This window comes from Orbicella franksi, unplaced genomic scaffold (assembly GCF_964199315.1).
Source record: "Orbicella franksi unplaced genomic scaffold, jaOrbFran1.1 SCAFFOLD_30, whole genome shotgun sequence".
Taxonomy (NCBI): domain Eukaryota; kingdom Metazoa; phylum Cnidaria; class Anthozoa; order Scleractinia; family Merulinidae; genus Orbicella; species Orbicella franksi.
In genome coordinates, this window is record NW_027670758.1 from 1 (window position 1) to 143,238 (window position 143,238).

General features: G+C 39.2%; 8 protein-coding genes across 12 annotated transcripts; 7 read left to right on the plus strand and 1 right to left on the minus strand.

The window, feature by feature from the left end:
- Positions 1 to 6: 6 nt before the first annotated feature.
- On the plus strand, positions 7 to 12,521 carry LOC145474675 (protein Aster-B-like). Its single transcript, XM_081455177.1, has 11 exons — positions 7 to 218; positions 1,038 to 1,129; positions 2,327 to 2,376; positions 4,523 to 4,576; positions 5,499 to 5,633; positions 6,139 to 6,205; positions 6,958 to 7,014; positions 9,501 to 9,599; positions 9,950 to 10,027; positions 10,645 to 10,687; positions 11,188 to 12,521. The coding sequence occupies exons 2-11, from the start codon at positions 1,095 to 1,097 to the stop codon at positions 11,260 to 11,262; spliced, it is 693 nt and encodes a 230-aa protein (XP_081311303.1). The 5' UTR covers positions 7 to 218; positions 1,038 to 1,094; the 3' UTR covers positions 11,263 to 12,521.
- Positions 12,522 to 13,012: 491 nt separating this feature from the next.
- Positions 13,013 to 26,564, plus strand: LOC145474674 (serine/threonine-protein kinase 26-like). 2 transcript variants are annotated; one of them, XM_081455174.1, is made up of 12 exons: positions 13,014 to 13,288; positions 13,518 to 13,597; positions 16,078 to 16,228; positions 17,763 to 17,819; positions 18,495 to 18,603; positions 19,020 to 19,177; positions 19,443 to 19,628; positions 21,734 to 21,882; positions 22,480 to 22,615; positions 23,187 to 23,264; positions 23,835 to 23,971; positions 24,713 to 26,564. In XM_081455174.1, the coding sequence occupies exons 1-12, from the start codon at positions 13,268 to 13,270 to the stop codon at positions 24,714 to 24,716; spliced, it is 1,266 nt and encodes a 421-aa protein (XP_081311300.1). In that variant the 5' UTR covers positions 13,014 to 13,267; the 3' UTR covers positions 24,717 to 26,564. The 2 variants fall into 2 exon arrangements, with proteins under 2 accessions (XP_081311302.1, XP_081311300.1); XM_081455176.1 differs by lacking the exon at positions 24,713 to 26,564 and having other exon boundaries at positions 13,013 to 13,288; positions 23,835 to 23,975.
- Positions 26,565 to 29,359: 2,795 nt separating this feature from the next.
- On the plus strand, positions 29,360 to 33,793 carry LOC145474667 (uncharacterized). Its single transcript, XM_081455165.1, has 3 exons — positions 29,360 to 29,705; positions 31,567 to 31,615; positions 33,025 to 33,793. The coding sequence occupies exons 1-3, from the start codon at positions 29,412 to 29,414 to the stop codon at positions 33,276 to 33,278; spliced, it is 597 nt and encodes a 198-aa protein (XP_081311291.1). The 5' UTR covers positions 29,360 to 29,411; the 3' UTR covers positions 33,279 to 33,793.
- Positions 33,794 to 34,838: 1,045 nt separating this feature from the next.
- LOC145474668 (uncharacterized) lies at positions 34,839 to 37,610 on the plus strand. Its single transcript, XM_081455166.1, has 3 exons — positions 34,839 to 35,260; positions 36,154 to 36,199; positions 37,065 to 37,610. Exons 1-3 carry the CDS (start codon positions 34,949 to 34,951, stop codon positions 37,328 to 37,330), a joined length of 624 nt encoding a protein of 207 aa, XP_081311292.1. The 5' UTR covers positions 34,839 to 34,948; the 3' UTR covers positions 37,331 to 37,610.
- A 2,329-nt stretch (positions 37,611 to 39,939) lies between these two features.
- Positions 39,940 to 53,524, plus strand: LOC145474670 (UDP-glucuronic acid decarboxylase 1-like). The gene is made up of 20 exons (XM_081455171.1): positions 39,940 to 40,523; positions 40,649 to 40,700; positions 42,365 to 42,422; positions 43,280 to 43,335; positions 44,073 to 44,130; positions 44,727 to 44,792; positions 45,012 to 45,064; positions 46,140 to 46,201; positions 46,742 to 46,806; positions 47,185 to 47,224; positions 47,711 to 47,770; positions 48,333 to 48,340; positions 48,426 to 48,539; positions 48,869 to 48,935; positions 49,088 to 49,140; positions 49,803 to 49,846; positions 50,624 to 50,684; positions 51,369 to 51,426; positions 52,314 to 52,417; positions 52,863 to 53,524. The coding sequence occupies exons 1-20, from the start codon at positions 40,439 to 40,441 to the stop codon at positions 52,950 to 52,952; spliced, it is 1,254 nt and encodes a 417-aa protein (XP_081311297.1). The 5' UTR covers positions 39,940 to 40,438; the 3' UTR covers positions 52,953 to 53,524.
- A 79-nt stretch (positions 53,525 to 53,603) lies between these two features.
- On the minus strand, positions 53,604 to 77,952 carry LOC145474669 (serine/threonine-protein kinase PAK 3-like). 4 transcript variants are annotated; one of them, XM_081455168.1, is made up of 19 exons: positions 77,880 to 77,952; positions 77,387 to 77,732; positions 67,963 to 68,037; positions 67,703 to 67,790; positions 62,601 to 63,071; positions 60,628 to 60,707; positions 60,458 to 60,541; positions 59,759 to 59,810; positions 59,414 to 59,497; positions 58,352 to 58,415; positions 58,064 to 58,112; positions 57,738 to 57,779; positions 57,510 to 57,605; positions 57,113 to 57,205; positions 56,782 to 56,881; positions 56,191 to 56,306; positions 55,821 to 55,901; positions 55,263 to 55,400; positions 53,604 to 54,872 (listed from the first exon to the last, which is right to left on the minus strand). In XM_081455168.1, the coding sequence occupies exons 2-19, from the start codon at positions 77,636 to 77,638 to the stop codon at positions 54,786 to 54,788; spliced, it is 2,052 nt and encodes a 683-aa protein (XP_081311294.1). In that variant the 5' UTR covers positions 77,639 to 77,732; positions 77,880 to 77,952; the 3' UTR covers positions 53,604 to 54,785. The 4 variants fall into 4 exon arrangements, with proteins under 4 accessions (XP_081311294.1, XP_081311293.1, XP_081311295.1 ...); XM_081455167.1 differs by lacking the exons at positions 77,387 to 77,732; positions 77,880 to 77,952 and adding exons at positions 71,152 to 71,240; positions 71,352 to 72,395; XM_081455169.1 differs by lacking the exons at positions 62,601 to 63,071; positions 77,387 to 77,732; positions 77,880 to 77,952 and adding exons at positions 71,152 to 71,240; positions 71,352 to 71,903.
- Positions 77,953 to 80,968: 3,016 nt separating this feature from the next.
- On the plus strand, positions 80,969 to 81,382 carry LOC145474673 (uncharacterized). The gene has a single exon (XM_081455173.1). It carries the CDS (start codon positions 80,969 to 80,971, stop codon positions 81,380 to 81,382), a length of 414 nt encoding a protein of 137 aa, XP_081311299.1.
- Positions 81,383 to 128,645: 47,263 nt separating this feature from the next.
- Positions 128,646 to 130,655, plus strand: LOC145474671 (uncharacterized). Its single transcript, XM_081455172.1, has one exon. It carries the CDS (start codon positions 128,739 to 128,741, stop codon positions 130,233 to 130,235), a length of 1,497 nt encoding a protein of 498 aa, XP_081311298.1. The 5' UTR covers positions 128,646 to 128,738; the 3' UTR covers positions 130,236 to 130,655.
- The last annotated feature ends 12,583 nt before the right edge of the window (positions 130,656 to 143,238 follow it).

Here is a 143,238-nt window from a genome sequence, read left to right on the forward strand (position 1 = left end):
TAAGGCGGTACGGGAACCTCAAGCAAGTTAGTCAAAGTTCGGTTCGCTATGAAGATTATTACTATGAAGATTGCTGAGGAGTAACTCTTACCAAGCTACATTACCTCATTCCAAGCCTTACAGTTTGTTTTTTGTTTTTTGTTGGTGTTTTTTGTTTTTATTGACAGCATTGCTTTCAGGGTAGTGTACCAGGAAAGTTGTACATCATACAAGCTGAGGTTTGTGGTTTCCTCATTTTTTATAACATCAAATCTTGAGCCTATGGTTACTCAAGGACCTTCGCGCGAAAATTTTCCAGTCGATAGATTTTTTTAAAACTTTTACTGCAGTCAGATATATAGCAGACAACGCTAAACCACATTCGATTTGTTAAACTTAGCGAGCGCTCTCATGCATGACGTGGCGTGTGAATTTGCGTCTGTGCAGTAAAGATGCGCAGAAACAGTTAGCGCGAACGTCCTTAATATATCATCGTGCATGTAACAAAGAAAGTGTTCTCGCATTTTCGGTTTTGATCATCAAAGTACCCGACTACTACAGTGGACAAGGAATGTCTCAGTCTCTCTTCAGGGAGAGCGAACGCAACAGACGTTGCCTGGAGAACTCCTGGATGACAGAAACGCGTGATGCGCGCGCGACATCCAGCAGCGGCCTGCAGTCTATAAAATGCCTACTCAATACCAAAACGTTGTAACTGCCGTACCATAACTTTCAGCCTGCATTTAGTGTTTGAGAATTAAACGACAGAGCATGTTAGTGATTTGGTGAATGTCATAAACAAATTTTTCTCTAAAATGTTTCAGAGCTTCTCGAAAACAAAGCCTGGGTTTGTCCACACACTGGGTATTGGTACCCATTCTTACTTCGTGGATTCAATTAATCACCGTTTCTGTTGGGTTGCTCATGCATGATCTATGTATGTGTGTAAACTTCATTAGGCGAGGATAAAGGACTAGTGACTTTCCTGAACATTTATTTGATTGTGGTAGGATTGTGTTTTATGAAAACCCGCTTCATTCATTTTCTCTGTGTCGCAGGTTAATAACGAAGGTATTCCATATGGAGACAGCTTTTATATCACCAACAGATACTGTATGACCAGGACTTCAAACACGACCAGTAGATTAAGGTATTTTTTTCCCTGCGGATTCTTTACAGTTTCAACATAACGTTAAGTTGTAAATAAGGTACCACTGAACGCGTGCTCAGTCAATAAGGCTAGTGCCAGTAAATCTATAAAAATATTTTCCGCTGTTAGCTTTCTTTTCCTTTCCTTTTAGTCTTGTTTTTTTCTTTTTTTCTTTTTATTTGCGTATTTGTTTGCACCTCTCTTTAGACTGAAATAGCCCCTGCATAGAGGGCCTTCATTCACATGTTGAATCTAAAAACAAATGTTAAATGTTCTAACAGAAATGTTTTTTTTTTAAATGTTAAAGTGTTAAAAGATGTTAACATTTTTAAACACCATTTAATATTTTTTTAACATGTTTGGTTTTATTTAACATACGACTAGTTTATTGGTGACGAGTAGGTGCGAAGGGCTTTTTGGGTTTTGAAATCAACGACTTGGGGATTTTTTAAAGAAGGCATTCCTTGGTCGATTCTTTTACGTTGACTGTAAAGGTTCGGAAAAAGGATACTGTAGGGATGTGGAAGGTAAACGAAAAGGTTGCTCTTTATGTCAAATATGGCATATAAAATGTAAGGGTTCGGACCTCAGGACGGAGTTTCTTCGTTTAATACTCTGTTGAGTAACCTTTCTCGCTCCCCCCCCCCCGACCCCCAACACTCGACGATCTTAAGTTCACAGACTGTGAGTATTTCAGACGTTGTCGCGCCCCTTTGAAAGAAGTCAAGTAAATGAAATTAAATTTCTGCTGGTTTCGTTTATTGGAACTTCCGACTGTTTACATAAAGACGCGACAAGCCAGTGATTTCATGCGTGACCAGTGGCGTGATCGCTTGCGTGATCCTGGAAGACCAATAGATTTGTGGCGTATTTGTCTTATTTCATCGTCAACAGAAAACCTTCGTGTGCACAAATGCATTGACGAATTCAGTGAGTAGATAAAACAGCGCGAGACTAAATCTAGCTTTATTATTTTTATACCTGTAGGTTTCCCAGCAGAATGAACTATAACACACGCACATTCTCGGCCAGAGCCGAAAAATAAACTCTTCGATATGCATGTCTTTGTGGAATGATTGTGATGCTATAAGATGTTATGTATGAATAAATTTTGCTTGAGCGGACGTCGCTTTGGTTATTAAGATGCTCACCGTTCATAAAGTGATATTACTATTATGTTTTTCTCCTTTATTGTAGAGTATCGTCAGAGGTAACCTATCAGAAGTCAGTATGGGGTTTTGTAAGAAGTGAGTATGCCTTTTCTTTTGAAGTAATAATGCTTGAACCGACGATATATGCGATAAACGAACAAATAGCCGGACTCTGTTGAACAAGAATAACCATCTGTTGAACAAGAATTCAATTGCAGCTGTTTCGTCGCCTCATGTTTCTCACGACACATAAGACAGATCAAGACTGGCAAACCAAGATTTCGTTAACTTTGATTTCCTTTTTTCTCCCTATCTCTTTACGAGACAAATATGGTGATTTAGTAAAGAGAAATTGGATACGATATTTCTCAGGGAACGAGTTATAAAGGGTTAACAGCCTTGTCCAATGATCTACAAGTTATGAACAATGGCTGTTGTTATACGACTTGTTGGTCGCAGTAAGTAGCCGAACTATCGTTCATAATATTGCTTTGATGGTCGACCGAATCCGTATTTGCAAGCCAGCGTCTTATGACAACACTGTAGGTACCTTTTCTTATTAATATCTCAAAGAAAACATTTTTCGACATGACCCAAGGATCGGTTCGTTTTGCTCGAATCTGGACTAAATGCATTTAAAGAGCTAAACCTGGCGTTGGATATTGAAGTCTCCGAGGACTGCTGAACTGCTCTTAGAATATTGCAGACACAACTTGTGGATGTCTTGGTGTGCAAATCAGATCGCACAAAAACGGTCGAGAAGAAAACATTGATGAAACTCAACAAAAAATTGTCTGGGAGGCCTCAGTTCAAGATGGTGGTGCTGTGGTCTTGCATTTTAGAACTTATCCCGTTTGCCTGAGGTTCCAGTATTCTATCTACTCCATTCTCCATCCGGCCGATTCTAGCTGTGACTGAATACGTAAACTTCTCAAGAATAAAGAGAATGTATTATTTATAACGCCACGACAAAACAATCACAGCAGAGCAGAAGTACTTTGAATACTTGAGGTCACTGTCGTTGATTGTTGCCATAAAATATTGATGTTATGTTTGGGAAATAAAGTAGCTGATTGGTGGAGAGCAATGCCATTTTTGCAATCATATCAGCGTTACATAGCTCTGTGTTTTGGTTATAAATTGGTGCTCGTGTTTTGAAGAGGTACTCGTGAAGACAACTTATTCCTGTTACAGCTGTGCACAACGAAACTGATCGAGCTGGATGAATGGTTTGGAAAACGTGTTATCGTTATTAATTTTTGACAAGTTATCTTTAGGGGTTTTTTGGTCGATTGTGGACCACGTATATTGCGTAATGCAAGGCAGATATTTGTCAGTCTGGTGCTGTTTCAGTTCTTTCTCCTCTTCTGAATTGCTTCTCCTCTTCTGACCTGCTAGTCTATGACTGACACAAACTTCTGGTCAGGTTCCGCGAATGTTTCGCTCGCTAAGACAATTCCTGCTCTAGTTGATAACAAAATTTACCCACGCTGTCATCTGTTTTTGCTAGCAAATGCTGGAGAAATTTACTGTTGAGTTGCCCTGCTAAACGATAGGTTAAATGTGTAGAGTGGTTTTTAAAGAGAGGAAAAGATGGGCTAAGAGTAACTTATGAAATGATAAGAACTTTTATAAAAGTCATGTGAATACTTTAAACCTCGTATTTTTGTGTGCGTAACTTATTGGTATAACAAAGAAATGCTTGGAAATTGCATTCAAGATCCACGCTTTTTGTGCACGTCTTGTTTCTGCGAATGCTTTGTGCGCTTTTCGTTGACAAACTCCTCAAGATCTTTATTTGAAAACAGTTTAATATTAAAGGCAACAAAAGTTTTCATTATCTCAAAATGCAAATCGTCATTACTGGTTTCCATAGTTTTGTGATGTAAGTTTCGAGAATTAAGCCTTACATCACAAAAAAATATTCTTCTTAGTTTGACGAAGTTCTGAGTTGTCATCACCTGTGCGCTTGACGAAGAGCTGACATTGTAGAGAGAATTTAGATCTTGACCACGTTTGGTTATTCAGGTTGTCACGCCACGCTTCTGAGAGGAGAGTTGTAAGAAATGGATAACGAGGATGTCAGCAGATTGAGAAGAGATTTTAAGTGTTGCCCACTAGTCTTGTAGTCTGAATTTGATATAAAGGCCGTACTAAGCGGATTACATTTTACGGTAGACTTGTACTGAATACGACTGGATTATTTTGAAACAATCAGTGTTTATTTTTTATTGCCTCGCAGATATGATAGAGAAGAATGCTTTGGAAGGTCTTGAAGGCTATTTCCAGTTTTTAGGTAGGTGAAGCAGTTAATAACGTTTTGCACGCATGATCAGTTTAAAATCAAAGAAGCTTCAAATATCAGGAATCAAGGGTTAGCTCTTGGTGGAAATGTTTTACTGTGTCGGTTAGGCAGTTTTTAATTTTGACTAGAGTGCCTTTAAACCAGAATCGAACTGATCTCTTTGGCCGATCATAGCAGAAACAACGTAGGAAACTGGCGCCAAGCGCGGGAACACGTTCGTGACCTGGGACCTAGTCGCGATTGCTTTTGGTCCTGCACCTGATTGGTGAAGGAGATGGCGCGAGTCTGTTGACCAATCACAGAGCAGAACCATTGTAATTTCGAGTTAGTTTCGGAACTCGATTGAAACTGTTCAATCAGTCAGTCTGAAGCTGATAAGGTATATAGTTGCCACCTTTTGGTCGTCCCCGTTCGGGTTTTCTTTTGTTCTTACCCATATGAAGCGGCCACCCAGAATTTAACACACGTAGTTTGGTTTTGTTTTATAAAAGGTGACAGATAAGAGTCCAAAGTAGAAAGTAACATCTTGAGAAAAACATTCAAACACACGTTTGTTATTGTCTTCACATGATTCCATGTTGCCTTAAAGTATGTTTGTATTTGACTAACTTTACGTTTGTACTAAGCCTCATGCTAATTCTTTACGTTTGTAATAAGCCTCATGCTAATTCTTTACGTTTGTAGTAAGCCTCATGCTAATTCTTTACGTTTGTAGTAAGCCTCATGCTAATTCTTCACGAATACCTATCAAGCGGCCAAACCCCATTAAGTGGCCACCTCCAATTTCCCTGAGGGTGTCCCCTTAATAGGAGTTGTACTGTAACACTACGTTGATCGTAAATGAAGTATTGTAAGATATATAGTTCATCAAGGTAGTAAGTAGAGACTGGCGTGTTGTTATTTGATTCTCCAGTGGAGAGTCTGAGAAGAGAAACTACAGAAGGACAGTGGTCCAAGAAAAGAAAGACATCGCCGACAAGAAGACACAAAAGGACCCGCAGTCTTAAGAACAAGGAAGTCACGGAACCAGATATGGAGGTATCTAACGGTGAGTGTCACGGATGTAACGCTATGAAGATGCTCCATACTTGATGAATCACACATGTGAAAAACGGGTCAGAAAATTAGAAGGAAGAGATTTTTTCAGGTTTACAGCAATCTACTGGTAAAGTCACATTGTTCCTTTAGACGCTCTCTTTGACGAACATGGGTCATAACTGTTTCGGCTTCAATGTGTTTGCTATAAAGTTTGGTAAAACTTGAACTTGATTTAACCGGGGAAAATATTTTTAATGATATTAGATATTGAGTGGACCACAATTTTCAATAAAATCGCATCCAGTGTAAACCTTTGCTGTTATTTTGCTTTTACTTTGTCACAATAGGACTGTGTAGAACGTACATTTTGGAATTACTTAACTTCAAGTACTTTATTCATCGTGGAGGCAACTGGACTTTGTTAGGTTTCTAGCTTTAACAGCTTATGTTATCGCTGTTTTCGCTACTGAATCATTGAACGAGTTATTTTGCTATTTTACTTTCGCGATCTTTAGAGGATAAAACAGGCCTGTTACAGAGATTGTCGGCGAGAGGAACAATATCTCGCCTTGTGGGAGTACGGTGAGTGTTATAAGAACATGTTTGCAAGCCCGTGACTACAAGTACCCTCCCCTCCCTGAATAAAAAGCCCGAGCGATTTTTTCCCTTTCATCCTCATGGGCATGGAGATGTATCGGTTAGAGTTAAGGACACATAGTAGTAACCGTTAATTTAAGAGTTATGATATGTAAAGTCCAGTTGTATTTGTATCGTGATCTAAAACACTACAACAAGGTTGTGATTAGCCGTAAAAGAGACAAGAATCGAACGGACTCCAAACACTGAGTTGGATTAGAAAATTGTAAATTGACCAGAAAGTGCTGATAATTGTTATTTTACGCAAGCATTTCACACAAACCGGTTTATATTTGTCGAGGATTTGTCGGTCGGTACAGCAGCGGACCACTGAGGGAACAGCTACTCGCCCGAACAATGGAACAATAGGAGGATCGAAATGCACCAATCACAGCCGACCTTTGTGATATAAATGATACCGTGCAATCAGTCGACCTTATCGCCTGAAGAAGACTAGCAGTAAGCAGTCGAAACGTCGCGATCTACATCTCAGTGACTACATCGTGAGACAAACGATAATACACTTTATTATCGGTTTATATTTATTGGTCAAATATCCCATAATTCCTATTGGCGGAGAGTTATTTGCAGGTGTAGCGAAACATGGCGTTCTCTGACTTTCCTATTGTTATTTTAGTTCTCAAACTCTCGTAATTAATACGTGATAGAGTAGGATAACAATATTTATTGTTTTTTAGGTCCTATTTGCCTCAAGTAATAGTGACGAACCCCCTTGCAGTGCTTGTGACGATTCTGTAAGTGAAAGTTTTATGTTGACAGCTTGCAAAGTACTTGTAAACAATGCAAACGAAACAATACTGGCACGAATTGCCTATTGGTCAAAAATGTTTCCTACAGGAGAGAAAGAGGTTTCACTGTGTCACATATGCATAATACACTGCGCGATAGATAACAAAAAAGAAAAACGGTAGTTTTCTTAACAATCTGTCACACAATATTCAGCAAACTGTAGGAACGAGAGTGAAGTGTAAAGAAGTTAATTCCACATATATAAGACTTATTCCCTTAACAGGAGGGTGTAGATAAGCCGATGCTGCGACACGAAGTTTACTCAAGAGGCAGCACAAACGACTCTACACTCGTGTTCATCTTCTAAGGAAACATCCATGCCACGTGCGCGGTAACTTTATCCCCGGGAGAACTGGGTCTAAAGATTACCTTGGGAATAATGTCTCTCTCACCCAGCGTCCTCTCTTGTATTCGCCAATCTCATGAAACATAAAAATTTAACGATCCATGGTCCTCGTTAACTCTGGTTTCTCCCGCTTAATCACTTGTATGCAAATTCGTTCTGCTGTCACGCTCCCGGGAATGTAAATAATGTTATTTCACAGAGTCGTGTTTTGTGCGGAAACAATGCATTTCGTGCTAAATAGAAACAATTTATAGTTCAAACTCCGTGTCTCGTGTTTGTCAGCCATGTGTTTAAGTGATGAAGTATGCTGAAGTGTTGTTTTGAAGGCATGAGAGCGAATGATCAAGTGTGGTGTTTTCGCAACAAAGTTCTGTGAGTATACAATTGACAAGTTTCTCGTGTTTTGCGTGTTGTTTTGAATTAAAATACCGATTAACGTTATTTCTGATCTTACTCCATTTTACGCTTAACTGATTTGCCGCCCAAACGTTGGTTTGCAACAGGCTTAGAATTAGTATTTTGTTACAGAATGCCTTCGTTTGTGGAAACGAGATATCCTACTGGGAAATGTCTTTAAGTAAGCTGGGCTGCTCGGATTTCACCTGTTTTCGGAATTCCGCTTTGTCCGTTTACAAGCGCGTGTTGTAGTTACAAACTTGTTAGTGGGATTTTTTAATTTCTCATTGTGCAGGACCATTCTTGATATTCTAGACTTTCCTTTGCCAATTTTGGACCAATATCTTTTCAACTCGATTTTCCGAATTTCGTCATAACAAACAGGTTGAAGGGTTCTGCTTTCGCTTCCTAAAAAATTTCACTAAGCATGAATAAATTAGCCAAAACAGCTGTGAGAAACCAATTTACCACGTTTCATCTTCGAGCCTGGCCGATAAATGGTGTCACATTGGTTTCAACTAAACGGTTTAAGCAATTTACGAGCCAATCTCATTTTATTTTGAAAGGACGCGTAATGTTGCACGAATGTGATAGTTAAAGACGGCATGGTTGAATTACCTTGAACCGAGCCATGCGTGTGTTTTGTCTCTTAGCTCATTCTTTTGAATCAATTTTCGCCTCTAGTTGGCTATAAGTCGTTTTCTTTTCTCTTTTTTTTTCTTCTCGTTGTTTTTTTCAGTTCTGTAGATCTCGAAACTGTCAAACACACTTGGTTTAATATTGTTTCGACTTGACAAGGAAGATTAACCCAGGTTTATTACTACATTATAATAGTAGCTGCTTCTGTTACTTGTACTGTATTCTATTATTGTCTTTGGTTAATCGCATTGAAATAAGAAGCGAAAAACAGGATTAAATACTCGGCTGAGTTAATCTTGGATTAGTATTAATTAGCTTTCGGCTAACTGTAGCCAGGTGATACATACATACATACATACATACATACATACATACATACATACAACCTTTATTTATACACGATAAAAGACGTCAAAGCTAACAAGCTTGTGGGGTCGTGTACTAATAAGATACATAAAATAACTACAATTAATAGATAAATAATTAATACAGTTAATAAAAAATTAATACAAGAATTAAGTAATTCTTATAAAAAATATAATTTTGATAACAACGAATGATATTAAGTTTCACTCGACAAACTGCGATGACAAGCTCGCATTTCTCTGTTGTGGATTTCCCACGGGACAGAAACTGTGACACTTTAATAGGGAGATTAGTAGCTGGGCAGCTGGCCTGAATACCCAGCTTTCCTTGCGCGTCTGTCTCCTTTCTCGCGCGTCTCACTCCTTCCCCGCGCGTCTGTCCCCTTCCTCGCACATCTATCTTCTCGTACCCTACATTATTCTTGCGCCTCCTGTGTTAAGGGGTAAGTTTGAAAACAAACGTTTGTGCTGTAGCGGCGGGAACGTTTGACTTGCCACCGACTGACAGAAAACTAGGTGCGTGAATATTCTACAGACATCCACCAAGTCAGTTTCGGTTTCCACTGTGGAAACTGTCATGTCAGATGATGATTTTTGTTATTCTCATCACCTGTTTGCTTGTTAATGTATTGATAATGTGAGAAGAAACTGTATGATGATCACTGTTGATATGCTTTCTCTTTAGGCTTGGTGCGTTGCTTTTGCTTAATGTGGTTCTCGTGTACAGACTCGTGTTACTAGAGCACGCAACTCAGACAGGAATACACTGGGATGGAGCTATCAAGTAAGTATTCATGGTGGATGGGTTACCATAAAACTCCGGTTGTAAACCCCCCAACCCCACCCCCCCCCCCTCCCCCCTCTCTCTCGTTTATAAGACCCCGGTTATATTCCCATCTAAATGTGACTATTCTGGTTATAAGGCCCCCGGATATAAGCCGTCCTTTACTTTTTCTTGTTTCGTTGATGAAACTCCTCACAGAACCAGTAGAGCGTTGAACAATATTTTTTCTTACTATGTCGTCAAATATCTCTAAAAATCTGTCCCTCCTAGCAAAGGACCTTCACAAGCTATTTGTTTGCATCCTTACACGCATGTTAATTTGTTATTACGTTTCTGTTAATTTACTACAGGGACCTTCCGGTTGATGCTCAACAGTGGGCCCAACTACTTCAACAACAAAAACATGTTCAGGAGGTAGAGATGAGAAGGTGAGTGTAAATACTTGGCGTTCAAACGCACTGAGTGCATACAGATGCCTTCCGACGTGCACTGAGTGCATACAAATGCGTTCAAACGCGCGCTGAGGGATTGCAAATGCGTTCAAACATGCGCTTAGTGAATGTAAATACGTTCTAACGCACTTTGAGTGCATGCAACTGCGTCACGCACTCTAAGTGGATTCAAGTGCGTTCAAATGCGCGCTAACTGTGTGTAATGCCGTCAATAGCGTTCAAGCACATGGAAGCCGAGCAAAGGTTCCTTATAGCGTTCTTGCTACGAATCGTTTATTTTTTCAACTTTTAACCATAATTTGGAGTGACAAGTTCCCAATTCAGTCAAATTGCTGGGACAAGTCGCAGGCCCAAATTTTGGCCTCTGTTACTAGATCTTCTGACAACAATGGGTAGTTCAGACAGACCTACTTGCAGGGTTTAGTTGCAGGTACCTCGTGTGTCGTGTCATTACGACATTATACAGAGCAATTTAATTTGACGAAACTCTTATCTCTTTCCTACAATTCTTCAGTGATGTTTTGTTGCAAGATGTCCTTTAACGTTTTTTTTTTTCTTTTTTTCTTTTTCTTATGTGTCGTTTTATCATTCAGATGGCGAGATGTCCTTGCGTCATCTATCCAGTTAATGAATCAGGTATTTATTTTAAAATGCATAGATCCACTGGTTTGGTGCGATGCTCTAATATAACGGTGAGCGTGCTGGACTCAACCCCTGTCCAAGGCGACTGTGTTATGACTCTTTACTCTCACAGTACCTCTCTCCACCCAGGTGTACAAATTGGTGTTGGCCAACTCTTAGGCCAGCCTTCTAGTCTTTTCATGCCGCAGAAACCGAAAATCTCCCGCAGAGCTTCAAAGTTGTCTTATTCAATTAGAGAACAATAGGAGTACCTCACGGGGGAAGCTTAAGCGCACGACAAATAGGTCCAGCATTTTGTGCTGGAGGACACAATTGCGCGGATAAGCTAGAAACTTGTTTAATTCGATTTGAAGAATGTTCGTCTCAAGGTTGATTACAAAATGAGTAATAGAGAAATTTGCTATTGAAATCAAGCAGCTTTTATAAACGCTAGATCCAGCAAATAAATAAATATGCGGCTAAGGCCTAAGTGTTATTGTGGTGTTTTCTCGTAGGTGCAACAATCGCTGGATTTATTGCAGGAAGAGCTTGGCAAAGAACAGACTACTGCTGCAGCAGAAGCCACGTGAACAACACGAGGACAGCACGTGAAGAGCGCATCATAAATGGATTGAGACGTGTTTTGCTGCATATACTGAGAGAAGAATGTGTCCTAGTCACCGCGTTGGTTCCGTAAAAAACGCATCAAAATAGAATTAAAAATTCTAGTGTGACGGATACAAGGTGCAGGGACACAATCTTCAACCCTTACGCTTGTTTACAATTTGACAGCCTGGATGATAAGAGATTGCCTTAATCAACGGAATGGTTATTACAATAGTTTATTTTGTGAAAGAACTTTTATTTTTTGAACTCACTCGTTTACAGTTTTAGTTAATCTGAACTTGTACTTGTCCTTGTTCAATCAAACACAGATCTCGCCAGCGGTCAATCGCACTGCGCACGTGCATTTCCCCCAGTAAATGCTCCCTTTTTCTCTGAACCAAAAGTTAAGACATTCGCTGAAACGTTGATATTAGTAAGCCAGATCTGCATAGATAAGCTTGGCACTGTCATCTACCTAGTTTATCTGATAAACTAGGTAGATAACATCACCTTGTAATTTCGTTGACCTCTGCACATTTTCCCTTCAAAACTTTTACAAACTTTTAGGTAACGTTAACCCAGAAGTCTTGTTAGTGTTTTTTTCCTTGCGTTTGACCACTGTGAATTACATTTTCTACCACTGCAAATTCAGAAGAAACCTTCACCGTGATTTTTCGAACTGTTCAACATTTATCATCGTTGTTTGGAATGTTTTATCTTTTCAGTTCTTCTGTTGATCAGAATGAACCGACAAAGACTTACTTAAGCATGCTCAGATGTAATTTAACTTTTAGTTGGTTATCACGACTTATCTCGAGAGAGCATTGCATAACTCTTTTATCGCATGTCTATTCCATACTGTATGAGTGCGGCGTGGCGGGTTAACGCCGCAACATTCTATCCACGAGATATCGATTCCAGTCCTCCAACATTCCTACTAAGATAACATTCATATTTGGTAACAGATACGTGTACAGAAAGATGTCTCAGCCATTGTAGATCAAAGTCTTGCCCAAAGTCTATGTTGTATTACTTTCAAAGCAGAATCATTCGTTGAAATTCACACTACAAAATATTCGAAAACTAAAGTAATTCAGTAAGAATAACAAGAAATCCCTCTATATCATCGTCACACAGAAATACTACTATAACTTATCAACAATTTTAAATTGTAAATCAGGAATGGGATTCTGGCATAGAAAAGTGAATGAATAAACATGCGTATTGAACACCGTTGTGAAGTTTATAATCCTTTGCGTGCAACCCAATGGAGAAACAAGCTTGATCTGAAACAGAGGGAGGAATGGTGCCAAGTTTACGATTGTAAATCGAGGAAGGAATCGCGAGTCAGACCTTGAAAGTTTTCACCCAATCTCCGTGACATGAGTTGCTTAGCACTATTTGCCACACTGGGAAAATATTAGGTGGTGCCAAAGCGAAAATCGATAATTATGAATACGAGAAGCATAAATATCTACTTTCATCGAAAATTGTGCTCTAAGAGCGAGAGCTGTTCTTATCCTTGAGGAAGATAACTTTGATTCTGTGTGAAATTTTGACCAATATAAACAATTTCAACGCCTCTAACACGCTCCAGTGTAATAGCGGCGTGCCCTGTGCCAAAAATGTTCCTTTCAGAATAGGGACCATTAGAGGTCGGGCTGTTTTGTGATTTACTTCCGTCACGTGACATACCCATATTTGTATACTGGTTCTCAGCCGAGCGCGACATAATGGCAGAATGGCGGCCTTCGAACTGCAGGGAAGTGGGATTTTACACAGAGTTTTCTTCGTAAAACGCCTTGGGAAAACCTACATTTTCATTTAGAAACACAGTGTGCAGCACTCTTTGATAGCATTATGATAGTTTCGTTGTTGGTGCACATTTAAATTTAGCCGTGAAGGAGGGTACAACAATCCAACGAAGTCAACCGACGTTCCGTAGGACGTTTTACATGAATTGTTCCGGTAACTGCAATCTTCTTCTTCATGGCAGCACAAAATAACGTGGTGAGGATTTTATTTCATTGTTAATGAAGAGATTGTTTTCAAAGCTCGAGGTAGTATGCTTTCCACCAGTAATTAAACTTCAAAGTTGCAAAGCTCGAATTAACTATTAGCCTTTGGAAGAATTCCCGATACAAATTTTAATTTGTCAATTAGAATATAGCTATACACACCTTTCGCACACCTTCAATAGTGTTATTATCTTATTAGTGACTTGATATATTGCATTTAGGGTATGAAGGCTGACCCAGAACTTCTATTTTCGAAACTGGAACGAATCGGCAAAGGATCCTTTGGTGAAGTATACAAAGGGTAAGTGACGAATGTTTGCTTCCTTGTAGACAAAATAGAAATGACCTTACTTTGAATGAGATCGTTTATCACAAGGAAAATTCTAATAGCGACTCAAAGAGGTTTTTGTGTTTTTTGCACAATAAATTTTGTTTGTTTGCACAGAGGTTAGTCAATTTGGTTCAAGATTATTAAGTCGAATGTGTTAACCAAAATGTAAATGACGTCTTTACTTGACCACATTCACATTTTCTGTTTTCGCTTTTTAATGGCTCACCATCCCTGAAATAAGACAACTGGACCTGTTTTGAAAATTTCTATAAAAGGGCATCATCTTCGTTTTATTACAATCTACATGTGAACGTCTTGGGTTCTATTATATAAGGTTATGTGTAGTCCCTGCCCGTGTCTAATATCTGGCAAACTTCAAATAAGGTTTACAAAAGGGTGAAACATCATCGTGACTATGTGACAAGTTATTTTTCATGATATGGTAGAGTTATATATGGTATGATTCATTGTTTACATCAGGGTCAAAGCCAAATCTCATGTGTTTCCCAAGGTTCCCAACCGTAAACAAAAGAAAACATTGATCTGATTGCCATCAATTGTCACAGTGGTAATACACGGTGATACTGTGTGAAATGTCACTGCACAAAAAGAAGCATGTGCTCTACAGCTTGCCAAAGATGTTGTAAGCTTGTGGTATCCAAGTTATACCTTTTACAAATTTCTATTACTGTCATAACCCTTGGTCAAAATACATTTAGTTTCTTCTTGACAATTAGAACCAGGGCACATCACATCAGAATGGAAGCTAGGGTTGAAAAATCACGCTGGTAATAATTATTGGTGTTAAAATGATACTCACAAGCCAAATAAAAAAGGTAGTCGTAAGATGTGCACTTGAAAGGCAAGTCCAGGATTGTAAAACGGCAAAAGCTGCCATCTGCGTCCCAGTCATAGCTGGCTTTTGTACTGGGATATTTGTCTGATTCTGAAAAAAAAAAGAGAGAGAAAGTTGGCAAAATCAGACTCCCTATCCAACAATGAAGCCACCTACACAACCCTGAGTGGTATAAAGACCTCTTACTAACGGAGTTTGAGGGCGGTACTGTAAGTTACAGACCAAGTTTTTCCCCATCAATTTATGGCCCAAGGGTGAAGTGTACAGGCCTTAAATTGAAGGGGGAAAATGAGGATCCATATCCTACAGTACAGTGCTCAAACTCAGTAAGATATTTATTTTATCTCCACTGTGTGTCTGACAGGCTCGGGAACGATTTCTATTCAGGCAGAACAGTTTCAAATTTCTGACACACTTCAAAGCAAAATGAGTCGATATGAAATTGTTGTTAAGTGACTCTTAATTCGTTAGCCAGTTTTAATACACAATTTCAGAACTAAAAGAAAGTTTTCAACTTTTACTTGCTAAAAAGTTAAGAACGCTTGGCAATAAATCACGAAACATTTTGGCGACAAAAACAGCTTTAATTTTTAGTGGTCCGTATAGTGGAATATGGCCCACTAAATTGACCAATCACAGCACATTTACTAACAGAGATATGATGATATACCTTACCCCAAGTAGAATGATGATGTTTGCTATGCCAGTAGTTTTGTTGGGGATTTTGCTTTGTCCATGTTCCTGAGTGTAGTTACCCTTGTTCATCAGAGAATAGTGTGCAGGGTTTTTTTCTTTAATGTACATTGTAATTAATTACAGAGCGACTTGGCAAAGCAGGATCAGTGCAAACACAAAACAAGCCCTCTTTGAGTTACCTCCTGCCAATGTTTCAAAACCAACTCTTCGCGGGGAACTTTTCACTTGAAATTGAGCAGTTTTGCGTGGCTCATTTTGACTCACAAGACAAAAAGCAACTTGGAAATAGCCTATAGATTGCCATGAAAGTCAATAATTGAAATCTGCTTGATCAGTTCTCTTCAGTCATTAACATTTATAATGGAATAACTTTCTTATTCTATAGTTCAATAATAATTATTGAACTATAGAATAAGAAAGTTATTCCATTATAAATGTTAATGACTGAAGAGAATTATTGTGATAGGATCAAGTTTGTGTTGTGAGTTATGCTAACTGTGCAGTCATTTTTTTCCCAGTCTTGACCATCTGCGCCCAGATCTGTTTATTATGTTAATAGTGGTATTGTTGCTGCTGTAGTTTGGTGGCATTTTTTTTTTTTACCTTACTGTAATGTAGTTAAGAATTTCTTTGATCTGAATTCTGAGCAAGTTAAAACACAAGCTGTTTATGATCCAGTGGACTTTGTGTTTGTTGTGACATGAATATGTTTTTATTGGCAATTTTTCAAACCAGGTGGTTTTCATTTTCCTGTCTCATGGTCATTACATGATGTAAAAAAAGCAGATAACCAAAAAAATTAAAACCACAACATACATGTATGTATATATTTCTGCTCTGATCAAATGTCTATTTACATGTCTTTTGTTTTCTTGTTCTTTTTTCTTCTTTTCAACAGCATAGACAATAGGACAAATACAGTTGTTGCCATTAAAATAATTGATTTAGAGGAAGCTGAGGATGAAATTGAAGACATTCAGCAGGAAATCACAGTCCTATCCCAGTGTGACAGTGCTTATGTTACAAAATATCATGGCTCATATCTCAAGGTATTTACAGCACTGCTAGAATTTGTTTCTTCTAGTCTCGTTCTTCAGATGTGAGATTATATGTGGGTGAATTGGAATGTATTACAACTGTAATCTATCAATGCGATGCTTTGACTTTCACTTTCAGAATACTGTTCCAAGGTTACCCTCCTTATACTTCATAATGTGTCATTAAATGAATATACAGTTAAACCTCCCATAAGCGACCACCCAAAATGTGAAACCTAAGTGGTTGTGGGAGGTGGTTGCAAACTTTTGTCTCATTAGCATATGGTGACTGCGGGGACTTAACCCATGTTTTAAATGTTTTATTCATGTGAAACATCAATTTCAAGGAAAATCTAATAGTGCCCATTGAGAAATTAACATCCCTTGTACTACCCAGGAATGTGATAATGTCACGTCACATTATCTAATTTCCGCTCTATTATCTGACAATTGGTCACTTACGAGAGGTTAAAAACAAAAGAAAATTTCAAACTTTTAGTTCTACATTCTGTAAGAGTGGTCGTGGTCGCTTACAAGCGGTGGTCATGTACAAGAGGTTCCAAATATAGTGATTTGACACAGAAACTTTTGGTTTTTTGGAAAAATGGTTGCTGAGAATAGGTGGCCGCTCATGAGAAGTGGTCGCAACCTGAGGTTCAACTGTACTTGTGCTAGATGCCTGAAATTTTAGTTCTATGCCAAAAAGCATCTAATAAGCACCCTTAGTTCTAATTACTGCCCCTTTTAAATAGTGATATTTTGTCTATAAGCACCCCAGTTCCAACTGGCAGTCCCTACTGTATGTACATGTACACGTACATGTATTTCTTGCACAGTTCACATTTATATACCTGCATTACAAAACAACTGTCTTGACTGTTTTTTCCATTCAAGGACACAATATCTTTTGAAAAAAGATTGCCTTTTTTTCACCCAATTCCTGAATTTTTATATTGATATTAAGCACCACTATTTCCTGGAACAACCTGTTGTAGTTCTGTTGAAAGAGAGTGACACAAGAATTTACATGCATGTACATTCTACTCTGACATCAGGATTCAATAAAAATGATATGAAATATACTGTTTACCCTCTCGTAAATGCACAGGGCTGCAATCACTTGCAGTGTCACAGAATGTTCTCATCACATCCTTGACTTTACCTTGACTTGCAAGATGTCCGAGGTTTCTGATTGACAACCAAACTTCCATATTGACATAGCACCTACATCCATAGATATCCTACACTATCTCTGTGTCACTGTTACTCAGTTTTGAAATTTTTGGGCACACAAAAAAAATCAATCCAACAGTCTACGGTGATCTTTCAATGGCTTCAGTATGCCGTCAGTTTTATTAGAAACATGCATGTCTGAGATTTGATTCCAAAAATTTGACTGTGCTGTCAGAACAAATGAAATTACCATAAGCCATATGCTGTAGACTGTAAAGTGTAATCATGTTTATTGCACCCTGAAGACCTGTAACATGGATTCATGGGTCCAGGTTGTTAGTTATATTGATTTTGTGTATGTGTGTGTCACCAGGGAACAAAGTTATGGATTATTATGGAATACCTTGGTGGAGGATCAGCCTTGGACTTGGTATGCATGATTATCTTAGATTGTTATGTAGTGTTTCGTGACGGTTGGGAAATTACAAAATTTAAAAATTTAAATGGCATTATACAATGTTCAGAAAAAGATAAAAACAGCGAAATTGGTTTGGCAAATTTCAAACCAGAAGCGTACTTAATTAACAATATAGTAAAAGAACCTGGAATTGGTTAGCAAACATTTTAGTGCTTTTCGTACATGTATTATATTGCAAGGAGGGATATGCTCCTCTGAGTTTAATCAGGTTCACAACCATGCCAGCTACATTAGGATTTATGTTTTGATGGCTGGTCACATTTTTTCCATTGGAAAGTACATGCATCTATTCAGTGACTTGCTTGGTTTCAGTTTCAATGGACATCAAAAAACCTTGTTTGACAGTATTTAAACTAATGAATTCAGAGTACGTTTTGTATATCTAATCATGTTATATACATGTAGCTGTGAATTATTATTTTTACACACATAGATAGTCTGAAATAGCTGCATGTAATGTCATACCTATGCTTGAAAATTGATCTAATTTGTGTACAATAAACACATTAAATTAAGCTTGTTATTAGGTAAAATTAATTGTTGCACATTGTTGCACTATTGCGTTTTGCAATTTTGATATACAGTTGTTAACAACATTAACATATTTACTGGTTTGTTTCACATAAGATGAAGGCTGGTGCATTTGAAGAATTCTACATTGCAACTATCATTCGAGAAATCTTAAAGGGCCTTGACTATCTGCATTGTGAAAAGAAGTTACACAGGGATATCAAAGGTGAATATGAGAACATGGTTTGCATGTCATACACATTCTCTGTCTTATGCATGCTGTGTACAAGCAGATACATGTACATAAATTATGTACACTTTTCATAGCATGTGAATATTTCAACCAGCCACCCAATACACTTCATGAAGACTTGGCTTTTTACAAGTGGAGATAAGCAGGAAGACTATTCATGTACATGTAGTAAACAAACCATGTTCAAAATGTTTTGATTAACCAATCGTAATTTGTGTGCAGATAAATAGTCTGCTATGGCTGCCTTTTCCACCTGTTTGACTAACAATAAAAGTATTATTTTTAATGCTGAATCAGAGAGCAAGGAAAGCAAGCATGGTCAGGCAACTGTGGTATTGCTGGCCACATTTCCATAACCTATTATACTTTTGTTTGGCCTGTTTATTTAGCTGCAAATGTGTTGATGTCAGAAAGTGGTGATGTCAAGCTAGCTGACTTTGGTGTTGCTGGACAGCTGACAGACACATTAAACAAAAGAAATACATTTGTTGGAACACCATTCTGGATGGCTCCAGAAGTGATAAAACAATCTGCTTATGACTCAAAGGTGTGTTTCCTTCCTTAAAGTGGACTTAAATTTAGTTTTATATCAGTCATGAACACAAGCCATATAATAAACATAATTAATTTTACTTTTACAAAAAAAGAAAAAAAAGAAACAGAGTACAGTTCTGTCATTAGAGGTATTTAGCACCAAGGTTTTCGTGTTAACGGACCAAGAATGCATGCATTTTGTAGAACTACATGTACAGTAAGTGATTGCTTTCAATGTTAACAGTTTTTGCTGACTTAATTTTGTTCTTTTTTTACAGGCTGATATCTGGTCTCTGGGAATTACAGCTATAGAACTGGCCAAAGGAGAACCACCTAATTCAGATCTCCATCCCATGAGAGTTTTATTTTTAATACCCAAGAATAACCCCCCTGAATTAACTGGAAATTTCAGTAAAGCTTTCAAGGAGTTTGTGGCCATGTGTCTAAATAAAGATCCTAATGATGTGAGTAGCAGGGCTTGACACTAACAGTAGCCAACTAGCCACAGACTAGTAGAAATTTAGTTTTGGCTAGGAGGTTTTTTATTCCCACTAGCCACTTTGACTAGTCAGCAAAATGAAATTGGCTGAACTAGTTTCTGTCTCCTTCAAGGAAGACAAACACAAAATTTACACTTTCCTCGGAAACAAGGTCAGAATTTCATTGTGGACATATCATGGTACCAGGTATGTGCTGTTCAGCATGTACATGTATGCAAATTTAAGCTTGTCTACTTTTCGCTGGGTGGTAAGTAATCGGGGAACTGAACATGTTACTTTTGTTGAAAGAAACATTTGTCAAACAAGACAGCATTTTCTGAAAGCACACATCAATGCTCTTTTGTGTTATGAAATTTTTTCCATGCACAAAATAGTGCAGAACTGTAAAGGGATAGTATTTCATTTAGCGTAACAATACATTGGGTGATTTGTCGTTGTATGCATACTTGCAAACTTACCACTACAGAAATAATTAGATGAGAAAGATTTATTTCCTTCGACATTTAAACCAGCCATTTTTAGGGCAGTTTACAGTATTGTTCAGGTAGTTGTTTTGCTTTTGAAACATTTCTATGGCACCTGTCTGTGAAGAAGTCTTGACAGTTTTACAGTGGCGTCTTGGGGATTTCGATATTTTTCTAAGGAAGTCTCAGAGAAAAACAGAGTCCTGAAAGTCTTTTCAGTAACTGGAACTTTTTTAAACTAGTTTAAGTACAGTATAATTACTATTATTATGTATTAAAGAGAGTCGCTTGTGTTGTGCTTTCAAGTCTTGCTAGTAATTTTGTTGTTATTGGACCTACCTGAAATTTTCGCGACACATTAATTTTACAGATTTCGCAATTTAAAAAAAAATTGCAAAATTAAAGTGACGCGAATAAGTAAGTGTCAGGAACATAACACATTATGCTACTGTTAACATATAATACCACCATTGTGTTTTTGTTACTTTTGACGTTATTGTACCTTTGATAGAGTCAGTTTACTAAATTCAAAGATGTAACATTGCCAAGGGAATAAATTTTGTGTTACTCGAAAACGCGAAGGTAAATTGATTCAAAATACAAATTTTTTTGCAAAATCACCAAATTTAAGTGTCGCAAAATATGCACACCCCCAAATCGTGAAATAAACATCTCGCAAAAATCTCATGTAATAAGGTAGCCAACCACAATGCTTGGCTAGTAACATCTATGTTATCACTAGCCACTAGGCTAGTAAGTTGAAAAGTTAGTGTCGCCCTGGAGTAGATCATAATAGCAGGTGCCAGTTGCAACATCTCTGGACTAGAACAATTTAGTAAGGGAATTTTTTGTAGCAGACTTTCAAGGGGCATGATGATGAGATGTGATAACCAGTAGAAAAATTGTTTTGGAATGATCTGATGAAGAATATTATCAAGATAGCAAATTTAAATTTGAAAACTTCAAGAAAATTGTAGTTGAAGAATGTGATGTGTGTCCTTTGGACTTCTAGTGTTACAGTCATATCTACTTGTTACAGAAAATTATTACAACAATTGGTGAAAGTAGTAAACGACATTTCAACATCGTCAGGATGTCATTGTCAAGAAAATAAGTATTTGCCACCGTACGTTTATAATTGCAAGTACATGTAGATCTCTTTATAATGCAAAAACTAAGCTACACATTTACTTGTCAATGACATTCCAATGATGTCAAAACTTTGTTTATTACATTCACTAATTTTTGTGTTGAAATCATTTGAGAAGTTACAGATTTGTTTGTTTTGTGAAGACTTGATGAGAGATTGCAAGAAGATTCAGATTACACTTTTTGTTCTTATATGCAGTGTTAGCTGTATCTAGTAATTCAATTAAGACGCAGTTCTACAGGTACATGTCTCTCTTTTGCATGTTAGTAGTGATAAATTAGCAATAACATAGAACATGAGTGTGTATTCTATTTATATAGCACTGATATTCATAAATTATACTTGCTGGACAGTGGTGCTCTGGAGGAAAAAAAAATTAAATTAAAAAGTCCAGAAGATTTATAAATGGTAAATATTTAATTGCCAATACAAATAATGGTGCTCTCTTTTTACAGAGACCAACAGCTAAAGAGCTTCTGAAGCACAGATTTATTAAAACTGCAAAGAAAAATACCTTTCTTGTAGAATTAATAGAAAGGTATAAAAACTGGAAACTAAAGTGCCGGGATGACGATGACAGCAGTTCAGGGGAAGAAAATGAAGAGTAAGTTAACTACATGTTCTTTTAAATACTTACATGTAAATTTTGTTTTGTTTTGTTTTGTTTTTTGTTTTGTTTTGTTTTGTTTTGTTTTGTTTTGTTTTGTTTTGTTTTGTTTTGTTTTGTTTTGTTTTGTTTTGTTTTGTTTTGTTTTGTTTTGTTTTGTTTTGTCCTGTGACAACATTGGTTTCTAAATAGTGGTTTAACAGGAAACAAAGTATATTATTTTATGCATGTACGTGTGAACCACTGACTGATTATCAGTGTAATGTCTTGGCCATACATGTAATTCAAACAGTCTTGTGGCTGTTTCCTTTAGTGGGTGTAAGGGACACCATATAATTTGCTTTAGTTTGCAAAATTGGTGATAGTTATGAATCAAGCACTGAATGAACAAGTTTATTTACTTGACATCTCATCATAGCTGTGTTTCCTCTCCATGGACAGTTTTCATGGAAAGCAAATTACTTCAGCACTTCATATAGCAATCAAAACTCTCTTGTTCCAGTCCGAATCGTAGTATAGCTCTGTCAAATGTACAGTATTTGAAATCTCTGCTGAAGGGTCTTCAGTGTTTCTATCCATTTCTCCTCATTTCAGGGATGGAGTAGGCTCAGTAGGTACTTCAAAGTGGATTTTTCCTCCAGAACGAATAAATCCTTTTGCTGCAGAAGGTGAAACATCCAAAGCAGAAAATAATGCCACTGCAGAGTTAAATAACACAGATGCTCCTGACGTAAGTCCTCATTAGTAGTAGCGTTCAAAAATGTCTTGCTCTGTTGTCATGTCTAGCTTTACTCTGCTTGTGCACTTCGAAGTACGGCCTAACCTAAATTGTCCAGACTCTCTGAGATTTGCTAAAATCGTAAGACTGGATAATCAGATATGCTGACGTAAAGGGACCTCAATTCAGTACCTGAAAGAAATTAATTCTGAGTAGTCGAAAATCTCATGCGGGGTGTGTATGTCTGAGTACACTATATATTGACGTCCTTCAATTTGTAAACAAAAATTTGTCCTTCTAAGGGAGCTTTTAGCATTAAAAAAAGATTTCCTATTTATTGCCGCAGCAACAAAATAAATTTTTGAAAGTACGTCGCTAAATAAATATGATTTCTCTCGCAGATAATCTTTACCATCTACATGACTAACATTGAGTTAAGTGCATAATCGTACCGTTTTGGTCAGTGATGTGTTGATTTAGAAACTTAAAAGACATCAAGTGATTGTTGAATTTTTGGTCCTAAAATGGATATATACCGTGGTTGTTTCTGATGTTAACTTTTTATTTCTGGATTAACATTTAGGTGTCAAAGGTGAAAAATAAAGAAGAGAAACCTCCATCAAAATATTTATCAACTGTTTTATTACCAGCATTGACCAAGGTAAGTACATTTAACATTTTATAATTAGTCAGTCAAGAGCAGTGTCTGGACTTTCTTAATTCTTTTCCTGTCTGAGCACTTTCTTCCTCGTGTACCGCACTGGGAAGAAGTCACTTTGTGTCAAGTCTGAAGTTGTCTGCTCTAACTAAAGACATCAGAGACATGATGGCTCTGTAGCATACAGTGACTAAGACTTCTGTAGTAGGGACTCTGGAAAATTAAATTAACTAGCCTTAACCACAAAACCACAACCTGTGAGCTTGGAGCAACACTCAAAACCCGAGTACAAAGAAATGGAAGAAGAGAAATCTAGTTATCATCTTGTTTTTGTCAGGTTTCCAACAGGCTCTGAGGCAGGAAAGAAAGGAAGCTTGTATTGTCGGTCCAAGGCCCGTATCCGAATGTCGTACTAGCGTCATGTCTAACTCAATCAGTGTGACTCTGGGTCGGCGTTATACTCGTGTCGCTCCCAGCCATATTGAACACAACATTTATCCAGGACGCTGTGTCCTTTTGATTCTTGATCTAAGTTTGGCACGATAGTCATCTTAGAATGTTTTCTTGTTTCAGCTCAGTACAAGTCACAGTAGCCAGGGGCGTTCAGTTGAGCACCTCACTGAGGCGTTCAAATCAATAGAGACGTCCTGTCCAGGCTTCAGTGACGGCTTTGTAGAAAAGATTATAGACAATGTCAAGCGTTCTAAAAGGTGAGTAGGCAAAAAACACGATTCTCAAACCACGTATGCACAATTTTTCAATCTTCAATTGTTGTTGTTGTTGTTGTTGTTGTTGTTGTTGTTGTTGTTGTTGTTGTTGTTCCTCTGTTTGTATCTTTATGGCTAGACTGGCCCGTGGATAGCTACATGAAGTGCTAGTCTAGCCAGTTTATCGAGATCTAATTACAAACGTTAAATTCTCAAGTATTCAGTCGTTTTAATTTTTGCTTTTTACCTAATACGTGTGTTATGTCCGTAAATGGGGTTTTAGGTTGTAAGTAATTTATTTATTTATAATGGGCTGATTCTTTTGTAGGTTACGCAAAGGTAGTCTGTTATCTTCTCCTGTTAAGTTTATTCGTACAACTGTTTAGCGTTTCTGTGATTCTCTTGGGTTGTTCAGTTTTCAGTCGTTATTGTAATACAGTTTCAGGTCATTCTATGCTAAGTTGGTCCGAACTAAAATTGCATAAATTTGCGTGACGTATTTTCCGTTAAACTCTAGCCTCACCCTGAACTGAGTGTAGAAATTGGGAATCTCTGCAAAGTAACAAACTGGGAAGAATTTCGAGATCTAAACTCCACTTTAAATGGAAAGGAATACTTGATTTCTTGTACTTGATTTCTGATATGTTTCGACAAGTATTACTTGTTGAACCAAGCATTTTAACGTTGTAAACTTTGTTAAACTTGTAGGCGCTGGATCTGACTTGGAGTTTGTTGATTTTACAGGTGATAACAAAACAAGATCCATGGCGTAACACGACGTAGAACACAAGTCATCGCTCCGTACAAGCTGCTTCTGATCAGCTCCTGTTCACTAGCATTAACTTATTTCATGTTAAAAGAAAACATAACTTTTTATCACAGAACGTTTTAAAAAAAATGTACAGTCTAGCGTATCGTTTTCCAGTTTTTCGTAATGGCTCGTAAAAGTAATCTAGGAATCAAAGGTGAATAGAATGGAACATGTTTTGTAAAAAGTTAATTATTAATCAGAAACGCAAGACAGTTGGAAGTCACGCTATATTTAGGCTGGATTACCAGATAGACAGGACTCGAGTGAGCCGTGGAAATAAAACCTGCGCTGTATTGGGCTATTTTTGCCTGCATCTCAGCTACAGAAGAAACGTAAGGGATTCCCGAGCGTTTTAATTTCCTTTCTGGTACAAATTACGTTCAACGTACTCTCCGTCAAAAGAAATCTATATATGCAACCGTTTAAATTTTGAGCAAGTGGTATACAATTGTAGTTTCTTTCTCACTATTTTGAAGTATTACCTTGAGGATAAATTCAACGCAGTTATATGGGGCGTAACGCAAGCGTTGCATGAAAAATGTAACGTTGTCCGAAGGAGACTGGTTTCTATGTGCATAATGGACTCTTTACATGCCTTGGCGGGCGTTCTGTTCGTTGTTCTGTCGCGTGTCTTGGGCGTTGCGTGATATCTGACGTAAGGGTTATGAAGAAGATTAGGAATAGAAATTGTGAAAAAAAGAAATCGTGCATTTTTCACTATTCCGGTTGCTCTTTGTCATTCTGTTCTATCGTTTAACAGATTTTGGGATTTTCTTTGTGTTTGCGACATTAGGGAGCTTAAGTAACGACAACGCCGGCGCGTTCGCAATTTCTAGATCTGTTCAGTACGCCAATGGCTCTAAAAACGTGCTTAGGCTAAATATGCAATGACAGCGTTCAATATCAAATGGAAATACCAAAATTTAACCGTGGTCGTTCGCGTTCCTAAGACTACGCAGAACTTGGTCATTTCACGTTCTTGTTTAGCAGGGGACGGTAAAGAAATGGACAGAGATTTATAACGCACCTGCACAGCTTTTGTTTTCCTCAAACCTTTTGTTTGGTGACGTTCTCGTTGCCGTCGTCGTCGTGGTTTGCTTAAGCCCCCTACTGTTATGCGGTCGACTCCCTTCCAACGGACACCTTTGGGTTCCTAATGTCTCACGTCAGCTTAAATACTTTGTGTCCGTAATAATAAGGTGTCCGCAAAAGTAGTGTACTTTGCGTTATTTTGCCAATGCTAGCGTGTAGATTAAGTTTTCTTGAAGACTATCTTTCAATATGACACTTAAAACTACTATGCCATCTTGACTTTGATATATTTATTCGTAAGGCAGATTTTCTTCAGTGCCATCATCTTAGAATCCAGCAAAGGCCATCGTTTCTGCTGCTGAACGAGAACTAGAATATTCCAAACAAAAAATCCCGTAAGTGGGAATTTATCTGAATGACTATTGGCTGTCACTCGTGGTAACTTACAGTAACTCTCGGCACTGTGCCTCGTACGGAAAGCTTTAACAAACGCGCAACACGATGAATGTATACAGTTCGATCACATACGGTGATTTGAATCAACAACAGACGGATAGACAATTGTGCGGTGAATGTAACCGGTCAATTACGACTCCTCTGTTCCCTGTGAAGCATCCTTTTTTCATCACCTTCAAGAATGCTCTTTTCTTGATGTGTTAAAAGTGTTAGAAGGCTTGTCTCTCATGACATGAAACCACCTAGTCTGTCCACAGACCCGTTCGAGTTCGTAGCAAGAGTATTAACCGCAGGGAATTTGAAAAAGCTTGAACGCAAAGGGGGGAGAGGGGGGGGGGGGCTATTGAACGAAAAAAAAAATTGGTCCTCGCTTGCGCTTTTTGAAGAATCAGAAAAATAACTGGTACCCAAAAAAATAAACGTCTGTGGACAGACCAGAAACCTCCTTTCCCCGTTCGATATCTATCCAGGATACAGGTGATACAGATACCCAGGCTGAGGTGTAAGTACATCAAAATTGCAAGTTGGAGGGGTGTTGCATCAGTTTGATTGAAGACAAAACTCAGTCAATCACTGTTTATTCCGACAAATAAACATTTTTTTGTCTATATATGGTGCTTGTGGTGAAAGCGGCTTATCTTGTTGCTGAAGACGAAAACGGTTATCGGTGGAGGATAGAGTAGATGAAAACACCGCTTCCCCTTCTTTGTTACCGCTTTGCAGTCTGTTCGCCTGTTGTTCTCCTTTTGATTGAACATCAACCGATTTACCTTGTAATTGTTCCTGTTAAGATGTTGAAGGGTAAAGGGTTACTCCGCTATGTGGACATTATTCCTAAGTTAATCTTTTTCAAGCTGGTTTTTGATCACTCCCGTATTCTGAAATCCAGGCCTAGAGGGTGTAGAAACTGCCGATCCAGTGATGTGCATTTTTGTCACGTAGATAGCCCACGCGTTTTTTCAGGAATACATCCATGTGAAGTTCCCGGTAGCTGGTTACCATATCCTAATTTGTGTCCAATATGTCTGTTGATAATATTCCCACTGACAGATGATTGTCCTTAGCCAATTTCTTATCTTCCACAAGGCCGGTTAAAATCGTTTCACAGCAGCTTTGCTTTTGATAAGCTGTGAAGCCATTACGGAGGCGATCATCCTATTTTGATGTTACTTGGTTACCCAATAATATCAAACACTTTATTCACCCATAACAGTACAGTTACTGGCCTGAAATGCTCCTTGGCATTGCTCCTCATCCTTTTTAACTCGTGATAATATTTCCACTGTAGTGGGCAATCACATTATGCAAATAACATGCAAATGATCCATTTAGCATTTATTCTTTTCCTGTAAGAAATCCTCTGCATTCTTTAAACATGTCTTATGCTGGCTTACAGACTACGTATTTATATTGAAACATTGAAGAAGCCGGACATAATTTTTAGGAAGCTGGTATAAAAGACAATTTTACTTTCATAAACCATATCTTGTTATTTGGCAAATATTACATTTACTCTAAAAAGTGTCAAAATTTCCTACCTACGGTTTAGGGTTTTATTGCTCAGATTAAAATGATTTACAGAATTTAATTCCAATTTGCCAGATAAAAAAGTGGTGGTGGAATAATGACAACAACAAAAAATGCAAATAAGTAAATAAACAATATATCTTTATATGTTTTTTTAGCAGCTTCTCGTATGTTCTGACTAATCGACCGTATTGTTAAATCCCTAAATGGTACTTTCAATCTGATGTAGTGAGGTGAAAGAATAATATTGTAATTAGTTTCTTGTAATACTTAGCTTATTCTTAGCATTGTACTGTAAGTAGCATGGTGCAGGTAATGTACAGTGACCCCGAGTAATGCATGTATACAGTAATTAGATTACTGTATGTAATGTTAGTAGTTTATTGTACGTGTGTATTATAACTTTGCAAGTAATGTATTGTAGTATTTCATCGTATGTAATATATTGTAAATTAGTTGTAGTAAGTTAGTAATTGTATCATATTGTCAGCGAAATGTCTTAGAAAATAAAAGTAATTACAAAAAAGGTTTCTGGTTTGTATTTCTATTTTTTCCATGACCTTGTCTTTGGCACTCCGGCAGAGTCACAAACTTTCTAGACGAAATTATAAGCCATGAAGGTTTTTTGAAGGACCCTGCGGATCAATTTCATACTGAGCAATCAAAACCAGAAGAAGTATGCATGGTTGCTCCGCAGTCAGGTAAGATGTATAAAGGAAAATGAAGGTGTTTGTGTGTTCACAAAGGTGTATGAAGGTGTTAATTATGGTAAATGAATATACACGAAGGGAATATTTTAAAACACGCTGACACTAAAGTAAACTTCAGCAGGTACTGGGAGTTCCTACAACGCTGGGACTCTGAAAATAATCTCATTTAAGTCAATCAGTTAATTGATTAGTAGTCATCACAAAGCGAATCGATTTTCCAAAATTTTATAAGATTTCGTAAATGTTATTTTTCTATCTCATTTCTGAGGACGTACCTCAATGGGGTGGTAGCTTTTACGGCTAACGGTTAATATTTTAGCTTTTTTACGGTTGACAGAAATCCTACAAATTAACTACCATTGTTATAAAAATTAAGATTCCATTAATTAAAAGTTAAAAAGTTATTTTGAAAACTGTAAAACATATTTTAAGGTCTTTTGACCATTCCGGGATGGAAAAGGTATTATCATAAGAATTATAGACTAATATTACACACAAAAAAAGTCTTGACAAGAGATTTGAGGCCTCGCTTTCAAGGCTAAATTCTTTTTGCGGTTAATATTTTTTTACAGCTAACGATTAAAATTTTCCAATTTTTACGCCTCACGTCTAAATGTTTTGCTCGTTTAACGTTGAAGACCCTCATTTTATATTTCTTCTACTTTTTTGCACGTACATGAAGTGCGCCATTTTGTCTCAAACTCTGTTGTTTGAGTTGTGCTAATGTATCGCCGCTAAGTAATAACAAACACCTGTCTTGTCCGTCAACACTATCTCTAATCATCTTTTTTGTGTTCAGCCAATTCCATTTTTTGGAGAAATTGAGATAATTCTCTGTGTAGGACGCTGTCGTTACATTTTTACACATTTCCAGGAGCCAAACAGTTATCTTGCGGACTGGCTGGCAATGAATGACATCGTACTTTTATTTTTGTTTATGCTACTGTTTGGGAACATTCGATCTGAGAGCATGAGTTCCTACTTTTCCGTTTATGAAAATCGAGCCCTGAACACAGGAAGTACCTTTAAGAGGAGCACAAATGTGAAAGATGTCATGTCGTGTGCACGGGCGTGTGGCGTTGAATCGAACTGTAACACGGCAAACTATAACTCTAGAGAAAACAAATGTGAGCTTTTTAAAGAGCAAATCTCGCCTGAAGCAGCCATGACGACCGCAAGAGGATACCATTTGATTACAAAGGTAGGGATTTTTCACGCTTCTTTAAATTGAAATCTATGTCATTGACTGAGCTTGCTGATTATAAACTATATCTCAGAACTCTTAAGTTACACACTAAATAAAAAAAGAGTTATAAAGCTTCACGGAGATATGTACCTGTGTGTACAATGTACGAATACGCTGAAGCGAATTTAAAACTACAAAGGCTGGATATCCGCTTGAAATTTTGAACACGCTAAGAAACTAAATATAATGTCATGCATTCATTTTTTTTAGTAATTATTACTTATCGGAGTTCGTTTTGAAAGGGGCTTGGTATGATTTATTAAGTTTCAAATAGATTATTCAAATAAGGTTGAAACACAGTTGAATTGCTGTTTCAAAAACATCCTTAAGTTTCTGAAAGGGCAAGAGGGTTATCTATTCTTGTTGATAATTCTGTCGGCTGATAGATCTTCAGTGTAGGTCTTTCAAGAACTTATTAGGTTACCGAACATTTACTTAAGCCGTCAGGAGGCGATTTATATCTATCTAGCGGAGTCATTTTAGTACCACACCGAGCTGATATCAATAGAACGTCTTTCTGACAAACTGCTTTACTCTAGATAATTACCAATATACTGGCTTTATTTGCGTGTTCCATATTAGGAAAATGAACGAAAAAGTGTTTAATATTTTTGAACAAACTCATCTTTAGCTCATTTACTTTATTATTTCCAAGGTGTATTTCTTATTTCGGCATCTTAGTAATAGTGCTTAAATATCAGGTGTTCTCCTACAAATGATGATTGTTATTTACAATATCAGTCTTCCAGCACATGCAGGTCATCGTTTTCGGTTTATATTTTTTAATCAAACCATGACATTTCTAATCACCTGTGGTGGGTTGTGTGGTACTTTTTTTGGTTTTCATTTGAAAGATGACTTAACTGTAAATTTTTCAAAGTCGTCTGTGCCTTTACGTAAGATAATTGTAACCTCTGAAGTGCAGTCCTCATAAAAAAATTATCCGTGAAGTGATCCGATTGTGTTTATCAAATCAAATAGCAATTCTATCGGCAACCATACTGATACCTTTGGTTTAAGGTTGACTGAGACGTTATTCAAATCTGCGATAAATGGTTTTAATAATGGACTGTTTCCCAGGATATGATCAAATGTGTAGACGGTGATTTACGATTTTTTTTTTCTGCACGCATGGCAGCCAATAAATTGACAGGAAGTCAGTTCATGTTTGATCACCTGCAAATGAATTGTCGCGAATTGTTAACTTTGTCCATTTTCAAGCTTTAATTCTAACGCGGTTATTAGTTATGTTTGCTTTAAGCAGGAATCTTTGTTTGCAATATTTGTCTCATTAGCATAAGCGCTTCAGGTTCTGATGAAGGTAAAAACATATAAGCACTGGATGTTCAAAGGGCGTGAATGGACTAACTTGTTCCAAGAAATTTGAGCCCAGTCTATCAAATACTTTTTAGGCGACGCGGGTTTGAAAACTTAGCATTTCTATGATAACTTATAGTTCGAGGCTATTTTTTTTTTCCAATTTTTTTTCTTTTGAGTTAAATTTCTGCTTTTCTAAAAATTATGGATTCCATAAAGGTCTTAGTCCAAAATCTTTACACATCTTGTATCTTTATAACTGAATGTTCATCTAGCGCTTTACTTAATTAACATGAAAGCGACAAAACAAGCCAAGTTCGTTTTAGGTATTTCAATCTGTGAAGAGTATTATCCATTCCTGAAAATCACACGCGTCGCTTTGCAGACTGGAAGGTTTTCAGTCCAGCACCTGACTATTTTCGCATATTTGTTTTCCTTGTCGCTTCTGTTTTTTCCGAGAGAGAAACGATTAGTTCTTTTTCATCACTTCACATCTCAGGTTGCCGGCGAAATGATTAGATTTCCACAAGAGGAAAAGGACCCAACACGTAAGTATCGTACAATTAAGACAAAACAAAATGGTACATAAACATGCATACAAATTGGTACATAAACATACATACAAAATAGTACATAAACATACATACAAAATGGTACATAAACATACATACAAAATGGTACATAAACATACATACAAAATGGTACATAAACATACATACAAAATGGTACATAAACATACATACAAAATGGTACATAAACATACATACAAAATGGTACATAAACATACATACAAAATGGTACATAAACATACATACAAAATGGTACATAAACATACATACAAAATAGTACATAAACATACATACAAAATAGTACATAAACATACATACAAAATAGTACATAAACATACATACAAAATAGTACATAAACATACATACAAAATGGTACATAAACATACATACAAAATGGTACATAAACATACATACAAAATGGTACATAAACATACATACAAAATGGTACATAAACATACATACAAAATAGTACATAAACATACATACAAAATAGTACATAAACATACATACAAAATAGTACATAAACATACATACAAAATAGTACATAAACATACATACAAAATGGTACATAAACATACATACAAAATAGTACATAAACATACATACAAAATAGTACATAAACATACATACAAAATAGTACATAAACATACATACAAAATGGTACATAAACTAAATGTTTGAAATGGTTGAAACGAGATATTCTGAGTGAAAGATCCATAAATGATAGTAACAATGATTGTAATAATAATGCAATAATAGTAAAATCAAAGATTAATGACTAATGATTAAGCTTTGTGAAGCAAAGTTCTGCGGCTTAGTATCAGTTCGTACGTTATTGTATTTGGTACGTTAGAATGATAATAGAGATTTGTAATATATTACTTTTAAATGTCGATTGTCAAAACTCTCTCTCTGGGTTGACAAAAGAGGGAGGTAGGTCAACCAGCAGCAATAGTTGTGTCAACTCAAAATTGTCTAGTTTGGGTACAAAAATGGAGCAATATTTGACATAGTTAACATTAAAGGAGCTCAGTAACGGTTTGCGCATATTGAAAAGTTTAGCCTCGATTTTCCAAATTCGTCGTTTGTAATCCATGTTAATCTTCTCCATCCTTGTTCCTTTATGGTTTATCATTATCTCTGGGATTTTTCTATCTTATTAAACTGTTATTTTCAGGTTTCCTACCATTTAAAGGTAATTTTGTATGTGGCCAAAATAACTCAAAATACCGTGACTGAGCCCTTTTAAACTATAACGAGAGTCCCAGTAACAATTTCGATAGTTTGTTCTGTAACTGCTCCACAGGGATGACTTGCAGTAATCAAATACAGAGCATTGAATCTATACATGTTGACATTCTGTCATAATTATGTTTGTATCATTTTAGCTCCAAACCGTTTGGTCAAATGGCTTCATTACACGCCTCAATGGTGTACAGGTGCAGGACGAGTCAAGATTGGCAAAGGGAAAACAGCAGATGAATGTAAAGAGATGTGTAAAGAGGGATGTCTTGGAGTCGAATGGTGGGAAAAGTATAATAGTTTCTGTTATAAGTGTACAGATCCATCAAAAAAGACAATGTATCTCAACACTAATGATCTGGCTTATCCACCTCATGTGTTTCTCAAGAGTAATAGCTAACTGAATCACTAGTCGGAAGCGAAGCTTCATCGAAATCGACTTTATCGCTGCACATTTTGCGTCTTTTAAGGTTTACGTATAATTTAGTATAGAGTAAAAACCCGCCTATAAGAACCTGGATCTTTAGAACCTATCAGACTGAGATTCTCCATTTACACCAGTGGCTGATCTGGGGGAGGGGCCCGGGGTAAAGAAAGAAAAAATCACAGAGGGAAGAAAAGCCTTTATAGACCTATATATATGAAGCAAACATCATTGATCTGTCAGTATTCAATAAAGAATCCAGAATTTCCGTATGGAGAAACTATGCGAACTATCGCATCGACCTGGTTCAGATGGCTAGCATTAGAGCGTTTTAGAACCCTGTCGAGGAATCCTGACTTTAGGTAAATATTTCAATTTCCATCTGCAATTGAAAATAGCATTTATAATAAAACAAACATTTAATTAAGTTCCGGGTAGTATGAAAAAATGAAATAAACACCAATTTGCAAATATGCATTTTATGTAACAGTTTTTTTGGTGGAGCAGACCCAGTTTTTATTGCAGATTTTTAAAATTCCTCGCCCAACATTTCGGAAAAGTTAAATGCCCCGATAGTTGTTATATAAATACACGCGGAGTATTTTTTACTTTCACACGGAAGCTAAGAGATGAAGGGAACCTGTATCCTCTCATTTTTCAAAGACAGTTTTCATAGGCAGTGACTGCCAATTGCCACTGATATGTCACATTACTCTCACAAAATATGCATAGTTAAAAGCTTAAGCAGTGGTTAATTCTTAAGGGTAAAACATTTATTAAAGTCCTTTAAAAATACTTACAAAGTGCAGAATATTTTCATTACAGAACCTGATGACGATACGTCTATTACAGAACATTTGAAATCAGTGTTTCATCTTCAATTGCCGCCCAGTTATCAAGTTTTGTAAAGCTGTTAAAATCAGCTGCCTCGGATGTGCCTTGATCAGATATAAGGAAGAATTACTTCTAGCCGTAGAAAAAAAAGGGAGGGGACAGAATTTAGATTCACTGGTATGCTTTCACAGTTCGTAGAAATTTTGAGATAGGTACGATTGACTTAAGGGTTAATTGTAAACTTGAACAGACTGTTAAGATTAACTTTCATAGTGAACTGAACCTGATAATTTTATTAACAGAGTCCATCAGTCATTTTAAGGGGATTGAATTTCGAAGATTTTAGAGTATTATCTTTCAATTTCTTTTCCATAAATTAATTTCAACAACACTGTAATACATGATTTTAACCCAGGAGTAACAGTATGATGTTTAGTGTGATCGTTCAGGCGGATATAGTTCTGAAAAGAACTGTTGTTCAGAGGTCACTGACGTTTCAAAAACCTGGTAATCATGGGCAAATGTTATCCTCAGATTCAAGAGCCTAGACAAGCACACTGCGCAAACTAATATATCATTTCTGTATCTTTCTTTCGTATTTCACAAAGACAATTGGTATACAAAAAACAAGGCTGTTTGAGTATTGCTAATTGGTCGCTAAATAATAACTAACACCTGCTTTATTGGCCAACATCATCGCCTATCTCTTTGTTTCCAAGATTCAAACATGTATATCCAGTTTCTGACAACGATGAGACGATTTTCTCGAGGAGTTTCAGTCTGATTTGCTTTCTTCCCCTAAATTATTGGCAATGAAAGGCATCATCTGGTTGTTTATAATTATGTTGTTCTTGCAGTTATTCGGGGGCGTTCGTCCTGAAGATGTAAGTTTCTATTTTTCCGTTTATGAAAATCGTGCACTGTACACAAGAAGCACCGTTGTTCAGAATACATTTGCAAAAGACCTAATGTTATGCGCTCGAGCTTGTGGCGCTGAATCAAACTGTAACGCGGTAAACTACAATTCTGAAAATAACGAGTGTGAGCTTTTCAAAGAACATTTGGAAGATGTTTTGCATGGAGCGGCCGTGATAACCGCAAGAGGATATTATTTGCTTACAAAGGTAACAATTCATTTACGTTTTTTAAGTTTGACTATTATATATAATTATCTTCGGATGTCCATTCTAGACCCCGCCGACCCAAGCTTCCACTGTAATGTATTAGTTTTAGAACCTTCTCACTAGCCCCCCAAAACTTCATCTCCTAAGGTACTCAGTCTATGATTTGAATTTCCTCCAAATATTTCCCAAGAATCCACTAGCCGACTGCAAAATCAACTAGCCCCGACCTATTAAAAGACATGAATTTCTCTGACGCTGAAGCTTTTAAAAGACACCAGTGCTTTTAAAGGGGCTCAGTCACGGTATTTTGAGTTATTTTGGCCACATACAAAATTACCTTTAAATGGTTGGAAACCTGAAAATAACAGTTTAATAAGATAGAAGAACACCAAAGACATAATGATAAACCATAAAGGATCAAGGATGGCTAAGTTCTGTTAGAAGAAGAGAAAAAGAATACTGACACACTTTAATGGTGTCGTTTGCTTGGTTATGTCAAAACAGAGCCGGTTCTATCAAACTAACTATTGAAATGAAGGCAAAAATAAAAACCTAAGCCATTTCACATTTGATCAGCTGCAATTTAATTGCCGTGAACTACTGAATTGACATTTTCCCAGAGTTAATTCTGACAGCTTTCTCAGTTATGTTTGCTTTAACGCAAAAAAGATAATTAACACAAAATGGAAGTTAGTCATATTCCTGATTCTGCCCAAATGAATATAGAAACTATTCATTTCCACTCCGATAGTTTTTTTCCCTAAATTTTGTAAGTTAATCTTATTGCTATAATTAATGGATTTTGGGCTCGAGTCCCGCAGAACAAATACTGGCCGGACTGAAGAACAGTTTCTCATAAGTAGTTTTTAAAGAAAGGTAAATAACATTTTCAGGTAGAAATGGCCCGCCACGTATTGCAAGAGATAAACTCTCCTACAGGTCAGTATCATAGTATCATTACAGAAAAAAAAAACTCAAGTTTGAAGTTAACAGTTTGATTTGAATTTACGTACTGTGTAAGACGAGATATCAGTTAATTTTCATTACATTTGAAACTTTTTGGGGCGTTGACGTGAAAATCTTCAGGTAAACACTTGAAAATGCTAAACTGTGAAGCCTTCCCAAAAATATTGACTTGTTATCCATTGGTCTCTTATCTCTAACTAAAACAACCAGTTTCAAACTTTCTGATGGCCTTTTTTTTTTTGGTTTTCTCAAAAGGATATTAAAGACATGTAAAACATTTTCTCCGTCTTTTTATCGTAATTCAGTATTAATCTACTAGCGTGCTACCCTACCTACTATCTATTCTGTTGCAGATAGTGAGTAGCGTAGCTAAGAGCGTTTGTTAACAAAATGACGGCTGCTTCTTTGCGTTTTCGAAGTGTCTGTAAAGAGGATTCAGATAAAGTTTTGAACGACCAGTTGATTTATACTAGAACAATTAGATTATTCGTTCTCGATTTCTATGCGCGACAGTCGACTTGGGCTGCTCCCTCGTCAACTATTGCGCAACAGAAATCTCGAGCTCATAATCTAATTGTTAAAAAGGAACACTCGATCGTGATTCGTGAAAGCTTGGGAGAAACTCTTCAAAGCTCTGGAACCATTCACTTGTAGTTCGTGGTCCGCCTCGATTCTCGTTTTCCCAAGGTTCCTCTCGTGTATATAATTACATAAAACTTCATAAAAACACGCAAAATGTTTTCTAGATCTTAAATGTTAGTATCCGCTTATAATCTTGTTGCTTAAACGGGGAGCAGAACAGGATTGTCATATACATCTTTATTACGTTTGTTTAAAGTTCCTTTCTTAGCTCCAACTCCTGGAGTGGAATGGCTTCACTACACACCTCAGTGGTGTACAGTTGCAGGACGAGTCAAGCTTGGTAACGGAATAACTGCTGAGCAATGTAAAGAGATGTGTAAAGAGGGATGCCCTGGAGTCGAATGGTGGCAGGCGTTCCCTATGTCATGTTACAAATGTACAGATCCAGCCAGGAAGGAGCCATATGCAGACTCGAATGATCCTTTTTATCCACCTCATGTGTTTCTTAAAAGTAGCAGTTAAATGAATACCTCAGTTTAAGCGTGGCTTTCATTAGCAAGACCCAAACTACACACGTACAGGGTTGATATGTCAAAAAGAAAAACTCTGACAGACTCTGAATTATGTCGTTGTGTGTTGGCAATTCTAATTTCTTAATCTTATAAATGTCCTACAAATCACATTTCAGGGAGTAATCCCCTAATTCAGAGCTATTCTAACTCTCCAGCCATAGTTTAAATGATCCCTACCAGGTAACTCCAAAAGCGAGTTATATTACATTAACTCCCTGTAGAAAGTTGAAATAACCCCTTCTTGAAATTTAACTTCCAGTAAGAGTTATTTTAACTCTTATTTAGAGTTAAAATAACTCCACAAAAAATAAGCAGAGTTAGATTGACTCCACGACTAGTAAATAACTCCAATGTTGAGTTAAACTAACTCTCTTTTGGAGTTATTCTAGCTCCTCCAAATAACTCTACCTTAGGGAAAAAATACTCTTCTATTTAAAATGGTCAAATGCGTTTAGCTAAATAGCCACTTTAAAGACATACCACGAAATAGCAACAAAAATCTATATAAAGTATATTTACAATTAAAACTAAAAATGGTCACGTAATAACATAAGTAAAAAGTGAGATTTAAAAAATCCAACTTTGAGATCAAGTTCTTAAATGTTGCGATTTTATCGGAGCTTTTTTTTTACCGCAATGATGCCACGACTCTGAACAATAATTAAAATGTGGCGCAATGAAGGCACGGTATATAGCTATTCTCATTTCAAAAGGCAACATTTTCTTCAAACGACTGAGAACAGCCACCTGTTGACTAACTTTGCTACAGATTTTACGAATCTGGCTCTCAAACATAAACTTACTGTCGAGAGTGACACCAAGGAGTTCTAATTCGTCTTGAACAGGGATAACAATGCCTGCACAAGTCAACCAGGATTTCTCTCTGTCCTTCCAAATGTAATTGCTTGATATTTTAACTGATTTCTTTTCCGCATTTGATTGATATAGGGAGTAACTTTAACTCTACTTTAGGAGTTAATTCCACTCCTTGAAAATTAGTGTGTATGTCGGAGCATTTTGTGTGTGAGCGAAGGTGATTATATTTCAAAATAATTCTGGTAATGTTAGGACTAAAAATGAAGCAAACTTGCCGTGATAGTCAATTTCTTTCAGATTTCATCGCTTGAACGTTTGTGTTATATCGAAGTCCTTGACGTATATTTTTGTTTTGCCGCAACAAAAAACTCGTGGAAATCAATAACTTAGCTTAGAAGGCCGAATTATCGCTTTACCAGTTAATTCATTAAGTTACAAGCCTACAACTGAGTTCATAACGTTCTATTCTCCTGTAGTTTCCCATTTAGGTTTTCTCTTAGCAGGAGTGACATACTCTTGGTTTGGATCAGGTCCCAGACCTCTCAACGTAATACTGCTATTGCGTTTACAACTGACGGAAAGCCATTACACGAGAATTACACGAGATCGTATCTCAATTACTTTCATCTCCACTTGTGAAACTAAATATAAGAAAAAGGATTTTGACCAAAAGCAACGTGATAAAAAGTGCACAACAAAAACAGGAAGATCCTCTTGTTCATGCGATTGAAACAAGGTTGAAAAAGTCAGGAACGTAAACTATTAAATTGTAGTTTGGGCAAAATTGCAAGCAGACCTAAGGAAGGGGGAGGGGGGGGGGGCGGGGGGAAAGAGGGTGACTTCAGTAACCTTTCTGTTCTTTTCATTTCTTTTTTGGCAGTTTCTTTGACTTCGGCTTTGTCTGTTTTTGTTGTCTTAAGCTGGGCGTGAAAGTTCGCATTCTCCAACGATACAACCGATTTGACCGCTTTGACCAGATCTAAAATTTCCAGAAAAAGGGTCAAAAGGGAAAAGAAAAGAAAAGAAATGTGGGACCAACAAGATGGACGCTGATGGTAGATTTGGACTCAAGATCCTCTGACTGACTCAAATCCTGGCTGGAGATCTACTACGAAGAATTAAAGAACATGTGTACCCTGTATTTAATAATATGGGATATATTTATACTTAGTCTCAGTCTCATTAAAACAAGATTATAACAGTCATCTTATCTAAAACATAATACCTATATTAAATAAACTAAAAATGTTATAGTATTCATATTTATAACAAGAAAAATAAAGGTGTTGTTAAGCTCGGGGCCTATTCATTTTTTTTTTTTTTTATTGTGTTGTTTACGTAATTAGTAAGTCGAGAGGTCAAATCATCAACGTGTACTTCTGGTGATGTTGCTGCGGTCTGTTATAAAGTTCCGCGGGGTGTGCACTTACACAGGTTAGTCTTTCTCACTACTTTTACGTGCAGCTTATTCCATGGAGTACTCCCTTGTATGTGCTATATAGGTATGTGCGGCCCCAAAGGGTAAGGTTTTTCAACCATTTTGGTCATAAATAGGGTATCGATTTTGGCCATTTTGGTCTTAAATAGGATATGGTTTAGCACTCTAGTCTTGAATTGGGTGTGTTTCTTAGAAGAAGTTACTTTTTCATCATTATCAGTACGACCGTCAACAAAAGCCCTTCCTGAACTTATGTTTAGGGCAACTGCCAGCTACAAAGGTCATGAATAGGCTATCAAATTTTTTGCCAGGTCGTAAATAGCGTAGCAAAAATCGCAGATTTTGGTCATAAATATGGTAAGGACGGTAAGGAAAAGATCTGGAAATTTCGGTTGAAAGTCAAATGGAACAGTAATTTTCCAGAACATCAGTTCGGAGATTTAAGACTACCTACAGAGGTAGTCCTCTTTTTCCTTTCAGAAGGGAAATTTCCTTACTATTTGCGGTTGGTTTGCTGACCCTTACCATTACCCAACCAGGTCATTCTGACAAACGGCAAGCACCCCGAGCCTACATGAAAATTTTGTTCGTTTGGTATGCAGGTTTTTTCCTTCTCAAATAAGTCACGTGAAAAGTCATGTGATTATCAAGCCTGCGCCCAGTCTCCTTTCCGCGATTGGAATCTAGAACGCCTGGGGAACAAATAACTTTCGTAAGCTCATTGAACTCTTATCGCACGGTCGAGTCCTCACTGTCGTCGCTCAAAAAACATGCAAGAAAGTGTGCGGGAAACTTGAGTTCAGTATGGCATATGGCATTGACGCGTTTTCCCTTCTCAACCGGAAATTCAAAATCTTCATATTATTCATTTTTGGAACTATTTTGGTTGGTAAGTGAAGCGATTCAACGGATCGTGTCAAATACGGTAAACGTTTGTACTCGATATTGAAAGTCACACGTGTAATTTTGCAAGTAAGGTTAATGATCACCCGTTTTTTTTTTATGGATTTCTAGTAAGCTGGGCAACAGTCAATCGTAACAGAACAGTCGTGCAGAATGCAGGGAGGTATGCATACTAACAAAGCTCAACAGTGACCATCCTGCATGCGATTAAAATACATTGAACATGTTCCATTTGCTTGCTTAAAAATAAGCTTATAAATGTGTCTAACCGTAATTGTTTGTGTTTACTTATTTTGTCTTTATGGGTAATCGTTTTGGACAAAGCTCTATAAGCTTTGATTACTCTATTTTAAAAAACATTTTCTAGAATGTAATTCAATTATAATTGCATTTTGGCTATTTGGTTACCTTATTTTTCGCCAAGAACGTTAATTTTGATCTAATTGTTGCCTCAGCTCGAATCATGTGAGATTGTGATCTCGGGGTGAATCATCGGATATAGAAGAGAGGAGATAAGACTGGGACAAATTATTGAGGAACACATAACAAATCTCCAACTCTCTATTGTCGACAAAGTTTGTTCCTTGCTTTGTAAAAGCCGGTTAGAATATACCCTGCAAGATTGAGATTCCCATCTCTTTCCTCTTGGTGAGAGGCAAGAGGGAACCTCTGCTCACAATGTTAAATTTTAAAAAAATAAAAACCTCTGCTCATAATTGCTTGATTGTCTGATTAGCCGCTGTTCACAACCAGGGACAGATAAATTTAAAATACTGGCTTTTGACAAGGTTTAACTGGTTTACAGGGATCATATTTGCAGTCGTCTGGTTGTCCATGAGGACTAAAAAATCCTAGGGATGCTTAATGGCTCTTAATCATTCATTGGGCTTATGTAGAGAGTGCTCATAATTTGGGGGTTAAATGCGCTGTTGCTTTACTGGCGGCTGTGAGACATAAGTCTAATGTATCCATACAATTCATACAGTAGAATGATGATTACCAAGTTATTTAAGTAAGTTATTTAAATGCAGGCTCCAGATAGATGTTATTGGCTACAGGCATAGGATTAACACACTTATTAGTTGTGCTTGGTGGAAAGTTTGGAGGACGTGAAAGAAGTGTTGCTTGAGTTAGGCAAGACCAACTCAGTAGCTTCTTGAATGTTTTCCAAATTTCCTGACTGCAAACACGGTTAAAAGCCAATCAACAATTTGATTGATTGATTTCCAGAACATTGCCAGATTATGTAAGTAAATTTCTCTCAAGGGAAGCTAGAAGTAGGTGGTGGAGGGGGAGAGGAGGGGTGATTAATCATCAATTCAGGTCCCTTTCTGTTTTTTTCTTCCTTTCTTGTCCATTGGCACAGGCACACTACACCTACTTTACATAAATATTCACCAGGGAGTTATACTGTCATATGGCTTTGATAGTATGAAATTGATTTAAATTCAGATTGAAATTCTTCTAAAGTTGAGTCTGAATCAAAGCACCTTGTTTCCCCAACTCTTGCCTGTGGTCCACAAACCAAACTTCTCCTTGAGTTTTCACATGTACATGTGTAACTTATCAGAAACACAGAAAATGTTTCTATTTGTTTAAGAAAATAATAATCTTTACCCAAGTCTGTTTTAGGTGCAGGTGTTCAATTACTTGGGGAGCAATGTAAAAAATGGCACACAAAGAAAAGTGGAAAAGCACCTCTTCTTTTTTCACTCTGCTATTTTTTGGCAAAGTGCCCCAACTAACTGAACACCTGGGAGGGGCTATTTTGAGCTGAACGGATTGCTCAAAAAACAACTTGTATACTGATCTATGTTGCTCTGACAGGATATCTCAAAGAATGCTAGATGATTTGAGAAGAGATTTAGAAACTTTAAATATAGTGGTAAGAAAAGAATAAATTAATATGAAGTTAGAAAAATATTTTTTTATATGTAAGCGAGCAATGACTTCACACATGTTACTCAAATGGCTGTGTTATAATTTAAGTAAGTTAGAATGCTACAGTTTCTACTGAAATGTAAATTGCACAATTGCATTAATTAAATAGTCAATAAATCCTGTCTTTATTTTATCTTCTTTCATTTTTCTTGAGGATCTAAGCAAACTGTACTGTACAAAACTGTTTTGTAGATTGCTGTACGTGTATGCTGTACCACTTAAAATAACAAGGAATTAGTGTATTTTATTTGATCATTCACCGAGCTTTCTTAGAAGTTATTTCGTATTGCAAAAATAATAATGCAAGTCATTCATGCTTAACTGTTACATTAAATATATACAGTGGAACCCCTATTAAGCGGCCACCTATTAAATGGCCACCTCTATTAAGCGGCCAGTAATCAAAGTCCCCATGAGGACCGTTTCTGGGGTTTTTACCTCCATTAAGCAACCAACCCTTTTAAGCGGCCACTATCCCTTTCCCTGAGGGTGGCCATTTAATAGGGGTTAAACTGTAATTTTAAAAAAATGGCACAGCGTACATTTTGGGAGATGTGGGGGTCCAATATTTATTACACTGGACTCCAGATCGATTGGTCTGGGTTTGCCCTGGCTAGGGCCATTGTTCCATCTCTTATTTTCACTGAGAAATAACAAGTCAAATCACATTTAAGGTCGCTCCTTTAGAGGGTTACTTCTCTAGGGGGTTTATTGCAGTAATTAAGGTCTAATTAATGAAAAGAGTATTCTTTGCTTTAAGTGTTGGTGAAACTGATTGAGTTGTTACTCTCCTTATTTCAGACATTAAATGAGAAACTGAAACCATTGGACCTCAGAATTACAAATTTAGAGAGCAAGTATGTTAGAAATAAATTACCCTTTTTTAAATTAATAAAATACATTTTATTTAACAATGCATTAGACATATGTTTAAGTAAAGAACAGGGTTTTGTATGTTGATTAATTTATGAAAATTGATACATACATTGTGTTAACAATGTATGACTATCAAGGGGGTGGTTGAGCTTTCTATCAAAATTAAATTTTCATCTTTCCAAATTAAAATGGTTGTTGAGTTTCAATCTATTTTGCTTATTTGTGTTGCATTATGATTTTATTACATATGCAAGCCAATTACTTAACAATTTCTATTTTAACTATGAAAATGTAAAGGTGTATAGCCTTCATATATCAGAGTTAACCTTGAGTTTATAGTTACACTTCATTAAATCATTTAATTTAAGAGTTTCCTGGATAAAGACTGTTGTGAGTTTCTGGTCTCTTGTACGGGTCACCAATTCTCCTGGATACAAAGGAAAGCATTCAAAACTTACATTTTTCACACTTGTTTTAGTTTGGTGTATTTGTGAAAGTTACTTTTTTAATTTGATGCATTACTGTGGCTGAATCAGCAGAGCCCTACTTTGAACAAGATTTTTTTCAATTGACAATCCCCCAGATTTAGGTTGGCATCTCTGAAACTTGGCAATATGTACATACATGTATGTCTTATTGATGAATGGTGCCAGATTATCACAATATACATGTATTATAGTAAAATGTATTAATTCATATTTATTTTATTCACTAACAGGGAACGAAAATATCCTCCAGTTAAATATTTAGCTGAAAAAGATCGCAAGAGAATTTTAGTAAGTCTGCTGTTTGCTTTTGATTTTTATTTCAAGTGGATCTGACTTTTTCATTTTGTTCGGGGTCAATTTACTGTTAGGATTTCATTAATGTTTTCAGCAGGAGGGCAACTGGTTTTCGCAGGCAGTGAAACGTTTTGAACTAAACTTCTTTAAATATAAATAACTTTCCTATAGATGGTCAAACTAGGTGGGCAAAATCATCCTTACAGCTGGTCAATTTGCCCAGTGTGGCTTGGCTCTTAATGAAATCCTGATACTGTGGAACATCTTGGGCAATGCTTGGTGTATAAAACAATATTATTGGATAAAATAATATTATTATTTTTAATTAGATTGATATTTTTAGGCTTTGTTTCCAACTGGTTGAAAGCAGTAATAACAACAGCATGTATTTATAACAGAGAGAAAAAAAAGAATACCATTGATTTTTAAACTTGAGAATATGGTATAAGTTGCCTACATAATAAGAATTTGATCACCTCCTTTTGTTCTTTCTTTTATTTATATACATTTATTTGATATCTTTCAGACTATTATAGACATCTATAGTTGATGTCAATGATTACATATTTTTGTTTGTTTTTTTCTGTCAGGTGACTGGTGGGGCAGGATTTGTAGGATCTCACTTAGTTGATGCTTTATTAATGGCAGGCCATGAGGTGCAGATAACTATCAACTAAATATTTGATCCAAACTGTTATAGCTCTTAAATTAGTCACACAAGTTGTACTGTATAATAATCGGAGGTCTTAATTAGTTCATTGTTATTTAACCAATAAGTTAATCAATGAAGTAATTAGCCATGTGTGATGTACATGTGTACACAGTCCAAAAATTAAAGAAACAAATACTTAAATTATCTTTTTATGTCATGACAGGTCACAGTTGTAGATAATTTTTTCACCGGACGAAAAAGAAATATTGAACATTGGTAAGAGTTTTGTTAAGCCTGGTTCTCATATGCCACTGACATACCTGGGACATCATCCCACTGCCTGGGATACCGTTACGGCGTATGTGAACATTTACATAATCATAATCATAATCATAATCTATCCCAGGCAATGACTGCAGGCAAGCCGGCGGCTGTCGGCGGTCGTCAGCGATGAAAATATTTTATGTGAACATCATCTGCGGTCGCAACGTACTCCAGTAAGACGATTCGATCCATATTTACGGGTAAAGTTGTTGCAACTTGAGCAATTTGATTTGCATTTCACGCAAATTTGAGTACGTCGGCGATCCATCGCAGATGCCCCGGGAACCCACTGGGACAGATCGCTGAACGTTGTCAATTGCATCCGGCGACTACGTCGCAGGTACGTCGGCGGGATATGAGAACCAGGCTTAACATAATTATAATTTACAAACTAAGGTAGTATACTAGGTAAAAAGGTAAAGTCTGCATACGGGCCAAGTGGCCCATCAGGCCGGAGCTTATCCCGGTTTCTGTAGCATGAAGCGACTAGGAGTATTTCTACTCCCCCCTGGATGGGATGCTAGTCCACGCAGGGTTACCCCCAGCATTAAGTTCGCCGGTACCCATTTATACACCTGGGTGGAGAGAGGCACTGTGGGAGTAATGTGTCTTGCCCAAGAACACAACACAATGTCCCCGGCCAGGGCTCGAACCTGGACCGCTCGATCCAGAGACGAGCGCACTAACCATGAGGCCACCATGCCACCCAAGTATACTAATTAATGATATACTAGGACATCACCATTAAACAACAGGGCTGATCAGTTTTCCATTCTGGCTCTTACAATTTAAAATAGATTGTCTTGATAGGAACACAGACTCTCAGAACTGCATTGTAACAACTTAAATAAATTATAAGTCAGTCAAGAAAGAACATTTCTACACTAGCAGCCTACTGTAGAAGTGGGAATTGTATAGTTATTCATTTTAGACAATATTTGTAGCCACAGCTTATTATAAATTAAATGTTAAAATCTTCTAGGTTTTAAAATGCTACATTGTAAGACAATGTGGTTTGGTTTTGCAGGGTTGGGCATGAAAATTTTAACCTTTTAAATCATGATGTTGTGGAACCTCTTTTGTTAGAAGGTAGGTAATTGTACTAGATACTATATGCCGTGATGTTCATAAAGATATCAGTCTCCGAAATACATGCAATGCATGTGATACATTATAATTGACTTGCAGGTTTCCCCCAGGGGGGCTTTTTAATTGAAATAATTTGCCACAATGTGCAGTACCAGAAAATATCCATACTCCCCCCACAGAAGGGTTGGAACTTCCTGGGGATGGGGGGTTCTCTAAGACCAAAAAATTTAAAGAAATGTATCAAGTTTAATTGGAATTTCCAGAGTGGTGGGGGGTCTTGGAAAAAAATCCCTTCCGTGGGGAAGGTATGGATATTTTCTGGAACTACACAATGTATCAAAGGGGCACAATCTGTATCATGGTAATTTTGCTGCAATTTTTTGGTCTAAACAGTGCTTATATAACAACTAAACACAAAGTGCTCCTAGAATACCAAGATGTTCAGAAGATGTTGAAAGAATTTTGGAAGGGAGACCATATTGTTCTAAATATGATAGTCCTTGTAAATTTTTACTGACACTCTTTATTCTTGTTTGGTAGTTGACCAGATTTATCATTTGGCATCACCTGCATCTCCTCCTAATTATATGTACAATCCAATTAAGGTAATTTACAGACTTAAAAAAAAAAAAAAACTGGCATGATTTGACAGAAGAGGAGACTGTTTGTATTGACATGTCAGTTTTACAGTAAATGCAAAACAGTAGAGTTAAAGCTATATCTACAACATGTTACATTGTAAATCATACAAAACATTAATATGTCTGACAAGCAGTACAGAAACAACAGAATGCAAAACAATAGAGATGCATGTCATATTAAACCAAAAGGGAAAGGCAAATTGTGATTTAGAAGACAGAAGCTCTATTAACACCTTGGCTCTGTACTTTATGTGCTTGTTTTCTTTTCTTAATAAAGCAAATAGAAGAGTATAGATCAGTGAATTACAAAGTAACCAATTGCTTTGTGTGTTCATTTCTTAGACAATAAAGACGAACACGTTGGGGACTCTAAACATGCTGGGTAAGACGTGCCTTCGACCAATGCCACATGATGTTCATTGACCTTAGTTTGTGTACCCCATCCCCCACCCCCTAGAGTGAGAAAGAAAACAAGAGTGATAGGGGCAGAAAGAAGAGAGACCCATCCAGAAATGAGGTTGCAATTTCCTATCAATGACCAAACATTTATTTTTGTGGGGTCAAGGGGCTGAGAACTTTCCATCCTTGGAGACCAAGGGGCAGTTAGCTGGGACAGGAAGAAATATACACTGCAAACTTTTGTTGCTTTAAGTCTTGCAGTGTTTACTTTGTCACACCTCAACTAACTGTCCTCTGGTTTCCGAGGATGAGGACTTTCCTTAGAGCAAATAGTTGTAGGTTTTTCATTGATGCATATCAACAAATGTTTTCTGATGGGAAACAGACACTGTACTTCTAATTTATCGCCAGTATGGGTTAATAAGTTGTTTCATCCTCGCCGTTTTTTTTTTTTTCCCTTCTGTTAAAGGACTTGCCAAGAGAGTGCATGCCAGGCTTTTATTAGCTTCAACATCAGAGGTGTATGGAGGTTAGTAGGTAGCTGTTTCCTTTGATGAACTTTTTTCCAAATCTAAGATTTCTTGCACACCATTTGCGAATGTCTGTGAGAGTTCATATGTGAAATATTTTTAATCGCATATTTAGTAACGTCTTTTTTGTGCCAAGAAATCTTGTGTGTGGGGGACTGGGGAACTGAGTTTGTTATAGTCATAGGTGTGTTTCCCGGAGAACTATTAGCCTACCAAGTTTCGACAGTCTGTGCTGCAAATTGGCGAAGATAGCACTATTTATATACTCAATATAATATTAGTTGAGTGTCTGACGTCATCAGTCCTCTCATTTGCATATTTTTCACATTTTTCCAACTTAAATATCTCTGGAACTAATGCAGATATTTTCAAACGATAAACGGCCTTTTTATTCTTACATGGAATTCTATGTGATGCACCTAAAAAAATCAAGGGCTAAAAATTTGATCATAGTACCACGTTAACAGGTGTATTGTTACAATCTTAATTAGACAAATGACTAAATAATGCGCTGTGTCTGTTCTCTTTCCATATTCATGCCGTATCTTGTGTGCACTCTAGATCCAGAGGTATGTCTTTTGCGTCATAATTTTGTAGCATTTTTTATTTTGGACGCTTATCTGATGAATGTCTGTTCCTTTCTCCTTTATTCAGAAACATCCCCAGCGGGAAGATTATTGGGGTCACGTCAACCCCATTGGACCTCGAGCGTGTTACGATGAAGGCAAACGTGTTGCTGAGACCATGTGTTACGCGTATGCCAAACAGGTACGGTGGACATAAAAGAAGATTAAATTTAAAAAAATTAAACTGAGTTTTAAATGAGTTTGATATACGAATTAGAAAATTACTTCATTATGATTGACTGAGCAGGCAAATTTATCATTTAGTTGTTTATTTGTTCTCAGTTTGATTGTGCAAGTTTGAGCATTGGAAAATTCCTCGCGCTATCTTGAGATAATTTTCACATATTACTCGTAGTGTAAATACTTGACTGCATTCTCACTCATACGATTACCTGTCCAAGTGTAACTTGAGTACACTGTGAGACAACAAGCCAGTTATCTGAAGTATTTATCATTTGTATCTCTTGTTAGGAACACGTTGAGGTGCGTGTGGCGAGAATATTCAACACGTTTGGACCAAGAATGCATATGAATGATGGTACAGTGCGGCTTTTGTTTGTTTTGACGACAGCATTGTCTTACTCTTAACTCACCAGTGATGTTCGTTAAGCGTCATATGGTAAGTAATCAAACTCCTTTAGAAACCAGCTTGGGTATACAAAGGTTTCTTTTCCTCTCTCCTCGTAACAGGTCGTGTTGTTAGTAACTTCATCATGCAGGCATTAGAAGGGAAACCATTAACGGTGAGTAATTTAACAGACAGTGTAGAGCACAGATGTTAAAAATCTTCTACAATTACGTTCAAAGTATTTAACTAGTGCGAGGAAGGGTACGCTGCTTTGGAGATGACGAAAATGAGGTATTACTGAATTCATGTATTAATTCAGGCATGGATACGTTGAGCAGTCATTGTTCAGGCTAACTTTCAGATTAGCACTACTTCTTCTGTTTAGTTCTGAGTTTTTTTGTTGTTCTAGTTTCAGTTTTAATATGTATGTAATTTTGGTTTCAATAAACAAAAAGAAAAAAATAACAATCATAAAAGACGCGGAGGCCACGTCAACACTAGCTGGTTTCCATGCAGGTACTCAATCCAGCTCGAATTGGAATTGGAAAATGCTGGATTTACAGGAGGGAAGAAAACTCGACTGTCTGGTAACATGCCCACGTAAAATGCTATAACGTGATTGGCTCTTGGTTCGCGGGAAAATAATCGATAAATAGCCTTCTCGGGAATCTAGTAGCACAAGTCCCAAACCAGAGATTTACACTTACAGCATTATAAACTTCTACAAGAACTCATCCAGCCCACTCTTGTACCGTTGTTTCGTACAAGCTAAGATATAAATTAAAATATGTTTGCGTCAGTTGCGGAGTTGTACTGTTTTTTTTGTTTTATCACCAGGTCTATGGATCTGGAAAACAAACAAGATCGTTCCAGTACATCAGGTTAGCATCAGGTTTTGAACTCGCCTTAACCCTTTACCTCCTAAGGCGAACGGCAGTTTTTCCCTAATCGGCAAATGAAGACACTCGGCCTGTGTACAATATACCATTTGAAAGCCACTAATCAGCTTATTTAAGAATTGACATCAGCAGCTGTGAAGGAGGTAGACATTTTGACAGAAATTGCTTTAAAATGGGAAAATGAACGTTTTCAAAAATGTATCAATCTTCCACTATATTAGGTATACCCCTAAACTACAGCTTATTTAGCAGCTCTTAGTGCATAGTTTGATATGAAACAAGTCTTGCATTCCATTTGCATCCCGAAAAAGGAACTAAAAACTTCTGGGGGTGGTCAACCATGTCTGGGATGGGAGGGGGTCAAAATTTCATGATTTCAATGAGCAGATCTTCACAAGACAATTTTCATGGAAAAAATTCATAGAAATCTATCAAATATTCACAAAGTTATGACCTTGTGTGCCAATTTGCATTCTTAGGGGGTAAAGGGTTAAGGCTGGAGTAATTTAGAGAGAGCTTTCAAATATCACTCGTCGTGTAGATTGTTATTCACACTCGTATTCATACCATTACGTGATACTTATTCATACGGTAGCTACTGTATTTTTGGTGGGGCAATAATTACAAAAGAGCGTATAACGAAGAAGTTAATTCGTGTTAATTCGTTAGTAGAGGGTAGTACTTCAATCATTGATATTCCCACACGTGTTGCAACCTGTCTTGTACCAATTACGTCTCTGTTTAACTTTTATATTATAGTGACTTAGTTAATGGCCTCATCCTGCTGATGAACAGTAACTTCTCCGAGCCTGTAAACATAGTAAGTAAATATAAAGGTCTTTGGCTGAATGAACAGGGTTCATATTGAATCTGGAAGAGTAGAAAAGTACGGAATTTTTTTGAGTAATTTTCCAGGTCTAGATAAAGTGTGAAAAATTATAATTTAATATCCAAGAGAAATTTTGAATTTTGTCCAAGGTGTGATAAGTTAACGGATTTTGGATGAGACCTTCGTCTCCTTTTCGATCGTATGACCATGTACTCTAGAGCTTGAGAACGAAAGAGATACTGAAAAACAAGCATGTTAAAGATCTTGAATTTCTATAGACAAGAATTTGTATGAACCCTGTTCGAGCCACGGTTGGTATTTGGTGAAACGCAGTGATTCGTTTTACAATACCCATGGCAATTCCAAATGTGATCGTCTTCGAAAAATAATATCAACGACATCGTCTTAGTTTGTTTTTCGTTAAAGTGTTGTTAATTGGCTGGCACCAGTTTTAAACTTTCGTTGCTAATAAGTGGCCTGACTCATTAAGGGCAGGATAGGCGTGTTCCTGGGTCAAGAAATTTATTTCTAAAATTTCTGATTGAAGAGAGACACAAGCGTTTTTGTTGGCAGTTAGATCGAACTTTGGGCTGGTCAATTTAATTACCACAGTATTGAACTGTATTCGCCGAAGAATTAGAATTAATGTGTTTTGTTGGTGGTGATGTTTAACAGGGGAACCCAGTAGAATACACAATTATGAACTTCGCGGAGATGATCAAAGATGCTGTGGGTAAGACGCAGTAATATTAAACATTCTGGCTTTACTAACTTGCGATCAGGCGGAAGACAAAAAAAAAGTACAGTAATGCGTGCGTTTTTGCTACTCTTGACCAAGGTTAGCATTTTGAAAATTTATCGATCTTTATAAGCTTTATCGTCTTTCACAAAGGCAGTGATTTTGTAAGTGGCTTAGGCTGAGGGCGTAATTTTGTTTACGTTTCCACGAACAGACAGTCCCTTAAAATCAGGAAAATAGATAAGAATTCACTCATCCGCAACTGATTGACGCTAAACCTCTCACGTTTACGGAAATCGACAAACGGTACACCGCAAAGGTGGTATTGTTACTGTTCGCGGGAAATGCCGAGTCTCTGTAATATGTTATGCCCGGGAGCGGGGAAGGGAAGGTGAGTACTCTCTTATATGGGTTATATAGGTATGTGCGGCCCCAAAGGGTATGGTTTTTCAGCCGTTTTAGTCACAAACAGGGTATCGATTTTGGCCACTTTGGTCATAAATAGGGTGTGGTTTTTGCACTCTAGTCTTGAACTGGGTTTGTTTTTTAGAAGAAGCTACTTCTTCGTCATTATCGATGAGACTATCAACAAAAGCCCTTCATAAATTATGTTTAGGACAACTGAATACATGCGGCAATGGTCATAGGGAATAAAATTTTTGGTCAACTCATAAATAGGGTAGGGAAAATCACAGACCTTGGTCATAAATAGGTTTTGGGTAGTGGGCCGCACATCCCCACGCAATTTTTCTGGGAGTAGCCCCCCCCCCCCCCCCCGGGTGCCTGGGGATTATTATGACGTCTTTTCTGTGCCAGTCACTTAATGCAATTTTTATGTCTGAGCTGAAAGTGTTAACTGTGTTCTGTTGATATTTTTTCAGGCGGTAAAGAACCAGTTTTGAACGTTGCAAAGATGGAAGACGACCCACAAAGACGTAAGCCCGACATCTCTCGCGCTAAAAATATCCTTGGCTGGGAACCTAAGGTAAGAGCGATCAACTTCTATCTTCTCACAACGGTATCAATACATTGATTAGCTGACACTTGATGAGAATATTGAAATTCGTCAACCCAAGGATATTGTCTCAATGCGGCAAAACCTTTCAAAATTAGGAAAGAAGCCAAACCGAATGCAAACAGTAATTTAAACGTGGAAAGATTGTAATAGGATTTCGATGTCTGGTTTGCTTTAATTTGAGGAAAGGCGTGTAATGGAATATTTCAGTCATCGAAGTGATGAAGGCTCAATTCTCTGTAACAATTCGTACCTTGTCAAGCACAGAAGGTATGAGAATAAAGAAAATAATCAAGTAACTCACATCACCCAATTCTGGAAACTAACATTCCATAACGCTCATAACAACGGGTGTTTCAATTCCCTTATGGAACGCAAAATAAGCTATATGTAATTTTTCTTTTCTTTTCTTCAGGTGCCTCTGCTTGTCGGCCTTAACCGAACAATTGAATATTTTAGAAAAGAACTCGATAAGTCGAGGAAATCCAAGTTGGTTGATCTGTAGCCAGGAAGAAATCCGGCGTGTGTGATCGAATACAGCCTCTGGCCAGAGAAGACGAAGCTGTAACAACAACGAATTTAACCTAAATTCGATCTTACGGGAAGAAGAAATTCTACGTATTCGCGGCATTAATGCCTTTTTCTTTGTTGGCATAAACGATGTACAAGAGAACCTCGCTATCTTGAACTCAAATCATTTTCCCTTGAATACACTTTTTCAGTCACTTGACTTACTATTGGCCATCGAACCGCCGTCCTCTTAGCTATTTCTTGTTTTTCTAAGATTTCGAGATAGCGGAGTTAACTGTAATATAAATGTGGCCGCCTAAATTTAGACTGCGAGCAGTCATCATTCTGTTATACGTGACTCGAGGAAAAACGCGACATCTCAAAGCCTAGTATAGAGTTAGGCGTGGTTAGAGTGTAGTTAACTTACACAACGCCTACTTTCTTGTATATGAAGTTCGATTTAATCTTCAGCCACGCTTGAATGGCAGAAAATCAATTTTTCATCAGCACTATTTAATGTTTACATTAAGTTATCGTCAACATTATTAAAATTTAATGTTTACATTTTGAAGTTGTTGTCCTATAATTTTGTTTTACGGACATTTCTGTTCTGGTCATGACCGCGCTGTATTAATTCGTCGGACAAAGCCGTTACAAATTCTTGACATCATACACTTTCTCACAATCATATTCCAACATACGGTTGATTAACCCTACCCTCCGTTATCTTATTCCTCAAAGAACCTGGAGTGGTTTGCTTTGTGGAGCAAGGCATGTAATGTAATGGGAGGGAGGGGGGACCAAACAAATCGAACACTTAAGATGGCAAGTGTTTTGCTGCCGTTTCAACTCCGACATACAATTGTTAACGACATGTTACAAGACATCTATTAGTCCGATCCTATCTCATATACTAGTACAACGCCCAAATCAATGCAATTTGCAGTCTTCACAGTCACGAAACCTCAAATTTTCCCGGCTGCAGACAGACCGGAACGAAATTACGCTATAGCCTTATTCGTCGAACGCAAAAACTCAACTAGCGAGAGCACGCTATCTTGGTGTCAGTAACACGAAATTCGGACAGCTTGCACAAACGAAATGTGAGGAAAAATACCCAGACACCGCGTCCCTCTTGACCAGCGGTGGGTAAACGTGAAACTCAAACTAGGTTTCGTCGTCAGTGTACGCCAGGACGCTATTTTACAATTGATTTCTGCCTGTTTCAAAGTGACACCTGCTACAAAACACTTCACATAAAAATAACCTTCCCTTACATGTTCATTTTCATTTAAATGAAACTCATTTATGAGCCAGATGTAATTTTGGAACTTGTTGAAGTCACCTCGCGGATACCACCAGAAAGACGAAGTGACGAGAATCGTTTTTAACACCGGCTTTATTGGTATAGTTCAGGTATTTGCTAGCGACTTTTCGCTCGTACACCTGTATTGAGATTTGCTACAGGAAATAGGAACTCTGTAATTGCATTCCTGTTCCTTAAAAATTTAAATTATCTGATAATATTAATGAATATCTTGAAGATTTCCATATAGACAACGAGGACTTCATGAAAACTCAACTATTTCAGGTTGATCCTCACAATGGCTAAAATGTTGCTGAATAAAATTTACAGAATAGATTATAAAAAAAGAACTAAAATGCCATTATTTCATTACTGTACATGCTCAAAAGGCAAAAAACCGAAAACTTTTAAAAGCCTCTGTCAAATTAACCAATAAAAATAACATTTGTGTAAAAAATAAACTCTAAAGAATTTCTGTCCATTTATTGGCTCAACCAAATAAGGGTGTGATTGACAGCTGAGTTAGGAGTTTCTTGAACTGGCTTCTTTTGCTGCCAGAATGAGCGGGACCAGACTTGCCAACGGCTTGGCTTGCTTTAAAAATGGATGCTGCAAGGCAAAAGGAAAGAAATATTGAGTTGAAGGGACTGGGCTTGGTAAGACCACCTCAACTGTTCAATACAAAAAAAAAAAAATTAACTGTTGCCTTAAATGGTTAATTATACCAACACATGTTGAACTTATCGCCTTGGTGTATTAGCGTTTTCCTGATCTTGCTTGGAAGAAGGATTACCACTCAAAGCGCCACCTTCACTAACTTCTGCACGGTGGTCAATCTACAATTATCATTGTCCTTTTGCCAACTTCAAGCTCACCATTAACAAAATTCCCTGCACATGCAGCTCAATAGTTTCTTTAGAAACTTGAGTCATCAACAGTGAAACTAGAAAACCAACTGGAAAACTTGTAGCAAATAGGATAACCAATAAGCTTTTGTACCTGCAACAATTCTCTAGCTCCAGTTCTCTGATCTACGTCCATTTCCAGTGACTGCGCGAGGAAATCTTTAAATACTGGAGATAATTTTTCTGGGTGCGCTAGTTCAGGAGTGCCATTTGTTGCTATCAAGTACAAGGCCTAGAGAAATGACATCAATAGCATCGGTATAACGAAAATTGGTCGAGTAAATGACTTTATTCCAAGCACAAATGTAATATTTTTAGCATATCACTAAAAGAGTAGAGTAGGAAAGAGCGACACTGTTGTAACCAACAAAAATTCCATTTTCGTTCAGCCTGAATATCAGTCCTCTCCCGGTGCAGGACCAAGAAGACGAAACAAATTTCAGGCTCGCTCTTGCCGTAATGTAACAAACAAATTACCAATAACTACAATGTTTAAGGACTGACCTTTAGTCACGTGTGAAGAAGTGACTAGAGGCTGGTGTGTAGCTATAAGAAAAATCTTGAAAGGCCAAAAAAAAAAAAAACAATTGTAGCCCACTAATCACTTGGTGCACAAGTTTGGATGTAAAAAAAAAAACCCTTAATTACTTACTCTGAGAGGATTTTCATTCAAATATGGAGGTTCGCCTTCAACCATTTCAATTGCCATAATTCCTAAACTCCAGATGTCCACCTATGGTGATAAAACAAGGACTTAAATTATTTTTCCATCATGGTAGCAAACGTTAGTGAGAGGCAGTAAAGTTGCGCATGAATATCTAATGACAATATTCTGCCATGAAAACAATCAGGTTTACAAAAATAACTCCACAGATTGACAAAGAGTGTGTTCCTTTGGGATGATCCAGGTCAATATTAATGACCCATGGAACACACACGGAACAGACCTGCTAGATAACTTTTATTTCCTATCAGTGACAAACGATTTAGCCAAGTGAGATGACTGTGCAGTGTGGACTTACTTTTGGACCATACTGTTTCCTTGTCACTACTTCAGGAGCCATCCAGTATGGTGTTCCCACCATGGTGGAACGTTTAGACTGCTCTGGAGTTATTTGCGCACAGAAACCAAAATCGGCTGAAAGACGAAAAGAATCATTTTGTTGTTACCAAAAAATATGCAAGGCTCCAAATTAAATCTATTCCTGATGTTCTTGTTTGTCAGTAAACTTAAAGTGTCATGATCTTGGGCTACCAGAATTGACATAAGAAAACCATGAAAGCATCGGAATGAATACCTGTTCACGAATGCCCGGTCTACAGCCTCAAATTTAACTTACATGTATACATGAAAAAGAACCTAACACTTTAACCATAACTTATAATGTAATTCTTCCAAATCAAATAGTGCTGCACTTTTAGAAGCACATCCGCTTGAAATACGTGTTAGCAGTGTTCTCAATTGTCCCTCTGTGGGTGATTAAAAATAGTGAGCATTCCCAATACAAACGCAGTGGCATGTCTTACGTGTAGAATGACGCTTGTACAATTGCATGTACCGTAGTTATAGTTATGAAACTATGACAACAGAACAGTACAGCTTAAGCACTTACTAAGCTTGACTTGCCCATCCATCCCTAAAAGAATGTTATCGCTCTTGATATCTCTGTGAATGACGCCATTACTATGCAGAAACTCAAGGGCCTGGAGACACTGATTTAAGAAAGAAAAATAAAAAGTTGATTCATCACACAGATTGAAGATGGGTAGGAGACATCTGAAGTCTGCTCTGAAGCATAATGGATATTTCATAGGTAGGCCCTCTTTGGAGTTGTGGACACCACTGAGATAAATGCAGCACATTAAAATCACTTTGTACAGCAAAATCATAGTGAGTGGTAATACATGGGCAACACACTTTTCACATTCCTTAATTTTACCTACCTCTCTTGATACTGAAGCAATCTGCCCTTCATCCATACAAGTCTCTGTTACAACATCTGTTAAAGAGCCCCCGGCTAAATACTCCATTACAACCTAGAGGAAGAGAAACAAAGCTATGCTAAACTCAGTAGGCTAGCATGTGTATCTGAAATGTACAGTGTAACAATGTAAGCTCAAGCAAAGTCATCTGGTTGAGAGGCTATGTGGCTGATTGATTCAGAGTGCTGTTCTCAACATTTGCACTAACTGCATTTGTTCTCACTTTTTAAACAAAACCTAACCAGCTGGTCAGCTTTCTGCTAACTGGGATTGTTATCATGTTTTTCCTTCTGTTTACATTATTAAGTTTGTGATTAAAAGCTGAGTCAACAGAGCATTCATGATTGTTGTGACTTACCCATAACTCTTCTCCTACAAGGTAACTATCCACATAGTTGACAATGTTGGGATGTTTGTTCTCCCTCATCACCAGAATTTCATTGATAATTAATTCCTGAAATTATGGCATAAGAGCCAAAATATTGGTATTGATATATAAAATGAGATTAAAACTTGTCTAAGAACTGCTTTATTAGAGCTGACAATAACTAAAAGTTTTGGTTTACTTCTTTTTAATTGTTGTTACCTTCTTTGGTTGTTGTGACAAATTCATCTGTTTGATGGCAACCTAGTAAAATAAAGTGACAATATAAACAAACAAGGGAAGACACTACTTAACATTCCACACTGGCCTATTCTTTTATAATTTCTGCAGAGAAAGCTGCATGCAATGAATTCAAGAATTATCCATGCCATTGTTGCATGCTCTTAACAAATGGCTTAATTAAGACTCTGGTCCAAAGTCCCTCATGGATGTAAATTATTAGCTCTAATTTCACATGATGCGTTTTGCAAAATTTATTTTGGAATTGTGTAAGGACATAATTTTTAACTTCTTGTAGCTTACTGTACCTCATGACCTGTAGCTACTTCAATTGCTGTATAGACTGTGCCAGATGCCCTGAAAAGAGGCAACATTAACTCTTCAATCTACAAATATACATTTACTGTAGCCATTTCAGATATACAGCAGATTATTCTGTGTTGTGAGCTCACTTTTTATAAAAAAAAAATACAGGACAAGTCACAGTCTTCAAGGAGCCTTCATAACTTGGAAAAAGACAAACATTTCTACAGTACATATTAAATAAAAATACATTTTTGAGGACCTCGAGTACCAACAGACTTGAGGTTTCTTACCCCTGACCAATCTTTTCAAACTTTGTGTATTTCCTTTTAGGATCCCCAACACTAACTATGGTACCTGGAAATAGACAATTAAAACATTACTATGTGAGATTCAAGTAACTGTAGTTCTAACATATCATTAGATGCCTATGGTGACAACAAAAAGGTGTATTCATAATGTAGAGTGAAAAAAAAACAAAAAAAACATCAAACCACCAAAAATGAAAGTACAGGTGAGAATTTAAATCACACATGTAACTGAACACTTATTAAATTCAATGAACTCTGAAAATCCTAAACTCAACCAGTGAATACAATAAATGCCTCAATCAATCGAAATGATTTTTATGACAGGCAGCATACGTAGTACCCTTTAAAATTAAAATATAAAAATAAAAAGTTTGATTGAATTTTGGACTTCAGTGCTTGCATATTTTGTAAGATGATGTAAGATAATAGACCCATGTTCAAAGACATGGGGAGATGAATGAGTACAGTTTGCCATCAGTAGTAATACCCAACAAAATACACAATACATTGTGATCTGCATGTTCAGTTGTGTGTAACAAAAGAATTAGCATACTAATTAGAATTCATTAACCCCCGTAATTGTGAAATCACCTCCACTGTGTGAGGAGGGAAAATTGGGTCAGATAACTTAAGTTCTAAAAGGAACAATTTATCATGTAATGATATCCCAAGTCAAGTCATCAGCTGTAGCAAGCATAGACATCAAGATAGTGAATCAAAGGGATCTCAAGACTCAGGAACACAAATTGTAAGTCTCGAACTCATTTGTCGCTTCAACTGAGAATGTTGTAAATAGTTATTTATCTTGCAATTATTTCAATTTCAGTTGACTATGATGTAACCACAGACACCACGGGCCATGTATACTCTGGTGCAAATAAATCCGACAAATTTGATCCCTGGTAGGCTAATCATCCAACTAAGTAGCACCTTCAACCATAGAAGTGAACCACATTGTATTCCCAGGTATTCAGTGGAGAACCAGAAAAATCTGTAAACCAACCAACCCTGCATTTTCTACTAGACTAGCAATCAGGAACTTACGTAGTCTAGCATGAATCTCCTCATCAGACATCTTTTTCTTCTTCCGGTCTCTTGTTTGTGCTTTTGGTTGTTCATTTGAAGTCCCTGAACATCATAAGATACACAACAAATTTACAAAATGACAGTAAAACAACAATTACTGTTATGACTAGCAAGTTCTCCATAACATTTTTTGTATTCGTATTTGTATTTTTTTATTTCTCCACTTGACATCATGAAAGCAATATTGGCAACACATAAGTCCACTGAAAAAACAAAAATTCCATTACATAAAAAATTAAATGTATATCAGGAAGGTGGAGTTTACTAAACATTGTGAATAAGAATCAAGAAAAAAACTCTGACCTTTGTCATCTTCTTTGGCTGCTGGCTTTGTGGAAACTTCATTTGGTATGTACTGAACCATGTCAGAATAGAAAGAAAAAAAAAATTCAACATTATATTTAAAAAAAAAAAACAAAAACAAAAAAACAGTTTGGTATGAATGTGGTGAGCAAGAACATTTTCACAGTCATGTGGTCACATTGATGTTCCTAACCAATAAGCAATGTTTATGTTCAGCTGTAAGAAAGAACTAGTTCATTCAAGAAGAGAAATTCATATTGTAAGAGAAAAGCAACCCTAGAGAAATTTGAGAGCCACGATATCAACATGGCCACTATTACATGAAAATACTGCCGTGTGCTTGATCAATATATCTATACACTGTACTGAACATGTGCCATTCTTTAAGTGCTGTTTAATAGTTACAATCCTTGCCTACTTGGCAAGTAAAGTTGTTTTGATGGATGAATAAAGGCCAACAAGAAAGGCCTACAGTGTACATGTAAGCCTAGCATTCAATTTGGCTGCAGCTGATTCAGAGCTAACTGCAAAAATTCCCTTCTTTACACTTGAGAATGGTATTACTCATTTGGAGAAGGGTCTATATTCAAGAAAAAATTACAAAAGTTTACATTTTAAGGTTACCCTGACCTTCTTGTCTTCATGTTTCTCATAAGTGACAAAAACAATGTGCAGCAGTCAGTACGAATATCAGTTTACCTTAGACTTTGTGTGTTCTGGCCTTGATGGAATGGCTGGTGGCACATCAGGTTCAGGTTCACTGTGATTCTCTGCTGCCAAAGTCTGGAAAGTAAATGATGATGGCTATTGTTAGTCAAAGTTTTGAAAACAACCATTTGCTTGTCATTTGTGACCAAAGCTGATCTTACATGTGTTGGAGTGGCGTGCGGTGGAAGTGGCGGTGCATATGTGTTATCACCAATCTCAGGCCGTTGAGTCTGTGTTAAACCTGTGTGAAAAAGTAAAATTTTACTTGTACCACTTAAATTCTTAACTCTGACTTGACTTTTTGCTTCACAGTTATGTATGTAGTAAAGCTTACTTACGGGGTATGGGCTAGACATTTTTAAACTAAGTTTACTTAAGACCTTAGTTGACAATTAGTGTTAATAGACAATTTCACAATTAATCCATCACGTCAAAAATGGGGTAGACATGGTGCGAAATAATGTTCTACATGTACATGTCAAATAATTCAGCAAACGTTTTGTTCTGATTTCAGAGATAATGTTGATTTCATTTGGAAACTATGATATGCCACAAAGTGCAATTTTAATTGTCCACAATAGGCTCTCAAATCTTCTGGAGTGCATGGGGTAAAATATTTTGGCAAATATGTACAAAGATTAAGTAAATATGACAAACGTGGATAGTCCATTAAATATAAATTTTGGCGAGCGTAGTGATGCAAAGTGTTCAAATTTGAACTTCACGCAACATCTTTGCCTGACGTTACGACAATACTCTGTATCAATGAGTAAAGTTTGAACTTTCTTTTTTATTGCCTGTATTTTTCAAGCTGTGTTTGCCCAATTTTCAAACTAGACGATGTTACCATGATTAAGCACCACAGTAATCTTGTAACTGTCCTAGGACACCCAGGGTTAGCAAGTTGGGGACGAAGGGGGAGTGGGGGTGGCAGAGAGAGTTAAAGAGGCGGGGGAAAATTGGCAAAGCACAAGTGGAAAGAGAGCAAGGAGCCCCTAGTGAAATAGTCTTACCATACCGGTTCCCAACAACCCTGTGAATGCTTGCTCCTGATTGGACAGAAAAATTACTTTGTGTTATTCTGCCCAATCAGTGAGCAGCAGGTTCACAGTCAATTTGGTGTGATCTAATACAAAGCCTCTGTAAAGGCTAGTTTGTTTGCCATATTTGGTCTGGTCTTGATTCAAAATTACACATTTCACTTTCAAGTGAAACAACTTTCTATGGTACATGTATCATTTCAGTTTCCTGTCTGGTATGTATCAAATTCAGAGGTGACAATTAACAAGGAGGGTGCTGAAAGTCTTCAAAAGACCAGCTAAAAAGAAAGTTCTTTATACTAGTATCACATAAAACATTTTATAGACTAGCCTTATCACAATTCCTCTGTCTAAATTATGGTGTGTAGTTGATAAAAATTCAACTTATAATTAGCGACTTAGCAAAAATTTTGTGCATTAATTTGTGATTCCTCAATGTGAATTGTAAAAGGCTGAAGCCATGATTTGGGGACACATTGTGCAACAAAAAATTAGCCAACTATGCATTTGATAGTGTTACAAAGTAAGGGGTTGATCTATTAAGTTTCAAACATTCACAATAAAGTTGAACCATTTAGGTTGACTGTTCATTGATTTATTTTATTGACAGTTCAATGTTAACATGTTTAAAAAGAAGTCAGATGCTGACTTGGACTTCTCAACACTTTCAACACCATAATGATTATAGCCATGCATGCACAATTAACAAAATGTCAATTTTCTCTCCAAGTTAGGGAAAACAACCATCAAGAATTTGAGATACGATTTCTTTGGTAATATTGGCAAACAAGTTGAAGACAGACATGCAAATAGCAGATGAACCGAGCTGATGATCGAAAAGAATGATGCTGATGATGCAAGAATCCAGTAGCCCACGCATCTGCCTTCTTGCCTTAAAAGAACTTTGTTAACCTACACTTGGAATAAATATATTAGTAAGATCTTCAACTTAAAGAAAAGTGATTAGCTCACGGCAAAAATAATATTAACTCAAACAGTTCTTGTTCAACGATTAGTGAAAACTTTAATGTTAAAACTTTTATAAGCAGATTTAATCTTACTATTAATAATTAAATTAGGACTAAACAAAATACCTTGAGAATCAGAAGAGATGCGTTGTGAGTATTTATTAGGAGAAGATAAATTCGAGTTCACACTCAAGTTCTCAAGTTCATCAGCTAATGACCCTGGCGATGACCCAGTTAGTGAACTTGAAGTGTCTGATTGAGATGTAAGAAGAGCACGTGTTGGTGAAGGAGACGACAACTTCCGTTCGTCCCTGTTAACTTTCCTTCTTGTTTCATTGCCTGTTGAGCTGGTAGCTGGTAATGATTTCCTCCGTTTCTTTGAATTCCGTTTAATAATTAGTTTCAAGCCGCTTTTAGAGGAATGTTTGTTCTTAGTAGAAGTACAACTAAATGGTGAACATGTTATTTTCATATCGGCAGGGTCGTCCAAGGCAGATGAATTGTAGCGTGGGCTACTGGATGGTGACGCTGACAAGTGACGTGATGGTGGTACAGTATCACTTGATGAAGTGAGGTCTATTCCTTCGCTAGAAGTTGCTACAATAGAATACATGCTGGATATCACCCACACATCATTCCTGTGTCAGTTATTGTGATGATAAGAAGGAACCTTTTATCCTTTCTTCAACTGAAAATATTTTAGTTAAATTTAGTTTATCCTGACTCTGGTGCCATGCTATTAACCCAATGATTAATTCATTAAGAGCATTTCATTTTTAATAGGAGCATCTATTGGAAAAACCATTAGGAAGAGTCATTCCAAGACAACGTTGACAAGGTTACATGTTAAATCAACCATTTCTTTTACTGACTTGTACTGCTCACAACTAAGCGAACATCGAAAGCATATTCTTAACACGAAGGGTTAAACGTGCGCACCCATTTTGCTAGGTGACTTCACATTATAGTGCGTTAAAGTGAACACATTTGTACATATGAGCTTGGTTATTATTCACTTCTTTTTTTACTGTGTGAAAGGAAGTTAACGACCTTTCTAAAGATACCATTCAGTATGAATATGATGTGGTTTTAAGGAGCAGACAAGTTCTACTTCTTTAGTACCGGCTGAATATAGCGGCAGTTACATACACACCATTTTGTTTTGGCTGTTTGAATTCATCCAGCTTACAAATAAAATGATTTGCATTTCGAAAAATCAGCATATAAAGATAACTGGGCTCTCAAGTGGCACTGTGAAAAAGTCAACAGACAACACAAGGAATTTTTTATTTCTAAGATCATTATCTTGTCTAGACATCTGGCAGCCAGGAAGTGTTTTCAAAAACCTAGATACCCAGCAATCTGAAATTATTATAGAATTTCAACACAAAAATTAATTAAATTCTTCTTAGAATAGAAGATTTGTTTAGAAATGTCAAGCAATTTTAAGTATTATTTTGGCTTTGTAATTGAGGAAATTTTCAAGCTGGGGCCTATTATAAAATCTCAATGTTTCGACACTTGCCATACTCTGACTCAGGAACTAACTCTCATACACTTACGTCCAAACAAATTACAGTTGAACCCCTCTGAGAGTACTCAATATTTGTTTAAATGCCAAGTGAAATAACAATCTCATTTTGTAGTAGTGGAATTCTCTTAGCTTCGGCATACTAAAAAAAATCTCGATTCACAGGCATGGTTGTTCAATAAACTTGACAAGATGTTTGTTTTAATTCATACAATGTTGCTTCAAGTCATTCATTCGTGAAAATATGTTCTGCAGTTTCTAATAAAACAATATTGTAAGAAGTAGCCTGAATAGCGCTTTCAAACGATACCGTTGGATGAAACTATTTTTTGCCGATGCTAGAAAAGACCATTGACAAGACCGGCAAATGTTTACTTCTCTTGTTCCAGCTGTTATTATAAAATTCCATCATACTTACTAAGTTTACAAAAAAAAAAAAAAAAAAGTTTACATATGACAACATTCGAAGTGCAATAAATGTTTTGCAGTATTAACCTAGTGTGAACCAATTACTCAAGAACAGCTAGTTTCCAGTCAAGTTTTGTTTTGTTTGACTCCAGAGGAAAAAGGAAATATTAAGGCATCAAAATCTCTTGAAAATGTAAAATTATCGCCCCTCACATCTGCAAGAAATGCTGTGTAAACACCTCAATGGATGTCATAATTTTCATTCAGTGGGCTGCTTTTATTGCTTGAACTGAATGGAACTGATCACCATTTAATAATCTTTAAACTTTAATTCTTTGGTGGTTTCCCTTCGAAGGCATAAGGTTTTTTCCTCCTCAGGAAATTTACAGACTTACAACTTTCTCCAGTTAGATTGCATATCAGGTGCCCAATCAATCTGTTGTTTTCATTATTTCCATCTCTGTTTGAGAACAGAGTTGTATTTTCACAAGGCAACTGAGTTTTTTACGGCAGAGACACATGTCTCCTAGTTCCAGAAGAGCTGGAAGACAGTTTTTTCTTTCTGCAGTATGTAAAATAATCAAGAAGGTGAACCAACACGTGATGATTAAAACTTGTACCGTATAATGCCTTTCAAATTATTAAGTATCAAAGCAAGTTACAGTTATACTCAAGACACTCAAAGGAAGGCACGAAAGAAGCATACACTTTGAAATAATATACATGTCACAACACGAGCAGTCACATTCAGGTGAGCGAGTTCAAAGTTTCAGGCTAACTACGATGGTTTGCCGCGAAACTGTTCAAATTTGTTTGTCATCATGTCAACATCAAAGCGAATTATTTCAGTGGTACAGTCAAATCTCGATTGTCCGGACTCGTCGGGACCTCAGTAAATAGTCCAGATAATCGAGAGTCCGGATAATCGAAAACATGTTTATTAATGAGATAGAAATGTAAACAAAAGGTATACAGCAAAGAAAACATCATTTTAATTGTGAAATCTACACAGCCTGTATGTATTTACAAATAAAAACTTTCAGTTCAGGTATTTACAAAGGTCTAAAAGGTTCAAGCATGTTTGTTTGCTTCAAAGACTTGTAGCTTGATCAGGGACTTTTGTTTTAATCCTTCACTTGTCTCGATGCTGTCAGTAAATTTTAGGATTTTGTCTTTGTTCTTCTGTATGTCAGAGATCTGCTGCTTGCTGATGCCAAATTCTTGAGCTAAATTTGTTCCTTTCTCTCCTTTATCCAAACGTGAAACAATTATCTGCTTATCTTTAATCAATAGAATGGCTCGCTTTCACTTCGTAGACATGTTTTTGATTTGAGTTTACGATCACTCGCTCGTGTGTTTACATAACCCATGCGGAAGGAACTAATCAAGCATGAAATTCCCTTGGTAACAAAACAATTGAGCCAATCAGATATCAGCTGAACGCATCAGAATATTTCTTTGTCTCGTCGCACTTGCGAATTTTGAAAAGCCCACAGGATAATATGCTGTTTCAACAGTCTTTTGAAAGGATTATTGGGCTTTTTGCAACTTTGAGTTTTCAAGATTACAACTAATTAATATTCATGAAAAAATTGGGACCAGAGAAAAAAGTCCGGATAATCGAATAGTCCGGATAATCGAGGTTTGACTGTAGCAGCACAAAGCGGTTCTGTGAACCGTCAAATTTTCAACTTGCGCTTGTTAATTTACTGTGTTTTGATTTGAATTTTGCTTTGCATGGATTTTAAAATCACTCATTTGTTTTGAACTGAAGTCATGCTTTTTCACCATAACAATGCATCACAAAGAGAATACTGGTTATGAATAACAAAGGCTAATGCATTGGAAAAAATGCGTGGCCCTGACGCGATGGCAAAAAGGCCTGGGCCATTTTTTCACATTAGGGGTTCGTTAAGAATGCATGCTCGATGTTCGCTTAGTTCTGAGAAGTACTGTAGAGTAAAATTTTATCCTTGCCACTGACAAATTTACAAACTGGATTTCTGTACAGATCTCATCAAGAGCATGAACGACTGGAGGGCCACGCAATTATAACTAAGGAGGAACAATCCATGTCAGTTTGTTTAATTGGTAGCATGACTGAAAAGAATTGCATCCCATTCTTATGTTATCTAAGAAAGTACTTATTCATCTTTCGTCATGAAAGTCCTCAATGTGTACAACTTGAAACTTAAGGCACTTTTACACGAGGGAAACTTTTTGATACAGAGATAACATAAATGGTACGCCTACCAAGGAAACAACAAATGTTGTATAAACAAGCTTTTCATCACCTATTCCAAGCCAGAATTTCACCCGAGCTCAGACCCAGAGAATACACTTACTGTGAGTAGTCTGAAGATAGATGAAATTTCACCTTGGCAAGGATGACAAAAAGTCATTTACACAACAAAATTTATCCATACCAAATCTTTTTCCTAAGTAGACATACCATTTATATCAGAAGAGTGCCAAAAATTTTCTGTTAATGGGCCTTGAACAATGATGACTCATTATTATCATTTACCATTAGAATTGTGATTATCATATCAACTTGACAGGCGTGTGAAGGAGGTCCATCTCAACTTCAACACAGATAAACGTTTGCTCACTGACAATGATTCATAAAATATACATCCAGAGACAATGACTCAACAGCAAATCTAACACTGCATTCGAACCGTGTTTGACCTTCATTTTCTCACAAGCAATGCCTTCTATAGAGCTAAGATATCTTTCAGTTTAAAAGTCTGATTAACACCCAACAAGATTCAATTACGACCTTGAGTCATCTCCTTGGACTTGTGTAAAGCCACACCCTATTATACAGTTACTCTCTATTTAGGAGTTAGTTGTTAGTGTCTGGAAATTACACCTCTTACATGTAATTGCTGTAAGCTTTACTTTTGATTAGCAGACAGGATCACTTCCTAACTTCCAATTCATGTTCATTTAGAAGATACATAGATTATCTGATGCCCACAATATACATGTACAGCAAAATCCTCTTCTTCAGTGAACTATCTGTGAACCAGTTACCCCAGGAGTTTAGAGCATGGATCTCTATTAACCAGTCAGTCCAACATTAAGCACTCACTTGTAAACAGACTGCCTAAGAGTAATTGATTAATATGTACAGGTATGACTGTGTTCCTGCTACTACCAGACAACAACATGAAGAATCCTTGTCAATGATGTACTGTACCCACACAAATCTACAGTTTAAGATGTACATGTGAAACAGCAAAAACTTTAACCCTTGGAACTGTTCAGTACTGATCACACTTACCATATGGTTTCGACACTGTCATAAATTTTGCATTTGTTTGCGCATCATGTTTGCTTCCCTCATAAAAATTCAGGACATCTAGAACAGCCTAGAAATCAAACAATGAAAAACACCATGTCTAAAGCCAACAACGCAACTTGTATGACCTACTCTAACGTACCCAGTTGTAAGCTCATCCGAAACAAGGTGCTGGCATGGTTACTTAATCGAATCACTTAGATATCCCTCATCACAAATAATTTCAATCAATTAAGACAAACCTGAGGGTTTTTCTTTTGCTCTGCTTGAGTGATGTTAGACGTGTGTAGCAGTCGAGCCCATGCTTCTGGCATTCCCTGATATGAGTAAAGTCAACCATTAGTCTTACGGTATCACAGACTTCTCTACCAGAAAAAAGAAGAAAATGGTCTGAAACTAAGAGAAAACTACTATAACGGTTTGGTTTATTTTGAATGTCTGTAGAGAGAGAGGAAGTTTTTAATCTACATCAAACTGATGCTCAATTCTGTCAGTGATGCTAATTAAGGACTTTAACTAACGATATACTCATTATATACCATACAAATTCCAAAAGTAACAACCTCCGAGAGTAGTGTCACCTCCTCCCCCAAAAAGTATGGTCAGAAAATTGTGGCCACTAATAAATTCCAAAAGTAGTGACCCCACAAAACTAGCGAGGCTTGCCCATCCACCCTGAAAATAGCGAGACCACGGTTCAATAATATATTTATAAATTTGTATCAGGAAAGTACTGAAAGGAATATTTTTTCAAATTAAAATTTCAAACTCAACCAGCCAACTCAAACATGGGATTCAGCAGACTAACGACTAACATATAGCAGTGCATCATGAAGTAAAAATGGTTTGCGGTGTCTGACCAGCTTTCCTGCCAGCCAATGACAACAAGGCATAGACGTGAAGAACACACCCATTAAGCAGCAACATAAATTTAAGCTCGATGAAACATTTCATCTTCACAAATTTCTCTCTCTTATTTCATAAAAAGAGTTCAGTCACACCACCAACTTGATATAACAATCTTTGTACCCCAAAAGTAATGACCCCATGAAAGAAACAAACCCCACAGGCTGCTAATTCTGAAAATAACAAGGGTCATCACTTTAGGAATTTTAACCTGACTGCAGGAAATATCACTTAAAATATTCAGGGTTTTCACGGGACTGCAAGCAATAGGTTTTGTGTCACTGTTACCAGTTGAACGTGATGAGTAACACCACTGTCACACACACTTCGTGTGTGGCAGTCTGTTTATCTATATCCCTGGAGGAAAATTTTACAGATACGGACAAAAGTGGACATCTGCACAGAGGCTAACCAAGGTCTCCTAGGCCTTGCTTGAATGACAAAAAAGTGCATCCAGCCTCCCATCTGCTGACTCCAATGTACTGATTTTCTAATGAGACATGAAAGCTGACCATGTGCTGTATGTCTCTGTACAAATGAGATGACTGATGTTTACACCCTGAATTGAAGCTCAAATTCAAACACAACAACTGTATTCTTTGTCTCCACATACTGCTTAAGAAAAATTGCTGCTTGAGATACAAAATGGCAAGCAAAACTTTAATAAATCTCATCACACTTTGGAAAAACTCCTAGCTTTGATGAGCTATTTGTAAATTAAAACCACTGCTTCACTGGCCCTCTCTACAAGGAAATTACATTACATTTGGATTTTTAAATTTTTATATGCAAATTCCACTACGACTAGAGAATCGACATTGAGGTAAAAATCAGCAAATATAAAGCAATATATCAGAGTACATGTACAAGACATGGGTAATAATATTTATCATCGATCAGGAATATTTACCCTTTGTTACTTGCTGCTAAGGCAAAAGGTGACCGAGTGAGTTGCGCCATGAAAATATCAATCCGATGGTAGCTGTTGAATGCATTATTCTACAACTACCATGCCAAAAAGAAATTATAATAACACTGATACTGACTCATTATTGTGTTATTGTTTAAAATGGTTAAATAATGAAAATAAATCGCCATGGTAAATAACAAGTTCACTTCATTTTATTGCAGAATTTATGGTTCAAGAATGAAAACTACCTTTGTTTACCAAACCAGAACATGTATAAAATAACAAATCTATGCCAACACATCTGTCAAATTGTTCTTTGCACAAATTGATGACAGATTCATCCTGCCAAATCACAAAAACCATGAAATTGGCCACATCAAAGCTTCCCCTTTCCTGACTTGTCAATTTTACAGAACAATTTGAAGACATTCTGTCCCAACTTGTGACACTTCCACATTTACAATGACCAAAGGATTTTGCTTTGCATGCACTTTCAGTATTGAACCTGACAAAACTTGATTTACAATCTACTTTATTATGGACGAATGAAACAGTAATTTCTAACTTTTTTATGTAAGTGGCATTTTTTCACCTGCTTGAATGGAATAAATTCACGATCTGTATTGCAACCTTTTGAAAACAGAAAAAAAATCATTCCAATTTCGTTAAGTCCTTGACAGGAATTGCAGCTCAATTTCAACAAACAATATTTAAGAGGTTGCAAATTGATGATCATATACAGAGATCTCTTATTTCAGACAGAAAAGTCTTTAGAATTCAGTAACTGCACCTGTTCCGATGACAACTTTGGAATTTTGCATGATAGCCGCATAAAGGCTTTTTTTCCAACTTGATTGCAGCTAAGTAAAGCGAACCGGCGCACAATCGATGGGTTTCCTCTTACTCAATCACGACATGTACACATTTCAAGGCACGCCACTTCCAGCATCGACGATTTTGACTTTGTAAAAACTACAGCCGCAACGAAAGAACCTCTTGTATTATGCATTTCATTTTCACACCGTGTTTTGCCACTTTTTATCGATTTAATACTAGGCGAGTGTTGTTTGGAAAGTTTCAAGAGAGCGCAAACATCTGCTTTCATAAACTCCTCAACTGCTTGATCAATCCAAATACCTGAGGTTTTCAGCCTGATCAATATTCTACTCTAGGTTAACTACGGCCTCCTACCATGGCCTCAAACACCAACATAAAAGTCTTAGAAATTCAGACAATGAGCTCAGTACGACTACGGTAAATGGGCAATCCTTGCTCAATTTGTGTAAGGCCTGGCCTACAGCAAAACCAGGAAGAACTTCAAAGTGAGTTATATAACCCAAATAATAAAAGCCAGTCGCTACAAGCTATTCCCCAGTTCGAAGCTAGAAGCCATAAATTTGCTAACAACAGCAACGAAAACAGCTGTTATGGGCCAACCTCTCGATTCGAGACATGGTTCGTGATGTCCGAAGCTACAGCAAGAGCGATACCTCTTCAAAAAATTCAACGCTTCGCCTAAGATGGAAAGACAGCTGAAGATCACCAGCGACTAGTTTCGTGTTCAACGTAGGTCGAAGGCAAAATTAAGCATGGACAATTTAAGCTTACAACTTACCGTGAATTCGGAGGTAACTGGATCGAAACCCACATGAATCGTGTGCTCAAACTGAGTTGGAAGGGAGATTTCTGGCTTTTTCTTCGAATCTACAACATAGTTTACATGTTATCACATTAACGAAGCGACGACGCCATAACAAAAATGCTCTTTCCCATGTCAGGCCATATTTCCATTATAAAGCAAGTTACACAGCTTACATTTCTTCTCCTCGGTACCCTTGGTCTGGAAGAATCTCAAAGCTGCTGCTTTCTTCTTCTTCTCGTCAACAGGAGCGCTTGGCAAAGGCTTCGAAGCCGGAGACATCGAAGAATCTTTCGTGGAAGTGTGACGCATAGGAGGGGCGGGCGGCCTTTCTTCGTCCGACATATTGCTTTAAAAACGTATCTTGCCGCAAGAAAAGCCCTCCACTGGTTCAAACGTTCTTATTCTAGGGAATGCCAACAAAAATTCCGGCACTGAACACATGCGTAACTCAAAAGTTCATAGTTTCGCTGTTCAGTCGTAGGGATGTCGGGGTTGGTTTCTTGACATTTGCGAGGGCCGCGAGTATTCAATCCCCCTCCCACACATAACGCGGAAGGTACTGGGAACTGTCATCGCTTTTTTTCGGCCAATCAACCGAGAGCTCATTCGATGCCTTCCGGTAGAGCCTTTCCGGTGACTTACAAGGAATCTACGCGGAAATTTTGAAAGTTTTTGTATTACTCATTAATTAAGCATTCTGTAACACAAAGGCTGGGCCCGCTAGGACAGCGATAAGCCCTTTTTGAAATTATTAGTTGCGAGGGACGAATAGCCTTTTCAAAGGTAATTTTCCTTTTTAGAGCTGTTTTTAGAAGTCTGACATCGCTTGTATTTCCCTACTACTGCTTCTTTCAACTTCTGGAGGAAGGTCAACCCTACATGCGAGGTGCAGTTTTATAAAATGAAACCGATTTGTATGGATCTAAACGGTGGCACGGTGGGGGAAATGTTGTTGTTGTTGGTTGGTTTCTTTCTGTTTGTTTTTTGTTTTTATTTGCCCGTGAAAAAAATATATACCAGGAACAGAATTTCTAAGACCGACACCAAAACTGATGTAAAGCTAATGAATCTGAGTTGCCTCGCTCTGGTCAGCTTTCTGAACTCGCGCGCTTTCGACTCTTTCGGTCAGCGGTGACCAAGGCCGACGACGGTTTTTTGTGGTTTTTTTGTGTTTTTTTTTTTTTTGTGTGTGTGTGTGTGTGTGTGTGTGTGTGTGTGTGTGTGTGTGTGTGTGTGTGTTTTGTTTTTTTTGTTTTTTTGCTTGCTTTTTTTTGGAAAAAAAAAGCGAGAAACTTTTTCCTCGAAACTGAAACGGAGAAAGTTAAGAAAAAAACTTAAAATATAGTGAGGCTAGTCAAAATAAGTCCGTGTATGAATTAAAGAAGACTCCTCTCTTTACTGCAGATTTTCACAACAATAATAAGAAGATAAAAGAAATGATTTGATAAACTTCGGCTGAAACCAATTGTGTTCGGCGTTCGGCGGACGCATTGCTCTCTTATCAAGTAACACTTCCAACAAATAGAGTGGCTGGTGTGAAATAAACAGATTAAGTAATGATTCCACATTAAAATATGCTGTCACTACCCCGCAAACCCTGACTGACGATAACACAACTGAAACCGAAATTTATTCAACGAATTGTCTTATTAAATCTTGATATGTCAGTCCTCTAAAAGCAGAGTCTAACATTAGAGCATTAGCCATCATTATACCATATTTGTCTGATGAATATTTTTATCTTATCTTGACATGATCAGTATTCTAAATACTATTATCCATTATCAAGCAGCTGCATGAAATAAGCTTGGCCTATTACATGGGAAATTGAGCCTGGAAATGTTGTCCTTTACTTTCTCAGGATGAAAACAGGTATATTTCTTGCCCGGTGGTGTAACACAGTCCTTTAAAACTGTACCCCAGAAATTTACAACATTTAAACAAAGGTCGGTTATTCATAACGTCGCTTCAGTTTGTCTTTTGGCCTTCAATAACATCATTGGTCACAGAGCACGAAAACTGGCGATCTTTTGACATCGACGAAAAATCGCAGTTGTTGTAACTAAATTTATGGCTGAGCAGGTGGTATTCAACGCTCATATAGTTTATAAAAGAGGAGGTTTTGAGTCAAAAATTATCGAAATGAGACTACGTGTCTCAACAATTCGTTTTCGTCAACCCAATGAGCTTTTAGGGTGTTGCAAGTCAACCAAACGGTGTATTTTTAAACGTCACTCGACATTCCCCGCGGTGCAGTAAAGATCGATCAGATGTTGTTCCACGTACAATTTTAAATGTAGCTACAGAGCAGCCTGAAACATGCCCAAACCGCTAGTAAATGTGTAAGACATCAAAGGGTATGTAGCTACAGAGCAGCCTGAAACGTGCCCAAATCGCTAGTAAATGTGTAAGACATCAAAGGGTATGTAGTTACAGAGCAGCCTGAAACATGCCCAAATCCCTAATAAATGTGTGAGACATCAAAGGGTATGTAGCTACAGAGCAGCCTGAAACATGCCCAAATCCCTAGTAAATGTGTGAGACATCAAAGGGTATGTAGCTACAGAGCAGCCTGAAACATGCCCAAACCGCTAGTAAATGTGTAAGACATCAAAGGGTATGTAGCTACAGAGCAGCCTGAAACGTGCCCAAATCGCTAGTAAATGTGTAAGACATCAAAGGGTATGTAGTTACAGAACAGCCTGAAACATGCCCAAATCCCTAATAAATGTGTGAGACATCAAAGGGTATATATGTAGCTACAGAGCAGCCTGAAACATGCCCAAATCCCTAGTAAATGTGTAAGACATCAAAGGGTATGTAGCTACAGAGCAGCCTGAAACATGCCCAAATCGCTAGTAAATGTGTAAGACATCAAAGGGTATGTAGCTACAGAGCAGCCTGAAACATGCCCAAATCGCTAGTAAATGTGTAAGACAACAAAGGGTATGTAGCTACAGAGCAGCCGGAAACATGTCCAAATCCCTAGTAAATGTTTAAGAGATCAAAGGGTATGTAGACATGGCGTTCACGACGCATATACAAATTTATTGAAACAGTCAGATCCCAAACTTGTCCCGAAAGTCCCGAAACTATCTTTCAAAAAAACCTCCACTTCCCTATTTGCACTTCTAGACAAAACAAACCCATTTTAATATTTTCCAATTATAAAATGTATAATGACTTCCCTGAGTATTCTTTTTATTTCCATTAATTAGACTCAGTGTTATTATGACCAAAGGTTATCGGGTTTCACACGCAATGTTCTGTTAAAACCATTAAATTTTTTCTATCCCCGTTTATTAAAAAAGACAATTGAAACACAACGAGCCATCATAGCGAAAAAAAAGCGAGTCGTGAATTATTAAAGAACATTCTTCTCTGTTAAATCTGCTTATGGTACTGATTATATGTGGTTACTGTCTATCTCGTAGATAACTTTGTTTACATATGTTCATGAAAAACGTTGACAAGACATATAAACCTCTGATGTTTGCGGTTATTCTCCAGACTAAAGTTGATCCCGTACTTTTTTCAACCATGCATGGTAACTTATTGTGCTTTTGATAATAGAGAAACCTGTTTTCTGATCCACCCGGAGGGATTGCTGCTCATCATCAACTATTACAAGAGAGAATGAAGGGTATACGCATCATTACCAACGTAATCTCTCTCAAGTTATTTTTAGAGCACTTCTGGTTTTGGTTTTCGCCAAAAAGACGGCAATTGAACGCCGCACATTTCTATATGTGGCCTTTTTCCTAAAGTACGCAATTCTAGGCAAACTGTCCGATAAAACGTCATTTGAAGATGGAAAGAAATATTCTTGTCTAGATGTCAACATTTTTGCCTTTTGAGGCATCCTCACAAAGCCTTTCTTTGTGAAAAGTGAACTGATCAACATGACACGAGCGTGGGACAAAGAAAAAATCTGAGTCCCGGACAGGAATCAAACCTATGACCTCCCGAACACCGGGCTGGCGCTCTATCCACCGAGCTACAAGAACTCATGGAAAGCAAGGTCATTTAACTGAGTTCCAATATGTGACAGGCGTCCTGCATACTGCATACTGCCTTCTTTATTCACTCATCACACTTACGATGACTTTGATATTGCTGATCCTAGCAATATGCAGGACGCCTGTCACATATGAACTCAGTTAAATGACCATGCTCTCCATGAGTTCTCGTAGCTCAATAGATGGAGCACCCGCCCCGTGTTCGGGAGGTCATGAGTTCGATTCCTGTCGGAGATTGAGATTGTTTTTCTTTGTACCACGTTCATGTTAATCAGTTCACTTTTCACATTTTATTACCGAGCTTAAAATTCACCCTTTTTATTCGCTTATCAAGCTTTTCTTTCTTTGTCTCTCTTTAATTTTGAAAAAGAGAAGTTGGAAATGTTTCACTGAACGTCAAGGAACGTGGACATCTTTAAAAGGTAAAGTGTCCAGGATATGTAGCGTGAAGTTTTTCCTTGATTTTCAGAGGACGCATTGATAGCTTGATTACTATTTTGTAAATATGTGGCCAACTAGAAAACCGGATGGTTTACTTGAACCCCATACTCTAACTTTAATATTTATCAACCAAAAAGGTAAACTGTAAAAAAAATTCAGTACATTTAGAGTTTCAAAACAACCGCCATTATCGATGCGAAGCGGTAGAAGCTTTATGCTTCGTTCTTCCTCTCTTATATCACTTGATGAAACAACTTGGCAGCTGTAAAAATCAATGGAGCTGTTGGAAAAAGAATTTGAAAGGCCTCAAAGATAAGGTGTGTGGTTCGTTACGATTCGCATTCCATCGAGTGAGCCGTTGTAATGCTTATAAACATTAGGGTGCTGAGACTGCGCAGTACGGACTGGAAATCATCTTTAACTGTATGATGCAAACAATCTTTGTTTGATCCTACCCACAGTTTCTTCATCAGTCATTGCAGGTGTTCGTTCATTCTTGGCACTTTCCTTGAGCTTATTTGATCCCATTGACCGGGAAAATGACTTTTGTCACTCTATCATTTGCTTAACTTGTTTACAATTAGCTCGACAAGTGGTTAATTTCCCGTATGCCTACCGCAAAAAGGTCTATTAAATTACACTTTTCAATGCCATTTGTAAACTTTAATTAATAACTTTCAAAAGCCGAACTAAAAGAACAATGAAATGTCCTAGCTTTGGATTGTTAGGCCGTTTATGCTAGTCTTCTGACATCAAAAGACGAAATACAATTAACAATAACCTAATTAATGCCTAAAAAACAATTATTTTTATTTTATTTTTAATTTAATAATAACGCAATGCATGGCATGAAATCGACTCGCTGACCAACTTTTCACTCTAGAGTTGAAAATGATGCAATTAATTTTGACACGACTTGTCATTTCATTAATTCAGTTCAATTTTTGTATAGAACGAGCCATGAACTTTCGGATTATACTGAGTCAGCGTCAAACACAGTTTTAATTTTCTTTTGATAAATTCGCCACCAGTCAAGGCAGTAATTAGCTTGTCCATCACACTGCACAAACTCAACCATTATCTTTTGTTTTCTTTCCGACTATAAACAATATGAGGGGTCCGATTCCTTTCATTTCTATCATCTCTCATGCAGACTGTGCCAGTTTACACGTGAAAAATGTAAATTAAAAAAAAAAGGTTTAGCGAGAAAAGAAGTCACGAAGTTTCCTGTTTTATCGTCTCAGTTTTTCATGACCTATAATAGTTCTTTGCCGCTTTCGCTTTCCTATTGTCTACCAAAACGTTTAAACAAACAGAATGACCTCATTCAACTTTTAATAAAAATATTTATCGGATTTTCACGAGATGCAAAACATGTACAAAGCATAAAATCAATCACACGCACACATTGAATCGGGTTTGTTGTCAGTTCAGGCACTGAAGCAGGTTTAAGAAAGATTGATGTGACGACGGAAAAAAACTAACTATATCTATTAATAAACAACACATCCAATAAGTGAAAGACTGAAGTTAACTTCAAGAAGAACGTCACTGAAGTAAATTTACACTTGAAAACGCGTCTCGCTATTCTTGGAGTCAGGGAGTTTAAAAGAGGGATGTTTGGTCACTGCAGAATTTGTTTGACCAAAAAAATCGTGTCGGCAGGGCAAAATGTTGTGTGACATGTATTTCCCGCGTCTTAATCGCATGCATGAACAATCGATCGAGTGTATTAAAAGCTGACGTACCTTGAATCCAGCTCTGTTGATATTGAGTTCAATCAGTGGTACACTCAACGAAGGAGACTGACTTTCATGGCGAGCCCTCGAATTTAACTCTTCCCGAGGGACACTGATTTCGACCACTTTCGACCCAGCTGGTTTCAGCCGCTGGCTCGCTGATTTCACCTCTTTCACAACAAACAGGCTTCCCGAGTTTTCGCTCTTTTCTTTCTTTGTCGGTGACAATCTGATCGTCGCTTTCACTACAGGGAACTGCATCTTAAAGTAAGACCGTGCTGGCTTTGCGATTCGGCTTAATGGCGACCATTTCTATACTTCATCGACGAACAGACCATTTGTATATTTTCCCAAACTGAAAACAACGGAAGAAAATTATGTCGCGCCTAGTCAAGCATGAAATTAGAAGCAGCTTTACTTGTGTTGTGACAGAACGTAAATTCTCCCTACACTTCGGTGTTAATGCAAATTGCAAACAATTATAGATCGATTGTTACTTTACCAACTAGTCTGTCGGTTTCAACGGTGTTAGATGTTCTGATATGCACACAAAGTCCTATGGATTTGAATATTTGTTACTGTTAACGCTTCTTTGTTTATAGTTTCTTTAAATTGGCGGATTTCCTTGACAGCTAATCTGGAGGAAACTGATACGAACTTGATGCTGAGCAGGGTATATGTGAACAATCGACAGCTGCCGCCGCGTGGGCCGTGGGCAGTAGTAGCGGTTTTGGGCGCGGACATAAGCGGGCCTCCAGGCGATGACGCTAGATGACTAAAACAATAGTCAAAACATGAAACTGGATAGATTGTTTGTTTCTGTGTCCGGTTTTGGGCTATTATGGCTTAAGTTCCGGTATTGTAAGTCTATCAGGAGAGAACAACGAAAACTGATTCAGATCGAAACGGGATTGATCGTGAAGCCATTTGTACTGCGACGGAGCTTTTTTCTTTCAAACAGATCTAGAGTTGTTCTTTTATGCATTGAACATCTGTTCCACTGTATTTATACTAGCTTGGGTAATTATATTGTGGGCTATAGTATATAACTATCTTGTATTGGCAAGTCCGGGTCCACTGGAGGTCTAGTCTTCTAGTCTGCAAATCAGCAAATACGGCCGCCTCTCGTAGCTAGTAGACGTTTTGTCTGCTTTGTCGCTTGAATATTCACAAAAGATATGTCTCTAGCTACCGAACGGTTAGTAGATGCGATGAGAGCTGAGTGTATAGGAACCCTTCATCGCATGATTAAATATGTCATTAATATCGACAAGTCTGTGACAATCGCTTGAAATGAGTGATAACAAGAGGGTAGGTGGTCAGTAAATTGACGTCATAAAAGCGTAAAGCGAAAGTTGTAACGGGAAAATATAGCATTTTCAGCTCTCCTTCGATCCCAGGGCCTCTCGTATTGGAAGTAAATAAATAACAATAATAAAAAAATAACAAACTAATATTTTAAGAGGAGACCTCCAATCACCTAGAGATGGTTTTCATCAAAGTTTAAAATGCACGTTAAATGTCTAAAATACAGAAGTGATAAAAGCTAAAAACGTAATACTAAAACTAAGGTTTAAAACTAGAACTAGAACTATGTGAGAGAGTGAATCTCCGATACAGGTCCTATATACTGACTAAGGTAGTTCTTCCTCGGATATTACTCGCACGTTGCGTGGATGTTTTCGTGGAGGATCCATCTGTTTATGTTTCGTTTCGTTTCGTTTCGTTTCAAAGCAAGGTGAACCTCCAACGCCGTGGGGATGTCTTCTTGGATAGTTTGATTACAAGTAAAGGAGCTTCGGCTCTCCTTATGTTTTAATACATTTCGAAACTTTTATAGGAGTTTAAACTGATGACTGGTAACAGTGTAATACCTCTCCAGTTCGTACATTCGCGTAGGTCACCCTTCTTGGGTAACTTTACCATCAATCCTCTATTCCAACTTTTTGGTGTTACGCCCTCTTCCTTCACCTTGTTAAACAGTTTTATTAGTTCCTGCGTTCTCTCATCTAAATCTGTTTTTAGAAGTTCGGCTACTACGTTATCGAGTCCAGCTGCCTTTCCATTTTTCGTTGCTTTTATAGCACTTTTCACTTCGGTTGGTCGAAATGGTCCAATATCAAATTCTGAATAGAACCTTGCCCTGATGATCCTACTACTTTCGGGTGTCCACTCCATAAGGCATTTAGCCGCTTGCTGGGACATCATAATTGCCACACCTCCTTGATGAATCTCTTCATCACCGCTGTAAATTAGTACCTGCCCTGTGTTTAGTTTTAATTTTCCGCTTCCTCTCCACCTGCATTCGCTGCTACCCAGAATGTCCAACCTATATCTTTCCATCTCTCGTGCTACTTGGCCAGCGTTTCCAGTCTCAAACATTGTTCTAACATTCCAATTTCCAATCCTGGTTTCGAGCTTCGGATTCACGATCGAAGCTGTCGGCTTTTGGGTTTCCTTTCGGGTTTGACCCAAATGCGTCATTCTGCTACTGTGAGCCCTCGTCGTTTCACCGATTTTGGTAGCAATTTGAATGTCTTCCGTTTCTGTAATAAACTTGTTTTTACGGGAGTGGCTTATCAACCCCCAGCCCAACCCCCAACCTAGGGGACCAGAGAGGTCACACTTCGTCTGGCCTCTACCCTTCGACCTGTTCGGTATGGGTGACCCTACCAGGAGTACAAGACTCCAGCCGACATAGCTCTAGGGGTCACTGAGACACGCAAACCATCCCACCGCGATAAGGTGGTGATCTCGTGGGATGAAAGAGTGTTGATAAGTAGAATCAAAAAAGTTGTCGACAACATCCTGAGGAAGGAACAAGCAGGTTTTCGAGAGAACAGAAGTACAATTGATCAGATCTTTGCTCTCAGGAATATACTTGAACAAGTTAATGAATGGAACGCAATTCTGTACACCCATTTCATAGACTTTGAGAAAGCGTTCGATTCTGTACATGGAGAAAGTCTGTGGAACATCATGTCAATGTACGGAATCCCAGAAGAGCTCATCGAATTGGTGAAGGCGATGTACAACAACTTTGAGTGTGCAGTTCTAGATGAGGGTGAAACAACAGAATGGTTTCAAGTCCAGTCAGGAGTAAAGCAAGGTTGTGTCATGTATGGTTTCCTATTTCTACTTGCAATTGACTGGGTCATGAGCAGAACTACGGAAGGTAGAAGAACTGGTATACGATGGAAGTTCACCTCGATCTTAGAAGACCTAGACTTTGCAGACGACATCGCTTTGTTGTCGTCTAGGTACGTCGACATAAGAGATAAGACCAACAGACTAGCTGATGAAGCTGCAAGAGTCGGTCTTAAGATCAATGCAAAGAAGTCAAAAGTCATGTGGGTGAATGCCAAAAACGACCAACGAATAGAGATTAATGGTGAACAGGTAGAAGAGGTGGAAGAGTTTGTGTATTTAGCCGCACTGCTGGACAAAGAAGGTGGAACAACCAAGAACATACGGCATAGGCTGAGTAAAGCTAGACAGGCTTTTTATAGGATGTGAAGAATATGGGGCACCAGTGAGATTGGCAGAAAGACGAAGGTACAATTGTTTAAAACAATTGTTAGGTCAGTTTTGATGTATGGCTGTGAAACTTGGAAACTTACGAAAACAGAAGCAAAGAAGCTGGACGGTTTCCAATACAAGTGCATGAAGAGGATTTTAAGAATAAGGTGGCCTCAGACCATCTCCCACCAACAAATTCAGGAGAACACAGGAGTGAACAGAACGAGCGATGAAATCAGACGTAGAAGATGGAATTGGATCGGACATATAATGGGGAAAGACAAAGAGGAACATTGCGTCACAGCTTTGGAATGGAAGCCAGAAGGGAAAAGAAGGCCTGGCCGACCCAAAACAACATGGAGGAGAATGGTTGAAAATGAAAAGAAAACAGCTGGGTGGCAGTCATGGGCGAATGTCAAAAACCTCGCAGCAAACCGTAGTGGTTTGGAAAGAGAATGTCAAAGCCTTATGTGCCTTATGGCATAAAGAGATATAGGATAGGATAGGATAGGATAGGAGTTTAAATAAGAGAAGGATGTCCCCTGCACAAACAATAACAACTGAATGAAAGGAAGAGAAATGAGTAGCCAAAGGAGTGCAAAGCAAACAAATGCCCAAACACAAGCTTGGCAAGACGCTCTCTGCCCAAGCAGCAAAAACAGTTTACGGCAAGAACGCCAAAGGCAACATCGATTAAAAAACGACCTAGTATTCAACCTACGAATCTCGCGAGAATTTAGATTTATTCAGTTTGTCTATACTGTCAGAAATATCCCCGGAAAAATTTCCGTATAACCCCATACATGTATTATGCATGAAGAAGAATAAATTATGTATGCGCTCTATTGTTTTTCAAGACAGTAGCGACTCCCTAAGGTATTGAATATATACACTGATAATGAATAAAAGAGGATTTCATTGCGCTATCGCGCGCTGTCTTTTCGCCGATTCTCTTCTTCCCCTAGCTCAATTCTTCTCTCTTTTTCTTCTCCATATTACCCAGGCTCCGTACGCATTTCTTTTCTTTTCTTTTAACTTTTATTTTATGATTATTCTTTATTGTTTATTTACACACGACCCCACAAGCTGCAAGCTTAATTACTTATCGTGTTTAAATAAAGGTTACTTACTTACTTACTTACTTACTTACTTACTTACTTACAACATCAGCTCTTGAACCACTTACCTTTCGCATACCTCTCGCTAACCAGTCTCTCTTCTACACCACTCTACACTACGGGGTTCAGTTGAGAATTACGTCTGCAAAAATAATTTTTGTTTTACTTGACGCGTTGGCCTTCCAAAAAAAATTACATTACAATTTACTTATTCATCTGTTTAACGCATGTTACACGCTGCACGAAAACATGCATCGCATGCGTGCATGACGGAACGCACGGGGCTTGTACTGTAAGTACCGCAGAGAAATGGTAGGAAATTTTCCTAGCATTCCTTACATACTCTTATTAGGGTTCTTCCTCTTGCGGCCAGGGAAGGCGTCATAATCTGTTTCAGTGACATGTCGATGATATTAAATAAAACATAAACCAGAAAGGAATATGAGGCAAGCTTTAAAATGAAGTCACGATATTAATAGTGCTTTAAAATAATAGTCATTCCCGATGCTTTTAAATGATGGCGGACTCCACTGACGCCAACAATCTGGAACAAAACAAGGTCATTATATATCGGATCACGTCTAAACACACGCGAAGAAAGACTTGGGCAGGAAAAAAACGTGAGCGGAGAAAACCGGGGAATGTCGATAGATCAAGTAATCCCGCAGTGATGAACGAATTACACAACATGAACCTTCCTCTGCTTCTCCCCCTGAACCAAGTTCAGATCTACGAACTGAACTTAAAGATACCAAAGCGCCTAGGAATGGATGTTGAGCGCGGCGAGCAGACGTAAATGTCTTGTTTACCCAATGAAAGCCATCACAATAAACTCTGAGCTTGCATCGAGATGCTTGTCGGGCGTAAAGAAGAAACCATAAACTGCAAGGGACCGCATACGATAAACGCTGCCAACGTAGGATCTACAAGAGATCTGATCAGCCAAAAAATGTTTGAAGACAAGCAATAAACTGCAAGGCTGATACTACGTGAAAAACGTTTCGAGACACCAACATGACAAGAACTGATAAAGTAGGATCGCAACAGTGGACAGCTGTTTCGCCCTTCTTGGGGCTCGTCAGCACTGTGTAGCGAAGATGTGTAACGCCAGCCCAACAGCCAACGCACATAAATTGTAAAATGACCCGTGCAATATATCAAGTTCCGTACTTTGAACTCACTTGCGCCCCGAAACACGCGTTGCCACATCACATGTTTCGGGGCGCAAGGAGACAAAGTGTCAAGATTGGTGTCTCGAAAAGCAAAAGAATAAATGTAGCTGGACAAGGCCAGCCTAAACATTTAAACATTCAACCGCATGGCCAGTACCATGCAGCTGATCAGATCTCTTGTAGATCCTACGTTGGCAGCGTTTATCGTATGCGGTCCCTTGCAGTTTATGGTTTCTCACTTATGTATTTTCGGACCGTAGGTCTTTTTAGATCCGATACGCTGCGTTTTTTAAGCATGGTACTGGCCATGCTGTTGAATGTTTAAATGTTTAGGCTGGCCTTATCCAGCTACATTTATTCTTTTGCTTTTCGAGACACCAATCTTGACACTTTGTCTCCTTGCGCCCCGAAACATGTGATGTGGCAACGTGTGTTTCGGGGCGCAAGTGAGTTCAAAGTACGGAACTTGATATAGTGCACGGGTCATTTTGCAATTTATGTGCGTTGGCTGTTGGGCTGGCGTTACATATCTTCGCTACACAGTGCTGACGAGCCCCAAGAAGGGCGAAACAGCTGTCCACTGTTGCGATCCTACTTTATCGGTTCTTGTCATGTTGGTGTCTCGAAACGTTTTTCACGTAGTATCAGCCTTGCAGTTTATTGCTTGTCTTCGTAAAGAAGCGTTTGATTAATCAATCTAAAAGAGATCTTAAGGAATAAAAACCCAGATGATCTGGAATACTTGTCTGAGTATGTCGTTGGCAGTGGGAGCCACGTGCAGTATTATCATGCTTGGCAATTGAAGTTATTGTGTAGAAAATATCGCACAATTACACAGCCGAGGGCAAAAAAAAAAAAAGCGCGAGGAGAAACTTAGTACATGGAGCTAAGATAGATTGTCAGTGCTTTAGGTGATCATGCACGGCTACCAATGGCTTGGCCAATGGCTTGGCCAATGGCTCGTACACGCAACGAATCGTAAAAGTCCGTAAGTAACGACCTCCGAAAGAAGTGAGCCCACGCCCCATCCCCTGAAAATAGCGCAACTAAGGTTCAAAAGTATAATTATTTTTGCAATCAATAACCTGAATAATTAACAATTATTCCATGAGCGCGCGTTGGATATGAGATGGTAAATAGCCAACGAGGTCCGTAGGGCCGAGTTGGCTATAACCAATCTCATATCTAACAAGCGCGAATGGAATAATTGTTTTATTAAATTCGGTGCGTTTGTATTCTTGGAAATACAGCTTAATTTTATTGGGTTTTAATTTTACAAAACGACCGGAAGTCGATGTGACGAAAACAACAACAAGTGGGAAATCACATGACATGCGCGCCGTTTGTAAAATTAGTTGAATGAAAAATTTGAGAGCGAAGCAAACGAATTTGCTGAATGAAATTGCAATCAAGTAGAATTCAAGAAACGTCTATTAAATGAAGGAGATATAACCTTGGCCAGAAAGTTTGAAAAGCGTTCGAGTTCGAGTCATGGAGAAGAGCCAAATAATTGTGCACTTGCACATTGCCATCGTAATAATGCTGCGGAAAACTTTGATCGCCATGTGACACAGACGTTGTGCCAAAATTATTCTCGACAAGATCTCTCTCAGGATTCCCTTGCTTTGAAAGCCTTGGCATTTCGAGCTGTATGTGTGGAGCTCATTGTTGGTCAGTTTTAGAGTCAAGGACAGAAACTATCTTAGCGTCAGATTCATCTTCAGAATCTCCGAGGCCACCCTGGTGGTTTTTCGTGGCTGGTAAAGAACCGGGCTTACTTCGGTTCAGCTCAAAACACTCAACTCCTTGAGGTGTTTTTCGCAAGGACAGAATTGTTGGCGCTAGCCGTCGTTGATTCTCTCGTCGTCGTCGGCCAAAAAAGAAGTGCGGGATTCTTGCTCTCGGCCGATCCGAGCTTGCTTAGTGGAACAGTTTCCTCATCTGCTCATTGGAAACTGGTTTCTTATGGACTACGCCGGCAATTATGCCTGTTTTCCTGCGGCCTTTTACAAATGCATATGCTCTAATAATTTATTTGCCTGGTCAGAGATAATGGAAAACGGTTTGTTGTGCGGCGGCGTGCGAAGGAAATGATCAACTGGCGGCTTTAATGGATTCAATCAATGAACTTTTGCAATACGTGTCATCTTTCTTCCTCGCAGACGAGTAAAAACACTTCAACTGAACATTCAGTTCTTCTTTTGACATTTCTTATATCGGTTTCGAAAATTTAGTGCCACCAGGACTAGCAAGCCATTCTGTTCAGGTAAAATTTGTTTTTGTTACATAATCTTCATGAATGCGTAAAATCTCGCCGGTCATATTTTAATTTTGCAACTTTAAGGGAAACTTAACGTATACGTACCGTTAAATAATCTTATCTCGAGCTTTGTGGCTTTTTTGTTGTTACTGGGTCGGCATGTCTTTTTTTTTCTCCCGCGTGTTCTCGTACGTTAGGCGAGACGGCACACTCGCGTTTTAGATGTGGGGATCCCAAACTTTGCTTACCTCGCTTTTTTAAGATGCTAGTTTTAGCCCTTTTCCAAATGTCCAACGTGTATTTCACTTGTGGAAGTCTATCCATTTGAACAGTGCTTAGGTGGATATTTTTAACCATGTCAATTTACTTTTCCCTTGTCTTTTCTCGCGAATTTAGCTATGCAGCACACTCAAACTTTTGGTGTCGGGATCTTAAACTATGCTCACTGGGCTTTTTAAAGCTGCTACTTTTGGCCCTCTCTTAAATTTACACATTTGTATATTTTACTTGTGGGAGTCTTTCGATTTAAACAGTGCTTGGGTAAGAGATTCTCGCCCATATCAGATTTCCTTTCTCTCGTCAGTTCTCACGCCTTTAGAGATGTGCCACACTCGAGGTTTTTGGTGTCGGGATCTTAAACTATGATTACTGGACTTTTTAAAGATGCTAGATTTGGCCCTTTCTCAAATATACACACGTGTATTTCACTTGTGGAAGTCTGTTGCTTTAGATAATCCTTAAGTTGGAGATTCTCGCCCATTTACAGTTTTTTCTCATCCGCGTTTTCGCACGTTTAGAGATGTGCCACACTCGCGATATCGTGTCGGCATCTCAAACTATGCTTATTGAACTTTTTGAAGACTCTAGATTTGGCCCTTTCTCAAATCTACACACGTGTATTTCGCTTGTAAAAGTCCATCGATTTGGACAGTGTTTAGGTTAAAGATTCTCGCCCATATCAACTTTCATTCCTCTCGTAAGTTCTCGCGCGTTTAGAGATGCGCCACACTCGCGTTTTAGGTGCGGGGATCTCAGCCAATGCTTACCTACTTTTACCCCTCCCCCAAAACTACACACGGGTATCTCACTTGTGGAAGTCTATTAATTTGGAGAGTACTTGGGTAAGAGATTGTCGCCTATATCAACTTTCTTTTCGCTAGTAAGTTTTTGCGCGTTTAGAGATGCGCCACACTCGCGCTTTAAGTGCGGGGAACCCAACCAATGCTGGTTTAGGGATCTTAAACTATGTTTATAGAACTTTTTAGAAATGGTAGATTTGGCCCTTACTCAAATCTACACAAGTTTATTTCACTTGTGGAAGTCTTTCGTTTTGGACAATGCTTGGGTTAGAGATTCTTGCCCATTTATATTTTTTTCTCCGGTGTTTTCGCGCGTTTAGAGATGCGCCACACTTGTGATATTGGTGTCAACATGCCAAACTATGCTTACTGGACCTTTTGAAGATGCTAGATTTGGCGCTTTCTCAAATCTACGTATACACACATGTATTTCATTTGTGGAAGTCTATCGATTTAGACAGTGTTTAGGTTGAAGATTCTCGCCCAAATTAACTTCCTTTTCTCTTGTAAGTTCTCTCGCGTTTAGGGATGCGCCACACTCGCGTTTTAGATGCCAGGAACCCAACCAATGACTAACCTTACTTTTTTAAGTTCTAGTTTTAACCCTACTTCAAATCGACACACGTGTATTTCACTTGTGGAATTCAATCGATTCGGACAGTGTTTAGGTTGGAGATTCTCGCCCATATCAACTTTTTTTTCTGTTGTAACTTCTCGCGCGTTTAGAAAAGCGCCACACTCGCGTTTTAGGTGCGGGGAAATTAACCAATGCGCACCTAACTTTTTCAAGATGCTAGTTTTAGCCCTTTCTCAAATTTACACACGTGTGTTTCACTTGTGGAGGTCTATTGATTTGGAGAGTACCTGGGTAAGAGATTCTCGGCTATATTAACTTTGTTTTCGCTAGTAAGTTCTCGCGCGTTTAGAGATGCGCCACACTCGCAGTCTTGGTGTGGGAAATCGTAAGCTACGTTTACTGAACTTTTTAAAGATGTTAGATTTGGTCCTTTCTCAAATCTACAAACGTGTATTTTACGTGTGGAAGTCTATCGCTTTGGACAATGTTTGGGTTAGAGATTCTTGCCTATTTATATATTTTTTCTCTCCCGTGTTTTCGCGCGTTTACAGATGCGCTGCACTTGCGATATCGATGTCGGCATCTTAAACTATGCTTACTGGACTTTTTGAAGATGCTAGATTTGGCCCTCGCCCAAATCTACACACGTGTATTTCAATGTGGAAGTCTAACAATTTCGAGAGTGCTTAGGTCGGAGATTCTCACCCATATGAACTTTCTTTCCTCTTGTAATTTCTCGCGCGGTTAGAGATGCGCCACACTAGCGCTTTAAGTGCGGGGAACCCAACCAATGCTTACCTAACTTTTTGAAGATGCTACTTTTAGCCCTCCCTTAAATCTACATACGTGTGTTTTACTTGAAGTGGTTTATTGATTTGGACAGCACTTGGGTAAGAGATTCTCGCCTATATTAAGTTTCTTTTCACTAATAACTACTACTACTACTTCTAATAGTAGTAGTGGTACTACTACTACTACTACTATTACTACCACTGCTACTACTACTACTACTACTACTACTACTACTACTAAGTTCTCGCACGTTTAGAGATGCGCCAAATTCGCCGTTTTGGTGGCGGGATCTTAAACTATGTTAACTGGACTTTTTAAAGATGCTAGATTTGGCCCTTTTTCAACTGAATCTACACACGTGTATTTCACTTGTGAAAGTCTGTAGGTTTAGACAATGTTTGGGTGAGAGATTCTTGCCCATGTATATTTTTTTCTCATCCGTGTTTTTGGGCGTTTATAGATGCGCCACACTTTCGCGATTTCGATGTCGGCATCTCAAACTATGCTTACTGGGCTTTTTGAAGATGCTAGATTTGGCCCTTTCTCAAATCTACATAGGTGTATTTTACTTGTGGAAGTCTGTCGATTTGGACGGTGTTTAGGTTGGAGATTCTCGCCCATATCAACTTTCTTCTCTCTCGTAAGTTTTCTCGTGTTTAGAGTTGCACCAAACTCGCGTTTTAGGTGTAGGAATCATAACCAATGATTGGCTAATTTTTTAAAGATGCTACTTTTAGCCCTCCTCCAAATCTACACACGTTTTTTTACTTGTGGAAGTCTATTGATTTGGACAGTACTTGGGTAAGAGATTCTAGCCCATATCAACGTTGTTTTCGCTAGTAAGTTGTCGCGCGTTTAGAGATGCGCTACACTCGCGGTTTTGGTGTCGGCATCTCAAATTATCATTACTGGACCTTTTTGAAGATGCTCGATTTGGCCCTTTCTCAAATCTACACACGTGTATTTCATTTGTGAAAGTCTATCGATTTGGACAGTGTTTAGATTGGAAATTCTCGCGCATATCAACTTTCTTTTCTCTCGTAAGTTTTCGTACGTTTACAGATGCGCCACACTCGCGTTTTAGGTGCGAGGAACCCAACCATTGCTAACCTATTTTTTTTAAGATGTTACTTTTAGCCCTGACCCAAATGTACACACTTGCATTTTACTTGTGGAAGTCTAACGATTTGGACAGTGTTTAGGTTAGATATTCTCGCCCATATCAACTTTCTTTTCCCTTGTAAAATCTCGCGCGTGTGAAATTGCGCCACACTCGCGTTTTAGGTGCGAGGAAACCAACCAATGCTTACCTAACGTTTTCAAGATGCTTTTTGGTATATTAGTATTTTCCTTATAAGTAGTGTTATTAGTAACAGTATTTCTTGTTTTGTTTAATAATAATCTTTCTTGGAAACATCATATTGATTATGTAGCTATTAAAATAAGCTGAACTGTAGGATTGATTTGTAAACTACGGCACTTTCTGCCAAGACAAACTCTTTTAACTATTTATAGATCCTTAGTTACTCCTTATTTAACTTATGGTTTGGTGGCCTGGGGCCAAGCATATAAATCACACCTTGAAAAGCTTCTCAAGCTCCAAAAGCGAGCTCTTCGCTTTATTTATTTTTCTGAGCGAAATCAACATACGATTCCTTTATTTATTGATGCCAGTGTTTTACCGTTAAAATTTTTGTATTATGAGCTTTTAGCTAACCTTATGTTTGAAATAAGACACAGAAATGTTCCTGGAAACATTCAAGATCTCTTTCAAGACATTTCTGATATTCATTCTTACAATACTCGATCCTCTGTCTCAAATAATTTTTACACACAAAGTTCTAGACTCTCAATTCAAGTGAATTCATTTTCTAGAATCGGAACAAAAATTTGGAATGAAATGCCTATATATTTAAGAAAGCTTCCAAAAAATATCTTTAAGAGGAAAATAAAACAAATACTTTTTGAAATTCTAGCTTCAGAAGACTGTTATATTGATCTTACAGAAATCGTTCAAAAAGTAAAGCTGAATTTATTTTCCTCCTAGTATGTATTCATTAATACTCAATAATTTAGCTTTAGTGTATCTGTAGTCTCTCGTCGTAACTGTTGTTAATTATTATTTGTAATATCGTTAGTTTATTAGTTGTCTTTAGTCATTGTTGTCAATTCTAGTCTCTTTAGTTCTCTTGTTACCTTCAGTTGTATTTAGTTGTACCTAGTTGTATATTAATAACTGGTCCAAACATGACCCGCCTAGATTAGCTCAGCTATCCGCGGGCATGTTATAATTGTAATTTTAATTTGATAACAAATAAAATGTATGTATGTATGTATTTTCTTCATCTATACTAGTGTTAGTGTATGTAGTTTCTTCAAAAAAGTAAAATTAGCGTAGTTTTATTCATTAATATAAATAGTTAGTAAGTATTTTGGGTGTATTAGTATTTTCCCCTTAAGTAGTCTTACTAGTAATAGTATTCCTCGTTTTTTTCCATCTGTACTCACATTAGTTTATCTAGTTTTTCTTTTTTTTATCTGCAAATGTAATTTCAATTGTTATTGTCACTCTTATTCATCAAATATAAATATCAATAAAATACAAAAAAATGTACTAACAAATTTGATTGCCTAATTAAGGAGATGCTTTTTATAAGAAAACTTAAACCATCCCTAAACGTACAAACAGATTCGATTCGCGTAAAGGTATTTACTTGAAGAATTTCTGATCCTTTGTTATTATGTTAATTTGAAGACTATAGAAATCAAATCATCGATATCGCATTATTTGTTCACTTTGCCTTGAGAATGGTGTCACGATGACGCCGAAACGTCGGCATTTAACGTTAATATTCGTTTGTTTATGCTTTAAGAAATCGTTATTGATCAAGACTTTATTTTAAGACTGAAAAAGCAGCCAAGACCGCCTTACGCGCAGCGTGATTTTGACCAACCTTGGTGGATTTCCAGGAACTTGGACGATATTTTTAAGCCCTAAAGACTCTAAACTAATTGGAGAAGACTTTGGTTTTCAGTGAAATGGACAGAGAAAAAAAAAATTTAACGCTTACTTTGTGGCAATCTGGCCGAGATATAGCCCCACTTAATTTTAAGACTGAAAAAGTAGCCGAGACCGCCTTACGCGCAGTGTGATTTTGACCATCTTTGGGTCGATTTCCAGGAGCTTGGGCGAAATTTTCAAGCTCTAGGGACTCTAAACTAATATGAGAAGACTTTGGTGTTTAGTGAAATGGACGGAGAAAAAAAATTTTTGAACGCTTACTTTGGAGCAATCTGGCCGAAACATAGCCCCACTTAATTTTAAGACTGAAAAAGTAGCCGAGACCGCCTACATACATACATACATACATACATAAACTTTATTTAAGCTCGAATTTCAGAGTAGCTTGATAAGCTAATATTTCCGAGAACAAAATATTTGATAACAAAAAACTTAAATAGAAATTGCTATTTAAATATTTGCGCCTTACGCGCAGCGTGATTTTGACCAACTTTGGGTGGATTTCCAGGAATTTGGACGATATTTCCCAGCCCTAGGGATTCTAAACTAATTGAAGAAGACTGATTTTCAGTGAAATGGACAGGAAAAATTTTTGAACGCTTACTTTGAAGCAATCTGGTCGAAACATAGCCCTACTTCATTTTAAGATTGAAAAAGTAGCCGAGACTGCCTTACGCGCAGCGTGATTTTAACCAACTTTGGGTGGATTTCCATGAACTTGGACGATACTTCCCAGCCTTAGGGACAGTAACCTAATTAAGCAAGACTTTGGTTTTTAGTAAAACGGAGAGAGGAAAAATTTTTGCACGCTTTCTTTGAAGCAATCTGGCCAAAATATATACCAACTTAATTTTAAGACTGAAAAAGTAGCCGAGACCGCGTTACGCGCAACGTGATTTTGACCAGCTTTGGGTGAATTTCCAGGAGTTTGGGCGGTATTTCCTAGCCTTAGGGATTCTAAACTAATTAAAGAAGACTTTGTTTTTCAGTGAAATGGACAAAAGAAAAATTTTTGAACGCTTACTTTGGAGCAATCTGGCCGAAATATAGCCCCACTTAATTTTTAAACTAAAAAAATAGCCGAGACCGCCTAACGCGCAACGTATATTTGACCAACTTTTGGATGGATTTCCAGGAACTTGGGCAATATTTCCCAGCCCTAGGGACTAAACTAATTGGAGAAGACTTTGGTTTTCAGTAAAATGGACTGAGAAAAAATTTTTTAAACGCTTACTTTAGAGCAATCTGGTCGAAATATAGCCCCAATTAATTTAAAGACTGAAAAGGTAGCCGAGACCGCCTTGCGCGCAGAGTGATTTTGACCAACTTTAAGTGTATTTCCAGGAACTTAGGCGATATTTCCCAGCCTAGGGATTCTTAAGTAACTGGAGAAGACTTTGATTTTCAGTGAAATGGACAGAGAAAAAAATTTTCAACGCTTACTATGAAGCAATCTGGCCGAAATATGCCCCACTTCATTTTAAGACTAAAAAAAGTAGCCGAGACCGCCTCACGCGGAACGTAATTTTGACTAACTTTGCGTCGATTTCCAGGAACTTGGAGGATATTTTCCAGTCCCAGGTACCCTAAACTCACTCGTGATGGCCTTAGTTTTCAGTAAAATAAACCGAGGAAAAATAATCGCACGCTCGATTTCGAGCTTCTGTGCCGAAATATAGCCCCACTTCATTTTAAGACTGAAAAAGTAGCCGAGACCGCGTTACGCGCATGGCGATTTGGCTTATTTTGCGTCGATTTCCCGGAAACTGGGGGATATTTTCCAGTCCCGGTGACTCTTAACTAACTTGTGAAGGCCTTCGTTTTAAGTGAAATGGACAGAGGAAAAATGATCGCACCTTCTGTTTAGAGCTTGTAGGCCGAAATATAGCCCCACTTTACTTTAGGACTGAAAGAGTAGCCGGGACCGCCTTACGCGCCTCGTGATTTTGACCAACTTTGCGTCGATTTTCTCGAACTTGGGGGATATTTTTAGTCCCAGGGACTCTAAACTAACTCGTAATGGCCTTAGTAATCAGTGAAATGAAGATAGCAAAAATAATTGAACGGTCGATTTCGAGCTTCTAGGCCGAAATATAGCCTTACTTCATTTTAAGACTCAAAGAGTAGCCGAGACTGCCCTACAAGCGTCGTGATTTTGACCAACTTTAGGTCGATTTACGGAACTTGAGGGATATTTTCCAGTCCCGGGGACACTAAACTAACTCGTAATGGCCTTGGTTTTCAATGAAATGGACAAAGGAAAAATAATTGAACGCTTGGTTTCGAGGTTCTAGGCCGAAATATAGCCCCACTTCACTCTGAGACTGAAAGAGTAGCCGAGACCGCCTCACGCCCATGGTGATTTCGACTTACTTTGCGACGATTTGCAGGAATTTGGGGGATATTTTCCAGTCCCAGGGACTTTAAACTAACTCGTGATGGCCTTGGTTTTCAGCGAAATGGACGGAGGAAACATATTTGAAAGCTCGGTTTCGAGCTTCTAGGCCGAAATATAGCCCCACTTCATTTTAAGATTGAAAGAGTAGCCAAGACTGCCTTACGCGCATCGTGATTTTGACCAACTTTGCTTTGATTTCCCGGAGCTCGGGGGGAGATTTTGCAGTCTTAGGCACTCTAAACTAAACTGTGATGGCCTTGGTTTTTACTGAAATGGACAGAGGAAAAAAATTGAACGATCGTTTTCAAGTTTCTACGCCGAAATATAGCCCCATTTCATTTTAAGACTGAAAGAGTAGCCAAGACCGCCTTAGGCATATCGTGCTTTCAACCAAGTTTGCGTCGATTTCCTGAAACTTGGGGGATATTTCCTAGTCCCAGGGACTCTAAACTAACTGGTGATGGTCTTAGTTTTCAGTGAAATGCAGAGGGGAAAAATAATTCAACGCTCGGTTTCAAACTTCTAGGTCGAAATATAGTCTCGCTTTACTTTGAGACTGAAAGAGTAGCCGAGACTGCCTTACGCGCATCGTGGTTTTAACCAGCTTTGCTTCGATTTCCTGAAACTTGGGGGATATTTTCCAGTCCCAGGGACTCTAAACTAACTGGTGATGGCCTTGGTTTTCAGTGAAATGGAAAGAGGAAAAATATTTGAACGCTTGGTTTCGAGCTTCTAGGCCGAAATACAGCCAAACTTTATTTTAGGACTGAAAGACTAGCCAGGACCGCCTTACGCGCATTGTGATTTTGACCAACTTTGCGTCGATTTCCTGGAACTTGGGGGATATTTTTCAGTCCCAAGGACTCTAAACTAACTCGTGATGCTCTTAGTTTTCAGTGAAATGGACAGAGGAAAAATAATTTAACGCTCGGTTTCGAGCTTCTAGGCCGAAATATAGCCCCACTTTATTTTAGGACTAAGAGAGTAGGCGAGACCGCCTTACGTGCATTGTGATTTTAACCAACTTTGGGTCGATTTCCTGAAACTTGGGGGATATTTTCCAGTCCCCGTGTCTCTAAACTAACTCGTAATGGCCTTGGTTTTCAGTGAAATGGGCAGAGGAAACATATCTGAACGCTCGGTTTCGAGCTTCTAGGTCGAAATATAAAAGGTAAGGTAAAGTCTGCATGCGAGCCAAGTGGCCCATCAGGCCGGAGCTTATCCCGGTTTCTGTAGCATGAAGCGACTAGGAGTATTTCTACTCCCCCCTGGATGGGATGCTAGTCCATCGCAGGGTTACCCCCAGCATTAAGTTCGCCGGTACCCATTTATACACCTGGGTGGAGAGAGGCACTGTGAGAGTAAAGTGTCTTGCCCAAGAACACAACACAATGTCCCCGGCCAGGGCTCGAACCCGGACCGCTCGATCCGGAGACGAGCGCACTAACCATGAAGCCACCGCGCCTCCCCTAGCCTCACTTTATTTTGAGACTGAAAGAGTAGCCGGGACCGCGTCATGCGCATGGTGATTTGGCTAACTTTGCGCCGACTTCCCGGAGCTTAGGGGATATTTTTAAGCCCCAGGGACTCTAAAGTAACTCGTGATGCTCTTGGTTTTCAGTGAAATGGATAGAGGAAAATAATTGAACGCTCGGTTTCGAGCTTCTAGGCCGAAATATAGCCCCACTTCATTCTAAGACTGAAAGATTAGCCGAGACCGCCTCACGCGCATCGTGATTTCAACCAACTTTGCATCGATTTCCTGAAACTTGGGTGATATTTTCTAGCCCCAGGGACTCTAAACTAACTCGTGATGCCCTTAGTTTTTAGTGAAATGGAGAAAGGAAAAATAATTGATTGCTCGGTTTAGAGCTTGTAGGCCGAAATATAGCCCCACTTTATTTTAAGACGTATAGAGTAGCCGAGATCGCCTTACGCGCATGCTGATTTTGACCAACATTGAGTCGATTTGACGGAACTTGGGGGATATTTTCCAGTCCCAGGGACTCTAAACTAACTCGTGATGGCCTTGGTTTTCAGTGAAATAGGCAGAGGGAAAATAATTGAACGCTCGGTTTCAAGCTTCTAGGCCTAAATATAGCCCCACTTTCCTTTAGGACTGAAAGAGTAGGCGACACTGCCTTACGCGCATCGTGATTTTAACCAACTTTGGGTCGATTTCCTGGAACTTGGGCGATATTTTCCAGTCACAGCGTCTCTAAACTAGCTCGCGATGGCCTTGGTTTTCAGTAAAATGGACAAAGGAAATATAATTGAGCTCTTGGTTTCGAGGTTCTAGGCCGAAATATAGCCCCATTTCACTCTGAGACTGAAAGAGTAGTCGAGACCGCCTGACGCGCGTCGTGATTTCGACTAACTTTGCGTTGATTTACAGGAACTTTGGGGATATTTTCCAGTCCCAGGGACTCTAAACTAACTCGTGATGGTCTTGATTTTCAGTGAAATGGACAAAGGAAAAATAATTTGACGCTCGCTTTCTAGCTTCTATTCCGAAATATAGCCCAACTTTATTTTAGGACTGAAAGAGTAACCAAGATCGCCTTACGTGAATCGTGATTTTGACCAACTTTGGTCGCTTTCCCGAAACTTGGGGGATATTTTTCAATCCCAGGGACTCTAAACTAACTCGTGATGCTCTTGGTTTTCAGTGAAATGGACAGAGGGAAAATAATTGAACGCTCGGTTTCAAGCTTCTAGGCCGAAATATAGCCCCACTTTATTTAGGACTGAAAGAGTAGGCGACACCGCCTTACGTGCATCGTGATTTTAACCAACTTTCGGTCGATTTCCTGGAACTTGGGCGATATTTTCCAGTCCCAGTGTCTCTAAACTAACTCGTGATGGCCTTGGTTTTCAGTGAAATGGACAGAGGAAAAATAATTGAACGCTTGGTTTTAAGCTTCTAGGCCGAAATATAGCCCTACTTTATTTTAAGACTGAAAGAGTGGCCGAGATTGCCTTACGCGCGTCGTGATTTTGACCTAGTTTGGGTCAATTTGCGGAGCTTAAGGGATGTTTTTCTGTCCCGGGGACTCTAAATTATCTCGTGATGACCTTGGTTTTTAGTGAAATGGATAGAGAAAAATAATTGAACGCTTGGTTTCGAGCTTCTAGGCCGAAATATAGGCTCATTTTATTTTAAGACTGAAAGAGTAGCGGAAACCGCCTCACGCGCATCGTGATTTTGACCAACTTTGCGTCGACTTCTCGGAGCTTAAGGGATATATTCCAGTCCCAGGGACTCTAAACTAACTCGTGATGGCCTTGGTGTTCAGTGAAATGGAGTAAGGAAAAGTAATTAAACGCTCCGTTTCAAGCTACTAGCCCGAAATATAGCCTTACTTCATTTTGAGACTGAAAGAGTATTCGAGACAGGCTTACGCGTATCGTGAATTTGACCAACTTTGCGTCGATTTCCCGCAATTTGGGGGATATTTTCCAGTCCCAGGGACTCTAAGCTAACTCGTAATGCCCTTGGTTTTCAGTGAAATGGACAGAGGAAAATAATTGAACGCTCGGTTTCGAGCTTCTAGGCCGAAATACAGCCCCATTTCGTCTTAAGACTGAAAGAGTAGCCGAGACTGCCTTACGTGCATCGTGATTTTGATCAACTTTGGCTCAATATCCCGGAACTTTGGGTATATTTTCCAGTCCTAAAGACCTTAAACTAACTCGTGATGGCCTTGGATCTCAGTGAAATGGACAGAAGAAAAATAATTGAACGCTCGGCTTCGAGCTTGTAGGCCGAAGTATAGCCCCACTTCGTTTTAAGACTGAAAGAGTAGCCTAGACCGCATTACGCGCATGGTGATTTTGAACAACTTTGGGTCGATTTTCCAGAACTTGAGGGATATTTTCCAGTCACAGGGACTCTAAACTAAATCGACATGGCCTTGGTTTTCAGTGAAATAGACAGTGGAAAAATAATTAAACGCTGGGTTTCGAGCTTCTAGACCAAAACATAGCCCCACGTCATTTTGAGACTTAAAAAGTAGCCGAGACCGCCTTACGCGCACCGTGATTTTGACCAACTTTGGGTCGATATCCAGGAACTTGGGGGATATTTTCTAGTCCCGGAGAGTCTCAACTAACTCATGATGGCTTTGGAGAGAGGAAAAATAATTGAACGCTCGGTTTCGAGATTCTAGAGTAAAATTTAGCCTTACTTGGTTTTTTAGACTAAAAGGGTAGCTGAGCCCGCCTTACGCGCAATGTGATAGTGACCCACTTCGGGTCGATTTTTAGGAACTTGGGGGATATTTTCCAGTCCCAGGGACTCTAAACTAAGTCGTGATGCCCTTGGGTTTTGGTGAAATGGACAGAGGAAAAAAACTTGAACGCTTGGTTTCGATTTGCTAGTCCAAAATATCGCCCCACTTCATTTTGAGACTCAAAAGGTAGCCAAGAGCGTTTTAAGCGCAGCATGGTATCGATCAACCTTGGGCCGATTTCCAGCAATTTGGGGGATATTTTTAAGTCCCGGGCACTCTAAAGTAACTCGTCATGGCCTTGGTTTTCGGTGAAATGATCATTTTATTAACTGTGCCGCATTTTTTCAAGTGTGAAGCATTTTTTTTAAGAGTGGGGCAGTTTTCCAAGTGTGGCACATTTTCCCAAGTTTGGCATATTTTTTTCAAGTGTGGCGCATTTTTCCAAGTGTGGTGAATTTTGCCAATCGTGGCGCATTTTTCCAAGTGTGGCGCATTTTTCGAAATGTGGTGCATTTTGCCAAACGTGGTACATTTTTCGAAGTGTGGCGCATTTTTCCAAGTGTGGCGCATTTTTCCAAGGTTGCGCATTTTAACAACTCTGCAGCATTTTTTGAAGTGTAGCACATTTTTCCAAGTGTTACCCAATTTTCCAAGTTTGACTCTGTTAAGGACACTAGACAAAGGTCAATTTTGATTAGTTAATAATTGTCTCTTTATCTTAGTTACGAACGTAGTTACAATGTTTACTTCTTTTTTATTGGTTTTGTAATCGGACCTTTAAGCGTCACCACGCGCATATAAAAGCTGAGTTAGCGTCCCTTTAAAGTAGTTTTTCTTTCCATCTCGCGTGGTCTTGTCAACCTTGAACTCTTGATGTTTTTGGTTTCCTAACCCTTGACTCAAGCGGGACCGATATGTGAGTACCTTTGTCATTTTGATTAGGTTACGTTTTTTATAGCTATGGGCGAAGGAATACAAAGAAAGATTTGTACAATGTTAATTGATTTATAATCGTCTAAATAAGAAAGTGTTCTGAACGTTACTAGGTGAACGCCCACCTTTTAGGCTCGAAAGCATTGAGCTGTTAATTAGTTCCTTTTATTGTGTACTTCTGTGATCGAATCTTATTTAGTATCTTAGCGTAGTATTTACGCTGGCTATTTTTTGATGCATTGTTATTCAATTTCGTTATGTTATCGATTCCAAATCGTTAGTTTGTCTCGTGTGAGTTTTGACTATTTGTTACGCAACTTTTCCGCTAAATTGATAGAAATTCGTTACATATTGTTATTTCAGTTTACGATCGTTTATGTTGATGCAATAAATCGCCGATAACCGTCAACTTTGGTTTTCCGTGGTTTACTTGTCTACCCTTGAAGACGACCTGTAAAGTAGTCCCACCCACTAGTTTGTCGCGACACGCCTAGAGCTCGTTTCGTTTCGTCTCGTTTTGGAATTTGCCAGTCGCTGCAGACGTTACAGACTCATTTGTGCAAGTGTGGCGCATTTTTCTAAGTGTGGCGTAGTTTTCCAATTGTGATGCATTTTTCCAAGTGGGGCACATTTTTCTAAGTGTGGCGCATTTTTCCAAGGTATCTTCATTTTACCAACTGTGCCGCATTTTGTCAAGTGTGGCACATTTTTTGAAGTGTTGCCTATTTTTCCAAGTGTCGCACATTTCTGCGTGTGTGGTGCAGTTTTTTTAACTTTGGCGCATTTATCCAAGTGTGGCGCATTTTTCCAAGTGGTATGCATTTTGCCAAGCGTTGAGCATTTTTCCAAGTGTGGCGCATTTTACCAACTGTTCCGCATTTTTTACAAGTGTCGCGCATTTTCCCAACTTTGGCGCATTTTTTCAAGTTTGACGCCTTTATTTCAAATGTGGCGAATTTTTCCAAGTGTGGCCCATTTTCCCAAGTCTGGCGCATTTTTCCAAAGTTGTCGCATTTTACCAACTGTGCTGTATTTATTCAAGTGTTGCCTAGTTTTCCAGGTGCGGAACACTTTTGGTGTGGCGCATTTTTCCAAGTTTTGCGAATTTTTCCTAGTGTGGTGCATTTTTCCAAGTTTGGCGCATTTTTCCAAGTGTGGCGCATTTTTCCAAGTGCGGTGCATTTTGCAAAACCTTACGCATTTTTCGAAGTGTGGCGTATTTTGCCAAGTGTGGCCCATTTTTCCAAGGTTGCGCATTTTAACAAGGGTGCCGACATTTTTCAAGTGTTGCACATTTTTCCAAGTCTTACCCAATTTTCCAAGTGTGGCCTATTTTCGCAAGTGTGGCGCATTTTTCTAAGTGTGGCGCAGTTTTTCAAATGTGCGCATTTTTTTCAAGTGTGGCGCGTGTTTTCCAAGTGTGGCACATTTTTTCAAGTGTGGCCTATTTTGCCAAGTGTGGCGCATTTTTCCAAGGGTGCCGCATTTTACCAACTGTGCTGCATTTATTCAAGTGTTGCCTGGTTTTCCAAGTGTGGAACATTTTTGCAAGTGAGGCTCATTTTTCCAAGTTTTGCGCATTTTCCAAGTGTACCGCATTTTTCCAAGTTTGGCGCATTTTTCCAAGTGTGGTGCATTTTACCAAACATTGCACATATTTCGAAGTGTGGCGGATTTTGCCAAGTGTTGGGCATTTTTCCAAGGTTGCGCATCTTAACAAGTGTGCCGAATTTTTCAAGTGTCGCAAATTTTTCCAAGTGTTTCCCAATTTTCAAGTGTGGCTTATCTTTGCAAGTGTGGCGCATTTTTCTAAGTGTGGCGCAGTTTTCCAAATAAGGCGCATTTTTCCAACTTTGCGCATTTTTTTCAAGTGTGGCGCATTTTTCCAAGTGTGGCGCATTTTGCTAAGTGTGGCGCATGTTTCCAAGGTTGCCTCATTTTACCAACTGTGCCGCATTTTTTCAAGAGTGGCACATTTTGGCAAGTGCGCGCATTTTTTCGAATGTGGCGGATTTTTCCAACTTTGGCGCAATTTCCCAAGTGTGGGGCATTTCTCCAAGTGTGGTGCAGTTTGCCAAACGTGGAGCACTTTTCCAAGTGGGGCGCATTTTACCAACTGTGTCGCATTTTTTCAAGTGTGCGACATTTTTGCAAGTGTTTCTCATTTTTTCAAGTGTAACCTATTTTTGAAAGTGTGGCGCTTTTTATTTAAGTCTGGCGCAGTTTTCAAAATTTGGCGTCTTTTTCCAAGTCTGGCATTTTTTTTAAGTGTAACGCATTTTTCCAAGATTGCCGCTTTTTACCAACTGCGCCGCATTTTTTAAAGTTTGGCACATTTTTCCAAGTCTAGCACAGTTTTGCAAGTGTAGCGCAGTTTTCCAAGTGTGGCGATTTTTCCAAGTTTGGTGCGTTTTGCCAAACATAGTGCAAAACAATGGCACGCTCGGTTTCGAGCTTCTAGCCCCAAAATACAGCCGCACTTCACATTTAGACTAAAAACGTAGCGCAGACCGCCTTACGCGCAGCGTGATTTTGACCAAATTTGGGTCGATTTCCAGCAACTTGGAGAATATTTTCCCGTCCTGGGGACTCTAAACTAACTCGTGATGGCCTTGACTTTCATTGAAATAAGGAGAGGAAAATTATTTGAACGGTCGGTTTCGAGCTCTAGGCCGAAATATAGCCCCACGTCATTTTAAGACTGATAGAGTAACTGAGACCGCCTTACGTCAATCGTGATTTTGACCAACTTGGGCTCTTTTTGCCGGAACTTGGGGGATATCTTCCAGTCCCAGGGACTCTAAACTAACTCGTGATGGCCTTGGGTTTGAGCGAAATGGAAAGAGGAAAAATACTTGAACGCTCGGTTTCAAGCTTCTAGGTCGAAATATAGCCCCAATTCATTTTAAGACTGATAGAGTAGCCGGGACCACCTTACCTTCATTTTGATTTTGACCAACTTTGGCTCGATTTACCGGAACTTGGGGGATATTTTTCATTCCCAGGGACTCTAAACTAACTCGTTGTGGCCTTGGGCTTCAGTGAAATGGACAGAGGAAAAATATTTGAACGCTCGGTTTCGAGCTTCTAGGCCGAAGTATAGCAACACTTCATTTTAAGATTGATAGAGTGGCCGAGACCGCCTTACGCGCATCGTGATTTTGACTAATTTTCGCTCGATTTGCCGAAACTTGGGGGATATTTTCCAGTCCCAGGGACTCTGAAATGACTGGCGATGGCCTTTGTTTTCAGTTAAATGGACAGAGAGAAAATATTTGAACGCTCGGTTTCGAGCCTCTAGGCCAAAGTATAACCCCACTTCATTTTAAGACTAATAGAGTAGCCGAGACAGCCTTAGGCACATCCTGATTTTGACCAACTTTGGCTCGATTTGCCGGAACTTAAAGGATATTTTTCAGTCCCACGGACTCTAAACTAACGCAAATGGTCTTGGTTTTCAGTCAAACGGACAGAGGATAATATTTGAACGCTCGGTTTCGAGCTTCTAGGCCGAAATATAGCCCCACTTCATTTTAACATTGATAGAGTAGCCGAAACCGCCTTACGCGCATCGTGATTTTGACCAACTTTGGGTCGATTTCCAGCAACTTGGGGTATATTTTCCAGTCTAAGGGACTCTAAAGTAACTGCTGATGGCCTTGGTTCTCTCTAAAATGGATAGAGGTAAAACGATCGCACGCTCGGTTTCGAACTTCTAGGCAAAAATATACCCCCACTTCATTTAAGACTAGCAAAGTATTTGAGACCGCCTTTATCGCAGCGTGATTTTGACCAACTTTGGGTCAATTTCCAGCAACTTGGGGGATATTTTTCAGTCTGAGGCACTCTAAAGTAACTCCTGATGGCCTTGGTTTTCGGTGAAATGGACAGAGGTAAAACGATCGCACGCTCGGCTTCGAGCTTCTGCGCCGAAACAAAGCCCCACTTCATTTTGAAAGTAAAAAAAAGTCCAGACCGCCTTACGCGCAGCCTGATTTTGACCAACTTTGGGTCGATTTCCAGGAACTTGGAGGATATTTTCCAGTCTTAGGGACTCTAAACTAATTCCTGATGGGCTTGGTTTTCGGTGAAATGGACAGAGGTAAAAAGATCGCACGCACGGTTTCAAGCTTCTAGGCCGAAATATAGCCCCACTTCATTTTAAGACTGAAAAAGTAGTTGAGATCGCCTTACGTGGAGGGTGATTTTGACAAACTTTGGGTCGATTTCCAGGAACTTAGGGGATATTTTCCAGTCTAAAGGACTCTAAACTAACTCGTGAAGGCTTTGCTTTTTGGTGAAATAGACAGAGGAAAAAGAACTGAACGCTTGATTTCAAGCTTCTAGGCCGAAATATAGCCCCACTTTATTTTAAGACTGTAAAAGTTGCCTAGACCGTCTTATGCGCAATGTGATATCGACCAACTTCGGGTCGATTTCAAGCAACTTGGGGGATATTTTCCTGTCCCGGGCACTCTAAACTAACTCGTGATGGCCTTGGTACTCGGTGAAATTAATATTTTATTGATTTTCAAGGGTGAAGGGTAAAGCATTTTTCTCAGTGTGGCGCAGTTTTCCAAGTGTGGCGCATTTCCCCAAGTTTAGCGCATTTTTTTTGAAGTGCGGCGCACTTTCTCAAGGCTGCCGCATTTTACCAACTGTGCCGCATGTTTTTAAAGGTTCCCTAGTTTTCCAAATGTGACACATTTTTGCAAGTGTGGCGCAGTTTTCCAAGTGTTGCGCAGTTTTCCAAGTGTGGCGCATTTTTCCAAGTGTGGCGCATTTATCAAAGTGTGGCGCATTTTTCCAAGTGTGGTGGATTTTGCCAAACGTAGCGCATTTTTCGAAGTTTGGCGCATTTTTTCAAGTGTGGCGCATAATTCCAAGTGTGGCGCATTTTGCCAAAAGTGGGGCATTTTTCGAAGGCTGCTGCATTTTACCAACTGTGCCGCATTTTTTCAAGTGTTGCTTAGCTTTTCAAGTGTGGCATATTTTTGGAAGTGTGGTGCATTTTTCTTAGTGTGGCACAGTTTTCCAAGTATGGCGTATTTTTTTGTAAGTTTGGCGCAATTTTTTTTAAGTTTGGCGCACTTTTCCAAGTGTGGCACATATTTGGCAAGTCTGGCGCATTTTTCGAAGTGTAGCGTAGTTTTCCAATTGTGGCGCATTTTCTAACTGTGCCGTATTTTTTCAAGTGTTGACCAGTTTTTTATGTGTGGCACATTTCTGCAAGTTTTGCGTATTTTTCTAAATGTTGCGCAGTTTGACACATTTTTCTAAGTGTGGCGTAGTTTTCCAAGTGTAATGCAGTTTTCTAAGTGGGGCACATTTTTCTAAGTGTGGCGCATTTTTCCAAGGTTGCTTCATTTTACCAACTGTGCCGCATATTTTCAATTGTTGCCCATTTTTCCAGGTGTGGGACATTTTTGGAAGTGTGGTGCATTTTTCTCCATGTTGCGCAGTTTTCATGTTTGATGCATTTTTCAAGGTGGGGCACATTTTTCTAAGTGTGGCGCATTTTTCAAGGTTGCTTCATTTCACCAAGTGTGCCGCATTTTTCCAAGTGTGGCATATTTTTTAAAGTATGGCACATTTTCGAAAGTGTGACAGATTTTCCTAAATGTGGTGCAGTTTTCCAAAAGTGGGGTATTTTTTCAAACGTTGAGAATTTTTCCAAAGGCACATTTTTGCAAGTTTGGCGCATTTTTGCAAGTTTGGCGCATTTTTCCAAGTCTGGCGCAATTTTATCAGTGTGGCGCATTCTTCCAAGTGTGGGCCATTTCCCCAAAGGTTGAGCATTTTCCCAAGTGTGGTGCATTTTATTAACTGGTGCGCATTTTTTACAAGTGTCGCACATTTTTTCAAGTGTGGAGCATTTTCCTAAGTGTGGCGCATTTTTTTCAATTTTGGCGTATTTTTCCTAATATGGCGCATTTTTCCAAGTGTGGCACACTTTTCTAAGTGTGGGGCATTTTTCCAAGTTTACCGTATTTTTCCAACTGTACCGCATTTCTTCAGGTATTGCCCAGTTTTTCAAGTATGGCACATTTGTGCAAGCGTGGCGCATATTTCCAAGTGTGGCGCGGTTTTCCAAGTGTGGCGCATTTTTCCAAGTCTGGCGCAATTTTATCAGTGTGGCGCATTCTTCCAAGTGTGGGCCATTTCCCCAAAGGTTGAGCATTTTCCCAAGTGTGGTGCATTTTATCAACTGGTGCGCATTTTTTACAAGTGTCGCACATTTTTTCAAGTGTGGAGCATTTTCCTAAGTGTGGCGCATTTTTCCAAGTTTGGCGCATTTTTTTCAATTTTGGCGTATTTTTCCTAATATGGCGCATTTTTCCAAGTGTGGCACACTTTTCTAAGTGCGGGGCATTTTTCCAAGTTTACCGTATTTTTCCAACTGTACTGCATTTCTTCAGGTATTGCCCAGTTTTTCAAGTATGGCACATTTGTGCAAGCGTGGCGCATATTTCCAAGTGTGGCGCGGTTTTCCAAGTGTGGCGCATTTTTCCAAGTCTGGCGCAATTTTATCAGTGTGGCGCATTCTTCCAAGTGTGGGCCATTTCCCCAAAGGTTGAGCATTTTCCCAAGTGTGGTGCATTTTATCAACTGGTGCGCATTTTTTACAAGTGTCGCACATTTTTTCAAGTGTGGAGCATTTTCCTAAGTGTGGCGCATTTTTCCAAGTTTGGCGCATTTTTTTCAATTTTGGCGTATTTTTCCTAATATGGCGCATTTTTCCAAGTGTGGCACACTTTTCTAAGTGCGGGGCATTTTTCCAAGTTTACCGTATTTTTCCAACTGTACTGCATTTCTTCAGGTATTGCCCAGTTTTTCAAGTATGGCACATTTGTGCAAGCGTGGCGCATATTTCCAAGTGTGGCGCGGTTTTCCAAGTGTGGCGCATTTTTCCAAGTTTGGCGCATTTTTTTTAAGTGTTACGCATTTTTCTAAGTGTGGTGCATTTTGCAAAACGTTTCGCATTTTTGCAAGTGTGGTGCATTTTGTAAAGTGTGGCGCATTTTTCCAAGGTTGCCGAATTTTACCAACTGTGCCGCATTTTTTCAAGTGTTGCCTATTTTGCGTGTTGCACATTTTTGCAAGTTTGGGGCATTTTTTTGAGTGTGGCGCAGTTTTCCAAGTTTCATGCACTTTTCAAGGTGGGGCACATTTTTCTAACTGTGGCGAATTTTCCTAGGTTGCTTCATTTTACGAAGTGTGACTCATTTTTCCAAGTGTGGCACATTTTTCCAAGCATGGCACATTTTTGCAAGTGAGGACACATTTTTTTTAAGTGTGGTGCGTTTTTCTAAGTGTGGCGCATTTTGCGAAACGTTGAAATTTTTTTAAAGTTTGGCGCATTTTTTTCGAGTATGGCGCATTTTTCCAACTGTGGCACATTCACCGCACTTGTGACACATTTTTCGAAACGTGGCGTACTTTTCCAAGTGTTGCCCAGTTTTCCAAGCGTGGCATATTTTTGCAAGTGTGGCATATTTTTGCAAGTGTGGTGCATTTCTCTAAGTGTGGTTAAGTTTTTCGAGTGCGGCGCAGTTTATCAAGTGTGGTGCATTTTTTCAAGTGGGGCACATTTTTCTAAGTGTGGCTCATTTTTCCAAGGTTGGTTTATTTTACGAAGTGTAGCACATCTTTACAAGTGTGGCGCGTTTTTGCACGTGTGGCGCATTTCTCCAACTTTGGCGCAATTTTCCAAGTGTGGTGTATTTTACCAACGGTTCCGCGTTTTTTCAAGTGTGGCACATTTTTGCAAGTGTTGCTTATCTTTGCAAGCGTGGCGCCTTTCTCTAAGTGTGGCGATATTTTCCAAGTGTGGCGCCTTTCTCCAAGTGTGGCATATTTTTCTAAGTGGAGCGCATTTTTCCAAGGTTGCCGAATTTTGCCAACTGTGCTACATTTTTTAGTGTGGCACATTTTTCCAAGTGTGGCACAACTTTGCAAGTGTGGCGCAGTTTTCCAAGTGTTGCGCATTTTCCGTAGTAGGGCGCATATTTCCAGGTGTGGTCCATTTTTCCAAGTTTGGTACGTTTTGCCAAACATAGCGCAAAAACAATGGCGCGCTCGGTTTTGAGCTTCTAGCCCCAAAATATAGCCCCACTTCACTTGGAGACTAAAAAAGTAGCCCAGGCTGCCTTACGCGTGGCGTGATTTTCACCAACTTTAGCTCGATTTCCCGGAACTAGGGCGATATTTTCCAGTCCCGGGGACTCTAAACTAACCTCTGATGGGCTTGGTTTTCAGTAAAATGGACACAGGTAAAACGATCGCACGCTCGGTTTGGAGCTTCTAGGCCGAAATATAGCCTCACTTGATTTTAGGACTGAAAGAGTAGCAGAGACCGCCTTACGCGCATCGTGGTTTTGACCAATTTAGCCTCGATTTCCCAGAACTTGGGGGATATTTTTTCGTGAAATGGACACAGGTTAAACGATCGCACGTTCGGTTTCGAGCTTGTAGGCCGAAATAGAGCCCCAGTTGATTTTAAGACTGAATGTGTAGCCTAGACCGCCTTACGCGCATCGTGATTTTGAGATACTTTTGCTCGGTTTCCTGGAACTTGGGGGATATGTTCGGGTCCTAGACACTCTAAACTAACTTCTAATGGCCTTGGTTTTCAGTGAAATGGACACAAGTAAAACGATCGCACGCTAGGTTTCGAGCTTTTAGGCCGAAATATGGCCCCACTTCATTTTAAGACTGAAAGAGTAGCCGAGACCGCCTTACGCGCATCGTGATTTTAACCAACTTTGGCTCGATTTGCCCGAACTTGGGGGATATTTTCCAGCAGCAGGGACTCTAAACTAACTCCTGAGGGCCTTGGTTTACAGTGAAATAGACAGAGGTAAAACGATCGCACGCTCAGTCTCGAGCTACTGGGCCAAAATATAGCCCCACTTGATTTTAAGACTTAAAGAGCAACCGAGACCGCCTTACGCGCATCGTGATTTTGACCAACTTTGGCTTGATTTCCCGAAACTTGGGGGATATTTTCAAGTCCCAGGGACTCTAAACTATCTCGTGATGACCTTGGTTTTTATTGAAATTGACAGGAGAAAAATATTTGAACGCTACTCTTTCAGTCTTAAAATTAAGCGTGACTATATTTCGGCCTAGGAGCTCGAAACCGAGCGTTCAAATATTTTTCCTCTTTCCATTTCACTGAAAACCAAGGCCATCAAGAGTTAGTTTATAGTCTCTGCCACAGGAAAATATCCCCAAACTCCGGGAAATCGTGGCAAAGTTGGTCAAAATCACGATGCGCGTAAGGCGGTCTGGGCTACCTTTTTAGTCTAAAAATGAAGTACGGCTATATTTTGGGAGAAGAAGCTCAAAACCGAGCGTACCATTGTTTTTGCGCTATGTTTGCCAAAATGCACCAAACTTGGAAAAATGCACCACAGTGGAAATATGCGCCCTACTAGGAAAAATGCGCCACACTTGGAAAACTGGGCACCATTTGCAAAATTGTGCCACACTTGGAAAAATGTGCCACACTTTAAAAAATGCAGCTCAGTTGGTAAAATTCGGCAACCTTGGAAAAATGCGCTACACTTAGAAAAATATGCCACACTTGGAGAAAGGCGCCACACCTTAAAAACTGCGCCACACGTAGGAAAAAGCGTAACGCTTGCAAAAATAAGCCACTTTTGCAAAAATGAGTGACACCTGCAAAAATATGCCACACTTGAAAAACTGCGGCACAGTTGGTAAAATGCATCACACTTGGAAAAATGCCCCACACTTGGAAAATTGCGCCAAAGTTGGAGATGTGCACCACACTTGGAAAAATGCGCCACACTTGCAAAAATGTGCCACACTTCGAAAAATGCGGCACAGTTGGTAAAATGAGGCAACTTTGGACACATGCGCCACATTTAGCAAAATCCGTTACACTTGGAAAAATGCGCCACACTTAGAAAAATGTGCCACACTTGGAAAACTGCATCACACTTGGAAAACTGCGCCTCACTTGAAAAAATGCGCTAAACTTGTAAAAATGTGCCAAACTTGGAAAATTGGCTAACACTTGGAAAAGTATGCTACACTTCAAAAAATGCGGAAGAATTGTTAAAGTTCGCACCCTTGGAAAAATGTGCCACACTTGACAAAATGCGCCACGCTTAAAAACAAATGCGCCACGTTTTGCCAAATCCACCACATTTGCAAAAATGCACCATACTTGGGAAAATGCACCAAACTTGAAAAAATGCGCCACACTTGGAAAACTGCCCCACCCTTAGAAAAATGCACCACACTTCCAAAATATGCCACACTTGGAAAACTACGCAACACTTGAAAAATGGGGGCACAGTTAGTAAAACGCGGCAGCCCTAGAAAAATGCCCCACTTATGCCAATCTGTGCCAAACTTGGAAATATGCGCCACACTTGAAAAGATACGCCACACTTGAAAAAAATGCGCCACAGTTGTAAAAAAATGCGCCACACTTGGAAAAATGCTCAACCTTTCGTAAAATGCACTACACTTGGAAAAATGCGCCACACTTAAAAAATTGCACCAGACTTGCAAAAATGCGCCACACTTAAAAAATTGCACCAGACTTGCAAAAATGCGCCACACTTGGAAAAATGCCCATAACTTAGAAAAATGCGCCAGACTTGAAAAAAAGTGCCACCTTTCGAAAAATTCTCAACGTTTCGAAAAATGCGCCACACTTGGAAAAATTTACCACACTTAGAAAAATGGGCCACACTTGCAAAGATGTGCGAGACTTGGAAAGAATGTGCCACACTTGGAAAAGTGCGGCACAGTTGGTAAAATAACGCAACCTTGGAAAATGCGCCATACTTTCAAAAATGTGCCCCACCTTGAAAAATACACCACACTTACAAAAATGGGCAACACTTGCAAAAATGTGCAACAGTTGAAAAAATGCGGCACGGTTGGTAAAATAAAGCGACCTTGGAAAAATCTGCCAGACTTAGAAAAATGTGCCACGACTTGGAGAAATGCATTACACTTGAGAAACTGCGCCGCACTTGAAAAACGTTTCCACACTTAGAAAAATGCACCACACTTGCAAAAATGTGCCACACTTGGAAAACTGGGCAACACTTTAAAAAATGCGGCACAGTTGAAAAAATGCACTACACTTGGAAAACTGTGCCACAGTTAGGAAAATGTGCCACACTGGGAAAAATGTGCCACACTAGGAAAAGTGCACCACAATTAGAAAAATGGATCACGCGTGAAAAAATGCGCCAAACTTGGAAAAAGGCGCCACGCTTGTAAAAAATGCCGTTTTGTTAAAATGCGCCACACTTGGAAAAATGCTCAACGTTTGGCAAAATGCACTACACTTGGAAAATCCGCAACACTTGGAAAATTGCGCCAAACTTTGACAAATGCCCCACACTTGGAAAAATGCCATAAACTTAGAAAAATGCGCCACACTTGCAAAAATGTGCCACACTTGCTAAAATGTGCCATACTTGGAAAATGCGCCACACTTGGAAAAATGCTCAACCTTTCGTAAAATGCACCACACTTGGAGAAATGCGCCACACTTAAAAAATTGCACCAGACTTGCAAAAATGCGCCACACTTGGAAAAATGCCCATAACTTAGAAAAATGCGCCAGACTTGAAAAAAAGTGCCACCTTTCGAAAAATTCTCAACGTTTCGAAAAATGCGCCACGCTTAAAAAAATGGGCCACACTTGCAAAGATGTGCGAGACTTGGAAAGAATGTGCCACACTTGGAAAAGTGCGGCACAGTTGGTAAAATAACGCAACCTTGGAAAATGCGCCACACTTACAAAAATGTGCCCCACCTTGAAAAATACACCACACTTACAAAAATGGGCAACACTTGCAAAAATGTGCAACACTTGAAAAAATGCAGCACGGTTGGTAAAATAAAGCAACCTTGGAAAAATGCGCCACACTTAGAAAAATGTGCCAAACCCTGAAAAATACATCAAACTGGACAACTGCGCCACACTTGTAAAAATGTGCCACACTTGGAAAAATGCGCAACAGTTGGAAAAATGTGCAACACTTGAAAAATATGCGGCATGCTTGGTAAAATAAAGCGACCTTGGAAAAATCTGCCAGACTTAGAAAAATGTGCCACGACTTGGAGAAATGCATTACATTTGAGAAACTGCGCCGCACTTGAAAAACTTTTCCACACTTAGAAAAATGTACCACACTTGCAAAATGTGCCACACTTGGAAAACTGGGCAACACTTTAAAAAATGCGGCACAGTTGAAAAAATGCACTACACTTGGAAAACTGCGCCACACTTAGGAAAATGTGCCACACTGGGAAAAATGCGCCACACTAGGAAATGTGCACCACAATTAGAAAAATGGATCACGCGTGAAAAAATGCGCCAAACTTGGAAAAAGGCGCCACGCTTGTAAAAAATGCCGTTTTGTTAAAATGCGCCACACTTGGAAAAATGCTCAACGTTTGGCAAAATGCACTACACTTGGAAAATCCGCAACACTTGGAAAATTGCGCCAAACTTTGACAAATGCCCCACACTTGGAAAAATGCCATAAACTTAGAAAAATGCGCCACACTTGCAAAAATGTGCCACACTTGCTAAAATGTGCCATACTTGGAAAAATGTGCCACACTTGGAAAAATGAGGCACAGTTGGTAAAATAAAGCAACCTAGGAAAATGCGCCATACTTAGAAAAGTGTGCCCCACCTTGAAACATGCATGGACCTGGGAAAACTGCGCCACACTTAGAAAACTGCGCAAAACTTGCAAAAATGTGTCACACTTGCAAAATAGGCTACTCTTGAAAAAATGCCCCACAGTTGCTAAAATACGCCAACCTTGGAAAAATAAGCCACACTTCCCAAAATCCGCCACACTTGGAGAAAAGGCGCCACACTTGAAAAATTCAGCACAGTTGTTAAAATGCGCATTCTTAAAAAATGGGAAAAACTTGGCAAAATGCGCCCCACTTTGAAAAATGGGTTACGTTTCGTAAATGCACCACACTTGGAATAATGCACCACACTTAGCAGAATGCGCCACACTAGCAAAAATGCGCCACGTTTTGCAAAATGCACCACACTTGGGAAAATTCCCCACGCTTAAAAACAGGTGCCAAACTTGGAAAAATGCACCACACTTGGAAAACTGCGCCACACTTAGAAATATGCGTTACACTTGCAAAAATGTGCCAAACTTCAAAAACTGGGCAATACCTGAAAAAATGCTGCACAGTTGGTAAAATGCGGGAACCTTGGAAAAATGCCCCACACTTAGAAAAATGTGCCACACTTGGAAAAATGCGCCAGACTAGGAAAACTGCGCCACACTTAGAAAAGTGCGCCACACTTGCAAAAAAATGCGGCACACTTGAAAAAAGTGCGCAAAACTTGGAAAAATGGGCGAAACTTGTAAAAAATGCGGCATACTTGGTAAAATGCGCCACACTTGGAGAAATGCTCAACGTTGAGCTAAATGCATTACACCTGAAAAAGTGCGCCACACTTGAAAAATTACGCCAAACTTAGAAAAATGCGCCACACTTAAAAAACTGTGCCACACTTAGAAAAATGCGCCACATTTGCAAAAATGTGCCACACTTGAAAAACTAGGCAACATTTCAAAAACTGCGGCACAGATGGTAAAATGCAGCAGCTTTGGAAAAATGCCCAACACTTAGAAACTAGTGCCACACTTGGAAAAATGAGCCACATTAGGAAAAATACGCCACACTTGAAAAAAAATGCGCGAAACTTGAAAAAATGCGCCACAGTTGAAAAACTGCGTCACACTTACAAAAATGCTCCACACTTTAAAAAAATGCGCGACACTTGTAATAAATGCGCAACATTAAATAAAATGCACCACACTTGGGAAAATGCTCAACCTTTGGAAAAATGCACCACACTTGGAAGAATGCGCCGCACTGAAAAAATTGCGCCAGACTTGGAAAAATGCGCCAAACTTAGAAAAATACGCCACACTTCCAAAATGTACCACTTTTGTAAAAAAATCTCAACGTTTGGCAATACGCGCCACACTTGGAAAAATGCACCACACTTAGAAAAATGTGCCACACTTGCAAAAATGTGCCATACTTTGAAAAATGTGCCATACCTGGAAAAATGCGCCACACTTAGAAATATGTGCCCCACCTTGAAAAATGCATCAGAGTGGAAAACTGCGCCACACTGAGAAAAATGCGCGACACTTGCAAAAATGTGCCACACTTGGAGAAATAGGCAACACTTTTAAAAATGTGGCACAGTTGGTAAAATGAAGCAAAGTTGGAAAAATGCGCCACACTTAGAAAAATGTGCCCCACTTGGAAAAATGCATCACACTTGAATAACTGCGCCGAGTTGGAAAAATGCGCCTCACTTGGAAAATTGCGCCACACTGTGAAAAATGCGCCACACTTGCCAAAAATGTGCCACACTTGAAAAAGTGCGCCACACTTGAAAAAATTGCGCCAAACGTGAAAAAATACGCTAGACTTGGAAAACTGCGCTACACTAACAAAAATGCATCACACTTGCAAAAATGTGCCACCCTCTAAAAGCTAAGCAACACTTGAAAAAAATGCGGCACAGTTGGTAAAATGCAGCAGCCTTCGAAAAATGCCCCACTTTTGGCAAAATGCGCCAAACTTGGAATTATGCGCGGCACTTGGAAAATTACGCCACACTTGAAAAAAAATGCGCCAAACTTGGAAAAATACGCCACATTTGGAAAACTGCGCGACACTTAGAAAAATGCGTCACATTTGAAAAAAATGCGCCAAACTTCGAAAAATGCGCTACGTTTGGCAAAATGCACCACACTTGGCAAAATGCGCCACACTTGGAAAAATGCGCCACACTTGCATAAATGTGTCACACTTGGAAAACTAGGCAACACTTAAAAACACGCGGCACAGTTGGTGAAATGCGGGAATGTTACAAAAAATGCGCCGCTCTTCAAAAAAAAATGCGCCACACTTGGAAAACTGCGCCACACTTAGAAAAAGGCTTCACCCTTGAAAAAATGCGGCACAGTTAATAAAATGTTAATTTCACCGAGTAACAAGGTCATCACATGTTAGTTTAGAATGCTCGGGACAGAAAAAGATCCCCCAAGTTGCTGGAAATCGACCTAAAGTTGATCGATATCACGCTACACTTAAAACGCTCTAGGCTACCTTTTGAGTCTTAAAATGAAATGGGGCGATATTTTGGCCTAGAAAATCGAAACCAAGCGTTCAATTTTTTTTCCTCTGGTCATTTCACCAAAAATCAAGGGAATCACGACTTAGTTTACCGTCTCTGAGACTAAAACATGTCCCTTAAGTTGCTTGAAATCGACCCGAAGTTGGTCGATATCACATTGCGCATAAGGCAGTCTAGGGAACTTTTAGAGTCTTAAAATAAAAAATCACCCTCTGCGTAAGGCGATCTCAACTACTTTTTCAGTCTTAAAATGAAGAGGGGCTATATTTCGGCCTAGAAGCTCGAAAGCGAGCGTGCGATCTTTTTAACTCTGTCCATTTCACTGAAAACCGAGCCCATCAGGAGTTAGTTTAGAGTTCCTAAGACTGGAAAATATCTCCCAAGTTCCTGGAAATCGACCCAAAGTTGGTCAAAGTCAGGCTGCGCGTAAGGTGCTCTCGATTTTTTTTCAGTCTCAACATGAAGTGGGGCTATGTTTCGGCTAAGAAGCTCGAAGTCGAGCGTGGGATCGTTTTACTTCTGTCCATTTCACCGAAAACCAAGGCCGTCAGGAATTACTTTAGAGTCCCTCAGACTGGAAAATATCCCCCAAGTTGCTGGAAATTTACCCAAAGTTGGTCAAAATCACGCTGAGTTGAAGGCGGTCTAAAATACTTTGCTGGTCTTAAAATGAAGTGGGGGTATATTTCGGCCTAAAAGTTCGAAACCGAGCGTGCGATCGTTTTACCTCTGTCCATTTTACCGAAAAACGAGGCCATCAGGAGTTACTTTAGAGTCCCTCAGAAATCAACCCAAAGTTGGTCAAAATCACGATGCGCGTAAGGCGGTCTCGGCTACTCTATCGGCCTTAAAATGAAGTAAGGCTATATTTCGGCCTAGAAGCTCGAGACCGAACGTTCAAATATTATCTTCTGTCCGTTTGACTAAAAACCAAGGCCATCATGCGTTGGTTTAGAGTCGTGGGACTCGAAATTATCCCCCAAGTTCCGGCAAATCAAGCCAAAGTTGGTCAAAATCAAGATGCGCGTAAGGCTTTTTCGGCTACTCTATCAGTCTTAAAATGAAGTGGGGTTATACTTTGGCCTAGAAGCTCGAAACCGAGCGTTGAAATATTTTCTCGCTGTTATTAAACTTAAAACAAAGGCCATCACCAGTGATTTCAGAATCCCTAGGACTGGAAACTATGCGCCAAGTTGCGGCAAATCGAGCGTAAATTGGTCAAAATCACGATGCGTGTAGGGCGGTCTCGCCCACCCTGTCAATCTTAAAATTAGGTGTTGGTATACCTCGGCCTAGAAGCTCGAAGCCGATTGTTCAAATATTTTCCCTCTGTCTATTTCAATGTAAACCAAGGCCATCGCGCGTTTCATTAGAGTCCCTGGAACTGGAAAATAACCCTCAAGTTCCGGCAAATCGAGCCAAAATTGGTCAAAATGATGATGCGCGTAAGGCGGCTTCGGCTACTCAATCAGTCTCAAAATGAAGTGGGGTTATACTTTGGCCTAGACGCTCGAAGCCGATCGTTAGGATATTTTCTTTCTGTCCATTTAAGTGAAAACAAAGGCCATCACCAGTCATTTCAGAGTCCCTGGGACTGGAAAAGATCCCCTAAGTTCCGGGAAAAAGGGACCAAGTTAGTCAATATCACGATTGGCGTAGGGCGGTCTCAGCTACTCTATCAGTCTTAAAATGACGCGGGGCTATATTTCCACCTAGAAGCTAGAAACCGAGCGTTCAAATAATTTTTCCCTGTCCATTTCAATAGAAACCAAGGCCACCACGCGTTAGTTTAGAGTCCCTGGGACTCGAAAATATCCCCAAAGTTCCAGCAAATCGAGCCAAAGTTGGTCAAAATCAGGATGCGCGTAAGGCGGTCTCTGCTACTCCATCCGTCTTAAAATGAAGTGGGACTATATTTCGGCGTAGAAGCTTGAAACCGCGCGTTCAAATATTTTCCTCTGTCCATTTCACTAATACCCAAGGTCATTACGAGGTAGTTTAGAGTTCCTGGGACTGGAAAATATCCCCCAAGTTCCGACATAAAGAGCCCAAGTTGGTCAAAATCACGATGCGCGTAAGGCGGTCTCGGCTACTCCATCAGTCTTGAAATGATGTGGGGCTATATTTCGGCCTAGAAGCTCGAAACCGAGCGTTCAAGTAATTTTCCTCTCTCCATTTCAATTAAAATCAGGGGTATCACGAGTTAGTTTAGAGTTCCCAGGACGGCAAAATTTTCTCAAAGTTGCTGCAAAATCGACCCGAAGTCAGTTAAAATCACGCTGCGCGTAAGGTGGTCTGGGCTACTTTTTTAGTCTAAAAATGAAGTGCGGTTATATTTTGAGAGTAGAAGCTCGAAACCGAGCGTGCCATTGTTTTGCGCTATGTTTGGAAAAATGCACCAAACTTGGAAAAATCGCCACACTTGGAAATATGCGGCCCACTTGGAAAAATGCGCCACACTTGGAAAACTGCGCTACACTTGCAAAAATGTGCTAGACTTGGAAAAATGTGCCACACTTAAAAAAATGCGGCATAGCTGGTAAAATGCGGCAATCTTAAGAAAATGCGCTACACTTGGAATAAATGCCAGACTTAAAAAAAGGCGTCAAATTTTGAAAACTGCGCAACACTTAAATAAAAAGCGCCACACTTTCAAAAATAGGTTACACTTGAAAAAATGAGCAACACTTACAAAAATATCGCACACTTGAAAAAATTCGGCACAGTTGGTAAAAGCGCCCTACTTGGAAAAGTGCTGCACGTTTAGCAAAATGCACCACACCTGGAAAAATGCCCCACACTTGGAAAATTGTGCCAAAGTTGGAAAAATCCGAAAATGTACCACACTTGCCAAAATGTCCCATACTTAAAAAAAAGCGGCACAGTTGGTAATATGAGGCAACTTTGGAAACATGCGCCACATTTAGCAAAATGCGCCTCAGTTGGAGAAATGCGCCACACTGGAAAACACATGCGCCAGAGTTGGAAAAATGCGCCATAATTGGAAAACTGCGCCAAACTTAGAAAAATGCGTCACACTTGCAAAGATAGGCCACACTTGGAAAATTCGGTAACACTTGAAAAATTCGGCACACTTGTTAAAATGCGCAACCTTGGAAAAATGCCCCACACTTGGCAAAATGCGGTACACATGGGAAAATGCGCAAAGCTTGGAAAAATGTGCCACACTTGCAGAAATGTGCCAAACTTGGAAAACAAGGCAGCACTTGAATAAATGCAGCATAGTTGGTAAAATGTGGCAACCTTGGAAAAATGCACCACACTTGGAAAAATGCGCCACACTTGGAAAAATGCGCCACACTTGGAAAAATGGGGTACACTTGGCTGAATACGCAAAACTTGCAAAAATGCGCCATACTTGCAAAACTGTGCCACACTTAGAAAAATGCGCCACACTTGCAAAAATGTGCTAAACTTGGAAAAATGCGAAACACTTAAAAAAATGTGCCACACTCTAAAACATGTGCCTTACTAGGTAAAATGAAGCAACGAGAGGAAAATGCGCCGAACTTAGAAAAAGGTCCCCCACTTAGAAAAATGCATTACACATGGAAAACTGCACCACACTTAGAAAAATGCGCGAAACTTGCAAAGATGTGCCAAACTTGGAAAATTGGGTAACACTTGGAAGAATGTACTACACTTAAAAAAATGCGGCAGAGTTGTTAAAATGCGCAACCTTGGAAAAATGCAGTACACTTGACAATATATGCCACACTTTGAAAAATGCACCACGTTTCGCAAAATTCCCCACACTTGCAAAAATGCGCCACACTTGCAAAAACGCACCAAAGCTCGAAAAATGCGCCAAACTTGGAAAAATGCGCCACACTTACAAAACTGCGTCACACTCAAAAAAATGCGCCAGACTTGCAAAAAATGTGCCACACTTGGAAACCTGGGCAACACGTGAAAAAGGGCGGCACACTTGGTGAAATGCTGCAACCTTGGAAAATTGCGCCACACTTAGAAAAATGTGCCACACTGGGAAAAATGCGCGACACTAGGAAAAACGTGCCACACTTAGGAAAATGCGCCACACTTTCAAAAATGTGCCACACTTAGAAAACTAGGCAACACTTGAAAAAATGCACCACACTTGGCAAAATGCACCACACTTGCAAAAATGCGCCACACTTGGAAATATGGGCCAAACTTGTAAAAATGCGCCACGCTTGGAAAATTGCTCCTTACTTTAAAAAAATGTGCCACAGTTGGAACTGTAGGCGACACTCGGAAAAATGCGGCTTAGTTGGTAAAATCCGGTAACCTTGGAAAAATGCCCCACTCTTGGCAAAATGCGCCACACTTGGAAAAATGCGCCACGTTTGGCAAAATGCACCACACTTGGAAAAAAGCGCCACACTTAAAAGGAATATGCCAAACTTGGATCATATGGAAACCAGCCTTTGGTGTGGCGTAGTTTTCCAAGTGTGGCGCATTTTTCCAAGGTTGCTTCATTTTACCAACTGTGCCGCATGTTTTTAAGTGTGGCACATTTTCCCAAGTGTTGCCCACTTTTGCAAGTGTGGCGCATTTTTCCAAGTGTCGTGCATTTTACCAAACGTTGAGCATTTTTCCAAGTGTGGCGCATTGTACCAACTGCTCCGAATTTTTAACAAGTGTGGCGCATTTTTCCAAGTTTAGCGCATTTTTTTCAAGTTTGGCGCATATTTGTAAGTGTGGCACGTTTTTCCTAGTGTGGCGGATTTTTCCAAGTTAGACACATTTTCCTAAGTGTGGCGCAAATTTCCAAGGTTGCAGCATTTCAGCAACTGTGCCGCATTTTTTTCAAGTGTTGCCCAGTTTTTCAAGTGTGGGACATTTTTTCAGAGTGTAGCGCATTTTTTTAAGTGTGGCACAGTTTTCGAAGTGTGGCGCATTTTTCCAACTGTGCCGCATTTTTTCAAGTGTTGCCCAGTTTTCCAAGTGTGGCACATTATTTCAAGTGTGGCGCATTTTTCTAAGTGTGGCGCAGTTTTCCAAGTGTGGCGCATTTTTCGAGCTTTGTCGTATTTTTTGAAATATGGCGCATTTTTTGCAAGTGTGGCGCACGTTTCCGACGTTGCCGCATTTTACCAACTGTGCCGCATTTTTCCAAGTGTGGCACATATTTGAAATTGCGGCGCATTTTTCCATCTTTGGCGCAATTTTCGAAGTTTAGGGCAATTTAGGGCATTGTGGTGCATTTTGCCAAACGTGGAGCACTTTTCCAACTGTGGCGCATTTTACCAACTGTGCCGCATTTTTTCAAGTATGGCACATGTTTGCAAGTGTGGCACATTTTTGCAAGTGTGGCGCATTTTTCTAAGTGTGGTGAATTTTTCCAAGAGTGGTGTATTTTACCAAATGTTGAGAATTTTTCGAAGTGTAGCGCATTTTACCAGCTGTCTCGCATTTTAAACAAGTGTTGCGTATTTTTCCAAGTTTTGCGCGTTCTTTTTTTAAGTTTGGCGCATTTTTCTAAGTGTGGCACGTTTTTCCTAGTGTTTTGCATTTTTCCAAGCGTGGCATATTTTCCTGAGTGTGGCGCAATTTTCCAGGGTTGCAGCATTTCACCAACTCTGCCGGATTTTTTCATGTGTTGCCCAGATTTCCAAGTGTGAAATATTTTTTGCAAGTCTGCGCATTTTTCTAAGTGTGGCGCATTTTTGCAACTGTGGCGCATTTTACCAACGGTGCCGCATTTTTTCAAGTGTGCGGCATTTTTGCAAGTGTTGCTCATTTGTTGCGCATTTTACCAACTCTGGCGGATTTTTTTAAGTGTGGCACATTTTGGTAAGTGTGGCGCATTTTTGTAAGTGTGGCGCATTTTTCCAAGTGCGGCGAATTTTTCCAACTTTGGCGCAATTTTCAAAGTGGGCCGCATATTTCCAAGTGTGGCGACTTTTCCAAGTTTGGTGCATTTTGCGAAAACACATAGCGCAAAACAATGGCACGCTCGGTTTGGAGCTTCTAGCCCTAAAATATAGCTGCACTTCATTCTTAGACTAAAAAGGTAGTCGAGACTGCATTACGCGCAGCGTGATTTTGACCAAATTCGGATCGATTTCCAGCAACTTGGAGAATATTTTACCGTCCTGGAGACTCTAATCTAACTCGTGATGGCCTTGATTTGCATTGAAATGAAGAGAGGAAAATTATTTGAACGCTCGGTTTCGACCTTCTAGGCCGAAGTATAGCCCCACTTCATTTTAAGAGTGATAGAGTAGCCGAGATCGCCTTACGCGGAAAAATGCGCCACATTTGGAAAAAAATGCGGCACAGTTCCAAAAATGTGGCACATTTGGAAAACAAGCCAACACTTGGAAAAATGGGGCACAGTTGGTAAAACGCGGCAACCTTAAAAAAGTGACCGACTTATGGCAATATGCGCCAAACTTGGAAAGATAAGCCACAGTTGAAAGAAATGCGCCAAGGGTTCAAAACAAAAATGCGCAACTGTTGATAAAATGCACCACACTTGGAGAAATGATCAACCTTTCGTAAAATGCATCACACTTGGAAGAATACGCCACACTTAAAAAATTGCACAAGACTTGCAAAAATGCGCCACACTTGGAAAAATGCACCACACTTAGAAAAATTTGCCACACTTGCAAAAATGTGCCATACTTGGAAAAAGTGTGCGTGAATTGGAAAAATGCGGCACACTTGGTAAAATGAAGCAATCTTGGAAAATTCGCTACACTTAGAAAAATGTGCCCCACCTTGAAAGATAGATAAAACTGGACAATTGCGCCACACTTAGAAAAATGCACGACACTTGCAAAAATATGCCACACTTGGAAAAATGGGCAACACTCGGAAAAATTTGCAACATTTAAAAAATGCGGCACGGTTGGTATAATTAAGCAACCTTGGAAAAATGCGCCACATTTAGAAAAATGTGCCCCACTTGGGAAAATACATCACACTTGATAAACTGCGCCGCACTTCAAAAACTTTACCACACTTAGAAAAATGCGCCACACTTGGAAAACTGCGCCAGACTTAGAAAAATGTGGAACACTTGCAAAAGTGTGCCAGACTTGGAAAACTTAGCAACACTTAAAAAAATGCGGCAAAGTTGGTAAAATACGGCGACCTTGAAAAATTTCATCACACTTAGGAAAATGTGCCAGACTGGGAAAAATGGGCCACACTTGGAAAAGTGCAGCACACTTAGAAAAATGCGTCACACGTCAAAAAATGAGGCAAACTTGGAAAAAGACGCCACACTTGGAAAAAATGCGAACGGCTGGTAAAATACGCCACACTTGGAAAAATGCTCAACGTTTGGCAAAATGTAACACAATTGGAAAATCCGCAACACTTGGAAAATTGCGCCAAACCTTGAAATATGCGCCACACTTGGAAGAATGTCATAAACTTAGAAAAATGCGCCACACTTGCGAAAATGTGCCACCTTTGGAAAAATTTTCAACATTTCGCAAAATGCGCCACATCTGGAAAAATGCACCAGACTTAAAAAAATGTGCCACATTTGGAAAAATGTGCCACACTTTGTAAAATGAAAGAACCTGGGAAAATGCGCCACACTTAGAAAAATGTACCCCACCTTGAAAAATGCATGAAACTTGGTAAACTGCGCCACACTTAGAAAAATGCGCCAAACTTGCAAGAATGTACCACACTTCCAAAATAGGCAACACTTGGAAAAATGCGGCACAATTGGTAAAATGCGACAACCTTGGAAAAATGCACCAGACTTTGCAAAATGCGCAACACTTGGAAAAATGTGGCACACTTGAAGAAAATGCGCCACCCTTGAAAAATTCCGCACAGTTGTTAAAATGCACATTCTTGAAAAAATGGGCCACACTTCGAAAAATGGGTTACGTTTGGCAAATGCACCACACTTGGAAAAATGCACCAAACTTTAAAAAATGCGTCACACTTAGCAAAATGCGCCAAACTTGGGAAAATGCGCCAAATTTGGAAAAGTACGCCACACGTGAAAAACTACGCTACACTTGCAAAACAGAAAACACTTGAAAAATGCAGCACAGTTGGTAAAATTCGGCAACCTTGGCAAAAATGCGCCACACTTGGCAAAATGCGCCACACTTTGAAAAATGAGCAACGTTTTGCAAAATGCACCACACTTGGAAAAACGCGCCGCACTTCAAAAAATGCGCCAAACTCGGAAAAATGCGCCACTTTTGGAAAACTGCGCCACACTTAGAAATATGAGTTACACTTGAAAAAATGTGCCACACTTGAAAAACTGGGCAATACCTGAAAAAATGCGGCACAGTTGGTAAAATTTGGTAACCTTGCAAAAATGCGGCATACTTGGTAAAATGTACCACACTTGGAAAACGGCACCACACTAGGAAAACGGCGCAACACTTAGGAAAGTGCGCCACACTTGCAAAAAAATGCGCCACACTTAAAAAAAAGTGCGCCAAACTTGGAAAACTGCTCGAAACTTGTAAAAAATGCGGCATACTTGGTAAAATGCGCCGCATTTGGAAGAATGCTCAACGTTTAGCAAAATGCATTAAACTTGAAAAAGTGCGCCACACTTGGAAAATATCGCCAAACTCAGAAAAATACGCCACACTTGGAAAACTGTGCCACACTTAGAAAAATACGCCACACTTGCAAAAATGAGCCACACTTGAAAAACTAGGATCCACTTCAAAAAATGCGGCACGCTTGGTAAAATAGAGCAGCCTTGGAAAGATGCCCCACAGTTAGAAAAGTGTTCCACACTTGGATAAATGCGCCTTATTAGGAGAAATACGCCACAATTGAAAAAAATGCGCCAAACTGGCAAAAATGCGCCACAGTTGGAAAACTGCGCCACACTTAGGGAAATGCTCCACACTTAAAAAAAATGCGCAACACTTGTAAGAAATGCGCATCAGTTAATAAAATGCACCACACTTGGGAAAATGCTCAACCTTTGGGAAAATGCACCACACTTGGAAAAATGCGCCACACTGAAAAAATTGCGCCAGACTTGGAAAAATGCGCCAAACTTAAGAAAATGCACCACACTTAAAAAATCTGCCACACTTGAAAAAATGTGCCATACCTTGAAAAATGTGAAACACTTGGAAAAATGCAGCACAATTGGTAAAATGAAGCAACCTTAAAAAATGCGCAACACTTAGAAAAATGTGCCCTGCCTAGAAAAATCATTCAAACTGGAAAACTGCGCCCATTGAGAAAAATGCGCCACACTTGCAAAAATGTGCCAAACTTGGAAAATGGGCAACACTTGAAAAAATGCGGCACAATTGGTAAAAAACGAACCTTTGGAAAAATGCGCCACACTTGAAATATTTGCCCCACTTGGAAAAATGCATCACAGTTAGACAACTGCGCCACACTTAGAAAAATGTGTGACACTTGAAAAGCTGCGCCACACATAGAAAAATGCGCCACACTTGCAAAAATATGCCACACTTAAAAAACTGGGTAACACTTGAAAAAATGCGGCACAGTTGGAAAAATGCGCCACACTTTAAAACTGCGCCACACTTCGAAAAATGCGCGACACTTGCCAGAAATGTGCCACATTTGGAAAAATGCACCACACTTTAAAAATGGCGCCGAACTTGAAAAAATAAGCCAGACTTAAAAAAATGCGCCAAAATTAGAAAAATACACCAGATTTGCAAAAATGTGCCACACTTGAAAAGCTAAGCAACACTTAAAGAAATGCAGCACAGTTGGCAAAATGCGGCAACCTTGAAAAAATGCGCCGCACTTGAAAAAAATTGCGCCAAACTTGGGAAAATGCGCCATACTTGGAAAACTGCGCCACACTTAATAAAACTTTAATTTCACCGAGTACCAAATCCATCAAGAGTTAGTTTAGAGTGCCCGGGACAGGAAAATATCCCCCAAGTTGCTTGAAATCGACCCAAAGTTGATCGATATCACGCTGCGGTTAAAACGCTCTAGGCTACCTTTAGAGTCTTAAAATGAAGTGTGGCTATATTTTGGCCTAGGAAATCGAAACCAACCGTTCAATGTTTTTTCCTCTGTCCATTTCACCAAAAACCAAGGCCATCACGACTTAGTTTAGAGTCCCTGAGACTGAAAAATATCCCCCAAGTTGCTTGGAATCGACCCGAAGTTGGTCGATATCACATTGCGCATAAGGCGGTCTAGGCAAGTTTTACAGTCTTAAAATAAAGTGGGGCTATATTTCTGCCTAGAAGCTTGAAACCAAGCGTTCAGTTCTTTTTCCTCTGTCTATTTCACCAAAAAGCAAAGCCTTCACGAGTTAGTTTAGAGTCCCTTAGACTGGAAAATATCCCCTAAGTTCCTGGAAATCGACCCAAAGTTTGTCAAAATCACCCTCCGCGTAAGGCGATCTCAGCTACTTTTTCAGTCTTAAAATGAAGTGGGGCTATATTTCGGCCTAGAAGCTTGAAACCGTGCGTGCGATCTTTTTACCTCTGTCCATTTCACCGAAAACCAAGCCCATCAGGAGTTCGCTTACAGTCCCTAAGACTGGAAAATATCCTCCAAGTTCCTGGAAATCGACCTAAAGTTGGTCAAAATCAGGCTGCGCGTAAGGCGGTCTGGACTTTTTTACTCTCAAAATGAAGTGCGGCTATGTTTCGGCTCAGAAGCTAAAAGCCGAGCGTGCGATCGTTTTACTTCTGTCCATTTGACCGAAAAGCAAGCCCATCAGGAGTTACTTTAGAGTGCCTCAGACTGGAAAATATCCCCCAAGTTGCTGGAAATTGACCCAAAATTGGTCAAAATCACGCTGCGATGAAGGCGGTCTCAAATACTTTGGTAGTCTTAAAATAAAGTGGGGCTATATTTCGGCCTAGAAGCTCGACACCGGGCGTGCGATCGTTTTATCTCTGTGAATTTCACCCAAAAACAAGGCCATCAGCAGTTACTTCAGAGTCCCTGAGACTGGAAAATATGCCCCAAGTTGCTGGAAATCGACCCAAACTTGGCCCAAATCACGCTGCGCGTAAGGCGGTCTGGGCTACTTTTTTAGTCTAAAAATGAAGTGCGGCTATATTTTGAGGCTAGAAGCTCGAAACCGAGCGTGCCATTGTTTTGCGCTATGTTTGGAAAAATGCACCAAACTTGGAAAAATCGCCACACTTGGTAATATGCGGCCCACTTGGAAAAATGCGGTACACTTGGGAAAATGCGCAAAACTTGAAAAAATGCGCCATACTTGCAAAATTGTGCCACACTTAGAAAAATGCGCCACACTTGCAAAAATGTGCTAACCTTGGAAAAATGGGAACGACTTTAAAAAAATGTGCCACACTCTAAAAAATGTGGCTTACTAGCTAGAATGAAGCAACGAGAGAAAAATGCGCTGAACTTAGAAAAAGGTCTCCCACTTAGAAAAATGCATTAGACATGGAAAACTGCACCACACTTAGAAAAATGCACGAAACTTGCAAAGATGTGCCAAACTTGGAAAATTGGGTAACACTTGGAAGAATGTACTACACTTAAAAAAATGCGGCAGAGTTGTTAAAATGCGCAACCTTGGAAAAATGCAGTACAGTTGGCAATATGTGCCACACTTTGAAAAATGCACCACGTTTCGCAAAATGCCCCACACTTGCAAAAATGCGCCAAAGCTCGAAAAATGCGCCAAAGTTGGAAAAATGCGCCACTCAAGTGTATTAAGGCCTGATTAAAGCACGGAAACGAGGCTATAACAGGTTATCGCCATTTTCTGGATGTACATTTTACGTAACCGAATGAAACTTTCCTAGATTGTAAAGGGCAATAATAGAAAGCACCTTGTTGAGCATTGTTGTGATCGTGACAATCACTCCTTATCTATGAAACATAATACCCTCAATCAATGTCTGTTATTTACTTTTGAAAATGGGGAACACTAAAACGCCTTAGCGAAACTCGAATGTGTATTTGATTCAAAGATACATAACTAATTTGTAGAGTTCCGCCTTTTAAGGGCAACTGCACAAGCTTAGAACTGGTTAATTATGACACGCGACTGAAGACTTTGAATTCAGCTTTCAATTCGTCCTTGTTGTGACTTAATTTTATATGTTGTTGGTTTGTTGTGCCATGTTAAAAGGCGTTTCGGTAAAGGAAAATACCTCAATTTTCAAAATCCGTATATATTCCGACATGTAATAAAGTTTAACATCTCCCCGTTTGACAAAATAGGTTTCCTCGAGTAGTACTCGCGAATCGGCGCCATTTTGCCTGTTTGCAAGCGTGTGGACTGGTACTACTTGGTAAGAATTCACCCTACTCTACTCTACTGCAATACGAAAACGCTGTTTTGTAGCCTGTAGTTGTCTCCCCTTAGGCCAAATTGTCACAATTTTCAAGATGGCGGACGAGAACCATTAGTTCAAGGTGTATTTGAAGTGAAACGATTGAGAGAATAAAGGTGACAATGTATCTAAAGAACAAAGTTTCTGGTATCTGTAAACATCTTTTTTTTAATTTAGAGATGAAAATTACAAGTTCTTCCGCTTTATGAAATATTTTTCATCTTATACAGATCAATGTGCACACCTTCGCTAACAGTAGTTTCTCTTTGTTTAAAACATTTGCTCCTCTCTCAATAACTCGTTCGTTTTACTTTTGGCGCCAATTGTGCGTTTAATGCGATAAAATAACACTTCTCAGTTTACAATTTGAATATCACTTTTTCACTGTGGCGGGCGCTAGCGAGCACATACAGCCAAACTCTTTTACTAAAACAGTTTCTTTAGGAACTAAAACGTCCCACAAATATGGCCTTGAAGGCTGAATGTGCTTGGGCCAGAGTGTGTATCCGAAAAACAAAAGAGTTATGCTTTAGCTTGAAGAAAGCTTCTGGTGAAGGCAGTGCAACATTTGGCGCCAGAGTGTTAACAGAAAGGCACAAACTTTATTCTGAACATTTTAAAGAGTATCCACAGTTTACTCTTAACCAGTATGATTTCAACCGTGTGAGCAAGGTAATCGACGAAAAGATTTCTTCCTGGAGAAACAAAGAAGACAAGGCGGTCTATTTGTCAACATTTTCAATGGCTAACTGGGATGAGGGAAAGACCATAACCAAAGAAATGAAGACAGCACATTCATTAACGAACTGTAAGGCTTGCACACTAGTCAACTCAAACTTGCAAGCTACTTTCCCACTCAGCAAGAAGTGCATGACAGTGAAAAAGGCCCCCTTAATGAAATTCAGCGGGATGCTAACAAGCATACTGCACACCACACAGTTCGGAAAGGCTCAAAAATTACAAACAAACAACTTAAGGTCTTGGGAAAGGTAATTTATTCCACATATGACGAGAAATGTAAAGAGAACTTTGGAAAGTCACTTAGTGACATTCTGCTCCTTGTCCCTGAAGCTGGACTTGAAAAGAAACTTTCTCCTGTGGAAAAAAGAAAGTTAAAAAGAGATCAACAAAGGCAAATGAAAATGATGTTGAAAAAGCAATGAATGAAAATGACACTGATCTACATGTAAGTTCAAGGCAATCATACAGGGGTAGAAAAAACCACAGACTGGCTCAGGCCTTTGAAAGTAGAGAGGAGGCTACAGAAAGAGCAAGAATAACACCTCCTAAAAGAAAAGCAAAATCTCACACCCCAGCAACAGGGAACATCATTGGAGACCTGGATCAGCTCCTTAGTGACATAAAATCATGGCCTAAAGGTACCAGAAACTGGTCTGAGAAAGCTAGGATCTACAAAATACGGATGGTTGGCCAGGATGCAACACCCCCCAATGGAGGCCAAATGATCAAGTCATTCCTACACAAGAAAGGAGTTGATATATCATGCTATGAGTCTTCAAAAAAGCAGATTGACCCTACAGACCACTCCAAAGGTAGTGAACTTATTAAAGTTTTAAAACTAAAAAGTGTCTGTATATGTACTGTTTAAACATATTGTAATACAAATGGATTAAATAATTCATATTTTTCAGAACTACATGTACAATTAAGTCTCTGCAAAAGACTCTAAAGGACAAAATTTAATTTTGTTTTACAAATTATTCTAAATTGAGATAATAATTTCAAACACTTGAAATTAATAAACAGATTTTAACATAGTAAATGGTTAAAACAGAGTTTAAATGATTAAATTTTCACATACATGTAGTAACTGGTTTGAGCAAATTTTAATTTGTCCCTTTGCAGAGTTCCGAGTCAGACGAGCCCTTAAAAAACAGAGAGGAGGTGATATTTCAGTTCCAGTTCCACGTACAAATGGGCAGATAAGAGCTGACATTAAGCAGCGCATTACGAATGGAACATACAATGTTGGTGTTCCTGTGGTGGTAAGTGAGATTTCCAAGTTAGCTATCAGCAATGAAGGTGAAGTTATACAAAAGAAAATTGATGTCAATGCCAGAAAAATCCCCTTCAAAGATATCAGGAAAGAAGCGCTAACAAGGAACAAGTCCTTTTTAAAAATCAAAGATGACGACTATTACACCCAGTTGAATAAGGAGGAAATAATATCAGAATTGCAGAAAATTCATGAAGAAGTCAGTGATGGTGTTGATGAAATGAGATCCTCTTTAAAAAAATATCAGCGCCAAAGACACTGGCTTCTCTGGCATGACCACTCCACACTTGCCAATTATGGTCACATGCTCTTTTGTGTTCGAGAACTTTATGACCCTGCTATACACTTCACACGACAAGAAATGATAGACAAAACAGGCAAAGACATTGACATACAAGCCACTATTGAGGAACCACAGCTTTACATTCTGGGACAGAGCAGATCAACGGTAGAAGACCAGATGAAGTTTGTTCCAACAAGGCAAGAAGACCTCAGGGATCTAAAGAACACTGTACTGACAGATTGTGGGATCGAAGTTTGTGACATCATGAGGTTCATGAATGGAGACAATCCAGCAGCTGAGATGGAGGATGGCACCCAACATGGAGGAAACTATGGATGTCCAGGTTGTGATGGAAACATCAATTCAAGCCATGACTTGGAGTACTCCCTTCAAAGAAGGTACAAAACCTTGAGCACCAAAAAAAACTTATTCTCTCTGGGCCTGCTGGAAGAAAAGAAGGTTTCCATCCATTTAAAGACATGAAAGTTGAAGAGCTGAGAGCAGAGCTGACTGCAAGGGGAAAGTCTGATGAAGGGAACAAAGAAGATCTGCAAAAGAGATTATCAGAGTTGCTGGGAGGAACAACAAGACTTCCTGCACTTCTACACAGCAATGAAAACTTTGATGTCTCAATCAAAGAACTGAACATTGAGTCATATGAAGTTTTGTTTTTTGAAGCTTTGCACTGTTCAATGAATCACATCAAGAATGTCCTACAGGAACTACCCCATCATATCACAGACATTGACACTCTAATAAAACTCAAAGAGATTCTTGCTGTGCAAATGAGCAAAGACGAACTGCGGGGTGTGGACTACCGAAAGACACTTATTTACATCACCATTGCTCTCTGCCAATTTGCAAACCGTGAAGTTAAATTGCTCTTGGTGACTCTTTGTGAAATGATTGAAATCTACTATGCCCAAGAGGTGAAACGATCACCAAAGATGATTCTTCGCCTACATAATCTCTGTTGGAGGCATGCAATTCAATGTCGCAGAGTCCTGACCCCACCTAAGAAATTGACATACAGAAAGCTATTTGGTCTTTACCTCCACAGCTGTGTAACTCACTCTGCTCAACTACTCAGACTTGCTTCTCACAGATCTACAAATGCTGAAATGTTTGAAAGACTGTTTGAGAGACTCTCAGACATTACAACAAAAACTTGGAGCAAGAGAATCGAAGATCTCTCAACAAACGCAATACTGCACTTGCAAGCTGAAAAATCAAACCCTGTCAACCATTGCATTCTTAAAGAGGAGCGAGAAATTAGTAAGATGGCAAAGTCCCTTCCCAAGCTGGATAACACTATATTGTTGAAGAGTGACCTTGAAAAATATGCTGGTGATTGGGTTACTCACTTGCAACTCATTTCAGATTTCTTAAAGCCAGGAGAAGGTGTCTGGTGGAAGGAGGGGGATGACTCCATTGAATTTTTTGATGGACCAGATGAGCCCAGTTTCAGAGATGAAGGACCAAAGCTCCACCACTTTCGTTCAACATCCATCCCCAATGAGCAAGAGCTACTAGATGCCTGCTGGAATAAATGCCTGGTGGAGGAAGTCAAATTACCAGCCACGAAATTGAGAGATGACAATGGAAAATGGCAAAGACCACCAACATGCTGCTCCTTTCAATCAGTCATGGAAGACAATAGCAATGAGGATCTAGTAAGTGACTCTGCTGCAAACTTTAATCAAGAGCAAGAGTTGGCTGAGGAATCAGATTATGAAGGTGACAGAGAGGATGCAGATGCTGGGACATGGCCACTTCAAACAGAAACTGACTGTGAAACCATGAGCATGGAGGTGGATCCAATTAATGAACACAGAGTAGAAACAGGAATTGAAAACTTGCAATCGACCGAGGCTGAAATTTTGCCACAGCCAAATGGAAAAAAGCGAGCAATTGCCAGTACTGAAGAAGAGTCATTATCTCAAGAGCCACCAGCTAAAAGAAAAAAGACTCCATGAACTGACTCAGAGGCCACAGTACAGCTTCTATCAAAGACAGCAAAAGCCATTGAACAAGTCCTTGGAACCTGTGAAGAAGTTTTTAAATATGACAAACTGAAGCAGAGTGTTACCAAAAATCCAAAATCTAGATACCATGTGGAGCGGTATGAAACACACTTGACTAAGATTCAAATGCTGACACTGAAGAAGTACAAGCAATTGTACAATGACTCAAAGGGAAACCCTCAAGATGCATCAAAGACAAAACAACTTAAATCTGCTTCAGCACTGCTCAAATTGTGGAAGATTACTCTACATATAGTATAAATTATTGTGTTTAATTTTAAAAACTTCCTTAACATGTACATATTAAAGTTTACAAAAGACAAAATCCCTTTAAATTATTTACTACTATAATTTATTTTGTTTTGTTCATGTTTTGAGCCTTGATTGATGCAAAAGAAACTTAAGGTGCAAAGTGTATGGCTATTTTAAGTATCTGATGGCAACAATGTAAAAGAGTTGTAGCAAATTTAATGGAGAAAAAAATCCAGAGAATTAAACTTCAGTATACTGTTTTGTCTACTTCAAAATTCCCTATTTCATTAGAAACTGTGTAAGTGATAAGCTCAAGTCTTCCTTGAAGAGTCTGTTTCAAATCTGTGTTTAGCAAAGAAATTTATTTTTAAAATCCTTAAAAGAGTGTTGTCATCACAGTAAAGTGAGTAAACTAAGTCACTATTACATAACATTAGCTTAGGATAGTAAACTGAGGTAATTAACTCTTGCATACGGTCTCACTTCACAACAAGTCCAGATCAAAATTTATCTTCTACATAGCGCAACCACATTATGCCTATAGACACATGGGGAGAATCTACCACTCCATCTTTGGGGTATTAGCTCAACTATAAGAACTACAATATCAACACGAGCCAGTAGAATGAATAAGTGAAGAACTTTTCAGGGACAAAAAATCATGTTGCATTGTTTCCTTGACTTACAACGATTCATCTAGAACCTACAAGAAAGGCAATTCGAAGGCAGCCGATAAACGGCCGATGGCCGCTTCGAAGCCTAACAGTTTACATGTAGTTCGAAATATTTGAAATTAAAAGGGCATGCAATAGAAGTAAACCGAAAATACACTTACCTATTTGAAGACAAAACATCCTTAACATTTTAAACCAAAGAACTGACAGATGCAATCCTTGTACAAGCCACAAAATGCGCGCGAGAGAGCGTTAAAAAGTCCGCCATCTTGGATCGACATTCCTGAGTTCCTTCACGTCGCGCGGGTTGCGAGGGATCTCGCGGATAACCTTGCTGGGGGGATTTTTTACTCGAGGTCAGGCCTTAATAAACTTGAGCACACTTACAAAACTGCGCCACACTTAGATAAATGCGCCAGACTTGCAAAATATGTGCCACACTTGGAAACCTGGGCAACACGTGAAAAAATGCGGCACAGTTGGTGAAATGCTGCAACCTTGGAAAATTGCGCCACACTTAGAAAAATGTGCCACACTGGGAAAAATGCGCGACACTAGGAAAAACGTGCCACACTTAGGAAAATGCGCCACACTTTCAAAAATGTGCCACACTTAGAAAACTAGGCAACACTTGAAAAAATGCACCACACTTGGCAAAATGCGCCGCGTTTGGCAAAATGCACCACACTTGCAAAAATGCGCCACACTTGGAAATATGGGCCAAACTTGTAAAAATGCGCCACGCTTGGAAAATTGCTCCTTACTTTAAAAAAATGTGCCACAGTTGGAGCTCTAGGCAACACTCGGAAAAATGCGGCTTAGTTGGTAAAATCCGGTAACCTTGGAAAAATGTGCCACCCTTTGTAAAATGCACCACACTTGGAAAAATGCGCCACGTTTGGCAAAATGCACCACACTTGGAAAAAAGCGCCACACTTTAAAGAAATATGCCAAACTTGGATCATATGGAAACCAGCCTTTGGTGTGGCGTAGTTTTCCAAGTGTGGCGCATTTTTCCAAGGTTGCTTCATTTTACCAACTGTGCCGCATGTTTTTAAGTGTGGCACATTTTCCCAAGTGTTGCCCACTTTTGCAAGTGTGGCGCATTTTTCCAAGTGTCGTGCATTTTACCAAACGTTGAGCATTTTTCCAAGTGTGGCGCATTGTACCAACTGCTCCGAATTTTTAACAAGTGTGGCGCATTTTTCCAAGTTTAGCGCATTTTTTTCAAGTTTGGCGCATATTTGTAAGTGTGGCACGTTTTTCCTAGTGTGGCGGATTTTTCCAAGTTAGACACATTTTCCTAAGTGTGGCGCAAATTTCCAAGGTTGCAGCATTTCAGCAACTGTGCCGCATTTTTTTCAAGTGTTGCCCAGTTTTTCAAGTGTGGGACATTTTTTCCAAGTGTAGCGCATTTTTTTAAGTGTGGCACAGTTTTCGAAGTGTGGCGCATTTTTCCAACTGTGCCGCATTTTTTCAAGTGTTGCCCACTTTTCCAAGTGCGGCACATTATTTCAAGTGTGGCGCATTTTTCTAAGTGTGGCGCAGTTTTCCAAGTGTGGCGCATTTTTCCAGCTTTGGCGTATTTTTTTAAATATGGCGCATTTTTCCAAGATTAGCGCATTTTGCTAAGTGTGGCGCACCTTTCCAACGTTGCCTCATTTTACCAACTGTGCCGCATTTTTCCAAGTGTGGCACGTGTTTGAAATTGCGGCGCATTTTTCCATCTTTGGCGCAATTTTCGAAGTTTAGGGCATTTTAGGGCATTGTGGTGCATTTTCCCTAACGTGGAGCACTTTTCCAACTGTGGCGCATTTTACCAACTGTGCCGCATTTTTTCAAGTATGGCACATTTTTGCAAGTGTGGCGCATTTTTCTAAGTGTGACGAATTTTTCCAAGAGTGGTGTATTTTACCAAATGTTGAGCATTTTTCGAAGTGTTACGCATTTTTTTAAGTTTGGCGAATTTTTCTAAGTGTGGCACGTTTTTCCTACTGTTTTGCATTTTTCCAAGTGTGGCATATTTTCCTAAGTGTGGCGCAATTTTCCAAGGTTGCAGCATTTCACCAACTCTGCCGGATTTTTTCATGTGTTGCCCAGATTTCCAAGTGTAAAATATTTTTTGCAAGTCTGGTGCATTTTTCTAAGTGTGGCGCAGTTTTGCAAGTGTGACGCATTTTTCTAACTTTGGCGCATTTTTACAACTGTGGCACATTTTACCAACGGTGCCGCGTTTTTTCAAGTGTGCGACATTTTTGCAAGTGTTGTTCATTTTTTCAAGTGTAACTTATTTTTGCAAGTGTGGCGCTCTTTTTGTAAGTGTGGCGCAGTTTTCAAAGCTTGGCGCCTTTTTCCAAGTCTGGCATATTTTTCTAAGTGTAGCGCATTTTTCCAAGAAATGCGCATTTTACCAACTTTGCCGCATTTTTTAAAGTGTTGCACATTTTTACAATTCTAGCACATTTTTGCAAATGTGGCGCATTTTTCCAAGTAGGCTGCATATTTCTAAGTGTGGCGATTTTTCCAAGTTTGGTGCATTTTGCCAAACATAGAGCGAAACAATGGCACGCTCGGTTTCTAGCTTCTAGCCCCAAAATATGGCCGCACTTCATTTTTAGACTAAAAAAGTAGCCCAGAACGCCTTACGCGCAGCGTGCTTTTGACCAACTTTGGGTCGATTTCCAGCAACTTGGAGGATATTTTGCCGTCCTGGGGACTCTAAAGTAACTCGTGATGGGCTTGATTTGCATTGAAATAAAGAGAGGAAAATTATATGAAGGCTCTGTTTCGAGGTACTAGGCCGAAATATAGCCATACATTATTTTAAGACTGATAGAGTAGCTGAGACCGCCTCACGCCAATCGTGATTTTGACCAACTTGTGCTCCTTTTGCCGGAACTTGGGGGATATTTTTCAGTGTCAGCGACTCTTAACTAACTCGTGATGGCCTTGGGTTTCAGTGAAATGGACAGAGGAGAAATATTTGAACGCTCAGTTTTAAGCTTATAGGCCGAAATATAGCCCCACTTTTTTAAGTCGGATGCAGTAACAGAGACCGCTTTACGCGCATCGTGATTTTAACCAACTTTGGCTCAATTTGCCAGAACTTGGGGGATATTTTCGAGTCCCACGGACTCTAAACTAACTCGTCGTGGCCTTGGTTTTTATTAAAATGGAGAGAGGAAATTTCTTTGAACGCTCGGTTTCGAGCTTCTTGGTCGAAATATAGCCCCATTGTATTTTAAGAATTATAAAGTAGCCGAGACCGTCTCACCCGCATCGTTATTTTGACCAACATTGGGTCGATTTACAGCGACTTGGGGTATGTTCTCCAGTCTGAAGGACTCTAAAGTAACTGCTGCTGGCCTTGTTTTTCGGTGAAATGGAGGTGAAATGGAGGTAAAACGATCGCACGCTCGGTCTCGAACTTCTAGGCCGAAATATACCCCCAGTTCATTTTAAGATTAATAAAGTATTTGAGACCGTCTTCATCGCAGCGTGATTTTGACCAACTTTCGGTCAATTTCCAGCAACTTGGGGGATATTTTCTAGTCTGAGGGCTTCTAAAGTAACTCCTGATGGCCTTGTTTTTCGGTCACATGGACAGAAGTAAAAGGATCACACGCTCGGCTTTTAGCTTCTGAGCCGAAACATAGCCCAACTTCATTTTGAGACTGAAAGAAAATCTAGACCACCTTACGCGCAGCCTGATTTTGACCAACTTTGGGTCGATTTCTAGGAACTTGGGGGATATTTTCCAGTCTTAGGGACTCTAAGCGAACTCCTGATGGGCCTGCTTTTCAGTGAAATGGACAGAGGTAAAAAGATCGCACGCTCGGTTTCGAGCTTCTAGGCCGAAATATAGCCCCACTTCATTTTGAGACTGAAAAAGTAGCTGAGATCGCCTTACGCGGAGGGTGATTTTGACAAACTTTGGGTCGATTTCCAGGAACTTAGGGGATATTTTCCAGTCTAAGGGACTCTAAACTAACTCGTGAAGGCTTTGCTTTTTGGTGAAATAGACAGAGGAAAAAGAACTGAACGCTTGATTTCAAGCTTCTAGGCCGAAATATAGCCCCACTTTATTTTAAGACTGTAAAAGTTGCCTAGACCGCCTTATGCGTAATGTGATATCGACCAACTTCGGGTCGATTTCAAGCAACTTGGGGGTTATTTTTCTGTCTCATGGGCTCAAAACTAAGTCGTGATGGCCTTGGTTTTTGGTGAAATGGACAGAGGAAAAAAAAATTGAACGCTTGGTTTCGATTTCCTAGGCCAAAATGTCGCCCCACTTCATTTTAAGACTCAAAAGGTAGGCTAGAGCGTTTTAAGCGCGGCGTGATATCGAAAAACTTTGGGTTGATTTCAAGCAACTTGGGGGACATTTTCCTGTCCCGGACACTCTAAACTAACTCTTGATGGCCTTGGTACTCGGTGAAATTAGTATTTTATTAACGCTGCGGAATTTTTTCAAGGGTGAAGCATTGTTCTAACTGTGGCGCAGTTTTCCAAATGTGGCGCATTTTCCCAAGTTTGGTTCATTTTTTTTCAAGTGCGGCGCACTTTTTCAAGGTTGCCGCATTTTACGAACTGTGCCGCCTGTTTTTAAAGGTTGCCTAGTTTTCCAAGGTTCACACGTTTTTGCAAGTGTGGCGCAGTTTATCACGTGTGGCGCATTTTTCAAAGTGTTGCGCATTTATCCAAGTGTGGCGCCTTTTTCGAAGTGTGGTGCGTTTTGCCAAACGTAGCGCATTTTTTGAAGTTTGGCGCATTTTTCCAAGTGTGGCGCATTTTTCCAAGTCTGGTGCAATTTTTTAAGTGTGGCGCATTTATCCAAGTGTGGTGCATTTTACGAAAGGTTGAACATTTTTTCAAATGTGGCGCATTTTATCAACAGTTGCGCATTTTTTCAAGTTTGGCGCACTTTTTTGAAGTGTGGCGTATTTTTCTAGGTGTGGCGCAGTTTTCCAACTGTGGCGCAAGTTTGGGGCATTTTTTTACAAGTACGGGGTATATTTGTGTGGCGCATATTCCAAGTTTGGCGCATATTGTCATAAGTGGGGCATTTATTCAAGGCTGCGGTGTTTTACCAACTAGGACGCATTTTTTCAAGTGCTACCTAGTTTTCCAAGTGTGGTACATTTTTGCAAGTGTGGGGCATTTTTCTAAATGTGAAGCAGTTTTCCAAGTGCGGTGCATTTTGCAGAACTTGGCGCATTTTACCAACTATGCCGCATTTTTTGCAAGTTTCCAACATTTTCCCAAGTTTCTAAGTGTGGGGCATTTTTCCAAGGATGCCGCATTTTACCAACTGTGCCGCATTTTTTCAGGTATTGCCCAGTTTTCCAAGTGTAGCACATTTTTGCAAGTGTAGCGCATATTTCTAAGTGTGGCGCACTTTTCCAAGTGCGGTGGATTTTGCAAAACGTGGCGCGTTTTTCCAAGTGTGGCGCATTTTACCAAGTGTGGCACATTTTTCCAAGGTTGCCGCATCTTACCAACTATGCAGCAAGTGTTGCCTATTTGCCAAGTGTGGCAGATTTTTGCCAGTGAGGCGCATTTTTCTAAGTGTGGCGTAGTTTTCCAAGTGTGGCGCATTTTAACAACTGTGCCGCATTTTTTCAATAAAGCAAATTTTTGCAAGTATTAACTAATTTTCCAAGTTTGGGACATTTTTGCAAAAGTATTGCATTTTTTTAAGTTTGGCGCAGTTTTGCAAGTGTGATGAACTTTTCCAAGTAGGGCATATTTTTGTAAATGTGGCGTTTTTTTAAGGTTGCTTCATTTTACCAACTGTGCCGCATTTTTTCGTGTGGCCCATTTTTCCAGGTGTTGCTTATTTTTCCAAGTGTGGGACACTTTTGCAAGTGTGGGGCATTTTTCTAAGTTTGGCGTAACTTTCCAAGGATGACGCATTTTTCGAAGTTTGGCGCATTTTTCAAAGTGCGGTGCATTTTTCCAATATGGTGCATTTTCCCACACGTTTAGCATTTTTCCAAGGGTGGCGCATTTTTGCAAGTGTAGCTCATTTTTGCAAGTGTTGCTTATTTTTGCAAGCGTGGCGCTTTTCTCTAAGTGTTGTGCAATTTTCCAAGTGTGGCGCCTTTCTCCAAGTGTGGCACATTTTTCTAAGTGTAGAGCATTTTTCCAAGGTTGCCGAATTTTACCCACTGTACTGCATTTTTTAAAGTGTGGCACATTTTTCCAAGTGTGGCACAATTTTGCAAGTGTGGCGAAGTTTTCCAATTGCGGCGCATTTTTCCTAGAGGGGCGCATATTTCCACGTGTGGTGCATTTTTCCAAGTTTGGTGCATTTTGTCAAACATAGCGCAAAAACAATGGCACGCTCGTTTTCGAGCTTCTAGCGCCAAAATATTGCTCCAATTTATTTTCAGACTAATAAAGTAGCCCAGACCGCCTTACGCACAGCGTGATTTTCACCAACTTTGGCTCGATTTCCCGGAACTAGGAGGATATATTCCAGTCCCGAGAACTCTAAACTAACCTCTGATGGCCTTGGCTTTCAGTAAAAAGGGCACAGGTAAAACGATCGCACGCTCGGTTTCGAACTTCTAGGCCGAAATATAGCCCCGCTTGATTTTAAGACTGAAAGAGTAACCTTCAAAATTTTTTTGCTGTCCCTTTCACTAAAAACCAAAGTTATCCCCTAAGTTTCGGGAAAGCAAGCATAAGTTGGTTAAAATCACGATGCGCGTAAGGCGGTCTCGGCTACTCTTTCAGTTTGAAAATCAAGTTGGGCTATATTTCGGCCTAGAAGCTCGAAACCTAGCGTCCGATCGTTTTACCTGTGTCCCTTTCACTGAAAACCTAGGCCATTAGAAGTTAGTTTAGAGTGTCTAGAACTGGAATATATCCCCCAAGTTCCGGGAAATCGAGCCAAAGTGTCTCAGAATCACGATGCGCGTAAGGCGGTCTAGTATACTCTTTCAGTCTTAAAATCAAGTGGGGCTATAGTTCGGCCTAGAAGCTGGAAACCGAGCGTGCGATCGTTTTACCTCTGTCTAATTTACTGAAAACCAAGGCCATCAGGTGTTAGTTTAGAGTTCCTGCTACTGGAAAATATCCCCAAGTTCCGGCAAATGGAGCCAAAGTTGGTTAAAATCACGATGCGCGTAAGGCGGTCTCGGCTACTCTTTCAGTCTTAAAATGAAGTTGGGCTATACTTTGGCCTGGAAGCTCGAAACCTAGCGTGCCATTGTTTCACCTGTGTCCATCTCACTGGAAACCAAAGCCATTAGAATTTAGCTTAGACTGTCTAGGACGGGAATATATATTCCCCAAGTTCTGGGAAATCGAGCCAAAGTGTCTCAAAATCACGATGCGCGTAAGGCCGTCTAGGCTACTCTTTCAGTCTTAAAATCAAGCGGGGCTATATTTCGGCGTAGAAGCTCGAAACCGAGCGTTTAAATATTTTTCCTCTTTGCATTTCACTAAAAACTAACGCCATCACGAGTTACTTTAGAGTCCCTGGGACTGAAAAATATCTCCCAAACTCCGGGAAATCGAGCCAAAGTTGGTCAAAATCACAATGCGCGTAAGGCGGTCTCGGCTATTCTTTCAGTTCTAAAATCAAGTAAGGCTATATTTCGGCCTAGAAGCTTCAAACCGAGCGTGCGATCGTTCTACCTGTGTTTATTTCACTGAAAGCCAAGGCCATCAGAGGTTAGTTTAGAGTTCTCGAGACTGGAAAATATCCTCCTAGTTCCGGGAAATGGAGTCAAAGTTGGTGAAAATCACGCTGCGCGTAAGGCGGTCTGAGCTACTTTTTTGGTCTGAAAATGAAGTGGGGCTATATTTTGGCGCTAGAAGCTTGAAGCCGAGCGTGCCATTGTTTTTGCGCTATGTTTGGCAAAATGCACCAAACTTGGAAAAATGCACCACAAGTGGAAATATCCGCCCCACTAGGAAAAATGATCCACAATTGGAAAACTTCGCCACACTTGCAAAATTGTGCCACACTTGGAAAAATCTGCCACACTTTAAAAAATGCAACACTGTTGGTAAAATTCGGCAACCTTGGAAAATTGCGCCACACTTAAAAAAAGCGCCACGCTTGCAAAAATAGGCACCACTTGCAAAAATGAGCTACACTTGCAAAAATGTGCCAAACTTAACAAAATGCGGCACAGTTGGTAAAATGCACCACACTTGGAAAAATGCCCCACACTTGGAAAATTGCGCCAAAGTTGGAAAAATGCACCACACTTTGAAAAATGCCCACACTTGAAAAAATGTGCCAGACTTGCAAAAATGTGTCACACTTCGAAAAATGCGGCACAGTTGGTAAAATGAGGCAGGTTTGGAAACATGCGCCACATTTAGCAAAATGCACCACACTTGGAAAAATGCGCCACACTTAGAAAAATGTGCCACACTTGGAAAGTGCATCACAATTGGAAAAGTGCGCCTGACTTAGAAAAATGCGCTAAACTTGCAAAAGTGTGCCAAACTTGGAAAACTGGGTAACACTTGGAAAAGTGTGCTACACTTCAAAGAATGCGGCACAGTTGTTACAATGCGCAACCTTGGAAAAATGGGCCACACTTGGCAAAATGCGCCACACTTGGAAAAATGCGCCAAATGTGAAAAAATGCACCACACTTGCAAAAATTTGCCACACTTGGAAAACTAGTCACCATTTGAAAAAATGCGGCACGCTTGCCAAAATGTGGCAACTTTGGAAAAATGCGCCACACTTGGCAAAATCCACCACACTTGTAAAACTGCGCTACGTTTAGCAAAATAAAGCACACTGGGAAAACTGCGCCAAACTTAAAAAATGCAATACTTTTGCAAAAATATGAAAAACTTGGAAAATTAGTTAACACTTGGAAAAATGTGCTTTATCGAAAAAACGCGGCGGAGTTGTTAAAATGCCCAACATTGGAAAAATGCGCCACACTTGGCAAAATTTGTTACACTGGAAAAATGCGCCACACTTGGAAAAATGCGCCACACTTGGAAAAATGCGCCAAACATGAAAAAAAGCGCCACACTTAGAAAAATGCGCCACACTGGCAAAAATCTGCCGCACTTGGCAAATAGGCAACACTTAAAAAAGTGCTGCACGATTGACAAAATGCGGCAACGTTTGGCAAAATGCAGCACACTGGAAAAAGTGCTCCACACTTGGAAAATTGCGCCAAACTTAAAAAATACGCCACACTTGGAAAACTGCGCCACATTTAGAACAATGCCCCACACTGGCAAAAATGTCCCACACTTGGAAAAATAGGCAACACTTGAAGAAATGCGCACAGTTGGTAAAACGCGGCAGCTTTGGAAAAGTGCCCCACTCATGGCAATATGCGCCAAACTTGGAAATATGCGCCACACTTGAAAAGAGACGCCACACTTGAAAACAAATGCGCAAAACTTTGAAAAATGCGCCATAGTTGGAAAACTGCGCCACACCTAGAAAAATACGCCACACTTGAAAAAATGCGCCAAACTTGAAAAAATGCGCCACAGTTCTAAAAACCTGCGCAACCGTTGATAACATGCGCCACACTAGGAAAAATGCTCAACCTTTCGTAAAATGCACCACACTTGGATAAATGCGCCACACTTAAAAAATTGCACCAGACTTGAAAAATGCACCACACTTTGGAAAAATGCGCCAAACTTGGAAAAATCTGCCACACTTGCAAAAACCTACCACCCTTGGAGAAATTCTCAACGTTTCGCAAAATGCGCGACACTTGGAAAAATGCACCACACTTAGAAAAATGTGCACACTTGCAAAAATGTGCCATACTTGGAAAAAAGTGCCACACTTGAAAAAATGCGGCACACTTGGTGAAATGAAGCAACCTTGAGAATACGCCACACTTAGAAAAATGTGCCCCTTTTGAAAAAATGCATCACACTTGATAAACTTCGCCGCACTTGAAAAACTTTACCACACTTAGAAAAATACACCACACTTGCAAAAATGTGCCACACTTGGAAAACTAAGCAACACTTGAAAAAATGCGGCACAGTTGGAAAAATGCTTCAAACTTGAAAAAAATGCGGCAAACTTGAAAAATACGCGAGACTTGGAAAACTGCGCCACAGTTAATGAAATACGGCAGCCTTGAAAAATTGCGCCACACTTAGGAAAATGTGCCACACTGGGAAAAATGCGCCACACTAGGAAAAGTGCAGCACACTTAGAAAAATGCGTCACACGTCCAAAAATGTGCCAAACTTCGAAAAAGGCGCCACACTTGTAGAAAATACAGAACAGTTGGTAAAATGCAAAACACTTTAAAAAATGCTAAATGTTTGGCAAAATGCACTACACTTTGAAAATCCGAAACACTTGGAAAATTGCGCCACTCTTGGAAAAATGCCATAAACTTAGAAAAATGCGCCACACTTGCAAAAATGTGCCACCTTTGGAAAAATTTTCAACGTTTCGCAAAATGCACCACACGTAAAATAATGTGCCATACTTGGAAAAATGTGCCACACTTGGTGAAATGAGGCACACTTGGTAAAATTAAACAACGTAGGAAAATGCGGCACACTTAGAAAAATGTGCCACACTTAGAAAAATGCGCCAAACTTGCAAAAATTTGCCACACTTGCAAAATAGGCAACACTTGAAAAAATGCGGAAGAGTTGGTAAAATGCGACAACCTTGGAAAAGTGCGCCACACTTCGCAAAATGCGCCACAATTGGAAAAATGTGCCACACTTGGAAAAAATGCGCAACACTTGAAAAAATTCGGCACAGTTGTTAAAATGCGCATTCTTGGAAAAATGGGCCACACTTGGCAAAATGCGCCACACTTCCAAAAATGGGTTACGTTTGGCAAATGCACCACACTTGGAAAAATGTGCCAAACATGGAAAAATGCGCCAGACTTGCAAAAATGCGCCACACTTGGAAAACTGCGCCACATTTAGAAAAATGCGCCACACTTGCAAAAATGTGCCACACTGGAAAAACTGGGCAATACCTAAAAAAAATGCGGCACAGTTGATAAAACGCAACAATCTTGGAAAAATGTCCCAAACTTAGAAAAATATGCTACACTTGGAAAAATGCGCCAAACTAGGAAAACTGCACCACACTTAGACAAGTGCACCACACTTGCCAAAAAAATGCGCCACTCTTGAAAAAAGTGCGCCAAACTTGGAAAAAATGCCGAATACTTGCTAAAATGCGCCACACTTGAAAAAATGCTCAACGTTCAGCAAATTGTATTACACTTGAAAAAGTACGCGACACTTGGAAAATTGCGCTGAACTTGGAAAAATGCACCACACTTGAAAAACTGTGCCACACTTAGAAAAATGCGCCACACTTGCAAAAATGTGCCGCACTTGAAAAACTAGGCAACACTTTAAAAACTGCGGCACAGTTGGAAAAATGCCTCCCACTTGAAACAATATGCGCCAAACTTGTAAAAATGCGCCACAGTTGGAAACTTGCGCCACAGTTGAAAAAATTCGGCACAGTTGCTGAAATGCTGACACCTTGGAAATTTGCGCCACACGCAGAAAAATGAGCTTAACTTGAAAAAATCCGCCACACTAGAAAAAAACGTGCCACACTTAGAAAAATGCGTCAAACTTGAAAAAAATGCGCTAAAGTTGGAAAAATGCGGAACAGTTGGTAAAATGCGCCACACTTAGAAAAATGCTCAACGTTTGGTAAACTGCACCACACTTGAAAAAATGCGCCACACTTAAAAAAAATACCCTAAATTTGGAAAACTGTGCCACAGTTGAAAAACTAAGCAACACTTCAAAAAATGCGGCACAGTTGGTAAAATACTGCAGCCTTGGAAAAATGCCCCACACTTGAAAAAAATGCGCCAAACTTGGAAAAATGCGCCACACCTTGAAAAATGCTCCACACTTGAGAAAAATGCGCGACACTTGTATCAAATGCGCAACAGTTAATAAAATGCGCTGCACTTAGGAAAATGCTCAACATTTCAAAAAAAACACCACACTTGGAGGAATGCGCCACACTGAAAAAAGTGCGCCAGACTTGGAAAAATGCGCCACAC

Excerpts from the sequence above, each read along its gene's own strand:
- LOC145474668 (XM_081455166.1), top strand. The coding sequence starts at position 34,949 with ATGAAAGGCATCATCTGGTTGTTTATAATTATGTTGTTCTTGCAGTTA. Across the intron at positions 35,261-36,153 it reads GATATTATTTGCTTACAAAG|GTAGAAATGGCCCGCCACGT; the intron begins GTAACAATTCAT and ends TAACATTTTCAG. Across the intron at positions 36,200-37,064 it reads AGAGATAAACTCTCCTACAG|TTCCTTTCTTAGCTCCAACT; the intron begins GTCAGTATCATA and ends GTTTGTTTAAAG.
- LOC145474669 (XM_081455167.1), bottom strand. The coding sequence starts at position 71,520 with ATGTCGGACGAAGAAAGGCCGCCCGCCCCTCCTATGCGTCACACTTCC. Across the intron at positions 67,791-67,962 it reads AGCAAAAGAAAAACCCTCAG|GCTGTTCTAGATGTCCTGAA; the intron begins GTTTGTCTTAAT and ends TTTGATTTCTAG. Across the intron at positions 54,873-55,262 it reads GAGCTAGAGAATTGTTGCAG|CATCCATTTTTAAAGCAAGC; the intron begins GTACAAAAGCTT and ends TTTGCCTTGCAG.
- LOC145474675 (XM_081455177.1), top strand. The coding sequence starts at position 1,095 with ATGACCAGGACTTCAAACACGACCAGTAGATTAAG. Across the intron at positions 6,206-6,957 it reads TCTCGCCTTGTGGGAGTACG|GTCCTATTTGCCTCAAGTAA; the intron begins GTGAGTGTTATA and ends ATTGTTTTTTAG. Across the intron at positions 10,688-11,187 it reads CTATCCAGTTAATGAATCAG|GTGCAACAATCGCTGGATTT; the intron begins GTATTTATTTTA and ends GTTTTCTCGTAG.
- LOC145474673 (XM_081455173.1), top strand. The coding sequence starts at position 80,969 with ATGTATGGCTGTGAAACTTGGAAACTTACGAAAACAGAAGCAAAGAAG.
- LOC145474671 (XM_081455172.1), top strand. The coding sequence starts at position 128,739 with ATGAAAGTTGAAGAGCTGAGAGCAGAGCTGACTGCAAGGGGAAAGTCT.
- LOC145474667 (XM_081455165.1), top strand. The coding sequence starts at position 29,412 with ATGAATGACATCGTACTTTTATTTTTGTTTATGCTACTGTTTGGGAAC. Across the intron at positions 29,706-31,566 it reads GATACCATTTGATTACAAAG|GTTGCCGGCGAAATGATTAG; the intron begins GTAGGGATTTTT and ends TTCACATCTCAG. Across the intron at positions 31,616-33,024 it reads AGAGGAAAAGGACCCAACAC|CTCCAAACCGTTTGGTCAAA; the intron begins GTAAGTATCGTA and ends GTATCATTTTAG.
- LOC145474670 (XM_081455171.1), top strand. The coding sequence starts at position 40,439 with ATGGCATATGGCATTGACGCGTTTTCCCTTCTCAACCGGAAATTCAAA. Across the intron at positions 42,423-43,279 it reads TAGAAACTTTAAATATAGTG|ACATTAAATGAGAAACTGAA; the intron begins GTAAGAAAAGAA and ends TCCTTATTTCAG. Across the intron at positions 43,336-44,072 it reads ATTACAAATTTAGAGAGCAA|GGAACGAAAATATCCTCCAG; the intron begins GTATGTTAGAAA and ends ATTCACTAACAG.
- LOC145474674 (XM_081455176.1), top strand. The coding sequence starts at position 13,268 with ATGGCAGCACAAAATAACGTG. Across the intron at positions 18,604-19,019 it reads GTTACACAGGGATATCAAAG|CTGCAAATGTGTTGATGTCA; the intron begins GTGAATATGAGA and ends CTGTTTATTTAG. Across the intron at positions 21,883-22,479 it reads TCAGGGGAAGAAAATGAAGA|GGATGGAGTAGGCTCAGTAG; the intron begins GTAAGTTAACTA and ends TCCTCATTTCAG.